Source organism: Wyeomyia smithii, chromosome 2, assembly GCF_029784165.1.
Source record: "Wyeomyia smithii strain HCP4-BCI-WySm-NY-G18 chromosome 2, ASM2978416v1, whole genome shotgun sequence".
NCBI lineage: Eukaryota > Metazoa > Arthropoda > Insecta > Diptera > Culicidae > Wyeomyia > Wyeomyia smithii.
Window position 1 is genome coordinate 92,694,269 of NC_073695.1, and position 118,106 is coordinate 92,812,374.

Below are 118,106 nucleotides of genomic sequence, written 5' to 3' on the forward strand. Positions count from 1 at the left end.
TACACGGTGCAATAGAAAGTTACGCAAGGTTTGAGAAAAACGCGGTGTGCAGTTTTGTTGCAAGCCCAGTCAATAAAACGATTCTAGCTAACACCCAAAAGTAAACTTTCAATAAAATATTCAAAAACACGTAAAGAATCCCTAATATATGTAGGAGTTGATACAAACCAATTATTACAACTTCAGCACTTTCCGGTAATTTCGTTCCGGAAGAAAAATTTCGCTTTGATAATTCTGTGCTTATGCTGCTCAAGGACACTTTCGATTTAGCAAACTTCACCTTAAAGTTTCCTAATGGCCGTTTATGTAGTCTAAACATTGTACGGCCTTTATAGGTATTTCAAATTTCTATATCAGGAATTTTATGTTTTTGCCACCTATGCTAAGTCACTAGGAAATGTTTGGAATATGACCAATTCAGAGGAGGTTTAGTTTGGAACTGAACGAGCCAAACTGGTACGAATATACAAATCAGTACCTCGTAATCCTGTCGGTAGATGGCTTCTTTCGAGCAAGTTGATAAGCACCATTCGAGTTAATTTTAGAGAACGCTTGATTATTTAAGCTGACCAGGCAGTGAATAAAAGACGGTTAAGTTCATTTTTCAACGAAATCTATCTATACATATAAAAATGTAGCTCTGTCTGTCTGTCTGTCTGTCTGATTCATATTGGCTTGGAAACTACTGAACCGATCAGCGTGAAATTTTGTAAATAGAGGTTTGGGGGCCGGGAAAGGTGACTAAGATAGTTTGAGACCCCTCCCTCTTCTGAATAGGAGGGGTACCATACAAATGAAACACAAATGTCTGTACTTCTCGAAAACTAACCAAGTAAATGGAACCAAATTTAGCATGTGGATGCTTTTAGGGGCAACAAATATGTCAATATTAGTTTCAAACCCCTCCCTCTTTTGGAAGGGAGGGGTTCCATACAGATTAAACACGGATTTCTGCACATCTCGAGAACTACCCAATTAAATGGAACCAAATTTGGCAGGTGAATGTTTTTTGGGTACCAAATATGTCCATAAAGGTTTGACACCCCTCCCTCTTCTATAAGGGAGGGGTTCCATACGAATGAAAAAAAAAATCGCACAGCTCGAGAACCAATCAAGCAAATACAACCAAATTTGGCATGTGAATGTTTTTGGGGTAACAGGTATGTCCATAATTGTTTGACACCCCTCCCTCTTCTATAAGGAAGGGGTTCCACATAAATTGAACACAAATTTCTGCGCATCTCGAAAACTAATCAAGTAAATGGAACCAAATTTGGCATGTGGATGTTTTTGGGGTAACAAATATGTCCACAGTAGTTCGACCCCCCTCCCCCCTCTTCTGGAGGGGAGGGGTTCCATACAAATCAACACAAATTTCTGCACATCTCGAGAAATAATCAAGTAAATTGAACCAAATTTGAAAAACAGCGAAAAGTGACGAACCAAATTTGAAAAACAGTGAAAATAGCACCCAATATGGGTATTGAAAAGCACAGCTGGTCTCGAGGTACGATGCTGGCCCAACAAGCCAATCGTCGTAGGCTCGAGCCTCGGCTCGGGAGAGACTGTTAGTGTCAGTAGGATCGTAGCGCTAGCCCCGCAATTGTCCTGTACACTTAACAGTTGGCTGTGAAGTTTTTGTACAATAAACAGAAGGTCAAGTTCCGAATCGGAATGTAGCACCAAGGCTTTGCTTTACTTTTTGTGGGTATTTCCGGAAGCGTAATGATACACAGAAGCCACAAATCGACCTCAGACAACATTTTGAATTGTAGGATAGCATTTTCTGGTTTCTGGGAAACAGGCAAAGATGGCCGATTTCCATTAAATATGATTATATCCGAAACCAGAATGATGCACAGGAGCTAAAATCGACCACAGACTAGGGATACCATCCGTCCTGATTTAGCAGGACATGTCCTGATTTTGAGACCCTTTTTCAACGTCCTGATTTATTTTTCATTTTCTGACATTTGTCCTGATTTTCATAACATTTTCAATTTTGTAGTGTGATAAAAATATGCAGAATTTTTCAAAATCAATAACTTTTTTGATTCCAGAACACAACGGTCACTACGACGATTTCGTTTTTGATTGAATCTTAGTGAAGTGACGAGAGAAATCTTTTAGGTATTGTAACCGTTAAACATTTGGATTTACTCTGGAAGGTCGAAAAAAAAATTTTTTTTTTTCAATGTTTACAGTAAAGTAAGGTGTTCGGCTATTTTGGCTATTGATCAAGGTTTATTTGAAAATTTATTTTGCATGTCGTGGTTGCACATAATGTGTATTACCAAAAAAAACCATATCAAGAAGACTGGGAACTCTGCTTGAGATTGAGCGACAGTTTTGGCAGTGCAGTCTGTTGAGTAAAAGTGGAACTGACGCATGCTAGTGTGTGTGCTGGCGATGCGAGCGCAAGCCGAACGCTTCGGGTTCAGGTCGGGTTTGCGTATGAAAACCCGAAACCCGACAATAAAATCTATGAAATCTCGGGTTCGGGTCGGGTTCAGGTTTCACAGAAATAAAATTTTCGGGTTCGGGTTTGAACGAATAAAAAAAATCGGGTTCGGGTCGGGTACGGGTTTGAAAAACATCAAACCCGACCATCTCTAGTAACCAGAAGTTATTTCTGAGACGAAAAGGGGTAAAATCTTGAGAAGCGAAAAAAAAAATTGGACATTGATTATTTACACTTAATTCGAACATGTCCCAAACACGTCGGAAGTGACTTGAATGGTAAAAAATATGCCAGGAGGGAAGGTAAAGGCAAATTTTCGGAATAAAAGTTGAAAACGAACACAAAAAAAATAAAATTCCGGATAATCGAATTTCCGAATTAACGAGTCTCCGGATAATCGAGTCCGACCTGTGCCACCCAATATGAGCATCTCCGGAACCAGAATTATGCAAGGAGCTTAAAATTGACTTCAGACATTATTTTGAATTGTAAGATGGCAACTACTGGGGAACAGCAGAAAAAGACCGAATATTACTCAATATAGATAGAAGCCAAGCATCGACACTGGACACCATTTTGAATTCAAAGATTGCCACTTCCAAAATGGGCGGGACGAAGTTTGCTGGGTCGGCATGTAACAGTATAAAAACGGTTTGTTTGATCGGTATAGTTTCTTCGACAAAGTTGTAGATAATAATTTTGCCTTCCAAAATATATAGGGTAATCGCTCCATTATTCATCTCAACAGCTTAGTGCACCTATATTCATCTTGTTTCTCTCATTTGTCCAATTTACCGTCAAATTCCTACAAATTTTTGAAAGTAAATCTATTTGCTTCTCGATTTTCTCAAGTGGCTGAAAGTTTTACGTTGAAAATATGGTGAAATTTGACGATAAATTGATCAAAAAGGCGTGATGAGATGAATATAGGTACTGAGATGAATATAGGAGCGGTTACCCTACACTATAAAAAAAATGTTTATTTTGACAAACTGTATGTTTTCATTTTGATTTCTACAAATTCAGTCAACTGTTAACTAAGAGTGTGTAGTTTCCGTAAAAAAATTTAGATTCATGAAAAGTGATTTGTTAAAATATTTACTTGTTTTTATTTTTTTATTTTTGTGTTTTTTTTCCCTGTATTTTTCTTGTCTCACGGTGTATATTTTTTCTGAAAGGACAAAATTACTGTCTACAACTTTGCTGAAGACGTTATACCAACCTAACAAACCGTTCTAGTTCCGTTATACTCTACTATTTTTTTTGGAAATAAATATTGAAATTCAGTCCGCAAAAATATATATTTCGACTGTGACGTACAGTCTTCCTCAGTGCTTATGTGGACCAGTCCACATAAGCACTGAGGAAGACTGTACGTCACAGTCGAAATATATATTTTTGCGGCCTGAATTTCAATATTTATTTCCAAAAAAATTAGTAGAGTATAACGGAAACCGATAACTATTTCTTTGACTCCTCAATCACTCTGCTAAGACGCTCGTTATAGATTTTCTAAATTCGTTCTAGTTCATTTTTATTCTTTTTTCTTAAAATTTTATCTGTTATGTTCTGTTAGTTTTAATAAAGCAATCTTCCAAAAATGAGCTTTTTAAAATAAATTATTTATTAGTTTTTTATGATTTTTTTGCTCAAAAAAAATTAATTAATACATCCACCTATCGGTGAGACCTAGCCTTTCTCATTCGCACTTTATTATTTGTTGAAACAAATTTGCCAAAAAACTTCAAACTTTCGAAAAAAATACACATGTATGTGTTTCATCATAATGGACAAAGTTACAGTCCGATTACAACAAAGATCAATAGAGTCTTTTGGGGCAACTAGACCTTCCATACAATACTATTTTCGTGAAAAACGGTCCAGTCATTCCTAAAGTCTGTATTACACTTTTTGTCTAATGGTCAAATATTTGACCTTCTGACATAATGGTCAAATTTATTTGACATCATGATTGTTGTTTGCCCCATGTTAAAATTGGAGAGTGACAAACAATTATCTTTGGCCAAATTTTTATCTGTCAAAAAGTGCCAAATATTTGACGCTTGGTCAAAGAGTGTATTAGAGCCTTAAGAAAAATGGGTGAGTTTTAATAGCCTCTGGAACACGTTTCGTTTAATAACTTTTGAACCACATTTTTAGCCAACATTAAAATCATTTTTTTTTGAGATTTTCAAGGTAGTCTTCTAAATCGACACCAGTTTTGTAAAATTGGTTGCGTAATTTAGGAGATAATGATGTTTTGTGATTTTCACATTTGAAACACTGTCTAAATTAAAACGATGAAAATGAAATTGAATAGCATCCTATGGGGCCACTAGACTAGAGATGCACCGAATACCGAATAATGTTATTTTATTATTCGGTGAGACGATTATTCGGCCGATTATTCGGCTGAACACATCGTTGATCGTATGACAACAAAATAACCAAATGGTTATTGATTAAAGGTTAAATTGTTTCTTTCGCTTTTTAACTGTTCATGCGCGTAAATAATTGCAAATTGTTCGATCTAATGCACCAGAAATAATTATTTTGGCGCTTATTGAATGAAGCACGCTAATCCGTGGCGCACCAACTTTTGGTTCTTATTCGAGTTGACAATTAAAAATTAATGTTTTTGAGGATAGTGGTTCGTTAAGATAATTTCAATTTTGTGTTACGATACGACTGCATTTAAAAAGCTTTCTCAAAGCATGCAGTGCATGCAATTCTATGCAATGTGAAAAATGAACGAAAACTGAAGATGTGACTTTGGCTCGGAAAAAATATACCTCATCCAGTAGGGACATGAACCATTGCGTGGAGATTGCGATTCGTGTTCCATCTGAATGAGGAATATTCCTTTCTGAGCCTTAGTCACATCCTCAGTTTTTGTTTACCTGTTCATAAAACTTTATGCACTGCGCTTTTATATTATATTATGAGAATCATAAAATAACGGCCACTGTTTGGCTTATTCGGTCTATTCGGCCGAATAATGTAATCTACTTTTCGGCGAGCCGAATATTCGGCAAAATTCAATTCTTGCTGATATTCGGCCAGCCGAATTTTCGGTGCATCTCTACACTAGACCTTTCATTTGCAATTGATTTCGTGAAAATCAGTTCACCCATATCTGAGAAAAGTGAGTGAGAGGACAGTCTTTGGAATATGTTTCTTTTTATAACGTGATTTCACACGTTTATAAATAACGGACAAAGTTATAGTCCGATTACAATGAAATTTAATTTTAATAGTTTTTGTATTCATTGTCGTTTTACAAAATATTTTGGTTTGTTTTGACGTAAAATAATAAATTTCATAAGCTTTGAGTTTTTTTTTTTTTTAAGGGGGGATTTGTTAGTAGCTTAAGTATTTATGATAAATATTAGTAAATAATGAGTATGTGTGTCCAATCACAAATGGTGACTTCTCAACACTGTTAGAAATTTGTAATTCTAATTGTTAGGATTTGTTTGCTTTCGCAATTAGGACTTATCATTCGTAGGGATTTAAACCTACTTGTCAGAAAAGGGGAAGTAAACTTACAACTAACTTAATTTCTAACTTATTGGCTATAAAGAGAGCTTATCGTAGCAATTGAGGATTGCAACGATTTTTGTTGAAAATTGTTAATAATTTTATTTGACATAGTTTCTAATGGTTCAACATCAGTAAGTCTATGTAATTCGAGTGTACCAAACCAAGGAGGAAGCTTCAAAATCATTTTCAGAATTTTATTCTGAATCCTTTGGAGCGTTTTCTTCCTTGTTGAACAGCAACTTGACCAGATCGGTACAGCATAAAGCATTGCTGGTCTAAAAATTTTTTTGTAAATCAAAAGTTTGTTCTTTAAACAAAGTTTAGAATTCCTGTTAATGAGAGGATATAAACATCTCGTATATTTGATGCACTTGGCTTGTATACTCTCAATGTGCTCTTTGAAAATAAGTTTTTTATCATAAATTATTCCCAAGTACTTAACCTTGTCGGACCAACTTAAAATAACCCCATTCATCTTGACAACGTGATTATTGTTTGGCTTGAGGAAAGAAGCCCTAGGCTTATGCGGAAAAATTATCATTTGAGTTTTAGAAGCATTGGGAGAGATTTTCCACTTTTGCAAGTAGGAAGAAAAAATATCTAAACTTTTCTGCAATCGACTGCATATGACACGAAGGCTTTTTCCTTTTACGGAAATGCTTGTGTCATCGCAGAACAATGACTTTGTGCATCCTGGAGGCAAATCAGGAAGATCTGAAGTGAATATGTTGTACAGGACTGGACCCAAGACTGAACCTTGAGGTACACCTGCTCTGACAGGAAATCTATCAGATTTTGAATTCTGATAGACAACCTGCAGAGTTCGATCACTAAGATAATTTTTTAAAATTTTGATTAGGAAAATTGGAAAATTAAAAGTTTGCAATTTCGCAATCAAACCTTTATGCCAAACACTGTCGAATGCTTTTTCTATGTCTAAAAGAGCAGCTCCAGTGGAATAACCTTCAGATTTGTTAGCTCGTATCATATTAGTAACTCTGAGCAATTGATGAGTAGTGGAATGCCCATGGCGAAATCCAAACTGTTCATCTGCAAAAATTGAATTTTCGTTGATGTGTGTCATCATTCGGTTAAGAATAATTCTCTCAAACAGTTTACTTATTGAAGAAAGCAAACTGATTGGTCGATAACTTGAAACTTCAGCTGGGTTTTTATCCGGTTTTAAAATGGGAGTAATTTTTGCATTTTTCCATAATTTGGGAAAATATGCAATTTTGAAGCAGCAATTGAAAATTTTCACTAAAAATTCCATTGTGCTCTCAGGGAGATGTTTGATTAGTATATTAAAGATTCCATCGTCACCAGGTGCTTTCATATTTTTGAAATTTTTAATAATTGATTCAATCTCATTCAAGTTAGTTTCAATTATTTCTGCAGGTAAAAAATTCTGGGAAGAAATTAAATCAAATTGACGTGTGACTTCATTTTCAATTGGACTCACAAAATTCAAATTTGAGTTATGAACATTCTCAAACTGCTGAGCAAGTTTTTGAGCCTTTTGTTCATTGGATACAAGAAAACGTTCACCATCTTTTAAAACTGGAATAGGCTTTGAAGGTTTCTTAAGAATCTTCGACAGCTTCCAAAATGGTTTTGAATGTGGTTTCAATTTTTCAACTTTAGTCTCAAAATTTTGATTTCTTAGAAGAGTAAATCTATGTTTAATCTCTCTCTGTAATTCTTTATAAATAGTTTTAAAAACAGGGTCACGAGAACGTTGATATTGACGTCTGCGGACATTTTTCAAACGAATTAGAAGTTGAAGATTTTCGTCAATTATTGGTGAATCAAATTTCATTTGAGCCTTTGGAACAGAATAATTCCTGGCATCAACAATTGCACATTTTAATGCTTCCAAAGCGGAATCAATATTCACTTCGTTTTGCAAATCAAGCTCATTATTGAAATTTCTCTCAATATGAGTTTTGTATCTTTCCCAATTAGCCTTGTTATAATTAAAAACAGAGCTCATAGGGTTTAAAACTGATTCATGTGATAAAGAAAAAGTTATTGGAAGATGGTCAGAATCAAAGTCAGCATGTGTGATCAAATCACTACATACATGACTTTGATCTGTTAGCACCAAATCAATTGTTGAAGGGTTTCTTACAGAAGAAAAGCATGTAGGACTATTCGGAGACAAAATAGAATAGTATCCTGAAGAACAATCATTGAATAAAATTTTGCCATTGGAATTACTTTGAGAATTATTCCATGAACTATGTTTAGCGTTAAAATCGTCGATTATGAAAAATTTCGAACGATTTCTAGTGAGTTTTTGTAAATCACCTTTAAAATAATTTTTGAGCTCGCGTGTGCATTGAAATGGTAAATATGCTGCGGCAATAAATAAAATCCCAAGTTCAGTTTGAACTTTAACTCCCAAAGTTTCAATAACTTTCGTCTCAAGATGGGGAAGAGCACGATGTTTGATTCGGCGATGAATAACAATTGCAACTCCACCGCCGGAACCCTAAATCCTATCATATCTATGAACCACGTAATTGGGATCATATTTTAATTTTATGTTAGGTTTCAAAAATGTTTCAGTAATAATTGCAATATGCACATTATTTACTGTTAAAAAGTTAAAAAGCTCATTCTCATTGGCCTTCAATGAGCGAGCATTCCAATTTAATATTTTAATTGTTTTATTTAAAATCATTGCTAAATTTTAAATTAGAAACAATTTTAATAGTAAAATTTGTGCCTATTTGAATGGCTTCAAACATTGATTTTGCCTGCAACATGGCGTTCATAAGATCGAACATTGCCTGTTGCAAAAAAGAAAGTTTACCTGCCGTAATAGGCCCCAGGCAGTTGACATTAGAAAAAATATTTTCGGCAGCAATATTAGCTGGAGTGATAGGTGTACAATTATTTTCTAGCGTGTTTTGCTTACCCATATTAACGGTCATTTTCGAACTACCAACACTAGGCGGTATAATGTTCGAACTACCTGTAACATGTGCATAAGTTAAACGGGTATGCAAAGGAGTAGGTAAACTATGCGTCACTGGTACGCTTGGAGAATTTTGTTTTGAAGTTGGTTTTAATTGAGAAGTTGAATTTTGTTTACCTTGCCTTGCCTTAACAATTGCTAAACGGACTGGGCATTGATAAAAATTTGACACATGGTTGCCGTTACAATTCGCACAGCGAAAATTTTTACTCTCTCACAGGACATGTGTCCTTTTTGTGAGAAGAGTCTCCACAATTAAGACATTTTTGGTCCATGTTACAGAATTTGGAACCATGGCCATAACGTTGGCAAGTACGGCATTGGGTGATATGCTTTTCACCTCCACCATACTTCCTATAAATTTCCCACTTTACACGCACATTATACAAAGCATGTGCTTTTTCAAAAAATTTTAAGTTGTTAACCTCATTGCGGTTAAAATGAATTAAATAATTAACAAGGGAAATTCCAGCTCTCTGACTGTTTTCGCCTCGTGATTTTTGTTTCATTAGAATTACTTGGGTAGGGGCTATGCCAAGTAATTCTGTTAAAGTAAGTTTGACCTCATCAACGGTTTGATCGTCGGTTTGGCGTTCTTGGTGTCGTATGTAAAAAATTTGTACATCTTGTCAGTTAAATACTGAACAAGACGATCACGACCCTTTACTGAGTCGGCTAATAAGCGGCATTCACCTCTACGGCCAATCTGATAGGTAACTTTAACGTCAGAAACAAACGTTGAAAGTTCCTTTTTGAATATATTAAATTCAGAAGAAATAGTTACCACAATAGGTGGAACTTTCTCCTTTTTTAAAGATTTTATATTTTGTATAGTTTCAATATTAATAACTTCCATTTCACCAGCTTCTTGCTCAGGCAAAATATCAAAAGGATTGTCACTACAGACACTCGATGTGTCAGAAAGAGATGCCTCTCTTTTCCTCCCCGCATCGATGCGAGGTTTCTTTTTCCGTCCAGCCATTTCAGGTGATACGAAAAAAGTTAAAACAAATGTTAAATTCAAAAGTAGGTAGTCTTGAGAAAGACTGATGGGAAATAACTTTCAGGTAGTCTTTAAAAGACACACTGACAAAACACAAACTTTGAAGCTATAGGCAGTCAAAGACCAGTCCACAAGCAACCGAAAAAACGTCTGATCTGTAGGACAGTTCAAGACACACTCTCATAAGCTTTGAGTAATAATCATGCTAGTACTGCGATTATTAAATTTGCGCTTCTTTGGATTTAAGGCTTAGGTTACCTTGTTTAGAGTAATCCACTTTAATTCATGAGTAATTTGGTTTTTAATTTTTCTCATTTAATCATCATGTTCTGTTGAATATTCGGCCGTCTGTTCGGCCGAATATTCGGCTGAACAGATGGCTGAATATTCAACGAAACATGATGATAAGATGGGAAAAATTAATAACCAAATTATTCTTGACTTTATGTGAGCTACCCTAGACAAGCTCAAGTCTAAATCATTATTCTGTAAACTTAAAATTCGGTGTTCTTCACAAAAGAACTTTTTCCCAGCCCTATTATTCGGTGCAACGCAAGTTTGAACAGCCTCTGAATAAAGTTTCTTTACATAACTTTTAAACTATATGTTTAATCATTACGAAATTTATAAGTTAAGGGTTTTGGAGACAGCCCGTTCGTTTGACACCAGTTTCGGTGATCGGTTGTGGGGCTTCTGAGATATTGATGTTTCATGATTTTTACATTTTGATACATAACCTCTAAACCAAAAATCCGATATCAATTGAATTCAACAGCAACCTATCATTCCGCGTCGAACACTCGACAGAAACGGACGTGCAAAGTGGTCGTTCTATTACAATTCGGTCCGTGTGTACGAATAGCCAAACAAAAGAGTGTATTATTCAAGGCCATCAGTTGACAGTCGAGTCCGTGTCGCTGTGCTGAGTGATCTCACACCCGGCTCACTGCTGGTGGCTGTATTGGTGCTGCTGTACTGGTGCTGCTGGCTGCTTTGAGTGCAGCTTCGAACGATCGGACAACCACTGCTGGAAGGAAGAAGTAAAGAGGTACGTGTTCTTGTCGGCGCAAGTGCGCTAGTGCGCTACATTTAGCGCGATGGATATAGATCCCTCGCCTCCCGTGCCACCATCCCCGAACCCCCCTGACCCTGACCCTTCTGTTACCCCCTCCCCTGTTCATTCTCCAGTCCCCCCTCGCCCCAGGCTTTACCCGGACGGATCTCAACAGGGCAGCTATACTGTTTATTTTCGTCCAAAGGCAGGAGTGAATTCAAAGCGATTAAACATACTGCAAATTTCTAAAGACCTGACGAAGGGGTACAAGGCCGTGACCGAAATTTCCAAGGTCCGACCTAACAAGCTCCGTGTCGTGGTCAGTGATCTGGCACAGGCCAATGCTATCGCTTGCTCTGAGCTCTTCACACGCGAGTATCGCGTTTATATACCCGCACGAGACGTGGAGATCGACGGTGTCATAACCGATTCGAGTCTGTCTGTCGAGTGTATCCTAAAAAGCGCAACCGGTTGCTTCAAAAATACCGAAACACAGGCGAAGATTTTGGATTGTAAGCAATTGCGGTCCATGTCTCTCGTCGGCGGTAAAAAAGTTTACACTCCGTCAGACTCGTTTCGCGTTACGTTTGCCGGATCTGCACTCCCTAGCCACGTCTCGATCGACCGGGTTCGTCTGCCTGTGCGATTGTATGTACCCCGTGTTATGAATTGCACCAATTGCAAGCAGTTAGGCCACACAGCCGCCTACTGCTGCAATAAGGCATGATGTAGCAAGTGTGGGGAGACTCATGCGGAAGATTCTTGCAGTGTTAATGCTGAAAAATGTATTCACTGTGGGGAAAACCAGCATGAGCTCTCCACATGCCCGGTGTACATGCAGCGCAGAGATAAAATCAAGCGGTCACTTAAGGAGCGTTCAAAGCGTTCTTATGCTGAGATGCTGAAGAAGACCGTGACCACTTCTACCATAACATCGAACCCCTTTGATCTGTTGCCCTCCGAGGAAACCGATTCTGACGATTCATCAGCGGGAACATCTTATGCCAATCCAGGGGAGTCTAGGAAGAGGAAAAATGTTTCTTCTCCTAAACTTCCCCGTAAAGGTCCTAAGATTTCCCAAAGTGTAATGAAAAGTACGAACAAACCAAACAGTGCTGCGGAAAAACCGAAGCAAACTTCTCCTGGGCTTGCAAATTTAAAGTCCCAGAAGGAGTTCCCAGCACTGCCAGGAACATCTAAAACCCCAGTTGTTCCTTTTGCACATCCAGTTGATGAAACAAACTCTGGATTAGTGAAATTTTCTGACATTGTGGACTGGATTTTTGAAAATTTCAATATACCCGATCCAATCAAAATTTTTCTTACAGCATTCCTCCCAACAGTTAGATCATTTTTGAAGCAGTTGACTGCCCAATGGCCCCTCCTTACAGCGATTGTATCCTTCGATGCCTAATTCAACTGCGTATATGAAGGATTCTATCTCTGTCTTACAGTGGAATTGTAGAAGTATTTTACCAAAAATTGATTCGTTTAAAGTTTTGATAAATAAAAACAAATGCGATGCATTTTCCCTTTGTGAAACTTGGCTTACTTCAAATATTGATCTCAACTTCCATGATTTTAATATTATTCGCCTTGATCGAGACACCCCATATGGAGGAGTACTTTTAGGGATTAAAAAGTGCTATTCTTTCTATCGTATTAACCTCCCCTCGATTCCAGGCATCGAAGTTGTCGCATGTCAAATGACAATACAAGATAAAGAGCTTTGTATTGCCTCAATATATATTCCTCCCAGAGCATAGGTTGGGCAACGGCTGCTCTTTGATTTAATAGAACTTCTTCCCTCGCCACGTTTGATTTTGGGAGACTTCAACTCTCATGGCGTGGCTTGGGGTTCCCCATGCAATGATAACCGCTCCTCTTTAATCTATAACCTTTGCGATGACTTCGACATGACTATTTTAAACAACGGTGAAATGACACGTATCCCGAAACCTCCAGCGCGCCCAAGCGCTTTGGATCTATCCCTATGTTCGACGTCGCTACGGTTGGATTGCACATGGAAGGTAATCCTTGATCCTCACGGTAGCGACCATTTGCCTATTCTTATTTCAATTACAAACGGGTCGACTCGCATGCGACCAATTGACATTCCGTATGACCTCACACGGAATGTCGATTGGAAGTTATACGAGGAAATGATTTCAAAAGCGGTCGAGTCGATACAACATCATCCACCACTTGAAGAGTACAACCTCCTCGCGGGCTTGATTCTCGACGCCGCGTTGCAAGCCCAAACGAAGAAATATCCCGGCGTAACGATCAAAGAACTGCCTCCCACTCCGTGGTGGGACCAAGAGTGCTACGATGTCTACACGCAAAAATCCGACGCGTTTAAGGCCTACCAGAAGGGAGGTATACCTGGCGACTATTTACGGTATTCGGAGCTTAATACCAAGCTTAAAAGTTTGGCTAAAGCAAAGAAACGCGGATATTGGCGTCGGTTCGTGAACGAGACGTCGAGGGAGACATCGATGAGCACTCTTTGGAACACAGCCCGAAGAATGCGGAATCGCGTAACGGTCAACGAAAGCGAGGAGTCTTCAAGTCGTTGGATATTTGAATTTGCCAGGAAAGTATGTCCGGACTCTGTTCCTGAGCAAAACATTGTTCGCGATGCGTCTCCGGGCCACGACGCGATAGAATCACCTTTTACGATGGCAGAATTTTCAGTTGCCCTCCTGTCCTGTAACAATAACGCGCCTGGGTTAGATAGAATCAAATTCAACTTGTTGAAGAATCTACCCGGCAATGCCAAGAGGCGCTTGTTGAACTTGTTCAATAAGTTCCTGGAGCAAAACATTGTACCGCAGGATTGGAGGCAAGTGAAGGTGATCGCCATCCAAAAACCAGGGAAACCAGCTTCTGATCACAACTCTTATAGGCCGATTGCAATGCTATCCTGTATCCGGAAATTGATGGAAAAAATGATACTCCGTCGTTTAGACCATTGGGTCGAATCAAATGGTCTACTATCAGATACTCAATTTGGCTTCCGCCGTGCCAAAGGGACGAATGATTGTCTTGCGTTGCTTTCAACAGATATTCAGCTGGCGTATGCTCGCAAAGAACAAATGGCGTCTGCGTTCTTGGACATTAAGGGGGCTTTTGATTCCGTTTCTATTGACATTCTTTCGGGTAAACTTCACCGACAAGGATTTTCTCCAATTTTGAACAATTTTTTGCACAATTTGTTGTCCGAAAAGCACATGCATTTTACGCACGGCGATTTGGCAACTTTTCGCATTAGCTACATGGATCTTCCCCAGGGCTCATGTTTAAGCCCCCTTCTTTAAAACTTTTATGTAAATGACATCGACGAATGTCTGGCAAATTCATGCACGATAAGACAACTTGCAGACGACAGTGTAATCTCTGTTACAGGAGCCAAAGCTGCCGATTTGCAAGGACCATTGCAAGATACCTTGGACAATTTGTCTGCTTGGGCTTTACAGCTAGGTATCGAATTCTCTCCGGAGAAGACTGAGATAGTAGTTTTTTCTAGGAAGCATGAACCTGCTCAGCTTCAAACACAATTAATGGGTAAAACGACCTGGGGTTGTCACGTGAGGTATCTGATGAAAAAATGTCAACAAAGAGTGAATTTTCTTCGTACAATAACCGGACAATGGTGGGGAGCCCACCCAGGAGACCTTATAAGGCTTTACCAAACAACGATACTGTCTGTTATTGAGTACGGGTGTTTCAGCTTCCGCTCCGCAGCAAACACACATTTGATCAAACTGGAGCGAATACAATATCGTTGTTTGCGTATCGCCTTGGGTTGCATGCAATCGACCCATACGATGAGTTGGGAGATCTTAGCTGGAGTACTACCATTGAAAACCCGCTTCTGGAGCCTGTCTTCTCGTATTCTAATCAAATGTGAGGTCTTGAACCGTCCCGTGATTGAAAATTTTGAAAGGTTAATCGAACTTAATTCTCAAACCCGTTTTATGACATTGTATTTCAATCACATGTCCCAAAATACTAACCCTTCTTCGAATATTCCAAATCGTGTCGACTTATCAAATACTTCTGATTCTACTGTGTTTTTCGATACATCCATGATAGAAGAAACTCGTGGAATCCCGGATCCTTTACGCGTGCAGCAGATCCCTAAAAATTTTTCCAATAAATATCGAAACATCAACTGCGACAATATGTACTACACTGACGGATCACTTCTTGATGGGTCCACTGGCTTCGGTATCTTCAATAACAATTTAACCGTCTCTCATAAGCTCGATAATCCTGCTTCTGTTTACGTCGCAGAATTAGCTGCAATTCAGTACACCCTAGAGATAATCGAAAAAATGCCCACGGACCATTATTTCATCTTTACGGACAGTCTCAGTTCCATTGAGGCTCTCCGATCGATGAAAGATGTTAAGCACTCTCCGTATTTCCTGGGGAAAATACGGGAGCATCTGAGTGCTTTATCCGAAAAATCTACTCAGATTACCTTAGCGTGGGTCCCTTCTCATTGCTCGATACCGGGTAATGAGAAAGCGGACTCTCTGGCTAAGGTGGGCGCAACAAACGGTGATATTTATGTAAGACCAATTGCCTTTAATGATTTTTTCGCATTTGTACGTCAGAATACGATCATCAGTTGGCAAAATTCTTGGACCAAGGGGGAACTGGGAAGGTGGTTACATTCCATAATCCCCAAGGTATCGACGAACCCGTGGTTCAAGGGGTTGGATGTAGGTCGGGATTTCATTTGCGTGATGTCCCAGCTTATGTCCAATCACTATAGATTTGACGCGCATCTCCGTCGTGTTGGACTCGGGGAAAGTGGTATCTGTGCCTGTGGTGAAGGTTATCACGACATAGAGCACGTTGTTTGGTCATGCCCTGTACACCGTGACGCCAGGTCTAGATTAATAGCTTCCCTGCAGGCCGAAGGTAGGCAGCCGGCTGTTCCTGTTCGTGATGTATTGGCGAGCCGTGACCTATCCTACATGTCCCTTATATACGTTTTCCTGAAATCCATCCACGCCCCAGTTTAGTCCTATCCCCTTCCGCCTACATCCAACCAAACGACAAGAACACGTTAAGACCCCGGATCCGGAAACAGCAACTAGACCCGCACGATACTCTCAGGTCCCGAGGGAGACAACCCAATATGCCAGTCCGTAATATCTTGGCCCAGCAGCGGAACATATTCAATATGCTGCTTACCTATGGCAATGAAAACCATCAAACAGCAAACCTGTGCTTTTAATGCAAAAAATTCTAGCTTTAAGTTAGATTTAGTTTCAGCTCGTAGTCGGCAGCGAGGATAAAAAATTTGCTTTTAGTTTTAACGATACTTTAGAAAGTAAGCTACCAGATATAATTGGCGCCGTTAAACATTGAATTGTATTTGTGCCGTGTCAAATAAACTATAGATGAAGAAAAAAAAAAAAAGGCAACCTATGGCGCAACTAGACCTTTCATTCGCAATTAAAATCATGAAAATCAACCATCCATCTCTGAGAAACGTGAGTGAGAAAAAAAGTTACACATATACACACACATACATTAGGGTGGCAATGCGATGTATGGAAAAATCGAATTCAAATAACCGACCGTGTACATTTTATTCATTTGCCTAGAATAATAACCTGTGCAAAATTTCAGCTTAATCAGACATGATTTAGGGGTGCCTAAAAACGCTTTAAATTTCAGTGACCCTCGAAAATTAACGTTCCTAACAGGAAATTATGTTAAAGATGCATTAGATAAATGATTGAATGATTTACATGTGGTTTGGTGATGTTTATTTTAAATTTTGAACTAGATTTTTTATTGGGGATGTCTATTTTAGAGGGTCAAAACATTGAAACTTTGAACACTTTGAGGCACCCATAAATCATGTCCGATTGAGGTGAAATTTTACATAGATCATTTTTTTATGTCAATAAACAAAAAGTACATGGTCGGTGACATGACCATTTTCGCTGCCACCCTAATAAACATACATACAGAAAATGCTCAGTTCGTCGAACTGAGTCGAATGGTATATGACATTCAGCCATTGGGACCACTTTTATACCTTTGGTTTTGCCAGTTTTTGCTAAACCTTTCTAGGAGAAAGGCAAAAAAGTTTTTTTTTTACGATGTATATTTTTTTCGGAGACAAAATATCTATCCACAACTTTGCCCAAGACGTCACACCGATCAAATAAACCGTTCCGGCTCTTAAAGAAATTGTAGCCTTCAATACTTTTTTCATGAACCCTTTTCACAAACTAGTCATCATCCAAAACAAGCTCATGAGAATATCTGTGCAAAGTTTTAGTCGAATCAAAAATGACAATTACAAAAGTTTAATAAAATTGGGACATTTTTATGGATCGACAGAGACCGAAGAACTGAATAGTGATGGGTCGCGGCAGGACAATTCGAGACATATGGCGTCTCGGGAATCCATCCTGCTGGCCCGTCGACTGTTCACGGAAGCTTCAATAGTTTGGGCTCTAAGCTCTCATGCTACAATCAAACATAAATTTGGGACTCTTTGATTCGGATAGGGATTAGGTGCACGGCACATTTACAATTACTATTTTTCATATATTAAATCGTGTCTTATGGTTATAAACGGCTAAACACAACAAATTTTGAATTTTAATCTGTTTCAGATAGTAAAATCTTTGTTAATCTTAGTAAACTTCGAACATACATTTTCATTTTGTTGGTATTAAATATTATTTTCGCATAACTCATGACACTTTTGACATTACATCAAACAATTTTGTTGATTTTGTTAAGCTGTTATTACGCAGATCTCGGCTGAACTGGAGCTTAACAAGTTGTTATTGAACAAAATTGTTTTTCGGACGTGTCCCTCACAATCAAAATCGAATGAAATATTAAGTTGGCTTTGAATTACAAATTATATTATAAAAAAACAGAATGTTTTTTATAAAATAATGAATTATGACATTAAAACAATTACGATTGTTTTTTTCATGACTAGTCAGAGGTAAGTTCATGGTTCTTACAGTCTTCCATTGGCTCAAATTACTAGTAGTCCGTAGGGAATAGCCAGTCACGGATGTTTCTGTGAGACGCTCTGGTGAGTGAGGTTACTATGAGAATAAGGTCCATTATAGTTTTCGTTTTGAAAAACTGCGCAGGCTTTATTATGTCTTATAAAAACAATACAAAAATTTGCATACATACTATTATTTCAAAAACCAATTAAGTGTTCCTAATAACATCTTCTATCCATGGCAAATATTTGTTCAGATTGATTGCTTCGACCGTTTTCTGCCGTTCGTAAAAGTAGTCCCACGATTCACATTCCAGATCATCGTCTAGTAAACCAACGACACGGTTATGACTATCAGGCTTATTTTTTGTTATAACGATCGCATCTCCTGCCCTCGCAAATTGACCAGGATGCAGGTAGCGTGAACAATAGTATTTCACCTGCAGTGGATGGTTGACACGATACTGGACCCGAATGCCTTCTATGTGGATGAATGTGCCCGGGTGGGCGATGTAGGTTGTGAAGTCGTATAATCTGTTGCGTTTATCTCGCCATAAGCAGCTCAAAACCTTGTTAGGATCACTGCACAAATAAAATCGAATTTTTAATCGTTGACATCTAAATTAAAATTTCAGTCCTTACCTCGCATCCCTATCCAGCTCAATGAGTGTTACCTTATTTTCCCATTGTTCGTGATGGAATTTCAAGTCATTGAACCATTCAGAACTGCTAGAGCCATACGGAATGAAAATTCGACCTAAAATATACAGATAAAGATAAGAAAGACCGCGTATGTACCTGAAAAAGTGATTTCCGCATCAATAGTAAATCACTGAAAATCAAAAAAATATTATAAAAACACTCAGTTAGATTTGAAGTGCTAGAGGGGGATTTAAGTGCTTTGATATGGTAATTTATTATGTAACACTGGGTAAGGTATTGTAATCTAAATAAGTTCCACTTAGTTGACCTCCCGTTCGCCGAGGGGTCAAAAGCTTTTTAAAAAATGAAAATTTAATATTGTTATCAAGCTATATCTCAAAATTTTGCTCCGAAAATCTATACAAATAACACGTCTTTTTGCGGGAATCACCAAAGTGTTCATTTTGCGACCAAACAGGAGAAACGTCAGGTTTGACGACGAGTGTAAACAGTTAGTGAAGAAAAGAATGAAGCACGAACGAGAATGCTGCAACACCGAATGAGGGGGAACTTGGAGCGTTACTGGAGAAAATTCGGTTGAGAAATGGAAACAGAAGTGGCAGTAGATCTTGAAATGCGCGCGGATGACGATAGAAATACAGCCCCTGGCCTCCATTAAGTTTAAGAGGAGATCAGACGGCTGAAAACAACACAGTAGCTGGAGCTGACCAACTCCCTAGCGAGCTGTTGAAACACGGTGGAGATGTACTTGTTAAGGGGCCATCCACATACCACGTGGACAATTTTTTAACGATTTTAACCCCCTCGTGGACAACTGCCCATATAAATTCTAAACATTTTGTATGGACCGTGGACATCACCCAGACCCCCCCCCCCCCAAAGCTGTCCACGTGGTATGTGGATGGCCTCTAAGGCGCTACACTGGGTTATTGCCAAGATTTGTGAAAAGGGGGTAGTACCGAAGGAGTGGATGGAGGGTACCCCATCTACAAAAATGGCAACAAGCCAGCTACAACTACCGTGCAATCCCGTTACTGAATGCCGCCTATAAGGTATTCTTCCAGATTCTATGCCATCGACTATCACCGTTTGCGAGGGAGTTCGTGGGGCAATACAGGCGGGATTAATGGATGCCCGCGTCACCTCGGATCAAATATTCGCGATACACTCTCGAGTCCCTTCGAATTTCGAAGAAGGATACGGCAAGGTGATGGTATATGATACTTGCTATTTAACATCGCTTCGAGGGTGTGATACGTAGAGCTCAGGAGGTTTGTTCAGCTTTTTGGCTTCGCTGATGGCATTGATATTGAAGCACGAACCCTTGAGAAGATGACGGAAACGGACATCAGATTGAAGGCTGAAGCCGGGTGCCATAAACGTGTATAAGATTAAGTTTATAATAAAAAGAGGTTCCGGAGAAGACAGAGTCAACCTCCCACTGCGAATTCAGATTAGGAACACATTGATCACTTAGTGGGAGGCAAATTTGCGATCCTCTACACGGAGGAAAAACTACACTTCAAATTTTCATTGCTGGAAGCCAGCAAAATTTTGCTGATTTTTGGTGTGCAATCTGTTCAGCAAAATGAAATTTGCTGATTATTCAGTAATGCTCAATTGCATAAAAATGACAGATCGTTTGCTGCATGTTCAGTAAAACAAAATACAAATTGCTGATTGTCAGCTATGACAATTTGCTGTACATTCAGCAAAGCATAAATCAATTTACTGGTTAACCAGTTAGTTCAAGGGAACCATGTTTCCCTCAGGCACCAGCTTCCATCCGCCCATCGGATCATAGCCAAATTACTGTTGAACTAGAGATGTATGATTATCATTTCAACCTTTAAGTTCATCTAGCCCAACAGTGTTTTAGCTATGGTCCCATATCCGCTATCAGGAGCTTAGAGATGATCCCGTACCAGCTGCACAGCGATTTGGCGCGTTTTACTAATGTCAGCTTGACGTAAAATATTTTGACATATCAATTCTTTCGCTGGATTCCAGCAAACATTCATTTACTGTTTTCTGTTCAGCAAATAGATTTGCTGTATTTTTGCGAATCACTGAATCGATTACTGGTTTTCAGTGAATTTATCAATGAAATACTGGTTTACAGCAAAAATAAAATTACTGAACGAAATTCAGTAAACTGTAGAACTGAATTACAGTAAACTTTTGAAAAAAAATGCTGTGGTTCAGTAAACAAGTGATTTGCTGATACACTTTCAGCAATGTACTTTGCTGAACCATAAAGAGAATTTTTGGTGTGTAACTTGTTTGTTTTCAACATATTTTTGGTTGATGTATGAACGAAAAAATATTGTTGCTTCAAATTAGGATTGTATGATTACAAATTATTATTCTAGTTTGAAACTAATCTAATCAGCCGTTTCAAATTAAGTGCACAGTTTTTGTTGAATCGATATTGAATGTTTATTGTTATTACCTAAGAATTTGTTTATTTTGAATTGAAATTAATTTTGATACAACAATGAAACGGTGTTTTTCAATCTGTTGTAAATAATATCTTTTTTCAGATTAAAACAAACCGTCATTGTTGTTTGTTTTCATTTGGCTTTGTAAGTTACCGATACTAAAATACTCGATATCTTGAAAAAAAAAATCGATACCAAAATTTACGATCTTAATATCGTCCATCTCTATCTGTCATAACTCAACGTGTTTTTCGGTTTTTCCTGCCTTTTCACAGCGACTTGTGGTGAGTGTAAAAAAATCCTGCCCGGGCTCAATACGACGTAATTTTGCTGGTGTTATTGGTAACTCTAGTGCGTGCCGTTTAACTACACGGATAAAACCAGATATCGACATCATCAGTGGGGTAAGTTTTTTTTTCTCTGCGAGCTTGTTTCTTTTTCTCAAATCATCTACTGTTCTGCAGTTACGCAGTCTTGCACAATGTCAGAATCGTTTCCATCGGATGTTCCAAAACATGATGATATCAGTAACAATCAGAATCTTGACATAGAATATTTGGATGCCGATTCGCGATTCATTCACTGGGCTGACAATGAAATTATACAATTGCTACAGTCGTTCAAAGCATCAACGGAAGTTGTTCAGAAGTTCGTGGGTAAGAGTTTGTAAAAGCATTGTTCCTACAAAAACTTACTAAAATTTTATTACAGTCAACGAATACAGTATTATGTAATATAGAGAAGCATAAATCTAATGTAGCAAACATAAACGTTTTGCACAACAGATCAAACATTACGGAATATTCACGTATGTGCAATTATTACAATGTCAATATAGATATGGAAGATGTAATGATTAGGATATGAATAAATATTTTGAAAATTGCACGATGAAAATTTTTAATATGGAAAATGTTGAGAAATAAAAATAAGCAAAACTTTGTTCAAAATAATCAAAAATTTTGGTTATTATTAACAAAAAATGTCAATTATAAACAACAAAATTGATTATTTCCAACCAAATTTTGTTTTCTTAAAAAAATGCTTTGGTTAAAACTACCATAGTTTTTATTTGTAGTTAACGGTGGTCAAAAATATAAACTTTTTTTGTTTGGATCAACCATGTATTTTGTTGAAACAATCTGCACTTGCTAGTTTATTATAAAACGAATAATTTATTTATTTCAAACAGCCGCTATGGTGATGTTACCCAAAAGTTTGTTTGTCGCTGTTTGAAACTAAGAATCTGTTTGAGTTAACATGAAATTTGGTTGTTTTTACCAATTTTTTTTCTCCGTGTAATGCTGGACACTATGTGATAGCAAAGAATCACCATGAGTGAGGTTATTGTTAGGTTAACTATAGATTAAGAAGCTTACTGATGCTGTCAAACCCTAACCAAATGGACGGTGCTAGATTGCCTTTATATGGAACACTCGTACCGTCTTGTTTTAAAATGATCACCGGTAAGTATCTTGTCGGTTTTTGTTGTGTACACTATAAAAAAATGTCACGATTACTTCAAGTGTTTTTGCACTTTACTCAATTCGTCACATCACACTGCAAGTTGAAGTGATTTAGTGTTGATTTCTCGATGATTAACACTTTCCAATGAAATGATTTTGTGCGAATTCAATAGCAAATCACTTTACTTCGACGTGATTTTTATTTACAGTGTACAGTTTTCATACACAGAGAAAAATTAACTGTTATTATTAACCTTACACCCATGGTCAATTTAACAATAACCGAATATTGTAGCTATTACCATGATAATTGTCACCTTGAAATAATTCATAGTTAAAAATACCATGATAGTGAGCAAAGCAGTAACAATCTGCATTGTCAACACTACTCACTCGTAGTGATCATAGCGACCATGTTTTAACTGGTGATCAGAACTATCGGTATTTTCATTACAATTAGATTACGAGTTAAATATACACGTTAATATGGTCATCCGAAAGAACGTGTAATATTTTTCGAGCAGCTCATTTTTTTGTTTTTTTTTCATCCTAACACGACACAAAAAGACAACTTGGTGATTGTGTTGGATTGTTAATTTTCTATTTTGAGCCATTTAGAGAAAAATTTTCGGTTTAAAGTGAAGTGATTTGAAGTATTCAACGGGTTTAAATTATTTGAACGAAGTTTCAGGTAAGTGCTTGATATTAAATGAAACGAAAATGTGTATGTTTGCGTTTGTCGGTCGGTTTTAGTTAATCTAAATTGTTATATTTAATGATTTTAATTATGTGTACATACCATGTAATTTGTAATCACGTTTGCGATAAGATTAAGAAACATGTTTACTACACAGATTTGTTTGCTTCTGGATGGTGGATTTTTTTTTGCTGATCCCATGTCACAAAAATAGTGGTTAGCGATGTCGATCGACTAGCTCTCCCAAACGGTTGTGATATCAGGTTCGATTCCCGATCAGGTCGGGGATTTCTTCAAGCTGGAAATCGTCTCGACTCAGCACAGGGGCACGGTTTATCGTTGTACTTATCCTTTAACAGCGATATTTTTTATGTCACAAAATTAGACTCAGAAATGAAAATGGGGTCTACTACGAAAGGCTGAAACTCAAAAGGCTGAAACACGAAAGGCTGAAATTCGAAAGGCTGAAATCACGAAAGGCTGAAAACTACATAAGGCTGAAAACACGAAAGGCTGAATCAAGAAAAGCTGAAAATCATAAGGCTGAAATTCACAAAGTTCATTTCTAAAAAAACACTCGCGGCCTACGGCCGACTCGATTGTCCGAGATGTATGCTGTTCTTACTCGCTATCGCTCGTTCGGACTAAACTAGGGGATCACCCCTACGAGTCAGTAGACCTAGGAAAACGAACGAACCTATACAGGGGTGATTTCTGCGGGGGGCTTATTTTTTCTTGGCACTAAAATCATCGATACTTACTGATAAAACATGACAGTAGATTCTAGGCATATCAATGTAATATGTGTTTATTTCTTGTTATGTCTTGTTATGTTTTATAATGTTTTTCGATAAGTTCGATATAATCAAATTATTGACAAAAGTATTTCGTGCATTTATGTGCTTGAAGTTTGAAGTCGGTTTTTGCACACGAGTTTTTTCAGGATAGCAATTGTTATTTTTAAACTGTATTTTTTTAGAGAGCTCTACTTTTTTGTTGCAATTTTTAATAATTACAATTTCATTCTCACATTTATGTGTTGTTTATTTGCTTTTCTTCAGATTGATGCAGATGCACTAAGTTTTTATTATACGCTAAACAGGCAACTCTCAAAAACAGGAATAGCTCAAATTTATTGAACAGGTTAGTATGAGTAAAAATGTTTGTACAATAATAATGCGCCTTTACACAAAAAATTGTGGCGTAAGGGTTCGTAGAATGTAGATTTGTAGAAATTATTTTTTTGGATGGGGAAATTCTGTGAATATGACGAAAATATAAAACTCCCCTTTTTGGAAAAACATGCATGCACCAATCTTACTTGAATATAATTTTTTACCTTACAGATTATCGACATATCGTTGTTTGCATGTTACTCCAAGCCGTGCTCAAGCTAGAGAGACGCTCTGCCAATAAACCACCGACCATTCTTCAAGCCTAAAGCGACGTGTGCTCTATCAACCGTTTTGAGGAGGAACTCTTGAACGTGGGGACAGCACTGCAGCGAGAGTCAAACAAAGTACAGAAACCTATGCCACCACAGATTTGAAAGACGTTCAAGTGAGTAAAAGTAGTCAGTAAAAATCGCGTGAAAAGCCGCGTAATTCGAAAATACGCGTAAAGAAAACCGCGTTTATTAAAAAAAACCGATGATGGACGTTAGCAAAAAAAAAAAACCGCGTTAGTTAAAAAATTCTCGTAAAAACCGCGTTAATTTGAAAATCCGCGTAGAATAACCTCTTAAAAACCGCGTCAAAAAATCTAACTAATATAATTTTATGGATTTGTCTGCATACGAAAAACTTTGATAGTACTTAATTTTTTTTAAACGATATTTAAATTATGTTTTAAACCAAGCTCTCATTTTGAATAACGATAAGACACCTGGATGTCTTTTAAACAAATTGATTCAAATATGCAAACCGTAATGTTCTTCGCATCGTTTTCGAGTCAATAATGCAAACCTAAATACAGTCAGGCTTTTTCTACGCGGTTTCTTACGAAGTTTTTTACGTGGATTTTCGAATTAAAGCGATTTTTTACGAAGTACGTATCTCCCGCGTAAAAAAACTGACTATATTTTCATATTAACTGCTATCTAAGACGTACCGTTGAATTGGTAAAACTACTTAAGGAGTACGGTTATTCTGAGCCATTTTCATTCGTTTTTAAATTGTTTCTCGAAGCTCTGGCAAAAACCGATCTTCGAAAGGTATCAAAATTGTTGTGAAATATAAAAGTTTTTTACGAGAATAGTGCGCAATATTTAGGACGTTTATTGAGTTTTTTCCAGATACCGTTGAATTTTCTTAGAACTGTGTATATTTTTCTTCGCTAGATAAGTTATGGTACAGTTTATGTCGAAAGATGCTATTAAAAATTAAAGTCCTCAATTTTTAGTCTTTTTGAGAAAAATAATGTTGATGTCATACACAGTGCTATCGTTAGTGTTTAGCAATTCATTCGTCCTTATTCGAAACGTTACACTCATGCACCACGTTGTGAGCTCACTAACTTATTTTCGTAAAATAGTTTTTGTTTTTGCTAATAGGTGTGCACGCTTGCTTAACACGAGCGGCATTACTGATGGTTTTTGTCTTTGAAAATGAATATGCATGCTTGCTTAAAGCGGCACTAGCGACATTATTGCCCACTAAGCAAAATTTCGAAATTATCTTATTTTTCTGGTCGATAAAATTGTCATCGAGTGGCACGTCTGTTTGTGGCACATATGTCATACATGCATTATTTATATACCTTTGCGATACACTCATTCGGTGTTAACTCTGATTTTGAAATTCAATCGATTTTCCAAATCTTGTGGGACTTGTTTTGCAATAATGCAGTTGTACCAGCTTTACTCCCTATTTATAATGCAGCAACATGTACATTTCATATAACATATAAATACATTACGTATACATCACACACTTACACGTACATTACAAAGATTACATATTGCAAGGTTAAAAGAATATTATTAGCTGTTTTTCTTTTCGTTTCCAGGTTATCGAATCTGCACATCATCTTTGTTGATTTGGAATGGATCTGCATACAGGCTAAGGCAACATAACGCGATTATCGAGTACGACGTGTTAGAGGAGCTACATGAGGATATTCAGACAATGAGTAGAACTAATAAATTTGTCAATACGCCTAGTCCAGTAGTATTAGGGAGCATGCATAAATGACGTAGTTTTTTTTGTACATTTTGTTGACCTCCCCCCTTTCCTATCGTAGCATTTCGTCACAAAACAGCGCCCCCATCCCCCCCTTTCCCCTTCGAAATCTACGTCATTTTTTAATGTTCCCTTATCAGATTGATCAGATCAGACTCAAGTAGCATATGTAAATAACGAAAAAAAAATTTTGAAGATCAGAAAAACAGTAGAAGTAAGATTATAAATTTTGCTCTTGAAGGCTTCTTAGAAAATTTCGCTTGTCCTCTAGTTGGATTAGTTATAATATCAAACAATACCTGCAAATCGTAGAAGATATATTTCAGGGCATGTATTGAATAGCTATAATTTATTTATACTGTAGATGAATATTGTCAATAGATTTGTTTCAAATTCAACGATTCACGAGTCTTGCATTTTTTGTAGATATTTCCACTTTTGTTATAGTTACCATACAGTGCAAATAAAATTAGATGTTAGAGTTGTCAGCCCCCCAAAATGATAAAAAAATTCTTCGTAAGGAAATCTATTCTATATTTCGAAAATAATTTTTCATATCAAAAATTTTGTACACTTCGATCAGTATTTCTCGTATCAAAATTTTTGTACTCGCATTAAACTGTATTGTTTGAACAAAATTCAGACTAGATGGACAAAAATTTAACATAAATATTCGTCTGAATTCTGCTCAAATGCTACAGTTTAATCCGAGAACAAAAAAAAATGATAAGAACAATGCTGATCAAGGTGTAGAATAGATTTGCTTACGGAGAAATTGTCGTTTTTACTATTTTAGAGGTCACCTCGACCTGGTTGGATCGGTGGTTTTCAACCCACCATTAAATTTGGTTCAGACAACAAGCACATAGTCAAAACAACCAGTTTTCATGTTCGCATCTGAAAATGACTATTCTCTTGTTATACGAACAATAAGAAGGATGGTTCATAATGAACTAGAAATGGTCATTGTGACAGCTTCATAGTAAAAATAAAACATGGTCATTTGAGCCATACATGGTCGATTCTACCATTTGCTTTTTCAACTTGGTTCTGTTGTAATAACTAGAAAATTGTTATCTTGACCATATAGAATAGTCGGTTGAAAACCACCGATCAAATCTGCTCATGCTGACCCCTAAAATAGTAAAAATTACCATGTTTTTTTTCTGTGTGTAGGGACCAATTATAGAAGACAAAATGTTTTAGGGAACGTGAGTGAAACTAGGCTGGTGACTGAATTGATTCACGTACGAGTCGAATAGTTTACTCAGACGAGCTACTCGTCTAAAATCCCATGGTAGAGTCTGAACTGATCATTTAGGTAAATGTGGAAATATGCTCCAAAATAGATTCAGGGTTCGGATATTTATGTAGAATGTGAATCATTCCATACCTGTATTTTTAGCACATTTCATAGTAGCTAGCACGAATCGGGGACTAATAAGAATTCCATGGCATACGGTTCTCGAAGATGACCGTTCAAGTCCAACAAGGCTTACTGTTGGTTGGGAGCTTCTGAGTGAATCGGCAAGTGCTGGTTCATCTCTTATGTGATGATCGTTACATCCTGTGAAATATTATATATATAACTAAATAAATATATATATATATATATATATATATATATATATATATATATATATATATATATATATATATATATATATATATATATATATATATATATATATATATATATATATATATATATATATATATATATATATATATATATATATTTATATTTATATTTATGTATTTATTAGTGCTTGAGCGGGCTTTCGAAGACACGAAAAAAAACCAGATATTCGGATATCCGACTATTCAAGTATTTGTTTTCGGATAGAATTCGTTCACCTATCCGTAATCCGATCTGCGGATCACGAATATATCCGGTCAAAAGTCCCAGCACTAATATATGTATATGTATGTGTGTGTGTGCGTGTTTTTATATATTGATATACTAACTGATATTGCCAATGCTGGGGTATGCGTGATATTTCATGATTTGATTTATCCACGTTACGTACTTTCGTAATGATACTGCACCAATGTAGGCAATTTTTTCTTTGGTGTAGCCTGCAGCGTACATTTGAATACCAACTATGAACCATTTTCCATCGGAATTTATAAACAAACCACTACCAGCATCCAAAATGTACTTGTAGATTCCTGTAAATTACAATAAATTTCACCCATGACATGAGTAATGAGAATCATATAAAATAAAATGACCAGATCATCAAAATTCTAACGCTAAGCCGCTAACCGGAAAATTTAGCACGATAATCGATAAACGCTAAATCCACATTAGCGGAACTCTCGCTAATCGCTAACTTATTAATATGAAAATAGTAACATCGCTATAATTATTGCTCGTGTCTTGTAAGTTTTGGACCACTTTGATCTTTTGTGGCAAAACAAACGAAAACAATTACTTTTTAGAGCTGTTTACAATAAGGGACGATCCATTAATGATGTCACGCAAAATTTGGAAAAAATTAACTCCCCCCCTCCCCCTTGTCACAAGTTGTCACAACTTCCTTAAAACCCTCCCCCTCCCTTAATTACGTCATGTTTTTATATCCCCCTCCCCCTTTTTTGGTGATAATTGATTGAAATCGAGAAATTTGTTAGGAATGTATTTTTTCTTAATAAGAACGATTTTACTGAAAGAAAAACTGAAACTAAAAGGAAAAGAAGATTATAAGAGATAACTGGAAAAAGCGTTTAGTTCTTAGTTCAAGGATGCTGCTGATGGAGTCGCATATCGACGACATAGAAAGCCGAGGCATTAACTGCAGCATTATTGCTGATTTTTTAAAAACCATCAATATTTAGTTCCTTTTCTTCAATCAATTCGCAATCCATATATTCTCCACATGTTACAATAACCAAGCATTTTTATTTACGTTTTGTCACAATTTTTGTATTGATTGGATTGAGAGATACTAAAAATTAATGAAATCGCGCTGTCATTCATATATGAACATGCACGGTGAAACGGAATTAATAAACATTATTTAAAAAATTGTCATTTATTTTATCTAAAGCAAATCTTAGCAAGCAACTATAAATGAATGATGCAAATATTATAAATAGTTCTGAGTTGATCTCTGTGGTTAGGTATGTGACTTTTTTATTTATTTATTTTGGTTGAAATGTGATGTCACACTCAAGCTAACCCACCCTTCCCCATATGTCACAAAATGTCACAATGTTTGAAACCCCCTCCTCCCTAAACGCGTGACATCATAAATGAATGGTCCCTAAGAGGTTCACAAAACGGTGTTCATACTTGATTTTGTAAAATCGAGGAGTCATAATTTCAAGCGCATTGCAATTTACAAAAGTTCTTGGTGTGCCGAAAATTCGATCTAGATCTTGAGCTTATACGATAACTGGAACTCCATTCTAGGAAAAAAAAGACTGACTTGCACTTGTGTCGTAAAGAGAGGAACTCTCTAGACAATTAAGACAATTAAACGTTGTTTGAATGAAACATACGTTCCAAAAGCAACTTTCGCAATAAAGTATGTTCATCTTTCGAAGCAATTTATATACGCCATTTCAGCAATTCACAGTTTTCCTAAATAGTTTTATTGTCACTTCACTACAAAATTTAGCGAATTAGCGATTAGCGTTTCGAAGGCCAACATTTTAGCGACGCTAACAGTTTTGCTAACTAGCTCAAAAATTAGCGAAATCGCTAACTGAATATTAGCGTCGCTAATAGGGTCCTAAAGCTATACCGGTTTTAATATATCATTCGAAAAAGCCGCGTTTTCTGAGCAAAACGTGATTTTTAAAAAACGTTTATCGTTTTCCTTTGATTTTTAAATGAATAATAAAAAAACTGCTCGAAAGGTCTAAGATGACGTTTCGCCCATGTACGGTATATGAGAGAACTGTCATTTTAGGCATTTCGAGCAGATTTTTATCCTTCATTTATAAACAAAGGAAAATGCTAAACATTTTTTAAAAATCACGTTTCGCTCAGAAAATTGCACTCTTCCAGCTGATATATAAAAATCAGGAAACCGTTTAAAACTTAAGGACCCCATTAGCGGAATGGTGCCCACCTCTGCGAAACGGTAAAAAAATATTAATTTTACAATGTTTTTATACTGAACCAAATTTCTATTACATGATATTTGCATTAAGAGCAGCGAATGACCGAATTGTTCGTTTTTCCATTCGAAATAGGTACATACAGATCTGGTATCATTGTTACACGCTGCTCCGGTGAGAAAATTTGGCGCCCCAATTTTATCGAAATTTCCCCTGTTTCAATAAAATTGGGGCGCCAAATTTTCTCACCGTACGGGTCACCTTAGGTGAATGCGGAACATATCGTGGGACGTATTTGATAGCAGGACATCACTCACTTAAATTTTTATTGAATATATTGATACCTTTGAACGTTCCGAGACAAACAGCCCCCTCGTATGATAATTGAAACACTTTTAAGGTATTATTGAGACAGGTGCGTTCATCGACAATTTCCAATGTTTGGTTTCCCAGTGAGGGGACGATAACATCCTTCAACTTCCATTCATCGTTTTCGGGCCAAAGACAAGCAGCTCCTACTAAGGCATTATATAATACATCGCGATCCATCAGTATTAACACCACATCGTTTTCTAACGTTTCGACATTGAACTCGTTGGGGTGATACGAGATTTCAATGGATCGCTCTTCGCCATCCTGTATCAAAATCCATAACTCATTGGTGCTGATTTGGTAGCCGTTTAGATCGAACAGACAATGTGCCACCGTAAGCACAAATCGACTGTTCAATAAGGTTGCCCCGCATAATACTGAATTCTGGACTGGATTCGTATGTATGATCCGTGCGTACCACTTCCAACTAGAATCCGACCGTTCACCACAATTTTCAGCTGCATGTGTTGGAATAAACCCTAGCAAAAATGCTGCTAGAACAAATAGCATCGCACTTCTTATCTCTTGGGAGGCTTTTTTCGAACTACCTTCTCACTCACGTACTACATGAGGTTAGCTACAATTAGAATAGTTGCATGACAAATCAAAATTATAAAATCATCAGTGCGGTCATCCCGAAAGGCTATCGGGCTGAACTGAAACAGGATTTTTGTGATATATTTAGTAAAATTAGTACTTATACGTATAAATACAAGTATAATTTCATGTTACCCTGAATCAAATATCCGCAACATTCTCAAATATTTAAAAGAAGATAGTTGAACAATTCATAAAACTTAAACAATTGGTGCAACCAATATGTATCCCATAGCACTGAATTATAGAAATAAATCACTAATGTGTTCAAATGATTTCATTGACATGCTGTCTCTTGTATATAAAAAACTATGACCCACGAGCATTACTAACTACAGTTTTATAGCATTATGAAAGTTTTGTTTACATCTATGTGTGTTGCATTCATCTGAAAACTCTATTCAGTAATAATTCGCATATGAATTTAGGTCATCTTTTTAACATTTAACTTAATGTGTTGTTTCAGCACTCCGTTTCGGTTCTGTGATCTTCTAATTTACGTCGTCAGGTTGTAAATTTTATCGAATTTCAAGTCATCAAGAAGGAAACATACTTAGCTTCAAATGCAAAAGTTGCTTAGCTTAAAAAATATTCAGTAGAAATTTGCTTCCGATTGTTGCGTGTGTAAAGAGCGTCACTTTTCCTGTTACTGAACTGTGTTGCATTTGGAATGAAGGAAAATTTCGGCACGACTTGATCCACCTGATAGGAAAACTGTCCTCAAGAACGATTACTGAGTGAAGTAGAACCGGTATATAATGGTTGCCAGAAGACCAAGTATCAACGGGACGATCCAAGATTTGAACGAGCTGCGAAAAATAAAGCATGGATAAGTTCACTAAAAAATGTTTCTTAACATCTACTGTTATGTTATATTTTCAGACAATCAGTACTTCGAGACTTTAAGATATAATTTAAATTTGTTTCAACTTTTTCATCGGTAACATGGTGTTAGAAGGTTCAATGCTTCAAGAGTTATTTCACACTTATTTTCCGAAGTTGCAGATAAGATTCAAAACTAAATAGCAAAAATGTTAACTGTGTGAATAACATATCCTTAAAAAGCCCTATAGTGGCACTGACTGTTATTTAATTTTATATCCTTAAACTATTTATGACGCCTAGGAACTAATATTACAGAGCTCTTTTGAGGAAATCAAAAATCGGTATATCCCATAACTATATAAGTTTTAAGTTGTAAACGTAGGCAATATATGTGATTTTTTTCGAGGATGCGAAAAATGATCACGGGCTGAGGATGTGATTTAGACTTAGAAAAAAATTCCTTCGTCCAGACGGGACACGAACCCGCAATCTCCGGTATGGTGTTTTGGCCAATTAAACTACTGGGAGAGGTAGTTTCCCCTGAGACCAAAATCGATCATCCTTCACTATTGCACCATGCTCCGCACACGCCTCGATCAACCACACATACTGCCTTGTGGAAGTTATTTTTGTAACTGAACGATACCCTGCTCTCGCACTTGTAGCGACTTACTATATCTGATGGAGAGAGAGGACTTGGTTCGCTACCCTCCCTACAAATGATTCAAAGTATTGCCCATCGCTAGCTACAACTTTGTCCCACCTTTCTGGTAGAGCTCGAATACCGTTACGACGTCTTTCGAGGCTATCCATGAATCAAGCCAATTTTTGATGTCTTCATATAAATACAACTGTTGGTTAGCCAAACCATGTGCCATTGAACAGAGCAAGGAATAATCGGGCAGAACAGTATCATTCCCCAGATATTGTGCCGTCCGAATACATATTAACTTTGGAGGTTTAGAACTTCCTATTTGAAAGCTTCTATGTGAGCTTTACCGACTTTGGCAGCATGGGACCAAGTGTTGTCTTGCAGTTGAAGTAGAATTAGTTTTTCGTACCTCTGCTCGTATTGCGGCTGTTTTTCGCTAAGTTTGACGTAGAAACATGTCCGGGCAGTTCCCATGACTTTTTTTTGGTTGCTGTAATGGACCCATTTATCATCCTCCAGCAGTTGTTCACTGGCGAAAATACGATGCTACGGCATACGATCAATTCATTTCTCTAACAGAAATTTCAAAAAGATAGACGCTTCATGGCAGCAAAGTTGTGGTTATAAAACCACATGCCATGTTCAATTTAACAGCTTCGCAAATGTTGGTGGAGAGTTGAGTTGAAGTTCTATGGGGTCCTAAAGTTTTAAACGGTTTCCTGATTTTTATATATCAACTGGAAGAGTGCAATTTTCTGAGCAAAACGTGATTTTAAAAAAATGTTTAGCATTTTCCTTTGATTTTTAAATGAAGGATAAAAATCTGCTCGAAGTGCCTAAAATGACAGTTCTCTCATATACCGTACATGGGCAAAACGTCATCTTAGACCTTTCGAGCAGTTTTTTTATTATTCATTTAAAAATCAAAGGAAAACGATAAACGTTTTTTAAAAATCACGTTTTGCTCAGAAAACGCGGCTTTTTCGAATGATATATAAAAACCGGTATAGCTTCAGGACCCTATTCATCATGCCATTTGTGGTATAGCAAGGGAGCATAAACACCATTAACGACCAACGGTTTTTAAAATAATATAGTTTAGTCTGGTTGATTTTTTAAATTGCTTTTTAATAGGGTGTCGGCTCTATTATCACCTCTATTATGATATCCTAGAGCGTTAATTTCTTGCATGATGGTTCTTTATTTTGTAGAGCAACTTACTGCAAAAGATTTGTTCTCTAAGACTTTATTTGCCCGAGGGAATACGATAGGCAAACCTGACGATAACAGATTTGAATTGAAAAATTTTCAAAAAAAAAAATCAAAGAACAGAGTATTAACAATGCATAGGTACAAGAGCAAATGTCAGCATGTTCATCATTATTTCAAATAAAACTGCCATGTTCACTTACTTATCATCTTTTTGATCGGTATTCCAGTCTGGTTCCTTTTTTACCGGAGTTTGCTTCCGTTCGGATTCGATCAGTTCACCGACCTTGAACTTTTTCATCATTTCGCGTGCATCTGTGCTATGACCAACATCTTCGAACGCTTCTGTGGCCTCCTTACCGGCTTGTTCTAGAAGCACTTCTTCTCCACCGGGGTGCTGAAATATTATTGATAACACTATCTGTATAGTAAATTCGTAATGTCATACACGATATCTTATTTGTTAACTCGTACTGATAGGCATACATGGAGTGTAAAAAATACTTGTCATCCCAGCATGAATTGGTGATAACCTAAATTGAAACGTAGTCTGAGCATTTAAAATAAGATAGAAGCTTCAAGATAGAATATGCAATGAATTCCTAAAAAGCTTAAGTTTACACGCACCTAACATACAAAAAATTTTAGTCAATAACAATTAAAAGTGATATTGTGATTAGATTGTTGTAATTGTTAGTATACCATTGCTTATGCTGCACTGAAGCAAATTTCGAATTATTCAGCGATTGCAAATAAAATACACGCTATCTCTATACACACTAACACCATGATAGAGTAGACATTGAATCAAATCTCACTTAGTCATGCTATTCTGCTCATCTTGTACTGATGTAGCTGCCACTTTTTGTATAGGCATATTTTAATGCTAAATTGTGCGATCATACAAAATCTATCAATTTGGAGCTCATATCAATGTTATGCTAATGATTAGATTGACAAAAACAATCATTGGAAGCATCCTTTATTATGATAATATATATCTCCTTCGGTCAATGATAAAATTTCAACAAAACGACAATGAATTTTAAATAGGAGACATTTTTCTATTATTGTAGACAAAAAACCTCATTAGCAAAAGTTAGCAAAAGGTAGTTGATTGCACTTGAACAGCACATTCACATAGTACATGCAATTAGTTCAAAAAGTAAAATCAAACTCTATTCACAGTTAGCTGCACTCGTAAAAGCGAGTAGATTAAGAAATAATGGTTATTGCACTTTTTTCGCAGTTATAAAGCGTGCAGACGTTAACTTGAACTTGACTCATGCAACGTTTGCAATTTGAATCAATTTTTCATTTTTAACATGAATTTAGCGCTACAGTTTCTATATCTAGCACGTCTCACTTAACTTTAATAGAACATCACAAATGATACTTGTTGATTTCGCTAATGACCTTGAACCCTGTTGATAGTATCAAACATCGAAACATAGGCGTAGAGGGTCTACTTGTGTAGAAAGGAGAATAACTTTTCTAAAACAACTGAGAGTTCACTGGCATATTTCTTGTATAGTGAAACCTCCTAGGCAAAGCGGATACCATCGTATATATTACATTAAGCGAAAAGCAGTACATAATCGTTTGCATTTATTACGTAAGAATTCACACCCAGAGACCCTCCGCAGGTCTTATATTAGACAAACTTGATTAGATTATCGCTGGATATAACTTATCAGAATATAACCTCTATCTTTGCAAACGAAAAGCAGTGCTAGAAACGTCAGCCTGCATGAAAAGTACACGTTGTACTTGCTAACTGGCAGCGCATTTTCTCTATGAACAATTTAAAAACCTCCTTACCTCATTGAGGAATTCTGTAACATCGTATACGTTGTTGTGAATCACGATCCAGGTAGACTTGTTTGTATTATGTGCTTTAATTTCTGCGAGCGAGTATGTTTTCACCTCCGTCATTATAAATATGTCACTTTTCAAAGAAATATTGCAGATAATGATAGCGACCGTGACACAGGCACTTTTCTGTTGCTGAAGACTAAAGCAAATAACAACTTTTAAGCAACTCTCAACACTCTTCCTTGGACTGTCAATGCGAAACTGTCGAATGGGACATGGGAGAAGAGAAGTTACATTCTTTTATTTGCTGAAAGGTGTTTTAACAGTGCTACCAAAGTTTACCGAAAAGTTAATTGTTCAAAGTATGTATATGTTATTTAGATTATTTGTAGATTCTTTAATTAAAAATCTTTTTTATCTAAAGGGTATGCCTTAGAATATTAGAATATATTGTAATTGAATACAATCTGCCAGATTACAACATACTAGCATAAACATTACACTGCACACTAAAATATACTGTCTGTTGATGGCTTCACTGTTGATCACCTCACTCTTTTGCTCGTTTATTAGGCCTTTTGAAACACAATAGTAACGCACGTTACTTTAATCACATTAAATTATTGTTTAGTTTACTTTGAAGTAGTCTTCTCGTTGTCAGTGCTGTTTTGTTTATAAACTACGATTTAAAAATCGTAAAAAAACGCTGTAGTTGTAATTCCTATACAATTTCTGTTAAATATCAACATCTTCCGTGATGGCTGCACTAGACCAAATTAGGCTTATATACAACTACGACAATAGCTGCTATTACGACGAGAACAAAAAGATAAGGTTCGAGCCACCTGTTTACGAGCAACGCTATTTAGTTGTTCTCCGTTTGCTGGAGTTGGACTTTTGGAAACAACATTTCAAAAAGGTTGGTTGTTTAGCAATGTATTGATTTATTTAACAAAAAATATTTTTTCAATTTATTAGGTTGTTGAGTTTGGTTGCGCAGAAATGAAATTTTTTTCGCTACTGAAAACATTACCCGGATTAAGACAAGTTTTACAGGTAAGCTAGTCAAGTAATGTTTTATTGTGAGAAGAAAAACGAACGGATAAAACTTGTTTTTGTCAATTGACCTCTTGTAGGTACATCTAATATATAATTGATGGAGAGAATATTTATGTTGAATAACCGGCTTTATAACATATGTGTTGAAGAAACAAACCTTGTATACTCAATGCAAATGTTTAGGGCATCCTTAACGGTGCGCTTAGTAGCGCTCTATCATCATATCATATTAGGGAACCTGTATATTAGAGAAATGACAAGACACTCACCGTTAAGGCAACTGTCAACGATTGTATAACAATTCCCCGAAAACCATTATCCCGAAACCCATTTTCCCAAAAGATATTTCCCCGAATGTACCGATTCCCCGAAGATCATTTCCTCGAAAGATTTTTTCCCGAATGTACCAATTCCCCGAAAATTACTCTGCATTACTTATTGTAACGTAGGGAGGAGGGGGTAGTAAAAACAGTTACGTTATTGTGATGTTTGCTCGAAATTCAAAATTTCAGAGGGGTGTCAGCCAGATCAGCGCTACGTAATTTTAGCTGGGGGGAGTCATGTCGAACGTTACCTGTCGTTACATAAGGGGAGAAGGGGGTCTGAAATCCGACGCCTATGCAGGGATGCCACATGTACAGATTAATCTGTATTTTACAGATTTTTGGCCGAAGAAACGGTACAGAATCTGTATATACAGATATACAGATTTTCGTCGAAATGTACAGATTTACAGATTTTTCGAAATTGACATTAATTTTTAAAACAATCCAAATTTTATTTCATTTAATATTGAGCAAATATTTTCAACTCCTCACACGTTTTAAGCTAAAAATTTGGTTTATGTACCATAAAAACTCAAAAAATACAAAGTTCTTTGTGTTTAAACAATACAGATTTTTATTTACAGATACAGATATTTTTGTTCCAGATACAGATGTTCAGATTTTTTCAAGGGAAAATACAGATTTAAATGTGGCAACCCTGCGCCTATGTACTATTTTTCCGGAAACCACAACAGACACGTTCTACTGTAATTTCCTTCTGTGAGGTTTGTAAACTAAGTTTGATGGAAATGATTTTAAGCCGCAGAACGGTCAAAATATGCTTAGTCTGTTACCCGATTTAACGACGAAGACAATAAACTTTATGGCCCAAACAACTCGCAAGTCTACCGGATCAGAAAGAAAAAACAAAAATGTAACAGAAACTGTTCTTTTGTAACGGGAAAAACCTTACAGGCTGTGTTTTCAATTTGGTCCCGTTAGGTGTTAAAATAACAGAAATTATAAAAAAAATGATTCTACTAGTATCAAACATATATCAAAATTTGTTACTAATGTATCAGGTTTCTAACAAAACAAGTAGTTTATAGAACAGTATAATATTAACCGTTGTTAGAAATAACAGCTTTTGATAAAGACGAAAAATTTGTTAAACTTGCTTCAGTACAACTTCATCTCAGGATTTGTTATTATAACTCATCCAGATTCAGTTTTGTTACCAAAAGCATATGGGAAAACACTAAATCGCATCAAAATATGTTACTTGTATCTGCTGTTGATAGAATTTTGTAACGTTTTAGTTATGCTCTTCTGATCGGGTATCTACACACTTTACTAAAAAACAATGCAAAATTTAGTTAAAGGACTACCGTACAAAACGCACCAGCGGATTAAGAGCGCCCATACTGGTGAATATGCTGCATATTTTGATACGAAAACTGAAGAAAGGTGGGTTTGGGGGCGTTTCTCGCTTGAAAATGCGTGGCGGCACCAACTTTGAAACCCCATATCTTTTGAACAAAAAATATCACCAACTCGAAATTTCCAGGACAGTTTCGAAATTTGGTCGAAAATACTTGGGATTTTTTTCAGATTTTTCAGTGCCCCAGAACATTGTTTTTTAACATATTGTTCCAAATAGTTACTATTAGAAAAATATTTTTTTGTCCAAACAAAAATATTTTTAGAAACTACAACTTAGGATGCATCTGCTATCATAAAAAAACCCCAGACATGGTACGGTAAACAATCGACCGCATAATTCCCTACCTAACTCCAATTAAGGGTGCTAAATTTTCATTTTTACCTACTACAAATAAAAAAACAGGATTTACGCTTTGCTCTTTACCAGTCCACATAAGCACTGAGGAAGACTGTACGTCGCAGTCGAAATATATATTTGCGGACTGAATTTCAATATTTATTTCCAAAAAATTTAGTAGAGTATAACGGAAACCGATAACTATTTCTTTGATTGATATCAATCACTCTGCTAAGACGCTCGTTATAGATTTTCTAGATTTGACAATGGCATCCAAGCCAAATGAGCCAAATAGGTTTTTAAAGTTAAAAAAGAGCATTGCGGGTATCCACAAATCTATTTCCTTTCTTAAGAATTGTTTGAAATATCATGTCACTCCCACGAGTCATAGAGTAAAAGTTAAAAGTCGTATAGCCCCCTCCATTATGAAACATATGGAACGAGAGTGTTTGAAAAGTAGCATCAAGTTTCTTTATAGTAAACTTAGCTCCACAACTCTGGAATGTTATTCACTTCATTTAAAACTTGCCAAAGAATTTCCTTTTGAATTTCAAAATTTTCTAACTAAAGTTAAAGTAGCCGAAAAGTGTGAAGGGGAAAGAAAACGAAAATTGGGATTGAAAAAGTTAAATCAACTGCTTCTACGAAATAACAGTAGTAGGAAGACAGCCAAAGTACACCTCATTGACGACTTTGTGGTCAATAGGTCTTCGTACGAGTTTTCACAACCCCAGCAAAATCTTCTAAATATGGGCCTAAATTTCGCAATTCCTTCACGACCCAATATTGAACAATCGATCATCGATATAGAAGCTGGGATGGCCAGTTGTAAACTTTCCACAGAACAAACTGGTGAAGTACGCCAAATTTTTTCAAAAATTACTAAGACACTGCCACGTCATGAAAATTCGTCTGATTTAAAGACAGTTGAGGAATTACGTAAAAAACCTGTTTTCTATTTAAAAGCAGACAAGGGGAACAAAACCGTCATCATGGACAAGTCTGACTATGATGAACAAATAACCCAAAAAATTGATAAAGGTCCATATTGGCAACTGCGACTCAATCCTCTTGCTGATATGGTAAAACGTGTAGAAAATACAATAAAAGAATGCAAACCCGTTTTGGGTAATGCGTTACAAAATCTTCGTGTTTCAAATCCAGTTCTTCCAAGAATAAAGGGTCTCCCCAAAATTCACAAACCTGGAAACGAAATGAGAGAAATTATCTCAGCGGTAGGGGCTCCCACAGAAAAATTGGCTAAATGGCTGGTAAAAGAATTTCAAGCCATGCCCCATAAATTTCCAAGTCGATCAGTAAAGAGCACCGGAGATTTCGTTGAAAATTTAAGATCCTCGGGTAACATCCAATCTGATGAGATAATGGTTTCATTTGACGTTACGGCCTTATTTCCTAGCGTTCCAGTGAATGAAACCTTAAACCTTTTAGAGGACTGGCTTCTTTCCCAATATTTGGATAATACTTGGAAAAAGAAAGTTGACAGTTTGTTGAAACTTTCACGCCTTTGCATGAAAGAAAACTACTTCACATTTCGTGGTAAATTTTACAAACAGACTAAAGGGGCACCAATGGGGAATCCTCTGTCTCCCTTTCTATGTGAGCTCTTCATGGCAAATATAGAAAGTACATTAGAGAAGAGGAACATCTTACCGATTCGATGGTGGAGGTATGTGGATGATATTTTTTGTATTTTGAAAAGGGCGGATCTTGAAACTTTTTTCATATCCCTTAATAATACCCATAAAAATATAAACTTCACAATTGAAAAAGAACTTAACAACAGACTCCCTTTCTTGGACGTCGTTGTAGTCAGAAAGTCTACGGACTTGGAATTTGAAATTTATCGGAAACCCACGAATACAAAACGGGTAATACCTAACACTTCAAACCATCCCTTCCAGCATAAAATGGCATCCTTCCATCATATGATCCACCGCATGGAAACTTTACCTCTAAGTGAAGTAGCCAAGCAAAAGGAACTGGAATATATTTTCGAAATTGCTAAACTTAATGGCTACAATGAAAGTATCATTCAAGCCATTGTCGATAAAAAGAAGCGTGCTCAAATTCGGAAATCTTTTACAACACTCACCCCAATAACAGAAGATCTGAAAAGGGTAGCCGTTGAATATGACGTTAACTTGACACGCCCACTTCGTTCAAAATTTAGAAAATTTGGGATGGATATTGTCTACACTAGTAGAAATACCCAACTCAAAACAAAATTAGGGTCTACCAAAGACCCTATTGATACCCTGAACAAAGCTGGAATTTATAAAATTGCATGCAGTCACTGTGACATGGTTTACATTGGACAAACTAAACGTAACCTATTGATACGTTTCAAAGAACATTTCGCAGAAGTGACCAAAGCAAGTAAAGTTTCAACAAATGCCCCACCACACCATTTCAAATCAAAAGTGGCTGAACATATTTTTAACGAGGAACATCCACTAACTTCGGATAACATTCACCTCCTCCGCCCCGTTAATAATTTATGGAAATTAGACGTAGCTGAAAGTTTAGAAATTTATAAACAACACTCATGCACGCTTCTCAATAAAGACGCAGGTAATCACCCCTCATGGCTATTCAATCTGCTTCCCAAAAACCCCAGACATGGTACGGTAAACAATCGACCGCATAATTCCCTACCTAACTCCAATTAAGGGTGCTAAATTTTCATTTTTACCTACTACAAATAAAAAAACAGGATTTACGCTTTGCTCTTTACCAGTCCACATAAGCACTGAGGAAGACTGTACGTCGCAGTCGAAATATATATTTGCGGACTGAATTTCAATATTTATTTCCAAAAAATTTAGTAGAGTATAACGGAAACCGATAACTATTTCTTTGATTGATATCAATCACTCTGCTAAGACGCTCGTTATAGATTTTCTAGATGCATCTGCTGTTAAAATTTCATTAAAATCGATGCAATATTCTTAAAGATATGTTTGTTGAAAAACAGGTTGGCCTAAATTTCAAAGACAATAACAACTTTAAAACTTACTCAAATTCAGTAACAATCGAAAAATCAACTTCCCGGGCGAAACTTTTGAAGTTTCTGATATTTATTTGAAAAAATGAGACATCGCGATTTTCAGTGATCCGTTTTTCCCTAGTTTCATTTTCCGGTCTATGAGAACTTTTAATAGCTCAATTTCTGCATTTAAATAAGTTTACAGTAAAAACTACATATGATGCAACACACTCGTGGCCTTTAGCCAACTCGATTGTCCGGGGTGAATGCTGTCTTTTTTTTAAAGGGGGGGATTTGTTAGTAGCTTAAGTATTTATGATAAATATTAGTAAATAATGAGTATGTGTGTCCAATCACAAATAGTGACTTCTCAACACTGTTAGTAATTTGTAATTTTAATTGTTAGGATTTGTTTGCTTTCGCAATTATCATTCGTAGGGATTTAAACCTACTTGTCAGAAAAGGGGAAGTAAACTTAACTAACTTAATTGCTAACTTATTGGCTATAAAGAGAGCTTATCGTAGCAATTGAGGATTGCAACGATTTTTGTCGAAAATTGTTGATAATTTTATTTGACATAGCTTCTAATGGTTCAACACCAGTAAGTCTATGTAATTCGAGTGTACCAAACCAAGGAGGACGCTTCAAAATCATTTTCAGAATTTTATTCTGAATCCTTTGGAGCGTTTTCTTCCTTGTTGAACAGCAACTTGACCAGATCGGTACAGCATAAAGCATTGCTGGTCTAAAAATTTGTTTGTAAATCAAAAGTTTGTTCTTTAAACAAAGTTTAGAATTCCTGTTAATGAGAGGATATAAACATCTCGTATATTTATTGAGCTTGGCTTGTATACTCTCAATGTGCTCTTTGAAAATAAGTTTTTTATCATAAATTAGTCCCAAGTACTTGACCTTGTCGGACCAACTTAAAATAACCCCATTCATCTTGACAACGTGATTATTGTTTGGCTTGAGGAAAGAAGCCCTAGGCTTATGCGGAAAAATTATCATTTGAGTTTTAGAAGCATTGGGAGAGATTTTCCACTTTTGCAAGTAGGAATAAAAAATATCTAAACTTTTCTGCAATCGACTGCATATGACACGAAGACTTTTTCCTTTTACGGAAATGCTTGTGTCATCGCAGAACAATGACTTTGTGCATCCTAGAGGCAAATCAGGAAGATCTGAAGTGAATATGTTGTACAGGACTGGACCCAAGACTGAACCTTGAGGTACACCTGCTCTGACAGGAAATCTATCAGATTTTGGATTCTGATAGACAACCTGCAGAGTTCGATCAGTAAGATAATTTTTTAAAATTTTGATTAGGAAAATTGGAAAATTAAAAGTTTGCGATTTCGCAATCAAACCTTGGCAACCAAACACTGTCGAATGCTTTTTCTATGTTTAAAAGAGCAGCTCCAGTGGAATAACCTTCAGATATGTTAGCTCGTATCATATTAGTAACTCTGAGCAATTGATGAGTTGTGGAATGCCCATGGCGAAATCCAAACTGTTCATTTGCAAAGATTGAATTTTCGTTAATGTGTGACATCATTCTGTTAAGAATAATTCTCTCAAACAGTTTACTTATTGAAGAAAGCAAACTTATTGGTCGATAACTTGAAACTTCAGCTGTGTTCTTATCCGGTTTTAAAATTGGAGTAATTTTTGCATTGTTTCATAATTTGGGAAAATATGCAATTTTGAAGCAGCAATTAAAAATTTTCACTAAAAATTCCATTGTGCTCTCAGGGAGATGTTTGATTAGTATATTAAAGATTCCATCGTCACCAGGTGCTTTCATGTTCTTGAAATTTTTAATAATTGATTTAATCTCATTCAAGTTAGTTTCAATTATTTCTGCAGGTAAAAAATTCTGGGAAGAAATTAAATCAAATTGACGTGTGACTTCATTTTCAATTGGACTCACAAAATTCAAATTTGAGTTATGAAAACTCTCGAACTGCTGAGCAAGTCTTTGAGCCTTTTGTTCATTGGATACAAGAAAACGTTCACCATCTTTTAAAACTGGAATAGGCTTTGAAGGTTTGAAGCTTCCAAAAAGGTTTTGAATATGGTTTCAATTTTTCAACTTTAGTCTCAAAATCTTTATAAATAGTTTTAAAAACAGGGTCACGAGAACGTTGATATTGACATCTGCGGACATTTTTAAAACGAATTAGGAGTTGAAGATTTTCGTCAATTATTGGTGAATCAAATTTCACTTGAGCCTTTGGAACAGAATATGGCATCAACAATTGCACATTTTAATGCTTCCAAAGCGGAATCAATATTCACTTCATTTTGCAAATCAAGCTCATTATTGAAATTTCTCTCAATATGAGTTTTGTATCTTTCCCAATTAGCCTTGGTATAATTAAAAACAGAGCTAATAGGGTTTAAAACTGATTCATGTGATTAAGAAAAAGTTATTGGAAGATGGTCAGAATCAATGTCAGCATGTGTGATCAAATCACCACGTACATGACTTTGATCTGTAAGCACCAAATCAATTGTTGAAGGGTTTCTTACAGAAGAAAAGCATGTAGGACTATTCGGAGACAAAATAGAATAGTATCCTGAAGAACAATCATTGAATAAAATTTTGCCATTGGAATTACTTTGAGAATTATTCCATGAACGATGTTTAGCGTTAAAATCGCCGATTATAAAAAAATTCTAACGATTTCTGGTGAGTTTTTGTAAATCACCTTTAAAATAATTTTTGTGCTCGCGTGTGCATTGAAGTGGTAAATATGCTGCGGCAATAATAAAATCCCAAGTTCAGTTTGAACTTCAATTCCCAAAGTTTCAATAACTTTCGTCTCAAGATGGGGAAGAGCACGATGTTTGATTCGGCGATGAATAACAACTGAAACTCCACCGCCGGAACCCTGAATCCTATCATATCTATGAACCACGTAATTGGGATCATATTTTAATTTTATGTTAGGTTTCAAAAATGTTTCAGTAATAATTGCAATATGCACATTATTTACTGTTAAAAAATTAAAAAGCTCATTCTCATTGGCCTTCAATGCGCGAGCATTCCAATTTAATATTTTGTTTTATTTAAAATCATTTCTAAATTTTAAATTAGAAACAATTTTATTAGTAAAATTTGTGCCTATTTGAATGGCTTCAAACATTGATTTTGCCTGCAACATGGCGTTCATAAGATCGAACATTGCCTATTGCAAAAAAGAAAGTTTACCTGCCGTAATAGGCCCCAGGCAGTTGACATTAGGAAAAATATTTTCGGCAGCAATAATAGCTGGAGTAATAGGTGTACAGTTATTTTCTAGCGTGAACTACCAACACTAGGCGGTATAATGTTAGAACTACCTGTAACCTGTGCATAAGTTAAACGGGTATCCAAAGGAGTAGGTAAACTATGCGTCACTGGTACGCTTGGAGAATTTTGTTTTGAAGTTTGTTTTGAATTTTGTTTACCTTGCCTTGCCTTAACAATTGCTAAACGGGCTGGGCATTGATAAAAATTCGACATATGGTTGCCGTTACAATTCACACAGCGAAAATTTTTACTCTCTTTCACAGGACATGTGTCCTTTTTGTGAGAAGAGTCTCCACAAATGAGGCATTTTTGGTCCATGTTACGAAACTTTGAATCATGGCCATAACGTTGGCAAACACGGCATTGGGTGATATGCATCGTCGAATATTTACTGAACTTTATGAAAGTGCAGAACATACTTTAGTTTACAGAAAAGGTCAGTAATGTTTTTTGCTGAGCTCGTCAAGTGCCTTTTGCATAACGGTAATTCGGTAAAAACTTCAACCGACATCAGTTATTTTTGAAAAAATTACATAGTGATCAGTATTTTTTCAAATTTACTGAACATGACCGTAATAAAAGTTACTGAATAATTAAAACGAGAATAAGTGAGTAATACCTAGGGGCTAGACACTTTTCTTTTCATGAAAAATATTTCGGTAGTATTAGGGGCCATCCACATACAACGTGGACAGACTTTCAACGATTTTGACCCCCCTTCCCCTCCGTGGACAACTGCCCATATAAATTCTAAAAAAAAATATATGGGCCGTGTACTTTAGCCAAGCCCCCCCTCCCCTGTGGATGGCCCCTCACTCGATATCGGTAGATATATTTTGATATTTAACGTTTATCTATCAATTGACAACTCCAACGATAATATAACGTCAATGAGCTACGCTTTAAATAGAGGGGTGCCCGAAAATGCAACGTTAAATACTTCGTAATATTGAATATTGGAAATATTTCGCAATAAATCAATAGTGTCTTGCCCCAAGTATAATACAGTATTTAGTATACAAAATTAAATAATCGTTCTGTACGTTGGTATTCTGTATTGTTTGTTTGTTATTGAAAAAATAAAGACTACTGTAACACAATTTGCTTAGCAGCGAACTGATTGGATTTTTGTTCAACTTTCTAAGAAATTTTCGCGAAAATCGTAGAGGTGAAAATTATTAGTATTTTTAGAGAAACTAAAAACGAATTTTACTTTTATTATCGCTTTTATGCGATAACTTAGAAACTTATCTTATTTTTAAACGTTTTAAGGAAAGAGGGCCTGCTTCTATCCTGCTGCACACATTTACAATGATGCACTTTTTCAACTATAGCCCTATTTAGAGTTCCAAGTGAAGTGAAAATCTCATACAAAATGTTCATTTTTTCACGCCCGTGAAAAATGCAACCTTCAAAAATTTTACTTCGCTTGGAGCTGTACACAAATTCACTTCGCTTGGAACTGTAAACAAATTCGATCCAGCGAAATCGAAAATTATTGATCTCATCTTTTTCACTTGGCTTTACTTTTCAACGCATGCAAACGCTAGTGAAAAAATCAGCAGTAAGCGGAAACTTGATTTTTAGTGCGTTTTATATTTTGTCAGTTGCAGCCATGTTCCACTTCGCTCGGAGTGTAAACTCGTGAATTTCGTTTCACTTAAACTGTAAACTGCAGGCTGGTGAAATACCTGCATGTTTCACAAACGGGTTTTCTCGTCAGTTTTCGCTAGCGAAAATTTACGCTTTTTCACTTGTCAAATTTTTCACTTCGCTTGGAACTGTATGCTTATATGCTATCTTTTTGTTGAGCTTTGTAATTATTGTAATTGTTAAAATGCTCATTGACTCGATGATCCTAGTTCATTCGGAGAAATTCTTTTTGAAAGTAACAAGCAGTTAAGGGAAGGTTATAGAAGTATTGTGTTAGTTTTATTAAAATTTCAGTTTTGACGTTGACTAACGTCTTTGTTGCCACTTTCTGTTTCCGATGCTTATTCACGTTCCTTGTCATTTCATTATCTACTTAGCCCCTCCTTCTTTCTAACTAACTGACGAAGCCTTGGTATAAAAGGTACCGTTCGAACGTTTCACCCCATCAGTTTCATTACTAAACCGTACCGGTTACATACGGACGCTAGGTGTTAGCAGCAGAAAGGAGGAACGACAAAATAGTACCGGTCATCTCGTACCGGTTCACCCGTAATACTGGTGGCTGTTAGTAGTACATGGCTACTGCAAAATACTAAAATGGCTGGAATTCTGGACGGACTAACCAGTAAACAAGAATAATCGGCAACTGGCACCTTTTGGTGCCACGAAGTTTTGTAAAAGAAGCGTTGCAATTCCCTCTACTATTTGTTTTAATGGAGAATGAGAATACGGTAGTCAACGTCATGCGGTCGTGTTTTGAATACCACCCTCCTACTATTTTCGGCTAACAGATTGTAAACACCTGTAGTTCGCACAAATTTCAACCATACTTTTATCTGCTTCCAGTTTGCTCGCCCGTAACACGCACAAATTTGCACTAAGAAAAATGGCGGCAACTTGTTCATGAGAATGACAGCTGTATTGCCCAAATACGGCAACGATAAAATTCGTGCCGAGCTCTCATTGATGTTTTTGCTGATCACGGCATCATCTGCGTTTAACGATAAATTCGGCAAAAAATAGAGATGAGATTCGTCAAACTTTGTTTATTTGGCGAAGTCTCGGCAAAACGATTTGATGATTTTCGGCAACCGGCGTTTTTATGCTGAAATATCGGTTGAATCTCAAGTTGCTGAGTGAACTCGGATGTTTTTTTAGCCGAGCTTAAGATTCGGTTTCAAGTGTGTAGGTTACCCAAAAGTGAGTAAAACAGAAAAATATGAAAACTGAGTGAAAGTTACTCAGTTTCGTTAATAAAAGTAACTGAACGAGCGTGAAGAATGCAACGTTAAACATTTCGTGACAAATATTATGCATTAAGTTGAAAATTGGAGTTGTCGACTAGCGACATTCGATTTTTCTCTCATACCGTACATTATACCTAACGTCGGAAGTAATGCGCTGTATAGCAAATCAGATGCGCTATACAGCGCACTACTTCCGACGTTAAGTATAATGTACGGTATGAGAGTAAAATCGAATGTCGCTAGTCGACAACTCCAATTTTCAACTTAATGCATAATAATATCGTAACTTTCGCAATGTATCAACTGTGTCTTGCCCCTAGGACCTAGCCCGGCGGAAATTGTAAGCTCCCCAATTATCGAACACCAGATTTACGAACGAGCTACGAACCACAGTTCAAAAGAAACATGCGCGCAGAGTTTCGCAAATAAATCTGTACATTCGAACAAAACAGTTAAGATAAATAAAAGATAAAGAGAAAATTTTTTGCTACTTACGGCATTGCAATTAAAAATTTATTTTATTGGGAAAAAGGCCGATACAGAATGAGCTGTCAAATCCTTTAAATCAGTCAAAGCCGAGAGAAACGATCAGTCGAACCCCCTGAAAACCCCTATTTTTTCTTGGTGCATTTTGAAACAAATATGATGCGCTAAAGGTAGCTGATCGAAGATGACTGCTTTGTGGTGTCAATTCAATTTAATGAAATGTTCGCTGTCCGGTAGTTTATTCAATTTGCCAATGTTTTAACTTATTGGATCCAATGAATGAATTTTATTCTTTCACTTGTTCAAGTCACTGAATGTAAATATTCAGTGTGTATCGAACAAGACAACGTGTTAAGAAAGTTAATAGATTCCAGACTTTAGGTTTCGCTAGAACCAGATATGAAACTGCATGTTTAACTCAGATCCTAGTCGTTTATCATTTCTCTGAAGTCCAGAGTCAAGAGCAAGCCTTTTCGGATTCTGCGGGCTAGAATTTGGTTAACAAAAATTCAGGCGCCATGTCGTAGGGTTGTAACCATACCATGCGAAAAATAGATGTCAAAAGTGTACTCGCGTTTCGTTTTTTATTCATCAGTGCTTCGACATTTGAGTTTCACTTGTTTGTGGTTAAAAAAATGTCTAATTGCAAAAGTTTGTCACTTTTACGGTGCTTGGAAATATCATGTGCTTAAATGGTAATAAATTAATGCGTGCCACAGTTTTATCTTCGGTAGCGGTATCTTTTGGATGCATAAATCTCTTTGGGTAAAATGGAGTAATTGCCGGAAACGTTAAGCTACCGCGACAGCACGCACCGTAACCTTCCGTCTGTCAAATCGACAATCTTTTTTTCTAATTTTCGGAAAGGACAAAGGAAAAAAGTAAGGATGAGTACCGAGGAGTTTATTTATAGTGTGATCAACAGTGATAACGTAGCACAGCTTGATTTGAATGTAATTGCCAACACACTGGCCAGTGTAGACTCGTTGATCCGACAGATAAAGAATCAGCAAGTGGAAAATGAAAACCTGAAAGAGAAGATTTCGTCATTACGAACTTCAGCGTTGCAAATCAAGCAACTTTACGAGGATGAGCTTGGCAAGAATAAAAGAACGTTAAACCGTGAGGAGGATTACATAAGGCAGCTGGCAGTACTGGAAGCTAGAGCATTAACTGCGGAGAATGCCCGAGTCAATGCTGAATTACGCGAAAAGGAAACGGTAGCTGAGCTTGATCGGCAGCTGCAAAGCAATAAGGACCGGTATAATTCTCTCGCATGTGATATGGTCAGAAACTGTTCTTTGTTATTGGAAAATAATTTACTACCTAGTGATCAACAGATGCGGTTTAGAGATGTTAAAAGTTATATTCAAAGTCTGATTCAATGTGGGAAGGAAGTACCCGAAGATGTTGTTGCTTCTTTGAATCGAAAAAGGACTTCCAGAAGACACCGCAGGTCAGAAAGCGAAGTTTGTGACCAGTCAACTATGACCACTGGTGTATCATCGATTTCAGTTGGTGTCAATACTACTGGAAAGTTGTCTTATCAATTGACTTCATCTACGTCAACCCATGATCCAGTGGAAGAAAGTGCAAACCGTTCTAGCGATGATATTGCGTTTACAGCAAACTTAAAAAAGTCGGAATCGGGGAACAAAACTTTTGTTGATAAAAGTACAATGTACTCTAGTTCTACTATTACCCGGTCGACTTGCACATCAGCATTCATCAAGAAAATCGATGTTGGCGTCAACTTTCCGGAAGTGATTCCCAAATTCATTAACGATATCTTAAGGGAATGTGTCATAGAGCTTCCATCGCCCCTCACTCCAATATTGGATGACATTCCTGTTCACAGAGAGTCGGTACATACGCAGACGGAGCCAATGTCGATAGATTTATTGCAACCAAAGCCGCAAATAGTTCATTGTGGAACTAATACTAACTTGCGTAATATTCGCCGCAAATTGGATTACGTTCGTAAGATGGAAAATCTCCCAGTCAACAGTCATTTGTTAACCAGCATCAAAAAAGAAGAATCTGTATCACCAGCTGCCCCTATCATAACCCTTCCTGCTGCATTTCCTCAACCAGAGGACCATCCTGGGGTCAATCCACAGTTAACCCAGATATGGGCCTTGTTGGGTGATACAATGTTTCGCCTGTTAGGAGGTGGTCGAATATTCGACAACCAGTGTTACACTACACTCAATGAGCGAGTGACAATGATCAATAATTTAATTGATTCGAATAACCTAAGAGGAACACACATGATGAACAAGGTTTTCGAGGCGGCATCCGCTGCGATAATCTCTGGCGAGAAAGGGTATGGGGATGATAAACATGTCACAGGTCGACAACGAGAGGACCAAGTAGAATCCGTGCGCGTTAGTCAGGAGAAAACTGTTCTAGATAGGGAGGAAGATCCCACTACATTAGATGAGCGACTTGAAGACGGTTTGTTACAGTCAATGTATAGTTAGTGTAAAATTCTATAGTTTTGATTCCATTGCAGAGCCGCTGGATACTATCCTCTCTGAAAGTTGTCTTGATACTGACGAAACCAATGCTTGCGCTACAGTTGATGATTTGTTGACGGATCGTGAAACAGAAACGGCGATTTTGGCAGGTACGTTTCACATTATAAAATAAATGAGAATACATTTAAGATTGTTATTGTCACTTTCTTTTTTAGAAAATTCTGCGAGTTCACTTAGCTTTCCGGTCGAATCTGAATTTCAACAATATAGTAACCTCGAAACAATTGATGAAGCTGGAGAAAGTGAGAAAATTAACAATACACCTTTGTCTGCTGGCGGACTTTTTCCAGAACCAGATTTGCTATCTGCTGGAGATGAATCTAACGATTTCTCTGCACTAATACAACAAAACATTGATTCAGTCTGTACAATTGACTCTGTACATTTGAATGCCTCTACACTTGAAGAGAACGATGAAATAGCAAAAGAATTAAGACTTATGGAAGAGGGTAATCTTCCTACAAACGACTTACTTCCCGATTCCGTCAATTTCAGTACATTATTCGAAGCCAGTGAAAAAAATTATCTCCATGTGGCTCGCGATGAAGATTCAGTTTCAAGTGCAGATGACGAGTACGATCGGATGTTGATCGTTGAGTGTTCTCCTTCTAAGTCTCCAGCTAGTAGTTCCAGTTGTACCACGATTGGGAATAATGGAACGTTGATTTCCCCAATCAAAGTGAAGGAAACCAATAAACTAGTCAAGGATCAGTTTAAAACACCGACTAGTCCTGCAATCAGTAAACGAAAACTGCGTGACCGATTGGAAGGTGTTTCGCCAAAGCGAGGTCGGATGTCACCAACCACAGAGACGTTACTGGAGGATGACTGGGATCGAAAGCTGTTAACCATAAAGAATTATTTCAGCTTTCCGCTGAGTTTGCATCCTATAGAGGATAGTGGTCAAGGTGGAAAAAATGTAGAATTCTCTGGTGACAAAGGCAGCGAAGAGAATACAGCAGTGAGGGAGAATGTAGAGTTGTGTATCCAGCATGGTGAAATTGAATCGATTCACGGTGATATCGATAAAACGAAAGACTCAAATCGACTAACAGAAGATTTGTTGTATCCTATGGAAACTCAAGTGGCCACTTCAGTAATTACTGCCAACCTGCCCAGCTCCAAGGAATCAGCCGTGAAAGGTAAAAGGCTATTTTATTAGAGAATATTTTTTTCAATTTACTCTCGTTTTATTTTTTAGAAACAGTTGCTAGTTCATCTCAATGGGATGATTTCAAGGTACCTCTAAGAATTGATACTGAATGGGCAGTGGCCACCGCTTGTAACACAGATTCACCGGAATCACCTCTAATAGAAGATTCACCAATGTCACCAATGCCTGAAACAGAAATGGATAAGCTTTCCAGTAGTTGGGAATCTCCTATGTCTCCTCCAATAGAAGGTCGAATGTGTATCTACAATGAAATAGTGGAGCCAAAGATCATTCCACTAGAACACGCATGTGCCAGCCGTTTCTCGCAAGATTACATCAGCACGCCCATTGCGAAAAGCATTGCTTGTTATAAAAAGGATAAGCGTGCTGAAGTATTGCGCAAACTTGCGCCGGAAGCGAGCAAGACGGAAACCGCTTTAATTCGAAAAGTAGTTCAGGGTATCAAAAGCTACATCAAAAATGAATGGACAGTAGAAACTTTACAACAAAGTTGTATTAAATTGGTAGAGTTAACCAATGACACGCGAATAATATCGCTTGCAATGCTTGAAAGCGTTGTCTCCTATGGAGATATGCCAGTAGATGTTCAGTGTTCGCCTCCTGCTCCTCCGTTGCCTAAGGTCGTACAGCAGTTGGTATTACTTGTTAAAACTCTCAATGAATCATTTTGCGATCTCGACAAAGTGCTGTTGCAAGAAATTGATCGAAAGGTTTTCACGCTGAAGTCAGATAAAGTGAAAATGGATGGTTTAATTGCATCAACATATTTGTACATTGGGATTTCTGATTGTAATCGGATGTATGGTTGCACAGCTAGATTGTATATATACAAGAGTTTGTATTATTTCAATTTCAAAGGACTACCTCTAGTGTACTACGTACTGAAAGCCTTTCCGCATGCGCTGCCAAAGAAAAGTAGCCCGCATTACGATAATTCAGATCCAATGGTAAGCACTATCAGAACAGTTTTGATGAATATCAACTACATGGAACGGGCCAACAGTCCAAATGCTCATATTTATAAGAAGAGTGAATTACTCAAGCTGCTCAAATTTTTTTATGGCTATCAGCAGGGCTCTCCAACATATGAAGAGCTAATTGTGAATCTAGTAGAAAAAATTAAAGCTAATAAGTTGCGGAACGTAGACTATTGCCTGATTCTAGTGGCCAAACGCAAAGGATACGATTGGGCTAAGACGCACATTGTTCAAAAGTATCTCTATCCCTTGTTGAACGATTATCTCAAACGGCTAGATGTAGATGGAACGTTGAACGAGCAAATAGCGTGTTTAATTTTCACCATTTCATCCATCTTGAAAACTCAACCCAATAGTCAAGATATTACTGGTATTATGCAAATTCTGGGTGGTATCGTTCAAATGACGGATGGAAACCAGAAGGTACAGGAAGCAGCCGTTGCCGCACTACTACGCATGACGCGGTTTGGGTTTGCAGATATTTATGAGTGGCTGTGTAGGTGGTGTCCTAAGTACGATGTAAGCAGTCGGACGAAACTTATGCTGGCGACGTTTGTACACCGGAAGGAACAACGGTTTTGGCAGCAGCTCTGCCAAAGAACAATTGTATAGTGATGAAAAAAGGAGTGTGCGTTTGGAATAGAAACTATTTATTGTGTGCTCGATTCATCGCATTGTTTTCTTGGAAGATGGTCAAGAGAAATACGATACGGAAATAGGCAGATGCATCCAAAACAAACAAAAAAAAACTGCGCTTTTTTATAAGAAATTAAAACGGAGGCAATCAATTTATGAGATGTGTAAATTCCTAGAAATTGAATTGTAAATAACTTAAGTAGAAAATAAATTTTCAATGGAAGAAGTTCCATTTTCAATTTGTTAGAAAAAGTTTTATTATTTGCTTTAGTATAATTGTTAGAAAATATGATTGAACGTTGCATGCATATCATATTTTTACTTACTACAGGTTGACATTGATGAGGAACTTTTAAATAAATGGAGTCATAGCGTTCGACCATTGTTTGTGGATTACATTCAACGAAGAGCTAGTGAGCTTACGGTTGAAGTGTGGCGTGGCAGTATCGCCACTTTTCACGAATGTCTCAAAGACACAGACGTCGTGATTGGCATCGAAATGTAAGTACATTTTTTCCAAAGATCTAGCAATTTACGAGTAGCGTTACTCATAGAATGAAATAATAATTGACAATAATCATGAGAGTCAATCCGTGGTATGTTATGCAAATGATTTTTCCGATATTTGGACTACCCTAGGTCTACAGTGTCTACGCTGTCAGACACTATTGAACATTGTTCCAAATTGGTCGTTTGTTTTGTTTCTTCCAGTATTGAACACCTTTTCCCGGAAGTCCTGGAAGCGGTTCCACATAACGTGTTTGGTTGTATTCGCCCGAAGGTGGCTATGTTCAGTACCCCAAACTCTGAGTACAACGTTCATTTCGATGGTTTGCTAGAAAACGGGTTTCGACATGAGGACCACAAGTTCGAGTGGACTCGGGCCCAGTTTAGAGAATGGTGCGAGAATATCTGCCAACGATATACAGATTATGAAGTAAAGTATTTTGGCATTGGTCCTCCGCCTAAAGATTCTGCAGATGTAGGGTATGTGAGTCAGCTGGCAGTCTTCGTGAGAAAAGATTTTCTGCAAACGCTAGAAGTTTCGCCAGTAGAGCAGCATACCGACAATAATGAAGCAGAGGGAGCAGCTGGTAGTACAACGGAGACCGGGAGAGAGTCAGTGTGTGACGAAGGTGGAACAGAGCCAAAGATTTATTTCAGCGATGATGTTGGCGAGATTGTAATGATTAAGGAAGATGTGGAAGAAGCTGTAGAAGAACAAGTTGAGAGTCCAAGCGCAGCGATTTATGCAAATGACTTCGATGAAATTGAAGAACTACACGAAGTGCTAGATATAAGCAGTGATCATGATGAGCCTTATGCGAGGGACATTGATTTTTATATTCCTGTTGAACGATCTCGTAATGATAGCGGAAATTATGACGATGAACTGTTGGATCCTTCCAGCGATGAATACAAGCTATTGTGCAGTATTGATTATCCAGTGCAAGAGCCGGACAATCGAGACCGATCGCAACAGCTTCTTGATGATGCACAATATCAGATTCGACGATTAAGATACAGCGATGAACAGTACTACAGTTACGAAGACCATCTGTTTCGTATTCCACTGCAACTGGTAATTGAGTGTATGAGCCAGTTAACTACGAACGAGGAAGAACTGAAACCGATTTTAGTTGATGCTGCTTACCGACTTTCTGACGACAACATGATTGTTCTGGATGGTAATGACGAATCGGTCTGTGGCAGCGAGGATGATTACGAATATGATTTAAGTGATAATCGTCCCCCCAGTGAAAATGATGATCAACCACAGCTGCCAGAAAAAATCAGAAGTGACGATCCGAAGGAGGGCACAACTTTTCAGGATGATGGAGAGCTGTGGGATTGAATGTTGTTAAACATTAATAAAAAAAGCTATTCTCCAAATTTTTGGTGATCCCTTGCAAAAGAAACATCCTACAATGAGCTTAAAGATTTTTTTTCAGTGCATCCTTTAAATATCACGCTAGAATGTTTATTTAGCACTTTGAAAGTCTTGCCAAACCACTGAGATATAATCATGTACTCTTGGATTTTTATGTCCATTTTTTTATTAAATTGGTAATTCTCTGTGTACTCTGTGATTTTTAACAATGCTGCGATTAGAGTATCATTTACGATTTTTTAACAATTGCGCATGTTATAGGAAAATAGTTGATAATTGAATAGGTAATGGGAGTACCGTTCTTATTTAAAATTCGTGATGCAGTCCCATAAAAATAATAAGTTTATACCGCCGCTTCGAAGCAATGACGAGTCACTTGAAAAGTGATGATAAGAATGTCACCCAAATGATATGACCAAAAAAGGTATACACATTGATGTGTTTAATACTCACGATGACGCTATCTTATCTACTCTTCTGTATGTTCAGCCTAGAGCAGCGATTTTGAACCATTCAAGATTTGCCCGTAGAGTTTGTCAGACAGGTTCAATTGTGGAGACAGCAAAAATGGAGCGATGGCAAGGAAAAGTGGCTGTTGTTACCGGTGCCAGTTCGGGAATTGGTGCCTCTACCGCGAAAACTTTGGCTGAAGCCGGAATGATTGTTGTGGGATTGGCTCGCCGGGTAGAACGAATGGAAGCATTAAAAGGTGAGCTGGCTGAGGACATACGGCATCGGCTTAACGTAGCAAAATGTGACGTCACGAAAGAAAAAGAAATCGTGAATGCGTTCAAATGGATTGAGGATACGTTTGGTGGAGTGGACGTATTGATTAACAACGCTGGTGTTTTTCGTAAAACTAAACTTATTGAGGCGGACAATACAGATAAACTTAGGGAAGTACTGGACACCAATGTGATGGGATTGGTGCTATGCACTCGGGAAGCTTTTCAGTCCATGAAGAAACGATCGGTAGATGGCCATGTTATTCACATTAATAGTATTGCTGGACACAATGCTAGTTTACCGACAGTAAATATTTACGGTGCTTCTAAGTTTGCTGTTACTGCCATCACGGAAACCATGCGCCAAGAATTCAGAACAGAGGGCACCAAGGTCAGAGTTACGGTACGTCAATATGCATTAATACCAAAAACAGTCAATCACTATTCATAATTCCAGAGTATCAGTCCTGGGGCTGTGCTTACCGAGATTTTACCTGAGGAAATGATAAGACAAGGTGTTCCAATGTTGGAAGCTAAAGATATCGCCGATGCGATTGTATATGTACTCGGGACACCACCACGAGTTCAAGTTCATGAACTGACCATTAAGCCTGTCGGCGAGTCATTTTGATTTATTTTCGACAAATATCAGATGTTTAAATAAACGTTATCAGATTATTTTCTAGTAGTGAACAAATCTGCAAACAGAAACGAGTGCAATTCTTATGAGAAATCAAAAGCTAGAACTATATACGAGTATGAAGGATAGCTGGTGCTTGTGAAGGCGAAGTAGCATATGGTTATGAAAACGGCATACTTTTTGTGATTGAGATCAGTATAAGCTGTCCATAATAGTGGGTATAACAGAGGACAAGTGCATTGACCCGACCCATGGCATCAGTCACGGCAATAAATGTTAAAGATAAAAGTGTTTGATTATAATATATTCATGCACAAATCTCTCAAGTCCTTCCCTATCCTTATTCTAGAGTGATCATTGACTATGCCGGATGATGGTTGAATAAATCACCAGTTATGTGTTAAGTCAACTGTCCAACTGGTTGAATCGTAAGCTCATGAACTTGTACTCGGGGCGGTGTCGCTAAGACATACAGTACAGCATCAGCGATGTCTTCTGCTTCGAGTACGGCTATTCCTAGCTCAAGCCGCTCCTTTGGTAACATTTCGGTTCTTACAGCACCCGGACTAATGCTCTGGAAAAAAATTTACAGGTTTGGCTGGAATCACAAAAAGAGCAATTAAGTGATGTTACCGTTATTTTGATCTTGGTATTTTCGGCCTTGAATTCTTGTCGTAAGGTTTCCGTAATAGCTGTGACTGCGAACTTGGATGCACAGTAAATGTTCATTCCTGGGTAATGGGACCGGTGCCCGGCAATACTGTTGATATTTATCACGTGACCGTCTGCAGCTCGTTTCCTCATTGAATTAAATGCTTCTCGCGAACACATGGCTAGTCCTAGTACATTGGTATCTATTATTTCTCGCAATTGGGCTGTGTTAGTTTCATCAATCATCTTTAGCTTATAGTGGAAAACACCAGCACTATTGATAAGTACATCCACACCTCCAAACTTGGCTTCGATCCATTTGAATGCAGTTAGTATATCTTCTTCGTTCGAAACATTACCCCTAATCGCGTGTAGATGTTGCTGGATAGTTGCCGGTAGCTCACTTTTTAGTTTTTCCACGCGTTCTACTCGTCGAGCCATTCCGATAACCACCAATCCGGCCTGTAGCAAGGCCTTGGTTGTGGCTGCACCAATGCCAGAACTTGCTCCAGTTACCAACGCAATCTTACCGACCCAGCGGTCCATCCTGGTTCACATTAGCCTAGTCTCCTATCGAGAAAATAAAATTGAATGCATAATTGGTTTGAAGCATATACCATTTACTATCTCATTCTGTAAAGAGATGATAAGAAATTACTGATAGGCTCATAACTACATTTACAATACGAGTAATTTTTTTTGTATGGCTTTAAAATACTGCTGGGAAAGTTATTCAGAAATCTTATACAGTCTCGCGCTGGCTCTAGTTGTATACTTATTCCATGGAAAACTCTTGGATCGTGCCAAAGGTGCTTGCGTTATAGGCAATAGAAACCAAACCCTTTCTCTCAAAAAAGTTGCAGTTCGTTGTTTGCTTTTTTATAAGACCTTCTGATGCAGTTCTAAATGTTAAAATTGAATATGCAACCTTGCTTCGCAGCCAATTGTTGTAATGTGATTTTACCCTTCCTTTAATACGCTTACTGTTCTACTATACCGAGCCTCGTTCCTCTTGACAAATATCACCAATCATAATTCCCTGAAGAAGTTTTGTCGTGCGTCCATCTGGCCAGTTTTATTGATAAGATGGACTTATTTTTCACGCAAAGGTGCTATAGATTTCAGCGTAAAGAACGGCTAAGAGGTGGGGGAGCCTGAGAAAAGAGCCATGCTTAAGTCCTTTTTGACATCGAATGGCCTGATTCTACGAAGATTCGAACCCACGACCATTCGCTTGACAAACCGGACTCTGGAACCTTGCGGCTACGCAGCTCCCCCATTGTGAACGGTTACCCGCCATGGCCTTAACCTGGCGCCAGGACAGGTTCTTGTCAATAGCCCGGATGCCGTTGGCTAAGCTGCATCGCCATGAGCCTCTAGGTCTGACTTTATCACTCGAGTGCTTCTCTGCAGATCTCGATCGCTCCTTTCCTCGAAGTGTGTCCGATCCACATCCACCTACGCTTTCGAATTTCTGTCGCTATCGGACGTTGATGTCACCGACGATGGAGCTCTTCGTTGGATATCCAGTTGTCAGGCCACTAGGCACGAATGTATCGTAGGCAGCGATTAACAAATGCCTGCAGTTTTTTCGTTGTCTCCGCTGAGACGCACCATGTTTCGCAGGCGTACAGCAATACGGATTTAACATTTGAATTGAAAATTCGGGTTTTCACATGTGATCGCTAAATGTTTCGTAAACCTGCAAGGCCCCTCTGGCCTTCCTGATCCGTGTGACTATATCAGCCTCGGTACCACCATCAGGCGTTGTCTGGCTACATCCACCTGCTCAACCTGTTGTTCCGCTACTGTGAAGTCGGGGAGATTGTCAGTGTTCACTGCCATAGACTTAGTTTTTACAACATTGACTGAGAGACCTGCTGCGTGGGAGCACTCGGAGAGCTCATCTAACGTGCTCTGCATTCGGTCGGGCGTTGACCATGCCGTCGGTGAGGTCGAGGTCATTTAGATGCTTTATAGTTAAAGGATTCCAAGGCAATCCTCGATTTGGTCTACTGTGAATCATTCTAACTAATATCTTGTCCATAACGATGAGAAACAGCAGCGGTGATAAAATGCAGCCCTGTATCACATCAGCAGTAACCCTTATAGGGTCGGACAAGACGTCATTGTGCAACACCTTGCACGAAAGCGCCTCGATGAGATGGATTAGCTTCTCTGGAACCTCTCTACGCCTAAGTTCGCCCCAGATGTTGGGTCGGTCGAACGCTTTTTCAAAGTCAACGAACACCAGTAGAAGAGAGTCCTAATCTGCTGCGGAGCGTTGTGATGTGGTCTACACATGATCGGCCAGCACGGAATCCAGCCTGTTGCCGCCAGAGTTGCGTCGAACTTCTCCTGGGTCCGATTAAGGATTACATTACAAACTACGTTCAGAGTAATACAGAGAAACGTGACGCCATACCAGTTACCGCATTCAGTTAAGTCTTCTTTCCTGGGGACTAAGACCAATATACCCTGCTTCCAGTCCACCGGAGTAGTTGCGGTGTCCCATATATTGCTTAGCCTCCCCAGCTGGTCTCGAGGTACGATGCTGGCCCAACAAGCCAGTTGTCATAGGTTCGAGTCTCGGCTCGGGAAAGACTGTTAGTGTCAGTAGGATCGTAGTGCTAGCCCCGCAATTGTCCTGTACACTTAACAGTTGGCTGCGAAGTCTGTGTATAGTAAACAGAAGGTCAAGTTCCGAATCGGAATGTAGCACCAAGGCTTTGCTTTGCTTTGCATATATTGCTGAATAGTTGATCTGCGCTGTCAAAGATGGGTCAGCGTTGAGCATCTCGGCTGTAATGCAGTCTATCCCTGGCGCTTTGTTGGACTTAATACTTGTGATTTCCGCTTGAATTTCATCTAGCGATTTCACTTCGGAGCTAACGCGATTGATGCGCCGAACTGTGGGCGTTATGTGCTGCTGCCTTTGTATATCACTGACATTCGAAACTCGGAAGAGCTGTTCGACATATTCTGTCCATCGCGTAAGCTGTTCAGTACGGTCAGTCAGTAGCTGACCAGCTCTGTCTTTTAGCATCTTTGTACTCATCCTGGCACCACTTTGGAGGCGAGAAATATCGGTAGCAGTTTTTCCTTCTTCAGCCAGGAAATTGGTTCAGGCTCTACAAGCGTATCGTTGACGTGCATTTGTCTTAGCTGCTCTGGTTCACGCTCGCTCAATGCCGGCTTTCGCCTCTCCGCTCGTCGATCTTCATCCAAGTTTCATCCGTTACCTTATGCGGGAAAGATCCACCAATGACCATGTTGTTATTACCACGAAACTCTGTAAACAACATCGACTAAGGTTGTGAAAACTGCTGCTTCGGACGTGTTACGGCAGTTTATCGAAGCACAAAATATGCTTTCTCGAACATCATTTGGCTTTCAGAAAGCCAAACATCTAATGTCGTGAACTGCATAAAGAAATATAAGCGATGATTTGCGTGAATTTGTCTAATGTATTTAATGTATTAGGTATAAATGATGAAGCTGGAGCCAATTCTTAAGATTTTCTCCGTTTCCAACGAAAAAAGTTGCGTGGATATATCAGGCTTAATAAGTAAGCGGTCTGTTTGAGTACACTCCGTATTGATTCCGAAGACGAGAGTGCATCACTTAGTTTCAAAATTTAAAAATTTCTTCTACTTTGATGTATGACGCCATCAAAAGCAATTACCGTAACTGCGGGTACTTCTGTGCAGTACGATCAGGGCCGGATTTAGGTGCTGGGGGGCCCGGGGCAGATATTTCCGTGGGGCCTACTGTTCTGCGAAATTTTTCTTCGGAATTTTAAAATGACTAAATGCTTTGATGGAAGGTGATGAGCAAAAGAAGTTCTCCATTCTGTTTTTACGTCTGGCCCTCGTGTCGGAAGGCCCGGGGCATTTACCCCTTTTGAGAAATTAACACAAATCGGCATGCTTGTCATTCTCCTCAGTATGTGAAAGGAGAGGAGAAAAAATTCACCGCGCACTTGCCTTTCAGTATGTGCCTGCGTGTAGCAAATGCTGTCACCACACTGCTTCTTTCTCCACTCCAAAGTGTCTCAACCAGCTTACAGAGAGACAAACACACTTCCAGTTCACCCCACATCTGATAGAAACAAGAGGGGTAGAGTAGAAGTACAAAACGTAGTACACAACAGTGTCCACTGACGAGTAGTCCGTAAGGTGAAAAAAAACCTACCGGGCAAAAATGTAGTCCTCGTGTAGCTACACTGCTAAACCGAATTCCACCAGAGTAAATTCGACCGGTACGAGCGGCACGAGCAACGCAGTCTATTTTTTTTCTCCAAATCTCTTTTCCTCTTCTGCCATGCTCAAGAAACCAACTGTGAAACGCACCGCAGATAGCTCTGCACTGTAATTATTGTGCGTGATGTCCACACGTGTGAGAAAGTACACCATAGTTCATTGTCTCGCAAGAGAGAGATTTCAGATTTCACCGCAGTGCGTTCAGGAAGCTCAGCAGATAAAAATCGTTTGTCGCTCGCTTCTAGCATGAGCGTTGATTTGCTCTTTAGTGTGACGGCAGTTGTTTTCGCAGTGAAAGATGTTCTCCTGCACTCTAGAAGTTTTCTGAGGAAAAAAGACAAGCGAACGAAAAAAACAATTATTTGAAACTCGGTAATTGGAACGTCAGAGCTCTACTGGAACCGGCACCCGTGAGTGTCTTAGCCAGAGAACTGCGAAAAGTAAAGGCGGAAGTCGCAGCCATTCAGGAAGTGCGGTGGCCGAAGACGGGTGAACGTGAGTTCTGAGTGTGGAACCTATCGCGGGAACAACTTTCAAATACTACATCCGCTATAGTGGAGGCGACAGAGGTAAACGAGGCACCGGTTTGGTCATACAAGGATGACAGATCAAGCGGCTTATTAGGCCCATCAGTGACCGTTTATCCGTTTTAAGAATCAAGGACAGATTCTTCAACTTCAGCCTGGTCAATGTATACTCACCGACAAACAATAGACCAGATGGAGTTCTATAAGCTGCTCGATAAAACTTAAGGAGAGTGCCCAAAACATGCCTTTCTATTATTGGTAGACACAGCCTCCATGCTACCAGTAATGAAAATGGCCTGAGGATGGTGAACTTCGCCGCAGCCAGGGGTGTGGCAATCTGTAGCACATACTTTGCTCGATATGTTCCAGAAACACGCGGCGAAGTCTGCTTTTAGATCGAACATATTCTGGTTGACAGTCGACATTTTCACACGTCATGGATGTGCAATCCTACCGAGGCCCAAGGGTCCCTAAATGGTGGAGATTGTCCGATTGACTTAAAAAATCAGTTCAGGTTAGTTTTAACCTAACAAGTTATTTTATCAACTCTAGCGAATCGGAGAGGGTCGATGCATTGCCCTGGTCACTTAGTATGGAACGACCTATCAGAATATATGTAGTTTACTAAGCTGTCAGGCAATGTTAGGCAACATGTTCGAGAGCATGTCAATTTGTGCCGGACCGTCCCGCTATCCTGACGCATGATGGAAAACAGTCTAGGTTGGCTTAATCAGATTTGTTGGGAAACCGTGCTTAGACGATATTTACCATAACTCGTCAAGCTTCGCTTTCCAAGCTTGGTAGATTTACAGCTTGTACGTCCTTCCCCTTCGAGTTCTAGCCTGTTTCTGTCGACGGATCTTTCCTCTTCGCCGTTCAACAACACCTTGAAATGTTGCTTCCAACGCATGGCCACCAAGTTTCCAATCCCTTTAAAATAGGTTTATTCTCATACCGCATACCCTTCCTTCAAGATGAATTCTACAGTACCAACAGTTGACTTTCATCCTAACAAAAATACATAAATCTCTCCTATAATAAAACTGGTCTGACTAACGTATGAAAGTTCTAATCTGGGAATTGTAATTAGGCGCTATTGGTAGGACGGAAAAGCAATAAACTTGAAGCGGAAGGTTAAAACCACGCCTATGACACCGCGTCATATTTCAAGGGCTAACATCTCAACGTATGTGTAAACGAGATAGCATATCACCGCCATTTTTCACACACCTTTATCTGACAGCTGACAGCGGCCACAAATGAGTTTGGTCCCAGGACTAGTGATGTCCGATTTTTTCAACTAATCGATTAATTGTTAATCGATTATTTTGTTCGGGCCCGCTAATCGGACTCGATTAACTGACACAAGATATTCGATTAATCGAGATAATCGATTATTTGATTGCGTTAGCCCTACGTTCAAAAATAAAATGTTAGTGCTGACCAACAGTCAGTTACCAATAAACTTGATCTCTAGATTTTACTGACAAATCTGGCAGAAAGCTCTAGAAATATTCCGTGGCCTACCTCTTGATTTCGATGTACGAAGCTGGTTCATCGAACAAGCCTAGGATCGAATCTCTACTGCAAATTCTGTGTTAAATAGTGTAACACCTAAACTTTGCTTTTTCGCAGCAAAACATATTGTACAATTTTACAACATATTAAAATTTTCTTCAAGACACTTTTTGACTATTCGGTTTGAAATCAAATTATTTAATATATTTAATAATTCAATTAGCCTAATTCTTTATGAATTTTGGAGAAAGTATTTTTCCGATTCATTTAATTCTTCAGTTTTGCAATTGTGCATTTGTTTGCAAGTGATTTTGCTGTACGAAAAACTTTACACTAGATTTAAGTGATCGAATCCTATATCCTAAACATTAGGCAAACGAATCAATAAATAGGAACCACCATATAAATTTACTTGTTAACGTTTGAAAAGCGAGAAAAGAAACATTTATCTCAAAAATGCTAAACATTCGAATGACAATGAATGTCCCTACTCCCTAGACATCCTCTGACGTGAGTAGGTGCCGTCAGTAGAACCATGCATCCTCTCCTATCAAGTGTTAGATTAGAAACATTTCTAGTTGGGGTCTAGGGAGCCGATTTCGCAGCTTTGTAATCGTTTGATCGGCTTTGCTGAATAGACTTCTGAAGGAACGGATGTTCCTAGAACTGGCATGTATTTCATCGGTATTTTATAAAGCGTTGGAATCTGTCCTTGAATTCGGTTCCATACTATAATTGGGTCAACGCGAATTCGTTCGGTTCTTGCATGCGAAAAAGAGGGAAGGAAATATTTTATCTCTGGCACTCACACATATTTTAACAATCGCTTATGTGAGTTTGCGTAAGTGCGAACAGCCCTTTAAATCTTTTTTAACTTCGTAGTCGCGACCGACGCCAAGAGTTTTGTTTGTGAACACGCAAAAAAAAAGTTTAGTTTTCGTTCGTGCGCGCATTTTTATAATTTTGAATGAAATATCAACGTCGCAGCACTAAATCGAAATCGCGACTTTAAATATCCTTACGTGGGATGTAATGCGCTATACAGCGCACTATTTGCGACGTAAGGTACAATGTATAATGTGCGGCATGCGAGTAAAATCAATTGTCGCCAGTCGACAACTACAATTTTCAACTAAATGGATTATATAAAATAAGTGAGAACAGAGGTTTCGAAACCTCTTGTGTTTTCTTCACCGCTGGCATCACCAATTTTCCCATTTTTGGACAAAGTTGAACTATGATCGAACAATAATCGGGGTCAACTATTCGATTATTCAATAATCGAAAAGTCAGTTATTCGATTAAAAATTAATCGAATATTTCCGCAAATAATCGATTAACTCGATTAATCGAGAAGTAATCGGACATCACTACCCAGGACATGAGTTCATTGTCATTCACTGCTACTCGGTACACGTACGGATGTCGATAGAAGATAGACTATGAAAAAGTTAGAAACATGATTATTTAGGTATGTATACAAGGCCAAATATACTGCACATATTGTGCTACAACTTAATCATTTGACTACACTTCGACGTTTAAACTGTACGGAGAAAACATTAGCAGTCATTATAGCGACATTCAAGCTTCGTAAGATATCATGTCATTGCTTTATAACTACAATATAAGATTATACTATTTGTCATTATTTTAAAACATCGTGTTAGATCTTGTACACTGTTTTCATTTTGGATAATTTGGAATTTTGGCATGAAATCTTCGAATTTTAATAAATGAAACATCGGTTTGCCTGCTGTGGTCCTACAAATTCGCTCAACGTGTTCAACTGTAAGAAAACCCCTTTTTAATTTTTTTAAATTATTGCTAATATGAAAAAGAAGAAGACAAAGGGAGTTGTGATGAGGTGAGGAGTTTTGTTTTCCTTTCTTCCGAATGATCATGGTTGGTTGGTTATTATCATCCTAATGGAGATTGTCATTAGGCCGGAACTGCGTCGTACAAGTCATTCGAGTACCAGTCGAGTTCTGCCAGTCATGGCAAAGACTTTTAAGAAAGTGCGGAGACAAACTTTCGAATATGTGAATGTTTTCCTGAGTAGTCCGGTATTTTTCCATGAACAATTGTTTTTGAAAATTGTAACTTTTTTCATTCACATTTATTTTGATTCATATTATTGGCTTTACTAGAAATATAACATCATACAATATTGGAATCGAACTCTTATTAAAATTATGGATCTTAAAAGAATATTAATAAATCATTGGAAAACAGTTTCCAAAATGATCAGAGAATGGAAATAAAAATATGGTTGTGCTCAGTGCATCTACTCGGACAGTGCCCCGTTACTAGGCCGACGTATGTACAAAGAGCTTTTTTGTTGAGCTCTAAGAGCTTATTTGAATGATTTACGTTTGATGTTATCAGTGGTGGGCACCATTCCGCTAATTCGCTAATTCGCTAATTAGCGACGCTTAAATTCAGTTAGCGATTTAGCGATTTCGCTAATTTTTGAGCTGGTTAGCGAAACTGTTAGCGTCGCTAAAATTTTGGCCTTCGAAACGCTAATCGCTAATTCGCTAAATTTTGTGGAGAAGCGACAACAGAAATATATAGAAAAACTGTGGATTGCTGATGGCGTACGTAAATTGCTTCGAAATATGAACATACTTTACTGCGAAAGTTACTTTTTGTCAGTTTTTTTACCCTAGAATGGAGTTCCAGTTATCGTACAAGCCACAGGAGCATTTTGAAGAACAAGCACAAGGTCCCCGATCAGAAAGACAAAACAAAAATGTAACAGAAGCTGTTAGTTTGTTATACAAAAAACCTTTCAGGTTATGTTTCAAATTAGATCCCGTTAGGTGTTAAAATAACAGAAATTATAACAATAAATATTCTACTAATATCAAACCCATATCAAGTTTTGTTACTAACGTATCAGCTTTCTAACAAAATGAGATAACATATGGAACAGTATAATAACAACCATTGTTATAAACTACAGGTTTTGATAGAGACGAAAAAAATGTGAGATTTGTCTCAAAACAACTTTGTTTATATTTTATATTATATTTTGATATCAAAAGCATATGGGAAAATACAAAATCGTATCAAATTATGTTATTTGTATCTCGTGTTGATAGAATTTTGTAATTTTCTTGTTATGCTCTTCTGATCGGGTCTAGATTGAATTTTTGGCACACCAAGAACTTTGGTAGATTGCAATGCGCTTGAAATTATGAGAACTTTGGTTCTACTTTTTCGATTCAGATAATGATTGAATTTTCATGAAAACATTCCTAAGAGTATCTATTTTTAATGCAAGCTAAATAACTTTTGTTATTCTTGTTCTTACAAAATCAAATATGAATACCGTTTCGTGAACCTCTTACTGTAAATAGCTTTAAAAAGTAATTGTTTTCGTTTGTTTAACCAAAACAGATCAAAGTGGTCCAAATCTTACAAAACATGAGCAATAAATATAGTGATAAGACTATTTACATATTAAAAAGTTAGCGATTAGCGATTAGCGAAAGTTCCGCTAATGTGGGTTTAGCGTTTAGCGTTCAGCGATTATCGAGCTAAATTTTCCGGTTAGCGACTTAGCGATTAGCGTCGCTAAATTTTCGGTTAGCGGTGCCCACCACTGGATGTTATACATCTTTTAGATTGGGAACACTTTTTGACATCCAACCAATTGGATAGCACCTTTTGTTCTTCCCAGCGTTTAAGCTCCAGTTTCACTGCACAGTTTTATACACATACCGCAGAAAGGTTCTGGGCCGATAAACTGTGAGTTAGATCCTTGTTTTGCAAGTTAGTCTGCCCTTTCATTCCCACCAATACCACAATGTCCTGGAACCCAATACAAATTTATTGAATTTATTTGACACACCTGTCGCAATGTGAGAATACATTCCCAAACAAACTTGGATGTACATTTATAAGCACCAAGGGCTTTCAACGCTGCTTGTCTGTCAGAGAATATACAAATATTTGCATGTTTGTATTTTCTAATCAGACAAACATTTGCACATTTAAAGATTGCAAAAATCTCTTCGTGAAACACTGTCTCATTGCCGCTGAAGTATTAGTTCCAGGGCCGAAGATTCTTGCACCAGTTTTTGTACTCATTTTTGAGCTATCTGTGAAAATATCGTTGAGCCGGGACGGACATCAGGAACTCTGACCTCCCAGTCTGTACGCGGCGTTTCGCATAAATTGTAGGGAATACCATAGTTATCCTGAGGTGCCATCCAGTCTCCACTCATACTCATCACTGGCCCTCTTCTGAAAAAGTTCAGTATAGTCCCCAGAAGATCACCTGACAAGATGGTTTTTGTTCATTTGAGCCTCAAAGCACTCTTCTCTGCTTCTAGTTGCATATATTCGAACAACGGCAAGAGATGAAGAATTGCATCAAGAGCTTTTGATGGGGTGCTGCTCATTGCTTCTGTTATAATACTGTTCGCAAGTCGTTGAACTTTATTTAGCTTTGTTCTAGCGGTGGCCTCTTTGGTTTTCGGCTGCCATACTAACGAATCGTAGATCAGTTTTGGACGTATAATCGATGTGAATATCCACATCGCCATTTTTGGTCTTAAGCCCCACTTTCTACCAACGGTTGCATGGTCAAGATGTGCATTCCAGTTCAGCTTGGCGTCAAGGATAACTCCTTAGTATTTAACCTGATTACTAGATGGAATTTGTACTCCTTCAAGCTTGAGAGTTTTAAGATTGAATTTCCTCGTTCTAATGAGAGGTGCGATTAGAGCTTTTGTCGGAATAATGCTGAGACCCACCTTCATACACCAGGACTGGGTATACTTTAGCGCCTCTTGCATCCAGCAACGGATTGTCGAAGTTTTAGTTGAATCTTGATCTTGAATTCGATTGGACGAGTTTCATCCTAGCATACTTTTTGGAGAATATTCAACATTTTAGATTAAATATTTGTAGTAAGTGTCATGAATCAAAATGCATTTTAAAATCCATGACAAGGCCAACTGGTATAAATATTTAAATCAGTATAAAATCTTTAAATTTTATTACTAAAATTAAAAAAAAACAACTACAAGTAATCATTATGGGATAACAGAAATGGATGATTAAAATATTTCTCCTATCGGTTTAATAGTTAGCTCGTGAACTTGTACATGCGGTGGAGTTCCAATTACATATAGAACCGCTTCTGCAATATCTTCGGATTCGAGTAAAGGCATCTCCATTGTCAACGCCGCTTCGGGCAAGATTTCAGTTCTCACACCACCCGGACTAATACTCTGGTAAAAAAAAAATAGAAAAACAAAAAAAAAAAAAACAATTCAAAATGCTGAAGTCATTCAATTAAAACCGTTCAATTCCTCACCGTGACTTTTATTTTTGTTCCCTCAGTTCTGAGCTCCTGCCTCATGGTTTCGGTAATAGCTGTGACGGCATGTTTGGACGCTGGATAAATGTTTAAACGTGGAAAGTTTGGCACCATATGGCCTGCTACACTGTTAATGTGGATGATGTGACCATCTACAGAACGTTTCTTCATCGATTGGTAGGCCTCCCGGCTGCATATTACCAGTCCCATAACGTTTGTGTCCAATACTTCTCGAATTTTTTGGGTGTCCGCTTCGGCTAGGGTGGTATCACGCAGAATTCCTGCATTGTTAATCAAAACATCAACGCCTCCAAATTTCTTTTCAATCCATGCAAAAGTTTTCAGTATGTCTTCTTCCTTGGATACATCACATTTTGCGGCGTGTAGTGATCCTTTTACCGATGCCGGTAAGTCTTTCTTCAGTTCCTCCACCCGCTCCACGCGCCGAGCTAAGCCGATAACAACCATCCCTGCATTAGCTAGGGCTTTGGCTATGGCAGCACCGATTCCAGAGCTCGCACCAGTCACTACTGCCACCTTTCCTGCCCAGCGTTCCATTCTCGTATTTTTGGGATCTCGATTCCACACGACTGACTAACAGTAAAGTCCGTTGCGCAATGACTACCAATCGTCGTTGACTGAAATATTTAACTTCTATTATCTTCCCGGTCGCTTAGAAGAGGTGTTTATTTATAATACACTTCTGCTTATGTAGGAGAGTGTGGGTAACGTTGAAACTAGATTGCGGAATCGCTTTTGTTTTTAACAAGTCTGTGGATAAATTGTAAGGTTTATCAAAACATATATCTACTATATAAAAAAGGAATTCCGTAACGTTTGATCTTATTGATATTATTCACTCAGTCTCTGAGGTGTAGAGTAATCATCATCATTTTGAATCGTTCTGAATCAAAAATAATTAGCGGTGACATGTATGTTTTTTAACATGAAAATGTTCGCTGATGTTCAGGAAAGACATTCGAGAAAAAATAATAGGTATCTAATTACTAAAACTTGAGATATTATTCACAAAACTACGTAAAACATGCAAAATTATGACTTTCTGTGTTAAATTTGCCTCTAAATCAAAATTCTAAGCGATGACATATGATTCTTTTTTCACTAAAATGTTTGTTAATGTTCAGGAAAGACATTTGAGGAGAAATAATTATTATCTGATCACTACAACTTGAGATATTATTCACAAAACTACGTAAAACATGCAAAATTATGACATTTTATACTTAATTCGTCTCCAAATCAAAATTCAAGCGATGACATGTGATTCTTTTTTCATTAAAATGTTCGTTGATGTTTAAGAAAGACATTTGAGAAAAAATAATAGGCACCTAATTACTAAAACTTGAGATATTATTCACGAAGCTGCGTAAAACATGCAAAATTATGACTTTCTGTGTTAAATTTGCCTCTACATCAAAATTTAAAGCGATGACATATGATTCTTTTTTAATAAAATGTTGGTTAATGTTCAGAAAGACATTTGAGAAAAAATAACAGGTTTCTGATTACTAAAACTCGAGATATTATTCACAAAACTATGTGAAACATGTAAAATCATGACTTTTATGCTGAATTTGCCTCTAAATTAAAACTCGAAGCAGTGATCTGTGATTTTTACTATAATAAAATGTTCGTTGTGTTTAGGAAAGATATTTGAGGGAAGAATAATAGGTTTCTGATTATTCTAAATTTAAATATTTTCCACAAAACCACATGGAAAATACAAAAACATAACTTTTTAGGCACAATTTGTCTCTAAAATTCTGATTTAAAGCGACGACACGTGATTTTTTCAATAAAATGTTCGTTGATATTCAGGAATGACATTCGAGAAGAAATAATAGTTATCTGATAACTGAAAATAAAGATATTAGTCACAAAACTAAGTGAAACATGCAATATTATGAATATTTTGGCTCAATTTGTCTTTAAATCTTAATTCAAAGCTATGATGTATGATTTTTTCCATTAAAATGTTTGTTTATGTTCATTGAGATATTATTCACAACACTACGTTAAACAAGCAAAATCATGAATATTTGAACTCAATTTGCCTCTAAATCGAAATTCAAGGCTATGATACGTAATTGTTCTTTATTGAAATATTTGTTAATGTTCGGGAAAGACATTTGAGGAAAAATAATAGGTATCTTATTGCTAAAAGTTGAGATATTACTTAAAAAACGACGTATGTTTGAAGATGATTTTCTGCATACAGAAAAACACATTAAAATATTCTTTTTTAAATTTATATATATTATACATATAATACATGCAAATTTTTGACTTTTTGAGTATGAGCTCAATTCGCCTGTAAATTAAATTTTTGTTTTAATAAAATGTTCGTTGTTTCTTCAACATCGTGCGAGCCGAGCAGAAAAAAATTACATTTCTGATGTTTTCTCAGTTTCGTGAATAGTAACACATTACGGGATTCGAAATACTTTTTTACTTTTACCAAAACTAGATTTTGGGACATTTGGCTGGAGGAAAGGCCGTATTTCATTGGTTTAATTTTTTTTAATGTCTACGTAGTTATGTGAATTAAAACGTTAACTTCTTCTCAGACGTGTTCCTTGGACATCAACAAACATTTTCGTTATATAAAATTCACATGTTATCTCTTCAGATATGATTATAGAGGAGAACTAAGCATGAATGGTCACGCTAAATTATTCTTACTTTGATTTCTTACTTCTAAAAGTTACATAAAAAGAGGTTTTACTGTGAACGATTGACGAATATCCGGTTATCACCCGAGTGTGGTATATTCGGAACTGGGATGACCCCACATAACATTTTCCAAAATAACGACTTCTGGTTTCAGGAAAATAATCTGAAGTGGTATTTGGCCAGCCATTTCAATACTTCCGAAACTTCCGAACTCCATACGTCATTTTGAAATCCGAAATAGCGATTTCCAGTTTCTGTAAATCATCCCCAAAATATCAAAATATGCAATCCAATATGGGTATTTCCGTTCTGTGCGTTCTCAGAATGTTAAAGTACTTAAAGTGATGATGGACGTATAAGATGTGAAATATTTTTGAAGTGAGTTGTGCTAATAATGCAATGAATTATAAAAAATGATTCCTAATTTTGAAACTTTCGATCCCGAGCATCGCCGGGAACGTTCAACTAGTATATATATATATATATATATATATATATATATATATATATATATATATATATATATATATATATATATATATATATATATATATATATATATATATATATATATATATATATATATATATATATATATATATATATATATATACAATCCGAATCCTTGGCGTTCTACTGTTTCCGTATCCACTAACATTCCATTGTAGTCCTGCTAACATATATAGTCAATCTTAGGCCCTTTCGCGGGTCTGTCTCATCTGGAGTATATACGGTGATTTCGATACCGAAATCTAGCGAATTTTCGGGGTTGTTTTAAACCAACTTTTGCATCAAATAGTTTACAAATTAGGATTCAGTAGTTTTAATGGAAGTATTAGTAGCATAAAAATATGCGAGATGCGCAAATTTGCGCTAAGCGTAATTTCTGGAAAAGATATTTACAAATAACTAAATCAACAAAAAAGCAACCTGCCGTGGCTCATAAAACCGTTTCTTGAAAAAAACAAGAGTAAAATATTTACCTACCTCCCCTATAGTTGCAATGAATTGGCAAATATTGAATTAAGAATGATCTAGCATATTTTTGGCGAAACGGAATCTGTATTTGTACACACTCTTATACTTATGAAACATATTTAGAATAGAGACAATGACAACGCAACATTTTCACGGTTGAGCGAGTTATCGTTGATAAAATGTTTCGCAACGATCCGTGTTTGTTATGAATTCTATGTATGGCTAACGCGGAAACATACATCTGTGAGTTTTATTTCATTGGTAAAATTCAATAATAGACTTTATTGACCAACCTGCTGTTGATGCTGTAAATTGTTTACGATGAAAAGTGCTGCCTTAGAATTGACAATTTTGCATATCACACTCAGTCCTCTTTAAAACACGTGTTGTATGTTAATTTTTGTTGTACAGTGTAGTACCTTTATATTATACTGGTAAACACAAGTTTTGCCCTAGAGCTCAGACTGGAAAAAATGAAGGGTAATAGGTTTTTAACCATACCTATCATTTTTGGTGCCCCTGACAGAGATAACTTTTTCAAAGACTTGAAAGAGTTTTCCCGTAAGCAAACGTAGACGCGACGAACCCGGCGAGCAATCACTCTGTGGCCTTTTAACTCACTTCTAACCAAACTAGGACCATCAAAATTCACAGGAATGGTTAATAAACTATTATCTTTTTAGGGCAATTGGCTCGAGCTTAGAGCAACTTTTTTCGCTTTTGTCGACCAGTTATCACTGCGTAACCGACACCCATAAAAGTAGGAAAGATAATTATTATTTCTTTAGGATATAAGTTATTGAATAGATTTCGACAAAATTGAAGTTCGAAACTAATGATTGTTCCAAAGCTCAGCAGTTTTTGTAAAAATACAAATATGAAAACAAAAATATTGAGCATCAAATCACATCAACTGATTCAAATGCGAATTGTGACTAATTTTAGGAAAATTTTTTAGGAAAACATACCATTAGACCTACCATTATAGAAAGAGGCAAACAAATTGATCATAATAAAGAACAATTTATTAGCACATAGATTGTAAAACGAATGTGTATGATACTTTAAGTAAGATTAAATACTCGATTTTCTGTTTAAGAATAATTATATATTTTCAACAAATTAAAAGTTTTCGCCCACTGGCTTAATTGTTAGCTCATGAACTTGCACACGCGGTGGCGTTCCAAGAACATACAGAACCGCATTCGCTATATCCTCCGCTTCTAGTGCTGGAACAACTTTCGCCATGTCCTCTGGAAGCATCTCGGTCCTCACCAGACCCGGGCTGATGCTCTAACAAAACAACAGAAAACTTGCTATTAATTTAAAGTGTTCAATTGCATTTTAAAATCCGTACCGTAACCTTGATTTTCGTTCCTTCCGTTCGTAATTCCTGGCGCATCGTTTCCGTTACAGCCGTGACGCCAAATTTGGACGCCGGGTAGATGTTCAAATTCGGCAAGTTAATTAAATGGTGCCCAAGGATGCTATTTATATGCACAATGTGACCATCAACGGAGCGTTTCTTCATTGATTGGAAGGCCTCGCGACTACAAAGGACCAACCCCATCAGGTTGGTATCCAAAACCTCTCGCAGTTGCTCAGTATTTCCAGATGTCAGCAAGGCGGTCCTTCGGGTAACACCGGCATTGTTAACAAGAACATCGACTCCGCCGAACCTCTCCTCAACTAGTTTAAAAACTTCAAGTATATCTTCCTCTTTGGTGACATCACATTTAATGGCATTCAAACGAGCACGAAACGATTCGTCCAGTTCCTCCTTCAAGGCTTCGACTCGTTCCACTCGACGGGCCAAGCCGACTACGATCATTCCAGCCTTTACCAGAGCCTGCGCCGTGGCGGCACCGATTCCTGAGCTAGCTCCCGTCACAACAGCAACTTTTCCATTCCAGCGATCCATCTCAAACAGAAGAGCGTCTGCTCCGTATCAGCTCCTCACGAAAACTGCCGTGATATGCTTGATGTTAAATAATCTAGCGTAAGCTTTGACTATTGGAATGAGATTGTGTTATTTAGCTACGTTTGGCATCGGGCGGCGGTGAGTTGCTGTGTGTGTGAATAGAGTGGTGCAGCGTCTAATTTTATTAGAAAATGAAGCGTTTTTCGAATTTCTTCAATCAACCGTGTGATTGTGAACAATTCAAAACTTCAACGCAACTTAAAAAAATGTCTCTTTGCTTTATGTACAGAATTAAGGAAATTGAATAAACTTGTGAAGTACTAACTATTGAGCTACTAAACCTGCAACGTCAATGAATTACTGTCTTTAAATTACTCTGGATGCATTTTTATATTTTTTTCTTAACTTATAACAACGATTATACTAATATTATAAAGGATGATAGTAATCTTGTGTTGCTGAAATGTTATCCTCCTATAATAATTATTCACGTGTTTGTTTAAATATCGCTTCAAAACATTGTTTATTTTATAAAAACTCACAACCATTGAAAGAATCGCACAAGGACGCCCATTTTTTCACTGCCTAACAATCATTACGCTGGTCGACAAAATAAAAAAAAAGTGCATTCCAGAGTCTCAAACCGGAATAAAATGAATGATTATAAGTGTGCCAAAAAATCGATTTTGAAGAAGTCAAGGTGCTCAACCTTAAATTGAAAGATAATGTTATTTATAGCATTTTTGTAGAACACTTCGACTTTCTAAAAAAAGGATTTATGAAAAAATGACTTTTTTTGCAATTCCGTTCGATTCTTAGATTCTTCCATAAATTTTTTTATTGTCGTGGGGTTGTTTTTGGATATATTGCATGGTTTCGTTCAGCATCACATTCAATTATTTAACTCACAGAGCCTATTGAACATCACAAAAAATTTCATGCTAAACTAAAAAATGCAACATATTTAAAAGCAATCCCACAAAAATAAAAAAAAAATGGAAAAATGTGAGAATCGAACAGAATTGCAAAAAGATATTTTTGTAGCTTGAAAACGTCATTTTTTCATGAATCACGTTTGGGATACCTGTAAACATTTTTTCAGAACGTCTGCTATAAATAAGATTATCTTTTACTTTAGGGTTGAGCACCTTGACTTTTTCAACATTGATTTTTTGGGACAGCCTACTATTCAACCATTCTTATGAATTTTGGTGCCCCTAGCCATTACCAAAACGTGCCAGCTTACGCGAGAATTCGCATAGTAATTGCTCGCCGGGTTCGTCGCTTCAACGTTATGTTTTCGAGAAAACTGTATTTAGTCTCACAAAAAAGTTAGTGGCTTACTTTACCTTACCAAACAGTCCCAAGCCGTGGTGTGGCCTTTGCTGTACGTAAGAGTCGTCTCCATTCCACTCGGTCCATGGTTGCAGTTCAGTTAGCTCTGCAGTCTGTGTAGGGTCCGCAGGTCGTCTTGCACCTGATCGATCCACCTTGCCCGCTGTGCACCTCTCCGTCTCGTCCCTGACGAATTGGTTTCAAGAACCATCTTTACCGGGCTGTCGTCCGACATCCTTACAACATGCCCAACCAACCGCAACCTGCCTATCTTAGCGGTGTGGTTGATAGATGGCTCCCCAAGCAGCTCCTGCAGTTCGTGGTTCATTCACCTTCTCCACACACCGTTCTCCATCTGCAGTCCACCGAAGATGGTACGCAACAGCTTCCGCTCGAAGACCGCAAGGTCGCGTTGGTTCTCCACAAGCATAGTCCATGTCTCATGCCCGTAGAGGACTACCGGTCCACAGTGGGGCGACTCCATACAAAGGCTGGCCAAGCAAAAAAAGCGTCGATAAATGCGACAAAAACTTGGTATTTACATAATTTTGGGGCGCTGAACACGAATTTGGCATCCATTTTTTGTTTGGGGCCGTCCATAAAGCACGAAACCCAATTTTTAATATTTTTTGGCACTTTTTTCCTGTTTTATAGAATTATATGATCTTTGACTGCAAGTAACGCCACCATGGGCATCCTCCCCATTGAAAAAAAAACTTAATTTATGGACGACCCCTCAAACTAAACAAATTTTGCCTGAATATATATATATTTTTAAATAAACTAAAACAACATAAGTATTACTAATAAACTAATTACAAATTGGAAAAGTCATCATCACCATCATCATCTTCCGCTGTGATCGCTTGAATCTTGTGTTGAATTGTGTCCAGAAAATTTGAAGTTCATTATACTTATCAGCAGGAAAAATGTCTTTCGCTGCAATTTTCATTTCTTCTAGTGATTTTCGATATTTCAATTTTTCATATATATGTTATCTTCCTAATCCGGTTTCTATGGTTGAAAAAGGACATTGAAATACATGTATAACACCATGAATTGACAACTTACTAGACATTAAATTAGGTGGTGCCGCTGAAGTTGAAGGCTCCATAATAAAATTCAACGAATTTATGAATTTGAAAACCAAGACACTGGAATGACTCAACGTCCTAAATGAATACGAAAAGATGCGGAGGGCGACGGCTGTTCTTTGTTTTTTTCTCATAAAGAAAAATGTGTGCTTTACTTTGGTATGCAAACGAGTGCGAAGCAAAAGCAATCTTCAAACGGGCTATTGTTAGCCGGAGTTTGATGGTATGAATTTGCTGCTAGTATTTGACACTTCAATCAGTTAAGCGAATTTATGATCATAAATTGAAAAGGGCTGAATGTTTTTAATATTGCTTTGAATTGGCAGAAAGTGATAAAGTTTGACATAATTAAAATTTCATAAAGATTTGTTTACTGTTTTCTTGTTTAACACTTATTTTATAACTTTTCATTGATTAATTTTGTGATTTTTGCCCAAATTTACATTTTATCCTTACGGATTGAGTACGATATCATAAATTTTCATTAATGGGGTATAACGGTTATGATTAAAATTAATCCTGGATGAAATTTCAACTTCAAAAATAAAAACTAAAAAAATCTGCTATCGCTTTTTTCACTAAAGTGACAATTTGCGCAGTTTTGCGCTACAGCGGACAGTATGCATTTGAAAGCTTACGTTTTACCTAAATTTTGAATGTAGTCACAACCGTGGCAAACTGCGGCAACTAAACTTTCAAACTACTTTTCTACAAAAAATCACGTTTTTTTTTAATTTTTTTTCAATTGTCAGGCCTACTATAACCAAATTTTACAATATATAATGAAAGGGGTTTATTTTGCATAATATTCACAACAACTTTTCCTTAGACGTCAAAAAAATCCAAGCTATCATTGAAGCTACAGAGCGTTTCAAAGTAATGTACTTTTTTTCATGAAAAAGACAAAAAACGTTAGTTCGCCAAGCTTTGAAAAGTCATAAAAAATTCAGATTTCATGGTATTGCGCCCAAATTTTGGATTTAGTCACTTGAATGTTATATCAATAAAGGGAAAATATTATGAACCAGCTAACGAAAAAAAAATTTTTTGGCTGATGGCCAGCGATTCCCCACTGTGCGGTCTGATCAGCGTCTTGTAGATGGTTAACTTGGTGCGGCGATGAATTCTACTCGATCGGAGCGCCCTCAGGAGACCAAAGTATGCACGATTTCCTGCCATAATGCGTCGTTGAATTTCTCTGCTGGTATCGTTGTCGGCAGTTACCAGTGAGCCCAGATACACGAACTTATCGACCACCTCGATTTCATCACCACCAATTTGAACTCGAGGTGGGAGGTTAGCAGTGTCTTCTCGTGAACCCCTTCCTTTCATGTACTTCGTCTTCGATGCATTGATGACCAGTCCAATCCGTTTGACTTCAGCCTTTAGTCCGATGTACGTATCCGCATCTTCACAAAGGTCCGATCCACAATGTCGATATCGTCGGCGAAACCAAACAGTTGAATCGACTTTTGGATTATCGTGCAACTCGTGTTAATCTCCGCTCTTCTAATGACACCTTCCAGGGCAATTTTAAACTGTAGGCACGAGACCCCTTGCCTCACCTTGCCTTAGACCTCTTCAGATTTCGAAGGGGCTCGAGAGTGCCCCCGATACTCGAAATACACACTTCACTCGATCCATCGTCGCTTTGACTAACCGCGTCAGTTTGTCCGGAAATCCGTAGTCGTGCATAATTGGCAATAGCTGGACCCGATCGATTGTGTCGTACGTCGATTTTAAATCCATGAACAAATGATATGAGCCGTTGCGGAACAGAGTGGTCTATGTGCCATCGAACAAATTGTTCAGGAGAAGCTATTTTCGAAAAATCTCTGAATAAAATTCTCTTCAACGGATTCTTTCAAACAAAATGTTCTAATATAAAGGTTATGGAGTGGTTTAACATTTAACATTGGGATACATAAAATTAACAGTTTGTTTGCGAAATCGGTGATTTTATCTCACCAATGTACATAGACCACTCTGATTTCATATATATTTTACTGGAATCCTCGTATCGTTTCGGAACAGATTGGTCTATGTACATAAACATAAATAAAAATGACGTTAACTCGTATTAGATGGCTAGTGTCACATGTTATATGATGTACATGGCATGTCACATGTAACATGTGACGTGTAACATAACATATAACACAACATGTTACATATTACATGATACTTGACATGTTACATTTTTCGTGTTACATTACGTGTAACATGTTACAACTCACGTGTAACATGTTACAGGACAAATGATAAGTTACACATCACATGTAACATGTTACATGTCACATATTACATGAGGGTATTACCTCGATTTATGTACATAGACCACTCTGTTCCGAAACAGAATGGCCATTCTGTTTCGGATAAAATTTCAACATGGTATAAATCAGTTTTAAAGTTTGATTTTTTGAAATTTTTCTAGTCTCCTAACTTCAGCTTTTTGAGTAGGTGCGGTTTATGTAAAAAACTCATTTAAAAAAATGGTCTTTAGACCACTCTGTTCCGCAACGGCTCATATGTGGGCACGTTATATTCGCGGCATTTCTGCATAACCTGCCGAACTGCGAATATCTGATCCGTGGTGGCGCGGGCACCCATGAATCCCACCTGTTAGTGCCCCATGAACTGCTTCGCAAATGGTGATAGTCGACGTCAGAGTATTTGGGAGAATACCTTGTAGGCGGCGTTCAGCAGAGTGATTGCCCGATAGTTGCAGCACTCCAGCTTGTCGCCCTTTTTGTAGATGGGACACACAATACCTTCCATCCACTCCGGTACTCGTTCTTCCACCCAAACCTTGATAATGATCCAGTGCACGGCTCTAGCCAGTGCTCCTCCACCGTATTTCAATAGCTAGCTGGGAAGTTGGTCCACTCTAGCAGCTTTATTGTTTTTCAGCCGGCCAATCTCCTCCTCCACCTCCTGGAGATTGGGGGCTGGAATCCTGTTGTTTTCTGCTCGTGCACCAAGATTAATTGCATACCGTACTCGCGTTCTACTGCATCGCCGTTTAGAAGCTCGTCGAAGTGCTGCTTCCACCTTTCGATCACCTCACACTCGTCTGTGAGGAGGTTGCCGTCCAAGCTCCTGCACATATCGGATTGCGGCACGAAGTCTCTACGGGAGCTGTTCAGCTTCTCGTAGAACTCCCGAGTGTCGTTAGCTTGGTACAGCTCTTCCATCGCTACGCGATCCCGCTCTTCTTGCTGGCACTTCCTCCTTCGGAGAACTGAGTTTTGGCTGTTCCGTGCCTGTCGGTATTGTTCCACGTTTGCTCTCGTAAGGTGTTGCAGCATTCTCGCTCGTACTGCATCCTTCTCCTCGAATAACCGTTTGCATTCGCCATCAAACCAGTCATTTCTATGATTCGGGGCCTTTGTACCTAGTAGCGCTACAGCAGTGCTACCTATGGCGAATCGGATGCTCCTCCAGCCATCTTTAAGGGTAGCTGCGCCAAGCTGCTCTTCCGTGGGTTGCGCTGCCTCCAGCTGCTGCGCGTATTCCTGTGCAGCCTCGGCGTCCCGCAGTTTGTTCAATATTTGGTCGATAGTTTTGAGCGCATGCACTCAGCTACTAGGTAGTATATATTCGCACCGCGATAGGTGCGAACGTTGATTATGTCGGAGAAGAACCTGCCGTCTGTTAGAACGTGGTCGATTTGATTCTCTGTCTGTTGGTCGGGTGATCTCCAGGTGGATTTGTGGATACCTTTGCGGGGGAAGAAGGTACTTCGGACTACCACGGGAGGCCGCAAAGTTTACGCACCGATGGCTGTTATCATTAAACACGGCATGCAGGCTATCTGGTCCGATTACCGGTCTGTACATTGTCTCCCGTCCTACCTTAGCATTCATGTTCCCAATGACGATTTTCACGTCCCGTCGCAGGCAGCTATCGTAGACCTATCGTAGTGACTAGGGACACCAAAATTCACAGGAATGGTTGAATAGCTAAAATCTTTTATTTTCCGGATCGAGCTTTTGTAGTGACCCTGGGTTGACCAGTGTTATGCCTTGTTCAGATTACGCCGGATATCACCTGATATCGCCAGATGATATCGGATATCAACTCGAGTGTTCACACTACAGTGAGCTGATATGATTCGACATTTGCTTTGATAATTGAAAAGAAAAGAAAACGAAAACAGGTTAAAACTAAAACAAGACAACAAGAGCAAGGATAGAGATGTCAGCTAGTTGGCTCGTACCAACGCGAACTCTCATATGCAATTGTCAAAATGTGCGGGAAAATAGTGTGAAAATAGCAAAAAAGATAATAGATGTGAAAATTCATCATTCCTTTTTTCTCGCATGCAACGCGAATTGCGAAATTTGTAGGGTTGCGTCAAATGTTGGTTGGCCGTGTTACCAACTGCTGGAAATGTTGTTATTAATGGTTTTCGAAAATGATATCCGCGATAGCATGTAGCCGAGAAGATATCCGTTGGCAGCTTGATTGTATGGGATATCAGGTAATATGGATGGTGATATGGCCTCGATAGCACGAATCGCCTGATATCAGGTGATATGCGGTGTAGTGTGAACGGGATATTATATAGTAAAAAAATTCTAGGTATTCTTTTGAAAGGGTAAAAAGTTAGGAACATCGATATTAGCAAAACGTTTTTACGGACTTCAAATGCAATTTTCTGATGTTTGCACTACTCTGAAAAAAAGCAAAGCCTCGGTGCTACATTCCGATTCGAAACTTGACCTTCTGTTTATTATACACATACTTCGCAGCCGACCGTTAAGTGTGGGTACAGGACAATTGCGGGGCTAGGCGCCACGATCCTACTGACACTAACAGTCTCTCCCGAGTCAAGACTCGAACCTACGACGACTGGCTTGTTAGGCCAGTATCGTACCTCTCGACCAGCTGGGGAGGTTATTACCAGCTGGGGCATTACTCTGAACAATCTACAATATTAGCAGAACACATCAATAATCTGATAAAAATCTTACTATTTGCATACTGGTAAATCTTGGAAAAATACCACAAAAGATAAAAAAGTTAAAGGGTATGCGCTTGAGTGCTCAAACGTAGGCTTGACGTGGGACTATTGTGGGTGTAAAGATTTAATTCTGCCATAGTATATAACACACACAAAACGTACAAATACCATACACAACAATCCATGAACAAAAAAAACACATACACCTGTCATAAACCATAGCCTACAAACTAATAAGAAAAATAATTAACTTGTTGCCTAGAAAAGTATTCTGTCATAAATGAATTTTCCTCGGATGAATGCATTTTTGCAGACATGTTATACACACATACACGTTTCACACACGCTATATACACACACAACTCACATGCACACGCTCCTCAGACACACCCACGCTACTTACACACACACACACACATACATACACACACATACATACACACACATACATACACACACATACACACATCCACACACCACTTACATACGCACACCCACACACCACTTACATACGCACACCCACACACCACTTAATACACGCACCCACACAACCACACACCACTTACATACACACACCCACACACCACTTACATATACATACACACTTACATACACATACACACTTACATACACATACACACACACGCTACTTACACACACACATACACACGCTACACACACACATACACACGCTACTCACACAAACACATACACACGCTACTCACACACACATACACACGATACTCACACTCACATACAAACGCTACTCACACACACATACACACGCTACTCACACACACACACACATACACACGCTACCCGCACACACAAACACACGCTACTCACACACACACACACGCTAACGCTACTCAGACACACACACTTTGTATACGACACACTATACTTACACAAATTACTATAGGCAGCATCCAAACGGCTTCCAAGTCTTTCAATGGTCCCTTTCAACGGCTTCCAATCAGGGCTTCCAATATATGTGGCATATATACAGATTTTTCTGTATTTTACAGATTTTTGACCTGAAAAAGCAATACAGAATCTGTATTGCAGAATTACAGAATATTGCCAAAAATACAGATTTTACAGATTTTTTTTTGTTATACCGACGAACCGAAATCAATTTCAAAGGTAAAATTCGATTATACGATTTTCAAAGTTTTGTAAAAAAAATGACAACATTACGATTACGTTGGTATCTATGCTGAAGAAGTGGAATGTGACTTGAACGAAGCGCGAAAATGAACGTTTCGAAATATTTGTCAGGATTTCTATGCAAAGTTCGTAAAACCAATTGCAGAGAGATGCGTTTCCACAGATCTTGTGGGAAAAACGGCAGCTTTGAGTAATCTTAAATCGTTCGTGAAATTGAAAAAATTTAAACTATTTGATGCGTCAATTTCCTAAATTTGTAACAGTAACTGACTGACAAGGGCTATCTAACGAATTTTGCACGCTTGAAAAAAAAACTTTTTGACCGGAAGATTCATTGATACAAATGATTTAACTTGGTCTGAGTTGTTGAACACCACTAAAGGCGGGATGGTAATTTCAAGTTTTCGTTACAGATCATTTGTGAGATTTTTTTCAATAAATCCACACTCTTCTGCTTATTTAGAACGCATACTTTTAATATATAGTTGAAACCAGAAATTGCATGGCCTCTAAGCTAATGATCTCAATTTTAAAAGCTGAAAGCTACGTTGCAGACCAAGGAGGAGATACTAATATTGAATAAACGAAAGCTTTAAAATATAAATTTACCAAAACCTGCATAAATATCACGTAAAGAAAAATGAATCTGTTTAAATATATTCTGCAATTAAAAATGTTTCCATCCAACATTCTGAGTTTGCTCGATACAGATTTTCAATACAGATTTTTTGGCCCGAGATAAAGATATACAGATATTTTCAAAGAAAAATACAGATATAAATGTGGCAACCCTGCTTCCAATGGTCCCCAGTGCCGATCACGTCCAGTTTCGGGCTGTATTCCAACAACGATATCTGAATTAGATTACCACTGGTGGGGTCCAACTCAGATCGAAGGGAAGCCGAACTGTTCGCCTTGACGGTCGACCAGGGAATGATTAGTGTGGAGAACTTGGGTGATTGGGGGAAGAACCAATCACGTGGAAGCATCTCTGCTCTTTTTCTTCGTCGTTTGCGTTGGGTGATGAATGCGATGCCAATTGGCTGGCATTGCTAGCCAATGACTGAATGCGTGAAATCATTTCGTCTATGTTTTTGAAGTCTGCGTTAGGAAAATATACCAATCGTATGAAAAATGTATGTGGAGATTCGACCTTCAAACTTTCCCGCAATTTTCACGGAGTAATGAGAAAATGGCAACTAAAATTATCATGTTATACAAATCTTGTATATTTTAGCTTTCCAACGGTATATTAACTATTGAAATCGGAACAGTAGTTTGAGCGCTATTAGCATCTAAAATCTTCCATTCCGCCAACCAAAAACGTTACATGTTCAATCCAGTTTTCCCAGAAAGTACCTTAGTGTAGTGAAGAAAGACGTAGTCCCACGTCAAAAAACTACTGGTCACAGAGGGGTCCACACAAAAAAATATCTTAAAAAGCAGAGATTTCATTGATTACAGCAGGTAATTTCCATTTTGTTTGGTGATTATCACCACCATGTGAGTTTTAGTGATGTGATTCGTTGAATTATACGGCCCCTTAAATTTTTTTAAAATTATTCTAATAATCTCTTTTGTTCTAATGGAAAATGAATAATTTTTAAATATTAAGTTTAATTTAGCTTCTATAGTTTCAAGATGCTTTACTTTATTCTATTGGAAAACCTGCTGAATTCTGAGTACTCCTATGACTATGAAGGTCATGGCGATCTAAATTATAGCTTTCTTTTATCAGAAAATTTAAGAAATCCTAATATTTTTGAAAAGTAGTAGAAATCTGAGAGTGATGTTTGGTTCCTAAATTCAAAATGATACGTTGCCCCTTGGAAAATTACTGTGGAAGAGGGAGGGGGGGTTTAAAGGGTTCGGCGAGTCCCCCAAAACCTGGCGGATATACGGCCAACATTAGAACATCAGGGCAATTGCGAGGCTAGGCGCTACGAACTTACTGACACAAACAGTCTTTCCTAAACCAAGACTTAAACCTACGACTACTGGCTTGATAGGCCAGCATCGTACCTCGAGACCAGCTGGGAGGGTTATATAGATTGGGAGTTAAAAATCAATCATCTATATTTTAAAAAGTTATTCAAATTTGAAACCGCCACTGTTGTGCCAATCACCGACTCTATCTTACGATCCCCTTTGATTAACGGACCTACTCTACCGGCTTTACTTCCTCATGCGATGGTAGGCATGACTTCAAAGATTTTTCGACTCAAAAAATCTCCCGGTGTCAGCTAGAATTGAATCTAGACCAGTTTGGGCTGAGAGTGAGTGGATCACACCACCCATCAACCATCGATACCTATGTCGGCGTTGGGATACCACCACCACATACCACCAGGGATACCACCCGTCCTGATTTAGCAGGGCATATCCTGATTTTGAGATCCTCTGTGGGCGTTCTGATTTATTTTTCATATTCTAGCATTTGTCCTGATTTTATTAGGATATTCAGTTTGGAAGTGTAACAATATCCAGAACTTTTGGAAAAATCCTACTTTTTCGATTCCGGAACACAGGGCTCTTTGTGAACGATTTTTGTCTTTTTTGTTTTGTAAAATTTGGACCACTGCGATCATTGTTTTGATTCTTTGTGGTAAATGTCTTTAGTTGAATCTCAGTGGAGTAACGAGAGAAATCGTCATTAAGGTAAAGTGAAGTGTTCGAGCGTTTTTGTTATAGATTTAGGTATAGGTCGGACTCGATTAAAATTACGTCACGCTGAGCAACCTGACCCCCCTCCGAATTTTTTATTTTGAGCAAACATCCCAGTTACGTAACTGTCTTAACCAGCAATCCAGCAGATCGGTTGTTTGCATGCAAGGGGCCGACGTTTACGATGGCGGGTCGGCGGCCGGCTCGATTATGCTTGCAGAGCCGCATTAATATGATTTACAATCAGGATGTTCAAAGCAAAAACAGTTACTAGCTTACGGTCGCCTTGGTTCCTTGCCATGGCAGAGCTGTATTGATATGGTTGGTCAGGCCTTGTTGCGAAAAGGTTGTAAATAGAAATATTAAATTAAAAGAACAGTAGCAAATGAGCACAATACGCCGTTAGAGGACCAAATATTAGTAATTGTATTGCCATTACAAAATAGTTAAATGATAATCTTTTTATTATAACATTAGTTATCAAAAATAGTTAATAGTTGTATCACAGACAAACTGACGTGCCACTCGATAACAATTTCATCGACTAGAAAAATAACGATTATTTTGAAGTTTTGCTTAGTAGGCAATAATGCCGCTGGTGTCGCTATAAGCAAGCGTGCACATTCATTATCGAAGACAAAAACCGTCAGTAAAGCAGCTGGTGTGGATTTAAGCCCGCGTAGATACCTATTAGCAAAGACAAAAACCGTTTTACGAAAATAAGTTAGTAGGTAATAAGCTCACATGGTGGCGCATGAGTGAAACGAATAATAAGGACGAAGATTTTTCAGAATTTTCTTCGAAGAGGTACGTCTGTTTGTCTGTGATTGTATTATATAATTTTTACATAACAGTTTTCGGTAATTAAAAATTACAAATAATTTATAATGTTATCGATATAATAACTGAATAGTAATGTTTTTTTTGGTTACGGTGATTCGGGAGAATAGTTTTCTGGGCATAAGTACATTATGGGGAATAGTTTTCTGGTAACTACTACTTTCGGTGGTTTAAAATTCTGGCAACTAGTACTATACTAGTATTCTGGTGAATGGTTCATTTGGGGAAAACCCTTCGGCACTTCAACTCTTTTTACAAATTTGTCGTGAATCAAAAAAAAAAAAAATACCAATATCACAGAATGACATCTTTAGCCCATAGGAACATCTGTACAAAGTTTCAGCCAGCTAAAAAATGGTAGATTTAAATGGTTGACCGCTTTTTGTGGGGTTGCACGAGTGCCTTTCGTTGCATGGAATTGCTCCTTAGTTGATACAGTTTATGAATCCTTGTCGAGGCTTTCGGACAAAAATCGGAGGTGAAACAATGAATTTGAGTTCGAAATACAACGCTAAATGTTTGGGAAATAAACATATTTTTTCCAAATAATATCATTTATTACATCAAAAAACAAACAATTTCTCTTTTAACAGCGAATTGAACAAAATCACTGCTGAACATGAAGATATTAATTTCTGAGGTTCAATGTCATAGTATAGTGGAACTTTTTTTTTCTTCTAGTTGGTTGATGTAAGTGTAATGTTTAATTAATATTCTAAGAAAAATGAACATGAACAAGTACTGAAGAATTAGTTACGTGACTTATAACTGAGTTTCTAAGTAGCCTGAACCAATCAGTCGCACTTTTAATAATTTATACAATAACATAACACCAATAAACTTTAAGCACTTTTATGGTCTTTTCAACGAGACCCGTTAGGAAAGTTGTTACTCTCTATTGGTTTGTACTGCGGCACATATTGTAGTCAGTTCTTAAGTACAACTGCATAATCATTAATATGACAGTATACAATGTAAGTAGCACTTGTGGTGAGCTTAATTATTTGATTTATTTTGATCAAGTATCAAAATCGGCTCATACGTTTAGTTTAGCTTATCCTATTCTTATTAACTATTGGTGCGAAAAAGTACGCGCTGATGGTAGTGTGTATAGTGGCCTTATATCTTCACTATACTTGAAGATGGGGTGTGTGCCTTCGTATACCGAGTAGAATTTAGCTCGCGAGACCATCGTTTCGTCCTTGCTTACGGTTGTGAGCCTTAAATGGGGATAAATATATAATAATGTATTTTTACAATCTATAAACACCTAAAAAGATCTTCGTTATATGAAAAAAAAAAACTAGATAGAACAGAATCAGGTTTTATTTGTTCCATTTGAAACCACAAACAATGCCAATCTTATCGGAAACTGATTGTTAGTGTCTCCACTTGGTACATTGCAGTTCAAATTTGTATGAAGATTTGTATGAGAAATCTGAATTTTTCTTTTTGAAGAGCTGAAAATGACTCCATACGTTTCATGACTTCAATATATAGATTCTTACCGCCTAAAAACTTCGCCAAAAAGTTATAAAATTTACCCAAATTTGTTTGCTTAATACAGCTGAATCTATAAGGTCAAAACGACAAACAGCACTGGTATTGTTGCAAAAAAAAAAAAAGGTTTTCAGCACTTAATTTGATATACACTCTCATACTCAACTTGGACTAGCTACAGCTTTCTAGGGACACCCTAACTCCTAAGTATCTTTGGCAAAATTGCTAAGCAATTCAAAACATACCGCAGACGGACGTCTAAACTGAATTTTCAACATTTGTCAAATTTCAAGAAAATAGCAACACGTTACCAGATACCGCTATCAGCGACATCAGCCTCGTACACCTGTTTTGCTATTGTACAAGTGATTTATAACGTATTTCTGTTAGAAAATTTACACGAAATTCATATCAATAGTATTCTTACATGGACGTCTGTCTATGATTATACTTTCACGTAATGTATTGTATTAATAAATCATTACTGAGCTCTCTGAGAGGGAAATGCAAGAATAGGTTTCCCATACGAAGTTGACATGCAATGCGCCAACCTGAAATGAGAACAATCGACTTCCGGAGAATTTGAGACTGTCTAGAACCCCAAATGGAACCAAGAAACTTACCTCTGGAGATTCGACTATCTTGACCCACCCTTATGAACACTTACCTCCTTTGCAGTTTTCAGGAGACTTTCAAAAGTACTTTTGCCTGTTTGTTTTACCATTCCGTAGAATACTCGTGGACCTTCTTTTGTGGTCAATAGTTCGTACGGAGTGCCAAATTCAATGCAATGTCCAGCATCCATTACTAGTACCTATTCGAAAAAAAGATCATAGTATACAATTTCCTTCAGAAGTCGGTCCCAACGGACCAACAGTTACTCACCTTATCGGAATCCATCACGGTGTTCAATCTGTGCGCAATTGTTAGCACTGTGCAATCATCGAATTTTTCTCGAATTGTTTGCTGTATCAATTTATCAGTCTGAGGATCAACATTAGCAGTCGCTTCGTCCATCACCAGAATCTTGTTCTCCCTAAGTATGGCGCGAGCCAGGCAAACTAATTGACGTTGACCAACGCTGAAGTTGCTTCCACCCTCGTTAATTTTTGATGATAGTCCTGAAGGTAATTCGTTAACAGCACTTTCTAATTTCACCTCTTTAAGAGCGCGCCACAATTTCTCATCGGGGTATTCGTCGAACGGATCCAAATTGTACCGCAGTGTTCCAGAAAACAAGACTGGCTCTTGAGGAATTATCGATAATTTGCCGCGTAAGTCATGTAAACCCATCTCATGTATATCTCGCGCATCGATTACAATTGAGCCCTCATTGTAGGACAGTCTGAACAGTGCATTAATTAATGAAGATTTACCAGCACCGGTGCGACCCACAATGCCTATTTTTTCACATGGTTCAATTTCGAATTCCAGCTCTTTAAGAACGCGGTCAGTCTTCGGGTCTGGATGATATCGCAAAGATAGTTTTTCAAATTTCACTCGGCCCTTCTGAGGCCACTCTTTCGGCGGTTTCTTATCACCATCAGCTTCCAGTGCCGGCTCCGGGTCGACCGTGTCGTACTCAACAACTCGCTCAACTGCAGTCATCGTATTTTCAAGTTCTGCCGACTGACGCATTCCCCATTGCACCATGCCAGTCATGCCTAGAGCTTGGGTAATTGCTAGGCCCACATTGCCACCACTGCCTCCATGAACAAAGAACGTTAACGTTACAATTGCTATGTAGATTACGCAAAACACATCTAAGTAGAATCCAAATGCTCGTGATGTTGAAATGAACAGATAGAAAGAGGAACTGTGAAGATCTTGGTGACCATCGAATTCCCGAACCAAGATCTTTTCTGCACCAAAGGCACGTATAGTGGAAAGTCCAGAGAGTGAGGCGGATAGGTGAGAGTAAATGGGTGATCGTGCTGAAACAAATTATAAAGTTAGATTCATTTACGAAGGTGATCTTGAAGGCTTCTGGACAATACACTTACTAATGGCTTCGACGCGTTTAACGTTGCGAGATGTGTGCAGATACAGATCCCGTAGAAAGTAGAAAATAATTCCTATCACTAGAGTGGGAATTAAATTGTACGGATTTACGATTGCCACCACAACTACGATTCCGAGCAGAGAAAGAAAAATTTGAACTACATCCACCATAACCGACGGCAAATATTCGTCAATCTGCCCCATGTCTTTGGAAAAACGGTTTAAGATTCGACCAGACGGATTTGTGTTGAAGAAATACATGGTGGCACGAGTAACACCATCGAACATGGAATCGTGCAGTCTTCGAGAAGCACGCATTGCCGTCTGTAATCAAAAATATTAATAATTTTAAATATTTTTCATAGAACTAACAGAAAATGCTCACCTTAAAGAATAGCATACTTCTGCTCAGCGTTATGACAACAGTCGCTAGAGTTAGACCGCTAAAAATATAAGTATCAATATATCTTCCTTCATCTTCTGATCCAGTCAATTGCCGGAATGAGTCCAAAAGTCCACGAAAAATGTCTTTCACTACGTTGTCTGTTGTACTTTTTTCTGCATTTAGCTCAGTTACATTTTCTGGCTTGTCAGCAAGGATTTCCGTACTATTATCAATCGCGGTGATTGAATTAATTCTAGATTCTTCCTTGTTCACCCAATAGTTAAGAAAGTAGTCCCCTCCCGAAGCAGCCAACTGTGACATAACAAAAGCCATAAATAGCAAAAATACTATTGTGTAACCTCCACTCGCTTTGCAATACGCTTTATACACAGCAAATCCAATAGAACCCTCCTTGCGTTTTTCTTCGTTCACCTGAATATCTGTAGTATCTCCGTCAACTGTAGTGGAATCCGTACTGGACTCGCTGCTTTGTCTCCGGTATAAACTACCGGAACGTTTAAAGGCTTCAGAATCTGTACCATCATCGTCTTCCTTACCACTTGGTGCGGATAAAAGTTGCGCAAAGTCTAAACCAGTCTCCCGTAAATTATCGTATGTTCCAACTGCTTCAACTCTGCCATGTTTGAGAATTACAATTTGATCGGCACTTTGCAAATACTGTAACTGATGAGTAACTAATATTACAATCTTTCCCTTGAGATAATCACGCATACAATGGTCAAACAGGTGGCGTCCAACATGAGCATCTACGGCACTAAGCGGATCGTCTAGAAGATACACAGAGGCCTGTCGGTAGACTGCTCGTGCTAAACTGATACGAGCTTTTTGTCCTCCTGATAACGAAACGCCACGTTCCCCGACTATGGTTTTATCGCCGTTCGCAAACAGCTGGAAATCTCGTTCCAAAGCACACGTTTTTACTACTCGTTTGTATCGCTCTTTGTCCATGGGTAATCCAAAAAGGATGTTTTGTCTAACCGAGGCCGAAAATAGCCATGGTTCTTGCGAAGCATATGATACTTCTCCGTTCATCTTTATACTACCTCCCTCTAAAGGCAACTCTCCAAGTATCGCGTGGATTAAGCTTGACTTTCCGGCACCCACCGGGCCAATAACTGCTACTAGTGTTCCGGGCTGAACATGCAAATTAACTCCTTCCAATGTATACTCTGTTGCTTTAGGATCCCACCGGGCCGTAGCCAAATCAACAATCACACCAGCTTCAGAGAGATGCCTTTCCGCATTGGGTTGTTCATTCAAACCATCGGATTCCGAATGTCGCATCATTCGATCCGCATCCAATGCAACCGGTTTCTTTACGCCGTTGTTCAAATCTTCGCTACTACTGTCGAATAAATCATCGTCTTTGTCCTTTTCTGGTTCGGTCATTGAAACGCCCAGTGCAGCTTCAACTTCTTCATAGGACATAAACTTCTGAATACGACGCACAGAAACGATCGCTTCAGCAAACTGAGCGATACCTTGTGGAAAGAAAATAGTCATTGTGGCGCGTAAGATGTTGTAGTATGCCGTTACGACGAAGGCTTTTTCTGCCGTCACAAAGTTACCCAACAAAGCATATGCGATCAAGCTGATAAAAATCGACACTCGGGTGGTGAACATGATGAAGGACAGCAGAATACCCCGAATGTACGAGACATATCGGATGACTTTGATTTCTTTTCTGGAAGAAACAATAGATAACAAAAGATGATAAAGATAAGCTATTGGAGATGATAGTGCAGTTCCTGTAAAGTGCTAGAACATGTTTTCAATTAGTTTTTTACTATATGAATTGATAACCATAATGTTGAACTTTTAGATAGAACTGTGATTAGGTATTTCTAATGCGAACTTTAGTATTTTTTAGAAAAGATGTGCCCATGCATTTTTCAATTCAATAAACTTGTGGCATTTTTCGTTTCAGATATAAATTTTTCGGTAACCATCAGCGCAACTGCACTAAAAATTTACAAAAAAAAAATCGTTAAATCGAACATACATACACACACATACGAGCATGCACACACATAACCAAACGTACATGCACCCACTTATGAATAAACGCGTACACACGTACGAACATACGTATACGATGATTTATGATTTTTCCATATTTTTAACCTTGAATTGCTTTCGATAAAAATGCTAACGTTGATTACCCACGTAACATTTCAGGTTGTGTATAACAAGTACAAAATGAGTTTCGAGAGAGTCTCCAAGAGTATCATGAATCATAAATTGCTACCTGGGTTCCTTTGATTGCACTAGGAAGGTAATTTATACATGATAAATGATGACTTGAAAACTTTATCATGTTTGATTTTAAACCGTTTTTATAGCGTTATTTTCTCAAAATTGAAACTTTTGGAGAGGGTGCAGGTTGTGTAGTATTACGTGATTTTAGAAGAAAAGACTCATATTGAATTTTACTTATTGTTTGTTTGTAGATTTTTAGTTTTACGTAATTAATGCACGACGTCTTATTTGTTAAGTGATGCATTTTGCGAGCTCCATTTGTGAGAATCAGGATATCCTGCTGACGTTTAGGAACAATCCGTTTCGGAAGGATTTTCTTTGTAGTTTTTGCCAGTTTGCGTACCTTTTTATATTTAAGTAACATGCCCTCCTATGCGAAATTTGATCTGTAAATTGCACCAACTCTATCCTTCGAAATATTTTTGAATGAGTTGCGGTAAAGATCATATGTAAGAACCTTTAAACCACCCATGGAGTTCGGTATAATTTTAACGCGTTCAGTTGCAGTTCGGTTATAAAATAAGAAACTTCAGCCAAACGAATCAACGAAATTTGAGAAATTCGGCGAAAAGCTCATGCTTTCTTACGTCCCTCATATGACATCTCTGCATGCTATAGCTTCACTACCGCATCTCGCGTATATTTTTTACATTTTACATGATAAGTGTCTATAAATAACTCGAACAATAAATGGTAATTTGCTGTCAGATATTGCGTACGATGTATACATTGTTCAGGTCGAACACATTCGCGGTTTTATAGTAAATATTGGGTTTGTTTGGTTTAGTATACGTAGATAAGCCTAAGTGAGCAAATATTTTTCTTTGAAAAGATTCAGTTGAAGTACAATCACCTTGCTTGTTCTGTGAAATAGGGATGCCTCAATGGCTGAATAATTCCAACCTAATAGTATATCTATTAGGGTGGGGAATCGTTATATGGAAAAAACGAAACTTGATAGCAGGAAGCCAGTACCAAGCTTTTTTTGTTCTATTTGGGGCCCCAAACAATCCTAAATTTATCGGTAGTCGATTGGTTTAGTCTCCGCTTGGCGCATTGCATTTCAAATTTATATGGAGATTTGTATGGAAAACCAACGTTTTTGCATTTTCCTTTCTAAAGAGCTCAAAGTGGCTCAAACCATAGGTTTAATGACTTCAAATGGTAGTTTTTTTTATGCCTAACAACTTGGCCGAAGACATCAAAGAGCTAGGGTGTCCCAAAAAATACTGGAGCTGTTTAAAGTTGAGTATGTCGAAATTTATGTTGCAAATCATTTTTTCTGACAACACTGCCAGTGTACCGGCGTTAGTCAGATTTCCATCAGAAGTAACCTCTGAAACACGTTGTAGATTCTACCTACGCCTAGAATATTGACCTGAATTTGTTTGTTTGATCCAGCTGAGTGTATAAACTCGTTACGACAGGTTGTTTCTGATGGGAATCCTACTGGCGCCGGTACATTGGTAATGTTGGCAGAAAACAAGATTTTCTGCATTTAAATCGACATACTCAACTTTGAACAGTTATAGCTCTTTTTAGGGACATCCTAGCTCTTCAGTGCCTTTCGCAAAGTTGTTGGGCATCTAAAATACTATACTTTTACGTAATGTAGTTCATTGTTAGATCATTATTGAGCTCTCTAGAAAGGTAAATGCAAAAAAGTAGGTTTTCCCAAATTTTCATACAAATTTGAAATGCAATGGGCCAAGCGGTGACAAACCCAATCGACTTCCGGTAAGTTCAGGGTTGTTTGGGGCCCCAAAAGGAACCAAAAAAATTGGTTCTGGAAAATCGATCATTTTTCCCAACCCTAATATTTACAGAATAAAAATTGGTTTTATAGTTTTTTATGCATGATTTGACAACTGAATTCGACCCTCTTGAAGTTGAATGGAGCTGGATGGCATGTCGTTTTCGTTTTCAAAGTTCAAAAAAAAAATGTCTAAATTCTAACAATTTTTCTAAATAAACAACATCTTAAAAGAAAAGATCACATTTTATGCTAGGTAGTTGTAGTTCTGATGAGGAGTCACACTTTGTTATCTATAACTATGGAATTATAAAAGCTAAAATGAAATTGCCAGGGATGTTACAACAGATTTTAAACAGTTATTATTGTTTAACCACATGATGAATTGCAATTATCCATATGTAAAATAATGATAAAATGTAGAACAAATTTGGTGTATGTTATTTAAAATCATTCTTTCAATTAGTAGTAAATGCACTTAAATTTGCAATGTCGAACATACCAAATCACGTGCCATAGGGTGTTTAGTTGACACCGTTTCAAGGAATTATAATTGGTGATAATGCTGGCAGGAGGTAACCAGGCTCTGAGCAGTAAGCGTAAATAGGAAGGGTGAAAAAGCATAGATACAAGCACAGATAAAAAATAAGCTTGCCGAATGCTCTTGATAGTGATATTGCTAACAATAGAAATGCTAAATACAGCAGACACAAAAGATCCTTCTTTTAGGTCGTAGTGCGTTGAATAAAAAATAACCGTCAACTGTGACGTACGGTATTTCTGTCTCGGTGAAAAATTCGACAGAACCTCATCGTTCTAACAGGTCAACATTTTCTTGCTTCCGTGAGTCAAGACAAATTAAATTGCCTGAAGAAAAACTTTAAAATAGATATGAAATACTGATTACTGAAAGTTACTGTCGAGGGTGCATTATAAGAAAATTAGCAGTAAGGGCTGTCTGACAAAGCGTTGCAACCCATTCGAAATTTTGAAGATCTATGTATGTTTGTGTTACGTAATTCATAGACGTTTCCTAATTGACTTTTATGAAAAATTATAAATAATTGAAAAATTATAAATAAATAAAATAATAACAAATTTCAAGAAATAATAAAATAAATGAAAATAAGATAATAAAAAAATAAAAAATACAAAAAAAAAATTAGAAAACAAAAAAAAACGAGTTGACAAATATAGTAACACTGCTCAGAACTTGTTCTTCGTTTGATTGCAATAATATCCAAAATACTGACTTTTAGGTGGATGAGTCAAAAATAAAATTCATCATATTTATGAGAAAATCAGAAAACATTTATGTAAAATAAATAAAGCCAATATTTTTCCTTATTCCATTATATATGTATAGTGAAAAAAAATCGGAGACTATATATAAAATTTGCACAATCTGAGGTTTCCGGAAAAGGGGTTAAAGGAGTAAAAAGGTCATCGCTATTCTCGACTCGATCACCGCCATCGGCTGGTCTGGAAGATTTTCGCGGCGCGTTTTATTTCAAAATTTCGCTGTTTTAGATTATTTACATTAGTGGAATTGGTAGCATAGTGTAATAGCAGTTGCATATTATGGTTACAGTTAAAAATAAAGCCTTGTTTAGAGCTCCAAGGGAAGTGAAAATCTCATACAAAATGGAAAATGGAAACTTCGAAAATATGACTTCGCTCAGAACTGTAAACAAATTCGATCCAGAAAAATTGAAGGTTGTGAATCGCATCTTTTTTACTTGGGCTTACTTTCCACACACATGCACACACTAGTGAAAAAAAGAAGCAGATAGCGAAAACTTGACGTTCCAGCGCGTTTATATTCTGTCAGTTCCGGGCAATTTTCACTTCGGTCGAAGTGTAAACTCGTGAATTCCGCTTCACAGAAACTGTATGCTGCAGGCCAGTGCTGAGAATATTCACTGTCATGATATTTAAAAGCAGTGGTTTTCAGTCGTCTTTTTTTTAAGGGGGGATTTGTTAGTAGCTTAAGTATTTATGATAAATATTAGTAAATAATGAGTATGTGTGTCCAATCACAAATGGTGACTTCTCAACACTGTTAGAAATTTGTAATTTTAATTGTTAGGATTTGTTTGCTTTCGCAATTAAGACTTATCATTCGTAGGGATTTAAACCTACTTGTCAAAAAAGGGGAAGTAAACTTACAACTAACTTATTTGCTAACTTATTGGCTATGAAGAGAGCTTATCGTAGCAATTGAGGATTGCAACGATTTTTGTCGAAAATTGTTAATAATTTTATTTGACATAGCTTCTAATGGTTCAACACCAGTAAGTCTATGTAATTCGAGTGTACCAAACCAAGTAGGAAGCTTCAAAACCATTTTCAGAATTTTATTCTGAATCCTTTGGAGCGTTTTCTTCCTTGTTGAACAGCAACTTGACCAGATCGGTAGAGCATAAAGCATTGCTGGTCTAAAAATGTGTTTGTAAATCAAAAGTTTGTTCTTTAAACAAAGTTTAGAATTCCTGTTAATGAGAGGATATAAACATCTCGTATATTTGATGCACTTGGCTTGTATACTCTCAATGTGCTCTTTGAAAATAAGTTTTTTATCATAAATTAGTCCCAAGTACTTAACCTTGTCGGACCAACTTAAAATAACCCCATTCATCTTGACAACGTGATTATTGTTTGGCTTGAGGAAAGAAGCCCTAGGCTTATGCGGAAAAATTATCATTTGAGTTTAGAAGCATTGGGAGAGATTTTCCACTTTTGCAAGTAGGAAAAAAAAATATCTAAACTTTTCTGCAATCGACTGCACATGACACGAAGACTTTTTCCTTTTACGGAAATGCTTGTGTCATCGCAGAACAATGACTTTGTGCATCCTGGAGGCAAATCAGGAAGATCTGAAGTGAATATGTTGTACAGGACTGGACCCAAGACTGAACCTTGAGGTACACCTGCTCTGACAGGAAATCTATCAGATTTTGAATTCTGATAGACAACCTGCAGAGCTCGATCAGTAAAATAATTTTTCAAAATTTTGATTAGGAAAATTGGAAAATTAAAAGTTTGCAATTTCGCAATCAAACCTTTATGCCAAACACTGTCGAACGCTTTTTCTATGTCTAAAAGAGCAGCTCCAGTGGAATAACCTTCAGATTTGTTAGCTCGTATCATATTAGTAACTCTGAGCAATTGATGAGTTGTGGAATGCCCATGGCGAAATCCAAACTGTTCATTTGCAAAAATTGAATTTTCGTTGATGTGTGACATCATTCTGTTAAGAATAATTCTCTCAAACAGTTTACTTATTGAAGAAAGCAAACTGATTGGTCGATAACTTGAAACTTCAGCTGGGTTCTTATCCGGTTTTAAAATTGGAGTAATTTTTGCATTTTTCCATAATTTGGGAAAATATGCAATTTTGAAGCAGCAATTGAAAATTTTCACTAAAAGTTCCATTGTGCTCTCAGGGAGATGTTTGATTAGTTTATTAAAGATTCCATCGTCACCAGGTGCTTTCATATTTTTGAAATTTTTAATAATTGATTTAATCTCATTCAAGTTAGTTTCAATTATTTCTGCAGGTTAAAAAATCTGGGAAGAAATTAAATCAAATTGACGTGTGACTTCATTTTCAATTGGACTCACAAAATTCAAATTTGAGTTATGAGCACTCTCAAACTGCTGAGCAAGTCTTTGAGCCTTTTGTTCATTGGATACAAGAAATCGTTCACCATCTTTTAAAACTGGAATAGGCTTTGAAGGTTTCTCAGGAATCTTCGACAGCTTCCAAAAAGGTTTTGAATATGGTTTCAATTTTTCAACTTTAGTCTCAAAATCTTTATAAATAGTTTTAAAAACAGGGTCACGAGAACGTTGATATTGACGTCTGCGGACATTTTTAAAACGAATTAGGAGTTGAAGATTTTCGTCAATTATTGGAGAATCAAATTTCACTTGAGCCTTTAGAACAGAATAATTCCTGGCATCAACAATTGCACATTTTAATGCTTCCAAAGCGGAATCAATATTCACTTCGTTTTGCAAATCAAGCTCATTATTGAAATTTCTCTCAATATGAGTTTTGTATCTTTCCCAATTTCCCTTGTTATAATTAAAAACAGAGCTCATAGGGTTTAAAACTGATTCATGTGATAAAGAAAAAGTTATTGGAAGATGGTCAGAATCAAAGTCAGCATGTGTGATCAAATCACTACATACATGGCTTTGATCTGTAAGCACCAAATCAATTGTTGAAGGGTTTCTTACAGAAGAAAAGCATGTAGGACTATTCGGAGACAAAATAGAATAGTATCCTGAAGAACAATCATTGAATAAAATTTTGCCATTGGAATTACTTTGAGAATTATTCCATGAGCGATGTTTGGCGTTAAAATCGCCGATTATAAAAAATTTCGAACCATTTCTGGTGAGTTTTTGTAAATCACCTTTAAAATAATTTTTGTTCTCGCGTGTGCATTGAAATGGTAAATATGCTGCGGCAATATATAAGATCCCAAGTTCAGTTTGAACTTCAATTCCCAAAGTTTCAATAACTTTCGTCTCAAGATGAGGAAGAGCACGATGTTTGATTCGGCGATGAATAACAATTGCAACTCCACCGCCGGAACCCTGAATCCTATCATATCTATGAACCACGTAATTGGGATCATATTTTAATTTTATGTTAGGTTTCAAAAATGTTTCAGTAATAATTGCAATATGCACATTATTTACTGTTAAAAAATTAAAAAGCTCATTCTCATTGGCCTTCAATGAGCGAGCGTTCCAATTTAATATTTTAATTGTTTTATTTAAAATTATTGCTAAATTTTAAATTAGAAACAATTTTAATAGTAAAATTTGTTTCTATTTGAATGGCGTCAAACATTGATTTTGCCTGCAACATGGCGTTCATAAGATCGAACATTGCCTGTTGCAAAAAAGAAAGTTTACCTGCCGTAATAGGCCCCAGGCAGTTGACATTAGAAAAAATATTTTCGGCAGCAATATTAGCTGGAGTAATAGGTGTACAATTATTTTCTAGCGTGTTTTGCTTACCCATATTAACGGTCATTTTCGAACTACCAACACTAGGCGGTATAATGTTCGAACTACCTGTAACCTGTGCATAAGTTAAACGGGTATGCAAAGGAGTAGGTAAACTATGCGTCACTGGTACGCTTGGAGAATTTTGTTTACCTTGCCTTGCCTTAACAATTGCTAAACGGGCTGGGCATTGATATAAATTCGACATATGGTTGCCGTTACAATTCGCACAGCGAATATTTTTACTCTCTTTCACAGGACATGTGTCCTTTTTGTGAGAAGAGTCTCCACAAATGAGGCATTTTTGGTCCATGTTACAAAACTTTGAACCATAACCGTAACGTTGGCAAACACGGCATTGGGTGATATGCTTTATACCTCCGCCAATCTTTCGATATAATTCCCATTTTACACTTACGTTATATAAAGCATGTGCTTTTTCAAAAAATTTTAAGTTGTTAACCTCACTGCGGTTAAAATGAATTAAATAATTATTTAAGTAATTCTGTCAAAGTAATTTTGATCTCATCAACGGTTTGATCGTTGGTGAGACCTTTCAATACGACCTTGAACGGCTTGGCGCTCTTCGTATCAGATGTAAAAAATTTATACATCTTTTCAGTTAAATACTGAATAAGACGATTCCAATCTTTCAATGTTTGGGCCAGTAAACGGCATTCGCCTCTTCGGCCAATTTGATAAGTAACTTTGACGTCGGAGAGAAACGTAGAAAGTTCTCTTTTAAAAATATTAAATTCAGAAGCAATAGTTACCACAATAGGTGGAACTTTCTTCTTTTTTACAGAAATTTCACTTCTTGCTTAGGCAGAATATCATATAAATTTTCACTGCATAAGCTAGTTTCAGAAAAAGATGCCTCTCTTTTCTTCCCCGTAGCGATGCGTGGTTTCTTTTTTCGTCCTGCCATTTCAGGTGATACGAAAAAAGTTCAAAAATAATATCAAATTGCAAGTATTGAGAAAGAAAGAAATAGGTAGTCTTGAGAAAGACTGATGTAAGTTAACTTCCAGGTAATCTTTAAAAGACACACTGACAAAACACAAACTTTGAAGCTATAGGTAGTCAAAGACCAGTCCACAAGCAACCGAAAATACGTCTGATCTGTCGGGCAGCTCAAGACGCACTGACAGTCGTCTTTATATTGACTATAATACTACCCATGCGACCGTTGGTATTCATGATACCAAACAACTGATAACCACCGACAAGATAAATTTTAACACTCGTGTTGATGTTTTGATCGTCGAAAATGAAAATCATATCAAAATAGTGAAAATCAAAATTAACCTCATTCGACAATTTATACTGTACTGTGCAGTGTACAACGTCTGAACAGATTTTCACTACTTGGATTGATAATTACATTACGAGGCCTTTGATATTCATTCCACTGTTAATATCATTACGAAGCCTTTGATATTCATTCCACTGTTCTGTCATTAAATATGATAAACGATATTAACGCATCGTCGCAATGAGCATAGGTTACTGAGTTGAATCAGAAAATAAATGTGCTGATATATCTACTCGTGAATAAACATTAATATTCTAAGGCACCGCTGCAGGCTGGTGAAATACCTGTGTGTTCCACAACCGAGTTTTCACGACGGATTTCGCTAGCGAAAATTAACGCTTTTTCACTTATCAAACTTTTCACTTCGCTCGGAACTGTAAACTATGCTTAAGCCAAATGTGATTTGGTCGTTCGGATTTCCGTTGAACAAAGTTCGGAGGATTTCTGGCATATTGAGTTGAGAAGAGTCATTTTCGTTTCATCCGCGTTTAGTGCCGTTGCAGTGGTGTGAAGAGGCGAAACAGATGTCGAATTCGTTTTCGCGATGTAGCTACACCGTTCCGGACTCCACTTTGATGCTTAAAAAAACATTTCCGGTGTAGTTGCATTGGTATATGTAATAGCTGTCAATTTGTTTTGTTTTGGTGATTATCGCCATCGTCATCTCGCAAATGTGCTGAAAAAGAATTTACCTGACCCTTTACCATGTGGAACGAGAACCAAAACAAACCAGTTTTTACACATACGTTTGAATGTGTTGGTGTCTTTTAAACTATACCCTGCCTATTTCGAGTGTAGTCCGGGATAGAAAAAGGTAGTCAGACAGAAAAAGTGTAGTCCGGAAAGTGAAAAAAAAAACATTTACGGAGTAAAAAGTGTAGTTACACCGCGAAAACGAATTCGACATAAGCGACATCTCCGGCACGAGACGGATAAAGTGTGTTGTGACATGCGAACTGCACTTACTCGTCTCTTTGGAAAAGAGTGTAGAGTGCGATTTGAACTGCTCTTACTCGTCTCTTTAGAAATTTATGTGCAGCCTCCCAACGGAGTGTGCTTTGTGCTTTGTTGCACCCGATCCCTGACTCTCAGATAGAAAATCTCTCTCTTCGTCTCTTACTTCTTCCAAATATTGAAGACGTACACAAGAATCTGCGAGACGCACGAAGATTTTTTGCATATCTCTGAGTAGTTAGACGATCCCTGCTCGCCGTTTGACACTGAGCGGTCTGTTCTTTGGTAGATTGTTGTTTGTTAGAGTCTATACTATTAAATATATCTATTAAATTGTGAGCCGCTTTATATCTTTAAACACGCTAGGTAGTCAAAATTCGCAGTTTCACAATATAGTTTAAAAATTATCATTAGCGCGCGACAGTTATCTGATCGTATCTTTCGCTCGTATATTATGTTGCAAATCGGAGTAGGTAGTAGTAGGTCGTTCGGTTGATAAACAGCGTAAATAATCTGACGACTACGCAATATATACCTCCGTTTACCTTGTAATGAGTTAACTTCGCGCGCAACTTTGCTCGATTCGTCATTTACCACGGTGACCAAACCCTACCTTTCCGTTGCAGTCGTGAAGATGCAGATGTAAACTCGGTCTCCGACGACAACGACTGTTACACTTCCTTCCTTACAACATCCTTTCTTATCCTAACGATCGTAAGGACGTGGCCGGCGCCGTTATCGATTTTGTATAGATCGATAACGGCGCCGGCCACGTCCTTACGATCCTTAGGATACAAAGCGGTAGCAACTGAATTGTACACTGAAGATGGTAAACTAATCCCAAGTAGCCATTTACGTGGTTCCTTGTGCAACTTCACTAGCCCAGATCGATCACGGAGGAGCATCTACGAAATGTGCGGTCGTCAAACTCAAGCTCATGCTCAAGCTCACCGAAGAATGTGGAAGGGAAATTGATCAGAAGGGTAAAATTTATCACTTAAAAATTCGTGATGAAGGGCTGCTCAAAAGATACTGATTTTACAACACTAGATAGTGCTTACAGATTCTGAAATACATCTTTTCACGAACCTGTTGAAGTTAACCTTTGAATTTCGGGGATAGTTTTGTTTATTTTCGTAAAATTTCTCGAAACTTATCGAAACTCAATCTAATTTAATTAAGCAAGTTCCAACATGAAGAGAGTTATTTGAAAAATACTGTAAAAAGTGATTAATTTCACCCCATTTCATGAAATGTTTTTTTCGTGAAAATGATCTTTGAATAATTCAAACGAATTGAAGGAATTGTATTTTTAAGCTTCGTAGCCGCAAGGCTACAAGAATCTTAGTAGAATCAAGTCATTAGTTGGCAAAAGGACTTTAAAGTATGGGTTTATTCTCCGGCTCTTCTATAATAATCACTGGTCTGAAGCTTTGATAAATTTATAGGGGCTTATTACGGATGTCACCACACGGTGAGAACGAAGTGAAAAATTCCCACGGTGAAAAAAGACGCGAAATTACTTTCAACGTGCCTATTACGGTTGTCACATAGACTGTAGCAAGTTACACGCTGTTAGAGTGATAGCTTGCAGGAGGATATGATAAGGTCGACGAGGAGGGAAGTAGGTTACTATGTCTGAAGGAGAAGGAAAAAGTACTATTACACGGAGCAGGTTACTTCTCAATAAGTAACACGGCAAAAAGGTAAAAAAAATGTGCGAATAGCAAAAACGGCCGGACAATGCCACAAAAAGATCAAAAATCTACTGGTCGCAGTGGACTCCATACAAAAAAAAAATTGATTGCGAAGTGTAATAAAAAGGATAAAGGAAAGGTTATAATTATGTAATGGCGACAAAAAAAAAAAAATAAAACAAATAGAATGCACGTCGCGTAATACAACAATATTATCATTAAAGGCACATGCAGTTTTGATTACGGAAGTATTCCCAACTGTAACTGTTTACTGTGTATTTAGTAATAGTAGTAATTAGTGCTGAGTTCTTTGTAACATCTACTGAATTTTACATTTACTACAGAATTTACTGAACACTTGCGACATTATGATATTCATCACTTTGACTCAAACTCACATAAATATCGAAACCTACCGCTACATATAAGCGTAAAATTTTTGAAATCATATACCGTTTACGCAAAACATTCGATACTTACTTTCTTGCCATGGCTACCAGCTTCGCGAACGGTTTTTCCCATGTATACATTTTGATTACTTGAATTCCTTGAATGATTTCATTCATTAAACGCACCCGTTCGTCGGTTCTTAGAGCTGTCTGCAACCGAAGCACCGAGGTCTTTTTTCCGAGGTAAGCTTGCAGCGGGATAAACATCAGTAAGAAGGTTACGCCGAATACTGCCGAAATGCCAATTTCCCGATACATTAAGTATGTAACGATGATCGTTTCCAGCGGTCCAATCCACAGGTAATGAACAAAAAGTACGGCCAAATCTAAGCGGCCAACATCGTTGGAAAGAAGGTTCACGACTTGTCCGGCCGTTGTATCTCCTAGGGCGGTTTTACTTAACCGTAGAGACTTTCGATAAATCATACTGCAGGCGGCAACTCGCAGTTTCATACCCAAATGCAATTGAGAAAGCATGTATGAGTGCATGAAGAGCACACTGATCGCACTACACATAACGACGGCCGCTGCATAAAGATAAGCGTCATTGATGTTTCCGTTCTGCTGAGAGTAGTATGCAACCAAACTACCAAGAAAAATCGGTTGCGTAACTTTAAATGCCAGTTCTAGCACCAGCAGTATTAATCCCAGCAGTACAATGTTCCATCCAAATACCTTGGACATAGCTCGCATGAGACTTGGTTTCTTGCCTTTAGCCTGTTTGTTGGCCATCTCGTTTTCCCAGGCACGACAGAGGCGATTACCAAGATTGTCGGATTTGTGAGCTTTCATTGGCTGATACATATCCTCCGGACCTAGTTCTTTTTTGAAGCCCTTGTAAAATATGGGCAGAACCCAACCGAAAACGATGTAGGAGGCGAAGTTTGCTTTCTCGGCAGGACATTGAGGAAGGTTGGACTGCTTGGCTACCTCCATGATTCAGAGCTGAAATGATAAGATTCGAAAAAAAAAATAAAATAGTATGACTTATTGTTTGAAAATAAACTTGAGCTAAAATTTAAATTTTCATGACGAATAACTCATGTATAAAGATTGTTTGTCTTAATTAAGCTCATTTTTTTCACTGCCAAGCGATGAACAGCATCGGATGGCGATAATCTGCTCTTCTATATACTGTGATAATGATGATGATTAGTCACTTGATTTGATAGTGTTCAACCACGTGATGAAAATAGTTCTGCGTGAAGGCTCATCAAGCATCATAATTTTCAATACGGTCGACATCTACTTTGCGATGTGATTATGAAAAAGGTCGAGCTCCGTGATTAATTGCCTTTTAATTGATACGTACTTGTGTTATTATTATTGTGATGATAGAAGTTAGACGTACAACAACATAAGTTATGATTACTAAACAAACGGTTGATGTCAGTACGAATCCGTTTACACCAGTTGATTGTCAATTAAATACTGAAACGAATTTGCTTGCGACCCACATAATCAATTAGGGGTGATGCAACCGTCAGTATTGTTTAGTAAGTTTTGTCAACCGTTTGATAAGTTTACTCTTGTTAGAGATAAACTTTTCTAGCATAAAAGATATACACTAAAGTCTCTTTTTACGCGGGTTTCACGTAGGTTGTGTTTTTACGCAGTATTTCCAGAGAAGTCGTTGCTTACGTGGCTTGTTTTAATTGTTTTTTATTTTCAAATCGTTTATTTAAAGTGTCCGATTAGTTTACTTAAACCAATCATTAAATATTCAGTGATTTAGTTTAACCTTTTATATTTGTCTTAATTTTCAGATCAGATCGTTGGAAATACCACTGCTATTGAATCTTTATCGAAAGTATTGAACAAAAATGAATTAAGAACCTTCAGCGAATGAAGTTTTTTCACGCAGATTTCATAATAGACGCATTTTCTACGCAGATTTTAGAATTTACGCGGTTTTTAACGCGGATTTCGCAGTTAACGCCAGTTTTTACGGGCTACGCCCCCCGCGTAAAAAAAGACTCCAGTGTAATCATCTTAGAACAAATAAACAGCAGATTGTGGGGCTGATGCAATCGTTATAGTTCTGCAATAATTTCAAGTTGTCGATTGACAGATTAATAAATTATAGGGTATCGAATGTCTTCGTCAGTGGTTTTCTTCGGCAGTTTTTCTGCAGCAATCTTATGCAAAAGGGGGCCGAAGAAAACCACTGACGAAGACGTTCGATACCCTACTTTAAAACTATACCCTTATCTTTTTCTTAATTTAAGAAAAAAATGTGTGTTAACCTATCGACATACAGACCATGGCGACAGTTAGATAAGGTGCCGTCACAGAACCATTTGAACAGCACTAAAAATACACTGATGGTGCGTTTTTTTTTCTAGATCATATTACATACATCACTACGAGCGAGACAATATTTAATTATCCAACACAGGAAGCCAAAGAAATGTTCCCGTTAGTAAATATTTAGGTACACCTACAACTATTAACCATAGAGAACAGACAATCCTATTAATGTTCTGGGGTGTGTAAAAATGATTAGTTGAATTTTTTTAAATGAATAAGTTGCATCATCTTTACGCTTCAAATATTGTTGGCTAGAGATTTTTATATACTCAGCACTGAACATTCAACAGATTTTGAAATCATTCTTTGAACAAACTTGTTTTAAACGAAATTTTGTACAAGTATTGGGCCAGGGCCGCATAGCATTGCGCACGGCGACGGCAGTTAAAACATAAATTGAATATACGAATTTTGTTAGTTCGCATTGCAATCTAACAAAGAATTTTTATCATCTCACCCAGTAGTCCTCGTGTAGCTACACCGCAAAAACAAACAACGTCACTGGACTTGTTTGTTTATGTTTCCTTTTGCTAAATTGAACATACACGCTGTCGGAAAACTGCCTTTCCCTCTTCCATTAAAAATTTTGAATGTTCCTGAAGGAGAAAAGGGGTGACATAAAATCAAAATAAAATTTATAAAAATCTAAATAGAACATTTCACTGCATCAGAACGTTCGACAGAAGATAAAACAAGCGTACTACATGTTTTACCAAAATCTTGAAGCCATCAAATGATAATAACACAGTTTGACACATGAAACATACATGTTACATAGGTAAAGTGACCAGATGGTTAGAGCCCCAACGCGAACAGCAATACAATTCTGAGACGAACAGGGGGGGGGGGGGGGGGGGGTTGGATAGTTACTCTCGAAATGGTCGAAAACTCACGTTAATAGTTTCAAATTTACCAAGTTTTTATTTAACAATTTTTACTACACAACAAAATTATATGTATCAAACATATTTTTCGGCGTTGTGTTCTTTGCGTAGGAGTGATACATTATTAACATTTTTACCAAAAACTTCACATGTTTCGTCAAAATTGAACCTAAGCTGTAACATTGCTTTTAGTGTTTCAACACTCAATTGAGTTTTCTCAGTTGTCCAAATTTTGTTCACGACTGAAAAAATTCGTTCGGTTACAGCATTAGTGCCTGACAAACACAACGCGAATTCTACTATTTTTCTTAAATTATTGAACGGAATATTATTACTTTCCAAATGCTTGAAAAGTTCTACCCATCTCTCTTCGACTTCAACATTACTATCGTTCCAACTTATAATTTTTTCTTCATCTGTATATATTCTCGCGTAGACTACCTCGTCGAAAAACTCTGCTTCTTGCTTCTCTGCATCTGCTGATCCATGCGAATTAGTAAATTTGCTAATATACTCGAAACTCGTTTGAATGGATTGCCAATCCAAAGTGTCCCTAAAGTTCACCCATTTGGGAAAATCAACGTGTTCAAACTGAACAACTCGAGCATCAAGATAATCAATACATTTCTGATAAAACTTCAGAACACTAGTTTTGAATAACTCACTCTTTTGCCAACCATTTTACTCGAGATGTTTTAGTTGGTTACGCACATTTAGCGGGAGAAACTGGTTACTAACCCTCTCACGAAGTTTAAATATAAGATCGTCTATCTCACTTACGACTTCTGTAATTGTACTTTTGTCGCTTTCGATTCTTTTCACTGTATTGTGAAATAACGCGGTCTGACTATGCATGAAAAACAACCACATTTCAGAACTATCTTCCTCAAAAAAATCGCGAAAATTTCTCGGACAGCTATCAATCGACAAAAAATAAGATTTTAATGGTGAAAACATTTTTAATATTCGTTCAATGGCAGGCATCAAGGCAAGCCATCTCGTCTTGCTATAACCCAAAATCTTCATATACTGTACTTCTGCCATCTCACAAAACTCTTTCAGTTTTTCAACTTTTACGGTAAAAATATAAAAATGACTATAAATTTTTATAACAATACCCTCAACGTCTACGGGAAGATCATCTGCCGCATTCTGAATGGCATTATTAACGGTATGTGCAGTGCATCCTACACCTATTATAGGTTTTTGAAGACGATCCTTAAGCTTAGCATAAACATTGTTTGTACCTTTTCTTAAGAGGCCACCGCAATTTGTGTTTGCGTTATCTGTACAAATTGCTGCCACCTTATTCTGCATCTCAAATTTGCACAAAATTTCGAAAATTGATGACGCTATAATATCAGAGGTTCCACCAGGAAGTGAAACAAAATCCAACAGCTTAACTTGTATTCCACGCTTGTAATTAAAATATCTTATTATAGAAGGAAACAGTTTTGTATCCTTGTGATTCGAGGCGTCAGAAAAGATTGTGATAAAATTGATGTATTCCATGCTTGTCAAAATTTGATCAACAGAATACGGAGCAAGGACATTCTTTGCAATAGCCTCCGTCTTCGTGCGTCCACAGGAAAATTTTGGTTCAAAGAAAGAACGAACAAGCTTCGACGTACAATCCATAGATCGAAACGATTGGCTATGCATGATTGTATGATAGGTAAAGACAACTTCAGCATGAGCAAGCTCCTGTTCTTTTACACCAAAATCTGCTTTCCGGAAAAAAATAAGAAGTTTCGATGAGGTTGCAGCTGCCTCTAGCGCACGTTTATGTTTATACGTCGATAAATGCCTGTTGATGTCAGTTCTATCTCCAGATCCAATGAAAAATACACTGTTACAGGTTTCACAGCACACATTTCCAGTAACTTTTGACTTTTTAAGAAAAGGAAATTCATGGCTCAGATCATCAGTGAGCATACATTGACGCTTTTTAGACATGTCAGTCTGTGAAGTAAATAAATCTGAATAAAAAGTATAATTATTAAGATTCAATAAGATTACTTAGCAATAAAAACAAAATTTTCTCAAACGTTTATCTTTTATATTCATAAAAAGCGAATAATTTTTTTTTACTGAAATTAATACTGCTTCAAATCAAATTTGGAATATTTTATCACAGAACTTCTTCGACAAACACAAGTTAATAAAATTGCAACAAATATTAAATTTCGTTAACTTCCTTCCACTACATGAATGTATGTGACATTGGAAGCATCGAAAGACCGGGTAGCAGAGATGCCACATTTTGACCTGAATGTAAAATTTGAAAAAATATTCTTGACTGTACAGCATTGAAATATGCATGAAATTTATAGATTTTGTGAAAAATCCGTATAAATCTGGTGGTTTTTATAAAAATCTGTTCACATAAATTTTTACGAAGAAATTGTTCAAAACTTTGTTTTTTTTATCACAGATAAATCTGTATGTGGCATCCCTGTCATGTCGAGTAGCTCGTTTTTTCCACTGAATAGTTTTTTTTCCGCCCTTACGCTTTTTTGATTCCGGTGTTATACACGCTCACTCTGGATAACCCAAAACTGAGTCGAAACCTAATCAGTTTCGCTTAAACCGTATGTACTCAAAATTGAGTAGAAGTTGTTTTACTCATTTTTGAGTACCACCGAATGTTGTAAAAATTGAGTAAATATTACCCATATTATACCTGATGCGCGATGCGTAAATGTTAATCATTTTCGACTCAAAAATGAGTACTTTAAGCTTCAATGAGGGAATTTCGGAAAAATTATCATTATTGACTCGAAATTATTATATTTTGCCTTTTTAATGAATTTTATTTCAAAAAAGGCTTATTTCAAGAAATTTACCTTTGTTCGCTAGGACACGGGAGATCTTTGAATTTATTCGCCGTATATCCAACCAACGTGTCCTGGTGAAAAAGAAAAATTGGCATTAGTTGCAGTCAATTATTTCAAATTATGAATTACCTACCGATAACAACTAATTTCAAACATTTCTATTTCTTCCTTTTTTCAGACGGTTTGCTTGGTTTTCTGTTTGCTTTTAATTGCAAAAAAATAACAAAAACAACACGCAAGCACCAGTTACCCAATTTTGAGGAAATTTGTCGTCATGATCAATTTAATTCTACTCATAATTTGACATCTTCGAACAACTGAAAAAAATGATTAAAATTCAACTCAGCCGCTGAGTAGCCCAGAGTGAGCGTGTAGACGTGAAGAAATAAATGTCAAATTTGTACACGGTTGGCAGTGAAACCACATTAATGAGTAGAATAATACTTGTTAGAGAGGCGCACTCCCCCAGTAGAAATATTTGACATCTGATGTTTCAATTTGATTGAAACCGCGGGACATTTCAAAGGCGTACGGAACATTTTAGTTGAACGCGGGACATTTCGCGGGACGGATTTTCAAGCGGGACATGGTGTTGAAACGCGGGACGTCTGGTCACTTTATACATAGGATCAATTTAACAAATAAATTTTTAATCCGGTTGAAACTTTACACAGATTTTCCTAAGTTGAAGATGCCATTTTTTGTGAATCACAATTAATTTTTGGCAAGGGTACATGTAAAATGGTATTTATGATTACAAATATTTTCAGAGCCAGAAGGTTTTGTTTGATCGGTATACTGCCGTGCCGTTCGAAGCAGAGTTGTCCCATCTTCCACCCATACATTTTGCACGGTGGAAAATTATGCTTGAAACGGCAGTATATAGTCTTCGGCAGAGCTATAGAGCCCCATAGCCCATATGAGCATCCATGCAAAGTTTCAGCCAGACCAAAAACCACCCCAATAAAAAATAAATGAACCACCCTAATTAAAATCAGATTTGAGATACCTAATGCACATTGAAATAATTTACATATTTACATATTATATATGTTTTAAGATATTTGACATTAAAAAAAAATGCGATTTTCCGAATTTCATTCAGCGATGCCAGATTGGAAGACATGTCTTCAAATCGAATACATTTACCCTGCGGTGAAAACATCCTTGTTTGTGAAGACAAATTGAAGAAATTGAAAAATATGTGAAGACATTTGAGAACATGTGATTATTACCCGCATTTTGCATATGTGGTGACCTTTTTTTTTGCTCGACAGTTTTCGATTAGCCGCAGCCTTCGGTCGGTTTTAACAAGCCATCTTGGGTTGGAAGACATGTGAAGACATTTTCTCTAGGAACGTGAAGACATTTGAAAAAATGACCTGGCATCCCTGATTTCATTTCAATTTCTATCCCCTTGGTAGATTTTCGAGGATCGAAAAATCACAGCTTTGAGCGCTTTAAGGCACCTGAGCTGAATTTTTGAGCAGTTGATTTTTTTGATTGACTACAAATGAAAGTGTTTATCCAGTTGGATTCCACTTTCAAAGTTTCTCATGCTTTTAGTTGCATTCTAAGATAACAAGCGGATAGACTACAAAGCGGTTCTAGTCCTAGGAACTGATGAGACGATCCAAGTCTTGCCAGTTCACCGGCACTTTTGCTTCTATCTATTCCACAGTGACCAGGAACCCAATATGAATCTACTTGACTATTACAATTCAGTGATTGAGCACACTCCCAAACAAGTTTTGAGGTGCATGTTGCAGACTTAAAGGCCCTTAAAGCTGCTTAACTTCCGGACATAATGCAAATGTTTGAGTGCCTGTATTTCCTGCGATAAGCGATATGGTGTTCACTTTATAAATTTTATCATGATTCTTTATTTTTATCAACAAACGACTGAAAGACAAAAAACTTGCGTTTTTGTTTTTGAGATTTACTATTGTTTAAAAACACACTGTACTGTTCATTTCAAGCGAATTCCAATATAGGATTGTGTTGGTTGTCTAGCCGCATTCCTTGAGACCAATTTATAAGTAACTGTTAAACTAATAAAAATAATCAGCAGACTGTATTTTTTCCGGTCTGGTGCTATCAAATAAATGCTATTTGCTTTGATTTTATACAACTTTGCAAAAGCTGTAAGCCGTTGTTCATTGACCGGTAAAGCCGTACTGTACTGTTATACGGACATAAACATACGACCTTCTCTGCGTAGGTTAGACATGATGGCAATTCTATGGAGTAACTATCAACAGTGTTACACTCGACTGAATGCAATCGCGTTTCCTAGACGGAACCATGCTTGTCCCCCGTTGAGTTTGTGATTATCTTCGGGAGTGAACTTATTCCATTTCATTGATCGCACGCTACCACTGATGTAGAGCAATCCGAAGCTTCGTTTTTTTTTAGACGGACTCATATCGACATTGCAGGCAAGTTCAAGGAATGTGACAGTTGTTTGTTTGCTTGTCTATCCGGTTAATAAAGATGATCGACTGGCGATAAAATATCGATTCGACTGTTTGTAGCACACAAACACATAACGTATTTATCATTGATGAGTTTCGCGGGCTCGACGAATCCGTAAAATAATTTACAATTTTCATTTCTTTTATTTACTATATTCATTGTACTCTCTTTTCAATAAGTTTTTGTGTATCAAATTTTATGTGAAACACGTAATTGAGATAAGACGGCAGTGCACAAGACATAGAAAAATAAACTAGCAAGTCACCAAGCAATTCACATCTCATAATAAAAATGATCAGGAGACACAATCTAAAACGAACAACTGTTGATAACGCTTGGTAGGTTACAGGAAAACATTCAAATGATTTCCTAAAGGCATGAAAAATTAGACAATGAAATGCTCGTCATGTGTGTAACAAAAATAACACATAATCGAAATTTGTTACATTCTCACGTTTCAAATTATTAAAAAAGAAAATTGAATTATTAAAAAAATCAAGTCTCACAGGTAGTTTTCAATCAAGCTCTTCTCTAATGTGGGCACCAAAAGCGACTTACATGTAACATTTAAAGGTATTAATGATCTTGGCAGTTTTATATAAAAAAAAAACCTTAATACCAAACTATCCATGAAAATACAACATTCAGTGCCCGAGTGAATGCGAAGATTTTCATTTGTTGTACGAAATAATAACGAACGATACCCTATGCAAATTCATGAATTTTGCTCGTTTCGAAAAGCCAGTTTCATCATAAATGTAATGTTACATTAGTTATCCATATCTCGGAGCGCATGCATTATTCATTGCCAGCAGAATGATGTTGTCGATTGTCTGCCATGTGGAATAACTAAAAACCGGCAGATATGCTCACGTGAATTTTCCTGTGACATCCAGTATACATAGTTTGCAATGATGTAGATAACTGCAATTACTTTAATAATAGAATCATTTATTTATTGTGCAATCCAGTGACTTCCGAGGTGTATAACGTGAACAAATACGCCGGTTTATACGAATAAATACTGATGAACACTGTCGTTTCTATTCGTATAGGCGAATTCAACGTTCATCATTTTACCAACAGTCAACACTATGGGTCAGATCTGTTCAATTTTATATACAAAGTAATTGTTATTTTTATTAGTTATCTTCTTAACCCATTATGGACCGGGTGTTCGGTTTTCCGAACAGTACTTTAGAAATTTTTCACGAATAACTGAGATAAGATAAAAACATTCCGTCTTCTGTATATGATAGCTGGAAATGTTGGCTACAAAAAAAATGTACTGGACACCCCTCCCTAACCATCCCGTAGGGTGGCTAGCGTTTCGCGCAGATGTGTTGAAAAACACAATTTTTCATTATAATTTTTAAAACTGAAAAAAGTAATTGAAGCTGATATTGATATTGACATATTCTAGTTACTAATGGATGACTTTTACTTTGTACCATTTATCAATACTCTACGAGCATTGCAACGCGCGTGCCCCTTGATCGAAAATGACTGTTCGTTTTTCCGAACAGTGGTCCTAAAGGTGTTCACTTTGTTTACGTACTGTCAAACGCAGTTAGCTAAATGGCTGGATTGGTTTTGAATGTTTATTTTATAGTGCGTCAATTACTTTTGTTTCATGTGGACTGAATCTGTATTGAAGCTATCGTAAGTATCAGTTTCATGTCTTTTGATTACTTTGCTCCAAGTATATCTAAAGTGAATTCGATCTTCATGTTTAGAAATCAAGATGAATCGACGCCGCGCATTGACGATGCATGAAGTTTTTGCTATACTGGAGGAAGAGAGTGATGATGAAGAAACTTTAGCTATTCAACGGGCATCTGAAGTAAATGTGGTATATATTCTCTCTCCCGTTGATTTTAGGTATTAGACAACACTTTCCAGCTAGAGCACACGATGAAAAATCAAGAAGATGAAGGCATTGTCACAAACCCACAATATTCATTTGTAAAAGATGTAATGTTTATGTACATCCCAAATGTTTTGAAGCTCTTGAACCACATAAATAATAAATTTCAATGAAATCATATAATTCAGGATTCATTGATTTGTTATCACACATTGGCCCACTGTTCGGAAAAACGAACAGTGAAATACTCGGTTGTGGAAAGTCGGAAAATTTTTTCTTCACCATTTTTTTTTCTTGATAAGAACAAAACAAGCCTGTGTTGTGAAAATCGCGTTAAAGAAAAATCAGGATCTAGGTCCGGTCCATAATGGGTTAATTCAAATAACTTAAAATATAATTATTTTAATATTTTAAAATTGAATTGATTATTTTATCATAATAGCTATTACTGCGCCCACTGTCACTGTGCCGGCGAGCATTGCTACAAAATGTAATAAGTTTAGAATTTAGCACACAGTACCATTACGTACATGTGTATATCAATGGTATTATGAAATAGGTAGGTACTTTACAACGCAGTTTTGCTATTCACATGCATGACTACCTCAAATGTTTACTACTGATTTTGAACAAGCTTACTAAAAATGCTTCAGAGGGATTCCATTCTACGTACCTTTTAGTGGTTTATTTTATACCTGCAGAAATCCAAACAAAATATTCAGTATCACTGATGCTATTACCGATTCACAGAAATTCTTTGAAATCCAAGAACTTGTTTCCAGTCAATCAATTCCGCAATAATCACCGAAAACGAGTTACCATTTTGTCGCTAAACGTATAAGAGATTCTTCTTAACTAATAGCACTCAATATTTCACGCTTTTATCGCACACTACTTTTCAGTCACTCAACCAAATTAGCTAGCATCTCGGTTGTGTGACTGACGAGCATCATGATGTTTTCAGGAATTGTCGAAAGGATATGAACTGCCCGATATCTATCTATTACACCTGCCAGAGCATCATGGTCTAATTACATCGCGAATATAGTGTGTAGAGCAATGAGAATTGAGCTCATTTATCATCAGCAACAACCACCAAAAGACTACACAACTAGAGCCGACCGCTAAGAGGCACAATGTAATACTGGCTGGCAGAACAAATTCGACCAAGTAATGTCGGCAGTAGTGGTTCTTATCGTGAACTATGTTTCTCATTATTGCAGAGAAAAGTCATAGGAACACTACAAAATTGGAATGGGGTTTTAATAGGTTTTAATAAACTAATGTGACATTAGTGGGTGCAGCTGTCTTTTTTTTAATGATGTTTGACAGCACTTGTAGTTGTGTTAGTTTTATGAACTAAACTCAACTATTTTCGGGTGTAGACGGTGTAGACAGTGTAGTCCGTGGGTAGCTACATCCGCTACGCGACAAAAACGATTTGACATAAGTAAAGGTCTATGACACAAAAACGCCCGCAAATCGCGGATCCGCTGCGATGTTAGCTGCGATGAAACAAAGCAAAAAAGATAGAGATGTCAGCTAGCTGACAAAAACCAATGAACAATAATATAAGAGTGGTGACACTATCTGAATTGGAGAAGAAATGAGAAAAATGAATGAAATGAATGTCAGTGTCATTCCAATCGAGCGGAGCGGGGGATTCGAATGAAATGAATGTCAGTGTCATTCTAATCGACCTATTAAACTGCCGTTCCAAGCATAACTGTCCCATGTTCCAGAATGGACAACTGAGAAGAATGCGATTAAACATTTGAACATTATTTGCCATATGAGGCAAAATGGCGTATCAAAAAACAGTGTTGTGATTGAGATTGCGTTAAAGACAAACATATCCAATGAAAATTATCAAATACTTCATTTGAGGATTTGATTTACGGTCGTTAACAGAAAACTTGTTTAGTGGGACTCTTATGCCTGGAATTATAAAATGAATTGGCAAATTCCACGCATAACAGCCCCACTGTGAATTTCGCATCGCACCACTTAACTCGTGCAAATGACGCTTTAGTTTGTTTGTTTTGTTTACATCGTGTGTTGTGTGGGTCGACTTGTTTCGTTCGTCGGAAGTTTCGTTCAGAACCGAAAATGAATGCATTGGCCATGTTGCAAGCATACGGAAGTGATGACAGTGATTATGAATTTTTCATAAGATCAGGTGAGCGATTTGGTAGCTCAAGAAAAAGTGTCGAGCCGGATAAGAGAAGCTTTCCAGAGCAACCTGCAGAAAGAAGCGACGATTCTGACGGAAGCTTTTTCGGAACTCCAAGAGGTCAAAAGGCGAGAAAAAAGACCAAACAAGAAATCCAGAGAGAGGATTCCGCTAAGAAACGGAAAGTGGCACATTCCATTATCATGGAAGATTGTGGTTGCCGCAAAAAGTGTGCGGACCATTTGTCCCACGATGACAGAGAGAAGGTCAACAACAACTACTGGAGTCTGAATGCAGATGGTCAGCGCATTTTCGTACAAAATTATGTGAGTATTGCCAGTGTGACAGACCGACGCAAAACCCGTGATGCTGCTAAAGAGTTGCGAAAGAAACGATCATACATTTGCAGTCTTCCTACAGCCAGTGATGTTCCAGTGACCGTGTGTCGAACATTCTTTTTGAATACGATTGGCTTCGGCAAACAATGCAGGTGAGATTCGCAAGGTATAAAAACAATGTTAGTTTTATAAATAACTATTAATTTTAGGAACATTATATATCGGAGTATTACTGGAAATGACGAGGGTGTTTCGTGACGCACTAAGCGTGGAAAGTATTTGAGGAGCAAATACTCCCGTGAAGCAATTAAGGCTCACATTTTAACATTTGGACCAACGGTATCGCACTACAGAAGGGAGCATGCGCCCAATCGCTTATACCTGCCATCAGATTTGACATAAAGAGCCATGCACGATGATTACCAAGCTACACATGATACCACAGTGTCCTACTCTCTGTATAATACAGTCCTAAAAGAAATGAACATTTC

The 118,106-nt window shown here is 37.5% G+C and overlaps 9 protein-coding genes and 2 long non-coding RNA genes across 12 annotated transcripts in view; 4 read left to right on the forward strand and 7 right to left on the reverse strand.

Annotated features, from left to right (window-relative positions):
• LOC129724670 (sarcosine dehydrogenase, mitochondrial) overlaps positions 1–428 on the reverse strand; it is a 16,355-nt gene extending 15,927 nt beyond the window's left edge. Inside the window, exon 1 of the mRNA XM_055679749.1 lies at positions 169–428. Coding sequence (XP_055535724.1) covers positions 169–319 — 151 coding nt within the window. The 5' untranslated portion in view covers positions 320–428. The remainder of the gene's footprint in view (positions 1–168) is intronic.
• A 17,773-nt stretch (positions 429–18,201) lies between these two features.
• On the reverse strand, positions 18,202–31,623 carry LOC129724893 (acrosin-like). Of its 2 annotated transcripts, XM_055680171.1 has the most exons (5): positions 30,912–31,623; positions 28,465–28,668; positions 27,890–28,063; positions 18,693–18,807; positions 18,202–18,632 (listed from the first exon to the last, which is right to left on the reverse strand). In XM_055680171.1, exons 1-5 carry the CDS (start codon positions 31,447–31,449, stop codon positions 18,260–18,262), a joined length of 1,404 nt encoding a protein of 467 aa, XP_055536146.1. In that variant the 5' UTR covers positions 31,450–31,623; the 3' UTR covers positions 18,202–18,259. The 2 variants fall into 2 exon arrangements, with proteins under 2 accessions (XP_055536146.1, XP_055536147.1); XM_055680172.1 differs by lacking the exon at positions 28,465–28,668 and having other exon boundaries at positions 18,204–18,632.
• On the forward strand, positions 21,401–22,011 carry LOC129724900 (uncharacterized). Its single transcript, XR_008727979.1, has 3 exons — positions 21,401–21,558; positions 21,619–21,810; positions 21,866–22,011. It is a non-coding gene; the product is annotated as an uncharacterized LOC129724900 (long non-coding RNA).
• LOC129724901 (uncharacterized) lies at positions 23,174–27,865 on the forward strand. The gene is made up of 4 exons (XR_008727980.1): positions 23,174–23,311; positions 24,379–24,460; positions 24,664–24,877; positions 26,324–27,865. It is a non-coding gene; the product is annotated as an uncharacterized LOC129724901 (long non-coding RNA).
• A 13-nt stretch (positions 31,624–31,636) lies between the features above and the next one.
• LOC129724899 (cytochrome b5) lies at positions 31,637–36,315 on the reverse strand. Its single transcript, XM_055680178.1, has 3 exons — positions 36,044–36,315; positions 34,426–34,619; positions 31,637–32,345 (listed from the first exon to the last, which is right to left on the reverse strand). The coding sequence occupies exons 1-3, from the start codon at positions 36,155–36,157 to the stop codon at positions 32,267–32,269; spliced, it is 387 nt and encodes a 128-aa protein (XP_055536153.1). The 5' UTR covers positions 36,158–36,315; the 3' UTR covers positions 31,637–32,266.
• A 593-nt stretch (positions 36,316–36,908) lies between these two features.
• LOC129724890 (uncharacterized) lies at positions 36,909–54,385 on the forward strand. The gene is made up of 6 exons (XM_055680168.1): positions 36,909–36,956; positions 37,016–37,093; positions 48,669–51,291; positions 51,350–51,463; positions 51,530–52,516; positions 52,576–54,385. The coding sequence occupies exons 3-6, from the start codon at positions 49,722–49,724 to the stop codon at positions 54,135–54,137; spliced, it is 4,233 nt and encodes a 1,410-aa protein (XP_055536143.1). The 5' UTR covers positions 36,909–36,956; positions 37,016–37,093; positions 48,669–49,721; the 3' UTR covers positions 54,138–54,385.
• A 2,168-nt stretch (positions 54,386–56,553) lies between these two features.
• Positions 56,554–57,488, forward strand: LOC129724895 (farnesol dehydrogenase-like). Its single transcript, XM_055680173.1, has 2 exons — positions 56,554–57,180; positions 57,235–57,488. The coding sequence occupies exons 1-2, from the start codon at positions 56,620–56,622 to the stop codon at positions 57,406–57,408; spliced, it is 735 nt and encodes a 244-aa protein (XP_055536148.1). The 5' UTR covers positions 56,554–56,619; the 3' UTR covers positions 57,409–57,488.
• Positions 57,489–57,706: 218 nt separating this feature from the next.
• On the reverse strand, positions 57,707–58,867 carry LOC129724896 (farnesol dehydrogenase-like). Its single transcript, XM_055680174.1, has 2 exons — positions 58,051–58,867; positions 57,707–57,991 (listed from the first exon to the last, which is right to left on the reverse strand). Exons 1-2 carry the CDS (start codon positions 58,612–58,614, stop codon positions 57,818–57,820), a joined length of 738 nt encoding a protein of 245 aa, XP_055536149.1. The 5' UTR covers positions 58,615–58,867; the 3' UTR covers positions 57,707–57,817.
• Positions 58,868–69,369: 10,502 nt separating this feature from the next.
• LOC129724898 (farnesol dehydrogenase-like) lies at positions 69,370–70,358 on the reverse strand. Its single transcript, XM_055680177.1, has 2 exons — positions 69,708–70,358; positions 69,370–69,621 (listed from the first exon to the last, which is right to left on the reverse strand). The coding sequence occupies exons 1-2, from the start codon at positions 70,266–70,268 to the stop codon at positions 69,448–69,450; spliced, it is 735 nt and encodes a 244-aa protein (XP_055536152.1). The 5' UTR covers positions 70,269–70,358; the 3' UTR covers positions 69,370–69,447.
• A 4,110-nt stretch (positions 70,359–74,468) lies between these two features.
• LOC129724897 (farnesol dehydrogenase-like) lies at positions 74,469–75,660 on the reverse strand. Its single transcript, XM_055680175.1, has 2 exons — positions 74,740–75,660; positions 74,469–74,675 (listed from the first exon to the last, which is right to left on the reverse strand). Exons 1-2 carry the CDS (start codon positions 75,301–75,303, stop codon positions 74,505–74,507), a joined length of 735 nt encoding a protein of 244 aa, XP_055536150.1. The 5' UTR covers positions 75,304–75,660; the 3' UTR covers positions 74,469–74,504.
• Positions 75,661–87,863: 12,203 nt separating this feature from the next.
• Positions 87,864–116,237, reverse strand: LOC129724891 (probable multidrug resistance-associated protein lethal(2)03659). The gene is made up of 8 exons (XM_055680169.1): positions 116,140–116,237; positions 115,778–115,933; positions 104,763–105,676; positions 91,259–92,963; positions 90,876–91,197; positions 89,758–90,806; positions 89,540–89,686; positions 87,864–88,592 (listed from the first exon to the last, which is right to left on the reverse strand). Exons 3-8 carry the CDS (start codon positions 105,665–105,667, stop codon positions 88,548–88,550), a joined length of 4,173 nt encoding a protein of 1,390 aa, XP_055536144.1. The 5' UTR covers positions 105,668–105,676; positions 115,778–115,933; positions 116,140–116,237; the 3' UTR covers positions 87,864–88,547.
• Between the last annotated feature and the right edge of the window lie 1,869 nt (positions 116,238–118,106).

Excerpts from the sequence above, each read along its gene's own strand:
- LOC129724898 (XM_055680177.1), bottom strand. The coding sequence starts at position 70,268 with ATGGAACGCTGGGCAGGAAAGGTGGCAGTAGTGACTGGTGCGAGCTCT. Across the intron at positions 69,622-69,707 it reads GAACAAAAATAAAAGTCACG|AGTATTAGTCCGGGTGGTGT; the intron begins GTGAGGAATTGA and ends TTTTTTTACCAG.
- LOC129724891 (XM_055680169.1), bottom strand. The coding sequence starts at position 105,667 with ATGGAGGTAGCCAAGCAGTCCAACCTTCCTCAATGTCCTGCCGAGAAA. Across the intron at positions 92,964-104,762 it reads CTGGTAGCCATGGCAAGAAA|AAAAGAAATCAAAGTCATCC; the intron begins GTAAGTATCGAA and ends TGTTTCTTCCAG. Across the intron at positions 88,593-89,539 it reads TCCTGAAAACTGCAAAGGAG|GCTCACAACCGTAAGCAAGG; the intron begins GTAAGTGTTCAT and ends TCCCCATTTAAG.
- LOC129724896 (XM_055680174.1), bottom strand. The coding sequence starts at position 58,614 with ATGGACCGCTGGGTCGGTAAGATTGCGTTGGTAACTGGAGCAAGTTCT. Across the intron at positions 57,992-58,050 it reads ATACCAAGATCAAAATAACG|AGCATTAGTCCGGGTGCTGT; the intron begins GTAACATCACTT and ends ATTTTTTTCCAG.
- LOC129724899 (XM_055680178.1), bottom strand. The coding sequence starts at position 36,157 with ATGACGGAGGTGAAAACATACTCGCTCGCAGAAATTAAAGCACATAAT. Across the intron at positions 34,620-36,043 it reads TTACAGAATTCCTCAATGAG|CACCCCGGTGGAGAAGAAGT; the intron begins GTAAGGAGGTTT and ends ATAATATTTCAG. Across the intron at positions 32,346-34,425 it reads ACCGATCAAAAAGATGATAA|CTCGTTCAAATCTTGGATCG; the intron begins GTAAGTGAACAT and ends TATTTTTCGCAG.
- LOC129724890 (XM_055680168.1), top strand. The coding sequence starts at position 49,722 with ATGAGTACCGAGGAGTTTATTTATAGTGTGATCAACAGTGATAACGTA. Across the intron at positions 51,464-51,529 it reads AGAAACGGCGATTTTGGCAG|AAAATTCTGCGAGTTCACTT; the intron begins GTACGTTTCACA and ends TTTCTTTTTTAG. Across the intron at positions 52,517-52,575 it reads CAAGGAATCAGCCGTGAAAG|AAACAGTTGCTAGTTCATCT; the intron begins GTAAAAGGCTAT and ends TTTATTTTTTAG.
- LOC129724895 (XM_055680173.1), top strand. The coding sequence starts at position 56,620 with ATGGAGCGATGGCAAGGAAAAGTGGCTGTTGTTACCGGTGCCAGTTCG. Across the intron at positions 57,181-57,234 it reads GCACCAAGGTCAGAGTTACG|AGTATCAGTCCTGGGGCTGT; the intron begins GTACGTCAATAT and ends TCATAATTCCAG.
- LOC129724893 (XM_055680171.1), bottom strand. The coding sequence starts at position 31,449 with ATGCTATTTGTTCTAGCAGCATTTTTGCTAGGGTTTATTCCAACACAT. Across the intron at positions 28,064-28,464 it reads CCCCAGCATTGGCAATATCA|GATGTAACGATCATCACATA; the intron begins GTTAGTATATCA and ends AATATTTCACAG. Across the intron at positions 18,808-27,889 it reads GAAATGTGCTAAAAATACAG|GTCGAATTTTCATTCCGTAT; the intron begins GTATGGAATGAT and ends TGTATATTTTAG.
- LOC129724897 (XM_055680175.1), bottom strand. The coding sequence starts at position 75,303 with ATGGATCGCTGGAATGGAAAAGTTGCTGTTGTGACGGGAGCTAGCTCA. Across the intron at positions 74,676-74,739 it reads GAACGAAAATCAAGGTTACG|AGCATCAGCCCGGGTCTGGT; the intron begins GTACGGATTTTA and ends TTGTTTTGTTAG.